The following is a 144,179-nucleotide window of genomic DNA, read 5'->3' on the forward strand; positions in this document are numbered from 1 at the left end:
ATCTGAAATTACATAGATACACCAGATTCACTATCGATCTCCTAGAAGGCAAGAAAAAGTGTGCATTCAAGGATCATTGCAGTAAGGACCACACATCAACAATCAAGGGTAAGTCTCCTACAACAGGGTATGCATGATTAAGTGTTTACATTTAAATTTTGAGTAACATCTCTGAAATATGTTTTTGCAGGGCAACGTAAGTATATACAGGGTCTCTGTTATATCTCTATGTCCCTATATGTCACATTTACTTTGGATACATGTTAATTTATGATATGTTCTATTCTTAGTGCAGTTTACTTCGATTTCTTCTTATTAGCAACTGTTTATAAATCACATAAACATAAAGTAAAATGTTGATATAACATTAATAGATCGACAGAAAACAAGCCAAGGAAAGAGACACAAGATGTGGCGGCTAGCCAGGGACAAACCCCAATGCGGGGAAACCCTTTGATCAATTATTCTTTAATCTTCAATAATTTAGCAGAGAGAAATAGTACAAATTCATAAATCTGTAATTTTATGACAGCAACAGCAAACCCTAAATCAACAAAGTCAAATCTAGTCAAACAACCCTGGATTAACCTCTAGTCAACCTTGAAGAACTCGGTCTTCAACAACAAACTTCGTCAGCCCAAAACAACCCTTGGTCAATGGTCAAAATAATAGTCAAAGATAAGAAGTTTGCGGTCACCCATAACCAGTCAACGCTGGTCAACACTTTGGTGAACGCTAGTCAACACAACACCCAAACAACATGCGTAGGTCAGCCCTTGGTCAATGCTTCATTTAGAAGCCAAACACTATGTCAATGCAGCCCTAGAAAATTCAACGCTGTCCAGAAAGTCAACGTCTCCCTAAAATCAGTCAACGCTACCCTAAACAGAAAATGTGTCCTTCCTCTTGCACGTGTGAGAGACGCTGCTCCTTCACCGGCACAATGAGATGAGGAGAGAGAAGATGAGTGTTTAGATGATGATGAAATTAGGCACAATGTATCCTTGGTTTATATGCAAGGTTGAGGTAAAGTTGGGGGTGTGCCACACACTTTATCTTGTTGATTGACCTTGACAAATTGTCAAGTATATACAAATAAATTCATATCTTCATAAATACATGTCGGAATCGGATGATCGTTAGATCAATCCGACACCTCTCAATGAGAGGAATCAAGGAAAAATATCAGCTGCCATAAATAACATGACCCACATGGAGTTTGGCCCTAGTTTCCAATTTTAAAAATACCACATTTCGGATGTCCTATTCTTGATAGTAGACATTTGATGTTACACCAAGTCTGCTAAATCTATATGATGTTGTATGTTCATGTTACTTGTCTTGTCATAGTTGATAGAATGGTCTCCGTTGTTGTACTTATAACTTGGTTCATTGCAAGTCTAGGGCCTATCATCAGTTTCTATTTTATATATCTTTAGGTCAGTTTTAGATATAATCTTGAATAGAGTCCAGGCCTATATCAAGAGTGGGAGTCTTTGTCTACTGCTGCAACAAGTCAACAACAAAAGTTACAAGAAAATTTTAGGTACGCATTGTAATTTTAATTGGTATTTATTCCTTGTTATTCACTTACATGTGTTTTGCAGGAAGAGGTAAGCTGAAGGGTATTTTGTTTTTCCTTTTGAGATTGGGTTTCGCTAGGAAAATTTGCATGCAAGTAGAAGAAGATTCAAGGACAACATCAAGCGAGCATTCAAGAGCTGAAGTATCAAATCAAAGGAAGCATTGCAGTGGGACTTCCTTTAAAGACATGACACCCATTTGTATATTGTGAAGAAGTATCAAGGCCAAGAGTCATCATTGTAAAGTTGTAAAAGTGTCATTTGTAAAAGTGTCATCATTGGAAGAGTCATTATTGTAAAAGAATGAATCTGCCTAGAGTCGAAAAGGCATTGTTGGGAGGTATATGAGTCTTTGTTGGGATGATGTCATGGTTGGGTTGCAGGTCATAGTGTGATTGGGTGTTTAGTAAAAATCATTTTAAATCATATTTTATCGTGGATCATTGTCCCTGCTACGGGAATCCACACTCTTGTCTCATTTCACTCATTATAGGTTGGCAGGGAGGTGCTAGGCATGTGCATGAAGTCACCTACAGGTTGGAGCTTGTGAACACTTCAGGGTGGTAGGTTGGTCTAGGGTGTTGGGGCATCCATTTAGTTTTTTACTGAAGAAACCAGGGCATTGGGGCGTCCTTACAGTGGGAGCTAGAGAAGAATTCTTTTCTAAAATTTGAATGTTACAAATATAACATTTTTGGACACTTGACCAAAGATTATAGACTTGGAAGTTCTTCAAAGGAATTCTCGCAAAATCAGAATGAACAAGTATGGAAAAGGAAGACTGAAAGGTATGCTCTTGCTCTCAAAGATCAAAGAAACATAAACATTTGCTCCCATTGCCAAAATGGAATCTAGCAGGATGTTTCTCGCTTATGCATGCTCAAGAAAAATCAAGGTCTACCAAATGGATGTTAAGTCAACCTTTCTAAATTGTGAATAGGAAGAAGAAGTTTACATTGAAAAACCCGAAGTTTTTCTGCTTACTGACAAAGAAAACTATGTTTGCAGATTAAAGAAGGCACTATATGGTCTCAAGCCAGCTCCTAGGGCTTGGTATGATCGTCTTAATAGGTATCTACATCAATGAAGATTCAAGAAAAGAAGCGCTAACAACAATCTCTATGTGAAAGTGGATCAAGATAACCTAACGATTATTTAGGTATATGTGGATGATATAATCTTTTGAAGCAGTGATGACAGATTAAGTAAAGACTTTGCCACAAAAATGTAAAGTGAGTTTGAAATGTCTATGCTTGGCGAGCTGAGATACTTTTTGGGGCTTCATATTTCTCAGCATGATAAAGGAATATTAATATATCAAACCAAGTACATCAAGGAAATGCTCAAAAAATTCCAGATGGAAGATTGCAAGCCAGTCCTTACCCCCATGATAACAAGTTGCAAGTTAAGCTAAAGGATGTGGACCAAAAGTTGTATAGATCCATGATTGGTAATCTCCTATATGTGATAGCCTCCCGACCTGATGTGATGTAGGCAGTTGGACAAGTAGCAAGATTCCAAGTAGCACCAAAAGAATGTCATATTATTGTAGTCAAAAGAATTCTTCGATATCTAAAGGGCACATTAGAATATGGTCTATGGTATCCCAAAGGAAATGATCTAGTTATTCAAGCTTATACAGATGTTGATTGGGCAGGAAGTGTTGATGATCATAAGAGTACCAGTGGAGCAACATTCTATCTAGGTGGTTGTCTTGTTTCATGGTTAAGTAAAAATAAGTCTTCAGTCTCGTTATCCACAACAGAAGCAAAATATATCGATGCAGCAACTTGTTGTACACAAGTTCTCTGGATGAAGAAAACTTTGCAAGATCTTCATGTCAAGTTTGGTAAACCTATTCCCATCTTTTGTGATAACACCAACGCCATCAGTATCTCCAAGAATCCTGTGACGCATTCCAAAACAAAGAAAGCTTCAATTAAATATCCTTTCGTTATAGAGTAGGTCACCAAAAGGAATAACAAGCTTGAATATGTTGGCACAAAGGAACAAATTGTTGACATATTTACCAAACCATTACCTCATGAATCATTTGAGTATCTTCGCCAAAAGCTTGGGATTATCCCAAGTTTTCATTAGTCTCTTTCTCTTATCTACTCTAGTAGAAAGGGGGAATGGAGGTGTGTACAAGTTCGGAGGATGACTTTTTGTCAGGGGTAGTTACCCTGTGCCATTGATGACAAAGGGGGAGAGAAGAAAATAGGAAGAGGTTTCATGATCGCAGGGGGAGTACTTGTGTTGCCTTCAATTCCAAAGGGGGAGATTTTTAATTAGTGGTTGTCATTGATGTCAACCCAAGCAGAACCAGGGGCTACCCCAATATTGCAAGGGCATTTTGACTTGACAAATCTTATTATTTTGTCTCAAATATATTCTCGATGGATTCTACTTTTGGAGATGTTTCCATTGATATATGGTATGCCTCCCAGTTCTTCACGGTTTGAGAGTTATTTGTGTTTGAAGTTAGTAACCCCAGTTAGTGGGCTAAAACCCTATGGGGTTGTGGCGTGGAACTCAAAATTGGGTGTGGTAATTTAATAATCAATAATTAATAATATTTTTTTGCTCCTAAAATCCCTCCAACGTTCACTTTTTGAGGACCCTCTCAACTCAAGACATTCATATAAATAATTACCCTCATATCCTCCTCTTGTAGGGATTTTGTGGCTTCAAACAGGCCATCATGGAATTTTCGCTATAAAGTTTTTTCTGTGAAGCTTTAGAATATGAAATTAAAACCCATTTGAGCATAAATCGTGATGAAAGTTGTGACCCAATTTTAGATCTTGTTTCACTTTATTTTCTGAGATATGATCTGAGGAAGTTAGGGTTCTTGCAAGGATTTCGAATTCCATGTCAAACAGGTGATGTTGGGAAAATATTCATAACTTTCTCTCTGAGCATTGGATTCAAATTTTGAAAATAGTGACAAAAATAATACGAACTGTAGTTTTCTTAGTAGAATTGTTAAGGATGAAGGTTGCAACAGTGACACGTGGCACTTTGTACAAGTTCGCTCTACTGAACCAGGCTATAATTAGGTCATCGTGGGAGATTGGGCATAATTCTTTCCAGAAGAATCCAATCTTGATTAGACCTATGGGGTTGCCAAGAGAACTTAGAGGGCTACCACAAGACGAAATTTCAGACCCCGGAGATCCGAAATTACATAGATACAACAGATTCAATATCAAGCTCCTAAAAGGCAAGAAAAAACATGCATTCAAGGATCACTGCAGTAAGGACCACACATCAACAGTCAAGGGTAAGTATCCTACAACAAGGTATGTATGATTAAGTGTTTACATTTGTATTTTTAGTATCATCTCTGACATATGTTTTTGCAGGGCAATGTAAGTATATACAAGGTCTCGATTATATCTCTATGTCTCTATATGTCACAGTTAGTTTTGATACCACATTTCGGATGTCCTATTCTTGATACTACACATTTTATGCTACACCAAGTATGCTAAATCTATATGATGTTGTAAGTTCATGTTACTTGTCTTGTCATAGTTGATAGAATGGTCTTTGTTGTTGTACATAGAACTTGGTTCATCACAAGTCTAGGGTATGTCATCAGTTTTTTTTGTATATATCTTTAGGTCAGTTTTTGGTATAGTCTTTCATAGAGTCCAGGCCTATATCAAGAGTGGGAGTCTTTGTCTACTGCTGCAACAAGTCAATAAAAAAAGTTACAAGAACATTTCATCTACGCATGTAATTTTAATTCGTATTTATTCATTATTATGCACTTAAATGTGTTTTGTAGGAAGAGGTAAGTTGAAGGGTATTTTGTTTTTCTTTTTGAGATTGGCTTTCGCTGGGAAAATTTGCATTCAGGTAGAAGAAGATTCAAGGACAGCATCAAGTGAGCATTCAAGAGCCGAAGTATCAAATCAAAGGAAGAATTGCACGGGGACATCCTTCAAAGTCATGACAACCATCCGTATATTGTGAAGAAGTGTCAAGGCCAAGATTCATCATTGTAAAGTTGTAAAATAGTCATTTGTAAAAGTGTCATCATTGGAAGAGTCATTATTGTAAAGGAATCAATCTGCCTAGATTTAAAAAAAGCATTGTTGGGAGGTATATGAGTCTCTGTTGGGATGATTTCATGGTTGGGTTGTAGGTCATAGTGTGATTGGGTGTTTGGTCAAAATCGTTGTAAATCATATTGTATTGTGGATCATCGTCCCTAGTACAAGAATCCACGTTCTTGTCTCATTTAAGTCATTATAGGGTGGCAGGGAGGTGTTAGGCAGTTGCATGAAGTCACATACAGGATGAAGCCTGTGAACACTTCAGGGTGGTAGGTTGGTCTAGGGTGTTGGGGCATCCATTCAGTTGATTACTGAAGAAACCAGGGTGTTGGGGTGTCCTTCTAGTGGGAGCTGGAGAAGAATGCTTTTCTAGATTCGAATGTTACAAATGTAACAATTTTGGACACTTGACCAAAGATTGTACACTTGGAAGTTCTTCAAAGGAATTATCACAAAACCAGAATGAACAAGTATGGAAAAGGAAGGCTAAAAGGTGTTCTCTTCCTCTTAAGGCTCAAAGCAACATAAACATTTGATCCCATTGCAATAATGGAATTTATCAGGATGTTTCTCGCTTATGCATGCTCAAGAAAAATCAAGGTCTATCAAATGGATGCTAAGCCAACCTTTCTAAATGGTGAATTGGAGGAATAAGTTTACATTGAACAACCCGAAGGTTTTACTGACAAAGAAAACTACATTTGAAGATTAAGTAAGGCAATATATGGTCTCAAGCAAGCTCCTAGGGCTTGGTATGATCGTCTTAATAGGTATCTACATCAACAAAGATTCAAGAAAGGAAGTGCTGACAACAATATCTATGTGAAAGTGGATCAAGATAACCTAACGATTATCGAGGTATATGTGGATGATATAATCTTTGGCTGCAATGATGACAAATTAAGTAAAAACTTTGCCACAAAAATGTAAAGTGAGTTTGAAATGTCTATGCTTGGTGAGCTATCATACTTTTTGGGGCTTCATATTTCTCAGCAGGATAAAGGAATATTCATATATCAAACCATGTACATCAAGGAAATGCTCAAAAAATTCCAGCTGGAAGATTGCAAGCCAGTCCTTACCCCCATGATAATAGGTTGCAAGTTAAGCTAAAGGATTTGGACCAAATTTTGTATAGATACATGATTGGTAGTCTCCTATATGTGACAGCCTCCCGGCCTAATGTTATGTAGGCAGTTGGACAAGTAGAAAGATTCCAAGCAACACCAAAAGAATGTCATATTATTGTCGTCAAAAGAATTCTTTGATATCCTAAGGGCACATCGGAATATGGTCTATGGTATCCCAAAGGAAATGATATGGTTATCCAAGCTTATACAAATGCTAATTGGGCAGGAAGTTTTGATGATCGTAAGAGTACCAGTGGAGGAGAATTCTATTTAGGTGGTTGTCTTGTTTCATGGTTATTTAAAAAGAAGCCTTCAATCTCATTGTCCATAGCAGAAGCAAAATATATTGCGACAACAACTTGTTGTACACAAGTTCTCTGGATGAAGCAAACTTTGCAAGATCTTCAAGTCAAGTTTAGTGATGTCAGGCCAGGCAGTAACTCCAGAAGGAAAAAATGATTTGTGTGTATTATTCCATCAGGTAGGTCTTTGTTATATACAACAGGGAGAGACTGTTCAGTTAATCTCCCAATGACTGCTCACATTTCTAATTTAATTATTTACATAAATTCACCCAATCACAAGAATTAGGTGTCAGCATTCCCCCCCTTAATCTGAAGGGATGTTGGTGAGTCCAAGCATCATTATGAATCGTTCAAGCTTTTCTCTTCCAAGTGCTTTGGTGAATATGTCTGCAATTTGCTCATTTGTGGAACAATGACGGAGATGGATTGTTTTGGCCTCAACCTGATGTCGAATCAGATGATATTTAGTATTGATGTGCTTCGTTCGATCATGGAATTTTGGGTTCTTGGCCAACTTTATTGCAGAGGTATTGTTAATCATGAGTGGAGTTGATTGTACTTGTTTTACCTGCAAATCTTCAAGAATTTTCCTGAGCCACACAATTTCTTTTGTTGCTTCAGCTGCTGCCACGTATTCTGCTTCTGTTGTGGAATCTGCTGGAACTGATTGTTTGCGTGATCTCCAGGAGACAGCTCTTGATGCAAGACTCATAGCATATCCTGAAGTTGATACCCCAGTTTCTTTTTCTCCATCGAAGTCTGAATCAGAGTATCCAATCAAGCTGAAGTCGTCCACCTGTGTATACTTGATTCCAAAGTCTTGAGTTCCCTTCAAGTACCTTAGAACTCTTTTTGCAGCAGACCAATGTCCCTCACAAGGCTTTTGCATAAACCTGGAGAGGATTCCAACAACAAACGAAATGTTTGGTCTGGTAGTAGTTAGGTAGTTGAGACTTCCTACAAGCTGTCTATACTTTGTTGCATCCTCAAATTCTTTTCCTTCAATAGATGTGAGCTTTAAGTTTTGTTCCATTGGAGTAGTAAGAGGATTGCACTCTATCATGCCAAACCTGTTCAATAGATCTCCAATGTATTTCTTTTGAGAAAGAAATATGGACTTTGGATGTTCGGTTACTTCAATGCCAAGATAGTAACGAACATAGCCCAAATCAGTCATTTCAAAACTTTTCCCCAATTCCTTCTTTATGGATGCAATGTAGCTTTCATTGTTCCCTGTCATGAAAAGATCATATACATATACCACAAGATATACAACTGTTTTGCCAACTTTATTGACAAATAAAGTTGCATCATCAAGATCAAAATGTTTGAAATTGAGTTTCAGAAGATGCTCAGTTAGTTTTTCATACCATGCTCGCGGTGCTTGTTTGAGGCCATACAAGGACTTCACAAGTTTGAATACTTTATATTCATGTTCTTTCATAGCAAATCCTTCAGGCTGGGACATAAAAACATTCTCTTTTAGATCTCCATTCAAGAAAGCAGTTTTTACATCCATTTGATGGACTTTCCAACCGTTTGAGCTACTAGTGCAAAGAGTGTCTGGATGGTAGTCCATTTTGCTGTGGGGGCAAAAGTCTCCTCATAATCTACCCCTTCCTTCTATGCAAAACCTTTTGCCACAAGCCTAGCTTTGTGCTTGTCAAGTGAGCCATCAACTTTACACTTGTTCTTGTAGACCCACTTGCAACCAATTGGTTTGGTTCCTAATGGAGGATCAACTAGCTTCCAAGTGCCGTTCTTTATGAGGGCATCATACTCCTTTTGCATCGCTTCTTTCCATTCATCATGAGAAACAAATTCTTTGAAGGAAGTTGGTTCAAAATCTGTAGACAAGTTCAATTCACAATCATAAGAAACATCCATATCAATAGGTGAATTAGAGTCATCTACATCACCTCCATTTTGCCAGTTTGAATTTCTGGTTCCTGTCTTTCCAACTTCATTAGGATGAACACTTTCAAGTGTCTTTGTCACCCACTTTGGGGGACCTTTTTTAGATGGTCTAGGCTGCTCTGTTGATTGAGTTGGGACTGAATCAAGATTGAGTCTCCCAATTCTATCAATTACATCACTTAAAGCATCATACTTTGCTGGAGTTTCATGCGGGGGAGAGTGTTCTTCAGAAGAAGATTCCACATGTTGATCTAGTATAGGAATCCCCCTCCAAGATGTGGAATCTGATTATTAAATTCTTGAAATGATTTTGCTTTTGCGAATCTATCCAAGCGATCAAGTTGCCGCTCAACAACATTGTCAGTTTTGGATGATTCAAGAAAAATTACATCTCTAGATACAACAAAATTCTTATTTACTTCATCATAGAGACGGTATGCTTTGGAGGTGTTTGAATACCCCAGAAAGATACACTTACGACTTCTAGCACCAAGTTTGTTTCTATGTACCTTTGGTATCAAGGAATAACAGGTGGAACCAAAGACCCTGCGATGCTTTACCGAAGGAACATGTCCATACCACATTTCATATGGAGTCTTGTTTCTTATAGCATTAGATGGACATATATTATTTATATATGTAGCACATAGAACAACATCAACCCAAAACATTATCTTTTCATTTTTGAAGAAGAGCATGGATCGTACCATATTTAAAATTGTCCTATTCATTCTTTCAGCGACATCATTTTGTTGGGGATTATAAGGCACAATTGTTTGATGTTTGATCCCATGTTGGCGAAGATAGTTTTCAAATTCATTTGATGTGTATTCTTTTCCATTATCAGTGTGAATAGACCCAATATGAGATTGTGCATCATTTTCAATCCATTTATGAAAATTCTTTGTTGAAATTTGGTACCGGAGGACAGGTGGTTCCCTAAGGCTTTGATCTCTGGCCTAGGGAAAAGTGTCCAAAAGAATTTAATTTTTCTCCTAAAGTGACTTTATAATTTTTATAAAGTCAAATCTAATTTAAAAGTGACTTTAAGTGATAAAGTTACTAAAGTCTAATTTTAAAGTGACTTTAATAAAGTGAATGTAAAATTAGAAGGGAAAAGTGAATTTGGAAATAAATGACTAAGTGGGTCTTTATTAAAGTGGGGTGAATTAAAAAATAGAAAGTGAGATTTAAATGAGCATTTTAATATCAACCCTAGATCTCAATCTATTTCAGCCATTGGATTTAGGGATCACCCAAAAGTCACTTAGGGTTAGATTAAAGGAGGAAAATGAGGAAAAGGTAATTTTTTTCTTTCATGAGCAGATTGGGAGAAGGAGAGCAAGAGAGCAAGGGAGATTTCTGGATAGGGAGGAGAAGGAGGCAGCAGCTTGGCACACATTCCAAGGTAGCATTTCAGCAAGTCCATACAGTTGAGTTAGCATACAATGAAAGGCAGATTTTTGGGCATGATTTTCAAGGAGGCCGTACAGTAGTTTGCACAGAAATCGAGGAGTAGAAATATGAGTTTGCTGGCACGATTTTCAAGGAGGCCGTACAATAGTTTTGGCATAGAAATCGAGGAAATCGTACAACAGAATTTCTGGCAGCTTGCACGATTTTCTAGGTAGGTCGTACAACAGAATTTGAGGCTAAAAATTGGCACAGAAATCGAGGAGGACGTACAACATTTATTGCTGTTCAGATTTTTCTGTTTGCAAGTTTTTTCTAGTTGGTTGTGAGGCACGGAAAACAAGATAAGTTGTAAAAGTTTACTTGCTGAATATTTCTCACTATAAAAAGAATTTTCCAGAAATAAGAAAGAGCTCTTGAACTGGTTTTCCCCAAGAGTTGTAGGGGGTTTTTCCAGGGTCACCTTGATAAAAAATCACTGTGTTTAAATGTGTTGAATGACTGTTTATATGTGTTGATTTTTATATTTCTGCATTTTCCAGCATTCTGTAAAATTTCCAGAATTTGTGTTTTCAGCTAAAATTTATTTCCCAGTGTTGAATGTATGGATATGGGAATGAGCATTTAACTATTTTGGAGAAATAAGGTGAAACTAAAAACCGGGGTGGGAAATGAGAAATTTTACATGGTATCAGAGCGTGAGTGCTGAAGTGCAGTTTGGGACAACAAGGAGGAAAATTACAACCTGCTAATTTTTCACTCAGGAAATTCCAGCAAGCTGATTTTTCACAAAAAACAGTTTTATCTTTACTACAACAGTGCTATTTTTCAGTTTTAGGATAACAGGATGTCATTGGGATTGAGGGTGGAGGATAGGCTGGATGGGCATACAAATTACAGCGTTTGGAAGGAGAGAATGCAGAGTATCTTTGAGGAGGCAGAAGTCTGGGACATCATGGTGCATACCACACAGAACCCTGTTGTTGTGCCTACTGATGCTACTTAGTTGGCTGAGTATAATAAAAAGAACAACAAGGGTAAGAGACTGATTCTAGACGGAGTCAAAGACCATTGCATTCCTCATGTGAGAAGAAAGAGAAATTCCCATGAGATGTGGACAACATTGTCCAATCTCTACCAGAGTAACAATGAGAACCGGAAAATGGTCCGGAAGGAGAAGCTGAAGACCATTAAGATGAGTAATGACAGTGTAGCTGGATATCTCACAAAGATTACTAATGTGAGAGATGAGTTGGCAGCAGTTGGAGAGGACATTCCACCCACTGAGTTGGTGCGGATTGCAGTGAATGGACTACCCCGTTTGTGGATGAACTTTGCTGATGGGGTTTGTGCATGTGAGACCCTTTCCACATGGGAGAGGTTTTGGGATGATTGCATTCAGACAGAGATCAGGAAAGGTCAGCTTGGGGTAGCCAAGCCAGTTGAGCAGGATGAGGATGTAGCACTGTCGGCAAGAGGCAAGAAAGGCAAAGGGAAGAGGCAGGCTTCCACAAGCAATGGTGGGGGCAAAGGTAAAGGTAAAGGGAAACATGGTAACACACAAAAGGACTATTCCAAGGTGAAGTGTTGGAATTGTCAAAAGATGGGACACTATGCAGTTGTGTGTCTGGAGAAGAAGAAGAAGAAGGGGAAGAACCAGAGCGTGGCAACTTCAGCAGAGGTTGAGGACTTTGCAGTTCGTTTTGATCGGGAGTTTGGGTTCACTACGTATGAGTCCTCTAGTGCAGGATCACTTGCCACACAGGTTCAGAGGGAGCATGCTTTTCCCTCGATTAGCGGAGCATCTTCGGGTATCTGGTATGTGGACAGTGGGGCTTCACGTCACATGACAGGAGTCCGTGAGTACTTCTCAGAGCTTTCAGAGAGTGGCACTAATATAGAGGTAGTACTCGGTGATGACAGAGTTGTTAGAGCAGTCGGTGTGGGGACACTGACATTTCAGAGGGAGTCCAAACCTCCCTTGAAGGTGTCATATGTTCTTTATGTGCCAGGGATGAGGAAGAAACTCATATCCATCTCAGCTTTGGAGGACAGAGGATATTAGGTACTGTTCAGGGGAGGACAGGTGTTGATGTATCCCAGAGGCACTCCAGCTGATTCAGCTAGAGTGATAGGTGTACGCCATGCAAAGGTGTACAAGTTTTCATTCTAGTTCCTTTTGGCATTGAGCAGTCGTACCGACAGCAGGGCTAGCAGTTCTGAGCTGTGTGAGATTTGGCACCGCATGACGGGACATATGTATCATGGAGCCTTGAGGACCTTGCGGAAGATCACTATAGGTGTGTCGGATTTCAGTACTGATCACTTTGATACTTGCAGAGGATGTGCGATGGGCAAGTTTGCCAAATCCCCTTTTCCCAGCAGTGACACCAGAGCGACTGGGATACTTGCTTTGATTCATTCCGATGTGAGCGGTCAGATGTCTCATGTTTCCTTGAGTGGATATGAGTACTATGTTTTATTCATTGATGATCATTCCAGCAAGACCTGGATTTATTTCTTGAAGACCAAGAGTGAGGTCTTCAAGCGGTTTCAGGAGTTTAGAGCTCTTGTGGAGACACAGAGAGGTCAGAAGATCAAGTCCCTGAGGTCGGACAATGGGGGAGAGTACACCCTTGGAGAGTTTGTTGACTATTGTGCGGAGGCAGGAATTAGGAGGGAGTTCACTGTTCCTTACAACCCCCAGCAGAACAGGGGTCACGGAGAGGAAGAACAAATCCATCGTAGGGGTTGCCAAATCCATGTTACATGATCAGGGGTTGCCATTGTTCTTGTGGGTAGAGGCCTGCAACACAGTTGTTTATTTGTAGGACAGGAGTTCGCATCGTGCCTTGGGGCACATGACTCTGGAGGAGGCTTTTTCTGGGAAGAAGCCTGATATTGGTCATCTTCATATCTTTGGGTGCATCACATACTCCTACATACCCAAGGAGAAGAGGACCAAACTAGGGCCCACTGTATAGAAGGGTATATTTGTGAGGAAAGTTGTTATCAGGTGGGATGTGAAGTTCGAGGAGGATAGGGCCTTTAGGAGGTCACAGGAGTTAGAGTATCTGGATCAGCCAAACCCTCAGCAGCAGTTGAGTCAGTCGAAGGGATCCAGTGGGTAGGGATCAGGAGGATCCGGAGGTACATCTATGAGGATGTCAGGTCTGTCAGTGAGCAGTGGCTCGCCAAGCCGGAGGGGTGGTGCTCCGAGCAGCATGCAGAGTAGTTCACAGAGCAGTTCACTAGGGAGTCCACTGATGGACAGTCATATGGTACCTCAGCTTCTACAGGTTCAGGCACAGGCAGGAGGACAACAGATAGACAGTCAGGAGTTCATGCTCCTAATGATGATGGGGAGGAGGAGTTTCATTCTCCTATGGGAGAAGTGCACTCAGGCAAGAGGAAGCCCAAGTGGCTTCAGGACACCTTGAGAGATGCCACATCTGTTGCTGAGCCTAAGAGGCCGGTCAGAGAGAGTAGACCACTTGAGAGGTTTTGTAGCTATATGGCAATGGCTACCAACATCTTTGACTCTGAGCCTTCTAGCTATGAGGAGGCAACTAGCCAGCAGGTTTGGAGAGAGGCCATGCAGGAGGAGTATTCTTCTATCATGAAGAATGATGTTTGGGAGGTAGTGCCGAGGCCTGAGGGCAAATCTGTGGTTACTTCCAGATGGCTTTACAAGGTAAATCATGTTGCAGATGGCAGCATTGAGAAATTCAAAGCGAGGTTTGTGGCTAGAGGGTTCTCCCAAGTAGAGGGAGTTGATTATGAGGAGACCTTCACTCCCATGGCTCGATATACTTCGATCCGCTCCATTATATTGATAACAGCAGAGATGGGTTGGAAGATCTACCATATGGATGTGAAGACTGCATTTCTCAATGGATTCGTACAGGAGGAGGTGTACATTGAGTAGCCACAGGGCTTTGAGGTGCATGGGAAGGAGTCCCATGTGTGCAGACTGAAGAAGGCCCTTTATGGCCTGAAGCAAGCTCCCAGAGCTTGGTACTCCAGGATAGATACATACTTGCAGGGGATGGGTTTCATAAAGAGTGAGGCAGATCTGAACCTTTACTTTATTGTGATAGGTGAGGAGCCTCTCATTCTGGTGCTGTATGTGGATGACTTGGTCATTACAGGTGCAGAGAGACTCATAGAGCACTGCAAGAGAGATCTTGCGGCGGAGTTTGAGATGAAGGACATCAGCTTGATGCATTACTTTTTGGGTTTGAAGGTGTGGTAGGAGGAGGGGTATTTCTTCCTGGGGCAAGGGAAGTATATTGTGGACATCCTTGGCAGATTCGACATGGAGGATTGTAAACCCATGTCGACACCGATGATTACCAACTGGAAGAAGCTTCATGCTTCGGATTTCGAGTTGGTGAATCCCACATTGTACAGGCAGCTGATTGGTTCCTTGATGTATTTGGTCAACACTAGACCAGATATTTGTTTTGCAGTCAACACGATGAGTCAATTTATGTGTGAGCCTAGGAAGGTTCACTGGGTGGCTGCAAAACACATTTTGCGGTACTTGCAGGGGATAGTGGATTATGGTCTGGACTACAGGTAGGGGGATGAAGTGAGACTAACAGGTTATACTGATTCTGATTGGGCAGGTTGTGCTTCTAATAGGAAGAGCACTTCAAGGTGCTGCTTTGGGTTGGGTTCGGCAGTAGTGTCATGGTTCAGCCGGAAGCAGCAGTCAGTAGCATTGAGTTCAGCGGAAGCAGAGTATATGGTAGCCAGTCTAGCTAGTTGTGAGTCCATCTGGCTTCACAAGATGTTGTTTGGCTTATTTGGTCAGCCGTAGAGACCTTCAGTGATTTACTGTGATAATCAAAGTTGTATTAAACTCACGGAGAATCCAATATTTCATGACAGGTCAAAGCATATCGGGATCAAATATCATTTCATCAGAGACTGTGTTCAGAAGGGCGTTGTGAAGCTTGAGTATATTCCCACTGATGAGCAGGTTGTGGATATTCTTACCAAAGCCTTACCACGGGGCAAGCATGACTACTTCAGAGACAAGATGGGTGTGGTGAGGAACACCTTCCTCGGTAAGAGGGAGTGTTGAAATTTGGTATCGAAGGACAGGTGGTTCCCTAAGGCTTTGACCTTTGGCCTAGGGAAAAGTGTCCAAAAAATTTAGTTTTTCTCCTAAAGTGACTTTATCATTTTTATAAAGTCAAATCTAATTTTAAAGTGACTTTAAGTGATAAAGTTACTAAAGTCTAATTTTAAAGTGACTTTAATAAAGTCAATGTAAAATTAGAAGGGAAAAGTGACTTTGGAAATAAATGACTAAGTGGGTCTTTATTAAAGCGGGGTGAATTAAAAAATAGAAAGTGAGATTTAAATGAGCATTTAATCTCAGCCCTAGATCTCAATCTATTTCAGCCATTGGATTTAGGGATCACCCAAAAGTCACTTAGGGTTAGATTAAAGGAGGAAAAGGAGGAAAAGGTCATTTTTTCTCTCATGAGCAGATTGGGAGGAGAGCAAGAGAGCAAGGGAGATTTTTGGATAGGGAGGAGAAGCAGGCAGCAGCTTGGTACACATTCCAAGGCAACATTCTAGCAAGTCCATACAGCTGAGTTAGCATATTGTGAAAGGTAGATTTTTGGGCACGATTTTCAAGGATGCCGTACAACAGTCTACATAGAAATCGAGGAGCAGAAATATGAGTTTGCTGGCACAATTTTCAAGGAGGCAGTACAACATTTTTTGGCACAGAAATTGAGGAAATTGTACAGCAGAATTTCTGGCAGCTTGCACGATTTTCTAGGCAAGCCGTACAGCAGAATTTAAGGCTAAAAATTGGCACAAAAATCGAGGAGGACGTACAACATTTATTGCTGTTCAGGTTTTTCTGTTTGCAAGTTTTTTCCAGTTGGCTGTGAGGCACAGAAAATGAGATAAGTTGTAAAAGTTTACTTGCTGATTTTTGCTGAATATTTCTCACTGTAAAAAGCATTTTCCAGAAATAAGAAAGAGCTCTCGAACTGGTTTTACCCAAGAGTTGTAGGGGGTTTTTCCAGGGTCACCTTGACCAAAAATCACTGTGTTTAAATGTGTTGAATGGCTATTTATATGTGCTGATTTTTATATTTCTACAATTTCCAACATTCTGTAAAATTTCCAGAATTTGTGTTTTCAGCTAAAATTTATTTTCCAGTGTTGAATGTATGGATATGGGAATGGGCATTTAACTATTTTGGAGAAATAAGGTGAAACCGAAAACCAGAGTGGGAAATGAAAAATTTTTACATTCTTGAATGTTTGAAAAGCATCAAATTTGTTCTTCAATAAATAAACCCAACACATTCGGTTATAGTCATTAATAAATGTCATGATGTATTTATTTCCATTTGCAGAAGGAACAGGCATTGGACCACATAAATCTGAATGAATGAGTTCAAGTTTTCTACGTGCTCTTGAATGTGAATCATGAAAAGATTGTTTGCTATGCTTTCCTAGAATGCAAGCATCACATTGCTTAAGTTTCCTAGGAATTGTAGGCAAACTAGCAACACCATTTTTCTTCAACAAGCGGAGACTGTCATAGTTGAAATGTCCAAATCTAGCATGCCATAATAAACTTGATGGAAGTGCACCTTCTTCATGATGAGAATTGTATGAAAAATGTTGTGCATGAGCAGAGGTTCCTTGCAGTTTGAGAAGACTTTCTTCTTCTATTCCCCTCATGACAAGTGAGTGGTCAGATGCTTTTCTTACCTCAAGCTTGCCATCAAACATATGAATGGAGTGACCTTACTAGTGAATGTGGACCAAGGACAACAAGGTTCTCTTGAGATGTGGGAGATATAGAACATGATGTAGAAGAAAGTCTGGAAGACCAGGCAGTTTAAGCCTGATTGTGCCAAGCCCTGATGGCTTGATTTTTGATTGGTCTACAAAGTATACTGCTCCATCAACATTGTCAGTGAAATCTTCAAAAAAATCTTTTCTATGAGTCATGTGGCAGGTTGCTCCTGAATCAAGCAACCAATCATTTTTCTAAGAAGCAAGTGAAGCATTAAATAAATATTCATTACTCCAATGTTACATTGTGCCACAACATAGTGAGCAGATTCAGGTGGTTTACCTTTGTCTGTATCATCAGTTTTACCTTTCTGTTGGTTTCTTTGTTGCTCAAATTTGTGCCATGGTAGCCTGCATGTAGAGGCATCATGTGATCCATTTCTTTTGCAGCGTATGCAATGAAAATCTGCCTTTTCTCCTTGAGAATGTCTGCCCCCCCGCCTCTGAAATATCTTCTTCTTCCTCTTCGACCACCTCTTCCTCTTGTAGAAAATTGAGCAGGATGCTTTTATTTATGAGCAAGGCACACAACCTCTTCAGAAGATTCAAGGGTTGTCTTCTTTCCAAAAGCTTTCTCTCTTTTAGCAAACTTTTTCACAAGAGAGTCAAAGGTTATATCTTTGAGATTTCCATTTGCTTGCAATGACTCAAGATAATTGGAGTAAGTAGGATAAAGTGCCTTGAGAAAAGAAATAAGAGGAATATACAATTCAACCTTAGTGGATTTGATATCATGCATTATAGACTTTACTTCAAATGCAAGAGCAAGAGGATCATTATTTTGCAGTTCAAGAGTGAAGAGTTTAATCATGATTTGAACAACTTCAAGTGCAGAATGTGAGTCATAGAGTTCTTTCAGCTTTTGTAAGTCTTCAAAGGCAGTTGAATATGACGAAATATGGCGACTCACCTCTTCATTTACAGATGCTGCGATTAATGCATAAGCTTTGTTGTTCTTGTTTTCCCAAATGACGAGCTCTTTGTCTGAGGTAGGCTGTACTGGTTCATTGTCTCCGTCTCCGACACACACTCCTTTCCATAACTCATTGAAAATGAGGGTGTGTTTTATCATCCGAGACCATTCAGAATAGTTCTCCTTGCCAATGAGAACTATTCCCACCATGGATATGATTGAATGCATTCTGTAAAAAAAATACTTCTGCCAATATACTGCAAAATTGTACTTCTAGTGATATATATATATATATATACACACACACATATATATATATATATATATATATATATACATACATATATATATATATATATATATATATATATATATATATATATATATACATATATATATATATATATATATATATATATATATATATATATATATATATATATATATATATATATATATATATATATATATATATATATATATATACGGAGAAGAAAGGTCAAAATTACTTGGAAAGTTCAAAATTGAAGAAGGATGACATGCATCATGAAACCCTCGCCCAAAATCTAAACCCTTCAATGTTTACAGTAATGTTGTACGCCTCACTAAAATTCTCATGCATGAACACACATTGTCTGAAATAGACAACATGGGTTTCTTTCTAGGAAATCAAAATTACAACTCCCTGCACTCTCTAAGGGTTCCTGCCATCACTGCTAAGCGCTTTTTCTGTCACAGTGTTCACAATAGAAAAAAATGGTGTGGGCTGTATCAATATGCCCACCGGTCTAAGTCTCTTGTCAAAACGGAGATCAAACAAAAGCCAGAAACAAGCTACGACGATGGCAGGGAAATTTGCATGACGAATATAAGAAAAAACTGGAAATTGTTCGAACTGATTGTGGGCAAAGGACCTGAAGTCTTCATTCCATAAACAAACGACCTTGGAGGAAGTAAAATTATTTTCAAGATTTCCAAAAGGAAAGGGATCACCTTGTTTTGCTTACCGCCTTGTACTCAGTTTTCTGAAAGCCACAAAAAGTATTTCCGCACCGAGAAGCAGCACAATATGCAGTGCCTTGACACCAGAGAGCAGCGTAACAACACATTCAATACATGGTCTGTTCAAATGTTGTGCCAGACACTACAGAGGATATTCTTGGGTTGTGGAAAAGGAACGTTTCAGCAGAGAATACGTGGAGCAGTGTTTAGGTGAATGTCAGGTGCAGGCTACCAACGTTTATAAACAGGCAGCATTTTGTATGGACATTTATTTTGAATGGAGAGCAGAGAAGCAGAGGAGCAAAATAGGGAGTTACAAAGGGCATAAAAGCAAAAAAAATGGAGCTGGCTCTGATACCATGTCAGGCCAGGTAGTAACTCCAGAAGGCAAAAATGATTTGTGTGTATTATTCCATCAGGTAGGTCTTTGTTATATACAATAGGGAGAGACTGTTTAGTTCATCTCCCGATGAATGTTCACATTTCTAATTTAATTATTTACATAAATTCACCCAATCACAAGGATTAGGTGTCAACAAGTGAGCCTATTCCCATCTTTTGCGATAACACCAATGCCATATGTTTCTCCAAGAATCCTGTGATGCATTCCAAAATGAAGCACATTCCGATTAAATATCATTTCGTTAGAGAGCAGGTTGCAGAAAGGAATATCAAGCTTGAATATGTTGGCACAAAGGAACAAATTACTGACATCTTTACCAAACCATTACCTCGTGAAAAATTTGAGTATCTTCGCAAAAAGCTTGGGATTCTCGAAAGTTTTCATTAGACTCTTTCTCTTATCTACTCGAGTAGAAAGGGGGAGTGGAGTTGTGTACAGGTCCGCAGGATGGCTGTTTTTCAAGGGGAGTTACCCTTTGCCATTGATGACAAAGGAGGAGAGAAGGCAGTAGGAAGAGGTTTCATGATCGCATGGGGAGTACTTATGTTGCCTTCAATGCCAAAGGGGGATACTGTTGATCAGTGGTTGTCATTGATGTCAACCCAAGCAGCACTAGGGGCTACCCCTATATTAAAATGGCATTTTGACTTGACAACTCATATTATTTTGCATCAAATATCTTCTCCACGATTTCCAATCGTCAAGACGTTTTTGTTGATATATGGTACGCCTCCCAATTCTTGACGATTTGAGAGTTATTTGCGTTTGAAGTTAGTAACCCCAGTTAGTGGGCAAAAACCCTATGGGGTTGTGGCATGTCATAATTGGTTGTGGTAATTGAATAGTCAATAATTAATAATATTTTTTGCTCCTAAAATCCCTCCAATGTTCACTTGTTGAGGACCCTCTCAACTGAAGACATTCATATAAATAATTACCCTCATATCTTCCTCTTGTAGGGATTTTGTCTTCCTCTTGTAGGAATTTTGTGCTAAATTTTTCATTGTGGAATTTTTTATTTTTTTTTATTTTTTATTTTTACTTCTATTTTTATTTTTATTTACTTTTGTTTTATTTTATTATTATTTATTTATTTTTATTTTATTATTATTATTATTATTTTTTGCAAAGCTTTTGAATCTGAAATTAAAACCCATCTAAATTGAAACCTTGATGAACCTCGTGATCCAATTTTAGATCTTGGTTCGCTATACTTTCAGATATATCATTTGAGTAAGTTAGGGTTCTTGCAAGGATCCCGAATTCCATGTCAAACAGGTGACGTTGGGAAAATATTCTTAATTTTATCTCTGAGCATTGGATACAAATTTTGCAAGTAGTCATAGAAATAGGACGGACTATAATTTACTGAGTATAATTTTTAGGGCCGAAGGTCGAAACAGTGACACATGGCACTTTGTATAAGATAGATGCAGGTAGATGAAGATTCAAGGATAGCATCAAGCGAGCATTCAAGGGCTGAAGTATCAAATCAAAGGAAGCATTACAACGGGACATCCTTTAAAGAGACGACAACCATCCATATATTGTGAAGAAGTGTCAAGGCCAAGAGTCATCATTGTAAAGTTGTAAAAGTGTCATCATTGGAAGAGTCATTATTGTAAAAGAATCAATCTCCCTAGAGTCGAAAAGGAATTTTTGGGAGGTATATGAGTCTTTGTTGGGATGATGTCATGGTTGGGTTGCAAGTCATAGTGTGATTTTGTGTTTGGTCAAAATAATTGTAAACCATATTGTATCATGGATCATTGTCCCTGGTACGGGAATCCACACTCTTGTCTCATTTCAGTCATTATAGGGTGGTAGGGAGGTGCTAGGAAGGTGCATGAAGTCACCTACAAGTTGGAGCCTGTGAACACTTCAGGGTGGTAGGTTGATCTAGGGTGTTGGGGCACCCATTCAGTTGATTACTGAAGAAACCAGGGCGTTGGGGAGTCCTTCCAGTGGGAGTTGGAGAAGAATTATTTTCTAGAATTCGAATGTTACATATATAACAATTTTGGACACTTGACCAAAGATTGTACACTTGGAAGTTCTTCAAAGGAATTCTCGCAAAACCAGAATCAACAAGTATGGAAAAGGAAGATTGAAAGGTGTTCTCTTGCTCTCAAGGCTCAAAGAAACATAAAAATTTGATCCCGTTGCTAGAATGGAAGCTATCAGGATGTTTCTCGCTTATGCATGCTAGAGAAAAATCAAGGTCTACCAAATGGATGTTAAGTCAGCGTTTCTAAATGGTGAATTGGAAGAATAAGTCTACATTGAACAACCTGAAGGCACTATATGGTCTCAAGCAAGCTCCTAGGGCTTGGTATGATCGTCTTAATAGGTATCTACATCAACAAAGATTCAAGAAAGGAAGCGCTGATAACAATCTCTATCTGAAATTGGATCAGGATAACCTAACGATTATCGAGGTATATGTGGATGATATAATATTTGGAAGCAATGATGACAGATTAAGTAAAAACTTTGCCACAAAAATGTAAAGTGAGTTTGAAATGTCTATGCTTGGCGAGAAGTCATACTTTTTGGGGCTTCATATTTCTTAGCAGGATAAAGGAATTTTCATATATAAAACCATGTACATCAAGGAAATGCTAAAAAAAATTCCAGATGGAAGATTGCAAGCCAATACTTACCCCCATGACAACAGGTTGCAAGTTAAGCTAAAGGATGTGGACCAAAGGTTGTATAGATCCATGATTGGTAGTCTCCTATATGTGACAACCTCCCGTCCTGATGTGATGTAAGCAATTGGACAAGTAGAAAGATTCCAAGCAACAACAAATGAATGTCATATTATTACTATCAAAAGACTTCTTCGATATCTTAAGGTCACATCAGAATATGGTCTATGGTATCCCAAAGGAAATGATCTGGTTATCCAAGCTTATACAAATGCTGATTGGACAGGAAGTTTTGATGATCATAAGAGTACCAGTGGAGGAGAATTCTATCTAGGTGGTTGTCTTGTTTCATGGTTAAGTAAAAAGAAATCTTCAATCTCGTTGTCCACAACGAAAACAAAATATATCACAGCAGCAGCTTTTTGTACAAAAGTTCTCTGGATGAAGCAAACTTTGAAATATCTTCAAGTCAAGTTTAGTGATCTTATTCCCATCTTTTGCGATCACACCAACACCATATGTATCTCCAAGAATCCTGTGATGCATTCTCAAACGAAGCGCATTCTGATTAAATATTATTTCGTTAGAGAGCAGGTCGTCGAAAGGAATATCAAGCATGAATATGTTGGCACAAAGGAACAAAACACTGACATCTTTACCAAACCATTACCTCATGAAACATTTGAGTATCTTCGCCAAAAGCTTGGGATTCTCCCAAGTTTTCATTAGACTCTTTCTCTTATCTACTCGAGTAGAAAGGGGGAGTGGAGGTGTGTACAGGTCCGCAGGATGGCTATTTTTCAGGGAGAGTTATCATTTTCCATTGATGACAAAGGGGGAGAGAAGGCAGTAGGAAGAGGTTTCATGATCACACGGGGAGTACTCGTGTTGCCTTCAATGCCAAAGGGTGATATTGTTGATCCGTGATTGTCATTGATGTCAACCCAAGCAGCACTAGGGGATACCCCTATCTTGCAAGGGCATTTTGACTTGAAAACTCATATTATTTTGTGTCAAATATCTTCTCGACGGATTCTAATTGTCGAGATGTTTTATTGATATATGGTACACTTCCCAGTTCTTCATGATTAGAGTTATTTGTGTTTGAAGTTAGTAACCCTAGTTAGTGGGCGAAAACCCTATGGGGTTGTGGCATGGCACTCATAATTGGTTGTGGTCATTGAATAGTCAATAATTAATAATATTTTTTTGCTCCTAAAATACCTCCAATGTTCACTTGTTGAGGACTCTCTCAATTGAAGACATTCATATAAATAATTACCCTCACATCTTCCTCTTGTAGGGACTTTGTGGCTTCAAACAGGTCATCGTGGAATTTTTGCTATAACCTTTTTTCTACGAAGCTTTCAAAGCTGAAATTAAAACCCATCTGAGCCAAAATATTGATGAACCTCGTGACCCAATTTTAGATCTTGGTTCGCTATACTTTCGTAGATATCATTTGAGTAAATTAGGGTTCTTGCAAGGATCCCGAATTCCCTGTCAAACAAGTGAATTCGGGAAAATATTCATAACTTTATCTCTGAACATTGGATACAAATTTCAGAAATATTCATAGAAATAGGACAAACTATAATTTACTGAGTATAATTTTTAGGGTCGAAGGTTGAAACAATGACACATGGAACTTTGTACAATTTCTCTCTACTGAACCAGGCTATAATCAGGTCGTCGTGGGAGATTGGGCATAACTCTTTCCTGAAGAATCCAATATTTATCAGACCTATGGGGTTGCAAAGAGGACTCATAGGGATACCACAAGACAAAATTTCAAACCCTAGAGATCCAAAATTAAATAGATACAATAGATTCAATATCGAGCTATTAGAAGGCAAGAAAAAGCATGCATTCAAGGATCACTGCGGTAAGGACCACACATCAACAGTCAAGGGTAAGTCTCCTACATCAAGGTATGTATGATAAAGTATTTACATTTGAATTTTGAGTATCATCTTTGACATATGTTTTTGTAGGACAACGTAAGTATATACATGGTCTCGGTTATATCTCTATGTCTCTATATGTCATAGTTAGTTTTGATACCACATTTTGGATGTCCTATTCTTGATACTACACATTTGATGCTACACCAAGTCTGCTAAATCTATATGATGTTGTAAGTTCATGTTACTTGTCTTGTCATAGTTGATAGAATGGTCTTTGTTGTTGTACTTAGAACTTGGTTCATCACAAGTCTAGGGTTTGTCATCAGCTTCTATTGTATATATAATTAGGTCACTTTTGGATATAGGCTTGCATAGAGTCCAAGCCTATATCAAGAGTGGGAGTCTTTGTCTACTGATGCAACAAGTCAACAACAAAATTTACAAGAACATTTCAGGTACACATTGTAATTTTAATTTGTATTTATTCATTATTATGCACTTACATGTGTTTTGCAGGCAGAGGTAAGTTGAAGGGTATTTTGTTTTTCCTTTTGAGATTGGGTTTCACTGGGAAAACTTGCATGCAGGTAGAAGAAGATTCAAGGATAGCATCAAGCGAGCGTTCAAGAGATGAAGTATCAAATCAAAGGAAGCATTTCAGCGGGACATCCTTTAAAGACATGCCAACCATCTGTATATTGTGAAGAAGTGTCAAGGCCAAGAGTCATCATTGTAAAGTTGTAAAAGAGTCATTTTCAAAAGTGTCATCATTGGAAGAGTCATTACTGTAAAAGAATCAATCTACCTAGGGTCAAAAAGAAATTTTTGGGAGGTATATGAGTCTCTGTTGGGATGACGTCATGGTTGGGTTGCAGGTCATAGTGTGATTGGGTGTTTGGTCAAAATCATTGTAAATCATATTGTATCGTGGATCATTGTCCCTGGTACAAGAATCCACACTCTTGTCTCATTTCAGTCATTATAGGGTGGCAGGGAGGTGCTAGGCAGGTGCATGAAGTCACCTATAGGTTGGAGCCTGTGAACACTTCAGAGTGGTAGGTTGGTCTAGGGTGTTGGGGCATCCATTCAATTGATTACTGAAGAAACCAGGGCATTGGAGTGTCCTTCCAGTGGGAGCTGGAGAAGAATTATTTTCTAGAATTCTAGGAAGTTGTTGCATTCATTTCAGTTGGGGCTGAAGATTAAAGAATTTATTAGAAAAGCGTTCAGTGGTTTTTGACCTTGGGGGGGGGGGTTTCCACCTAATATTTTTGTGCCTCCTGTGTTCTTTTATTTACTGTTATTACTGCATAAACATTAATAATAATTGAAGATTAACTAATGCTTTGAAAAGATTTAAAAGTGCTAATTGTTAAGGAAAATATTCATAACTTTATCTCTGAACATTGGATACAAATTTCGGAAATATTCATAGAAATAGGAGAGACTATAATTTACTGAGTATAATTTTTAGGGTCGAAGGTTGAAACAGTGACACATGGCACTTTGTAAAATTTCTCTCTATTGAACCAGGCTATAATCAGGTCGTCGTGGGATATTGGGCATAACTCTTTCCTGAAGAATCCAATATTTATCAGACCTATGGGGTTGCAAAGAGGACTCATAGGGATACCACAAGACAAAATTTCAAACCCTAGATATCCGAAATTAAATAGATACAACAGATTCAATATCGAGCTGTTAGAAGGCAAGAAAAAGCATGCATTCAAGGATCACTGCAGTAAGGACCACACATCAACAATCAAGGGTAAGTATCCTAAATCAAGGTATATATGATAAAGTATTTACATTTGAATTTTGAGTATCATCTTTGACATATGTTTTTGCAGGGCAACATAAGTATATACATGGTCTCGGTTATATCTCTATGTCTCTATATGTCATAGTTAGTTTTGATACCACATTTCGGATGTCCTATTCTTGATACTACACATTTGATGCTACACCAAGTCTGCTAAATCTATATGATGTTGTAAGTTCATGTTACTTGTCTTGTCATAGTTGATAGAATGGTCTTTGTTGTTGTACTTAGAACTTGGTTCGTCACAAGTCTAGGGTCTGTCATCAACTTCTATTGTATATATAATTAGGTCACTTTTGGATATAGGCTTGCATAGAGTCCAGGCCTATATCAAGAGTGGGAGTCTTTGTCTACTGATGCAACAAGTCAACAACAAAATTTACAAGAACATTTTAGGTACACATTGTAATTTTAATTTGTATTTATTCATTATTATGCACTTACATGTGTTTTGCAGGCAGAGGTAAGTTGAAGGGTATTTTGTTTTTCCTTTTGAGATTGGGTTTCACTGGGAAAACTTGCATGCAGGTAGAAGAAGATTCAAGGATAGCATCAAGCGAGCGTTCAAGAGATGAAGTATCAAATCAAAGGAAGCATTTCAGCGGGACATCCTTTAAAGACATGCCAACCATCTGTATATTGTGAAGAAGTGTCGAGGCCAAGAGTCATCATTGTAAAGTTGTAAAAGAGTCATTTTCAAAAGTGTCATCATTGGAAGAGTCATTACTATAAAAGAATCAATCTACCTAGGGTCAAAAAGAAATTTTTGTGAGGTATATGAGTCTCTGTTGGGATGACGTCATGGTTGGGTTGCAGGTCATAGTGTGATTGGGTGTTTGGTCAAAATCATTGTAAATCATATTGTATCGTGGATCATTGTCCCTGGTACAAGAATCCACACTCTTGTCTCATTTCAGTCATCATAGGGTGGCGGGGAGGTGCTAGGTAGGTGCATGAAGTCACCTATAGGTTGGAGCCTATGAACACTTCAGAGTGGTAGGTTGGTCTAGGGTGTTGGGGCATCCATTCAATTGATTACTGAAGAAACCAGGGCATTGGAGTGTCCTTCCAGTGGGAGCTGGAGAAGAATTATTTTATAGAATTCTAGGAAGTTGTTGCATTCATTTCAGTTGGGGCTGAAGATTAAAGAATTTATTAGAAAAGCGTTCAATGGTTTTTGACCTTGGGGGGGGGGGGGGGGGGTTTCCACCTAATATTTTTGTGCCTCATGTCTTCTTTTATTTACTGTTATTACTGCATAAACATTATAATAATTGAAGATTAGCTAATGCTTTGAAAAGCTTTAAAAGTGCTAATTGTTAAGGAATATTGATTCAACCCCAACCCCCCGTAGTATTTTCCAACATCCTAAACACATTTTTTTAATACTGATGAGGGAGCTTGCATAACATTAACATGTTTTCCCAACATTCAGATCAAGAAGCTCCTGATGATTTGAGGTATTTCTTGGTGAAATGAGCGACCATAGGGTGAGTGGTTCACCTTCCCCTACAATTGATGATATATGCATATGATGAGCGGTTCACCTTCTCCTATGGCATATAAGCAGGATGAGTGGTTCACCTTCTCCTACAGACAACCCAATGAGAGATGCATATAAGCATTTGTTGGTTGTCACATGTGGACATGTCGATGGGATGTGGTTCATCATTTCCCCACATGTAGGATGCTCATTCCCTACGATTGATGGTTGACATGTCGATGGGACATGGTTCATCCTTTCCCCACGAGTAGGATCCTTCTTACGATTGATTGGTTGACATGCATGTAGGACGTGGTTCATCCTTTCCCTACTCTCGGTGGTTTGCATTCATGTAGGATGTGTTTTATCCTTTCCCTATGATGCTTGTGACTATAGGATGCGGTTCATCCTTTCCCTATGTGTGATTGTGAGCAAGATGTGATTTATTCTTTCCCTGTTATTACTTCAGCATCATCCTAACCATATAGTCTGGGATGTGTGGGAAGTACCTCTCATCTAGCCAATGAGTTGGGAAAAATGGATAGGGACCATAGCATTACCGATGGACGCATCGTGTATTGTTGTACTCCCTATGTCTAGGATGAATGATGTTCAACAACTTGATCTAGGATCAAGCCTGATTGAGGTTCTACCTTTGGACTGACTTTTGTTAGTGGAGAGTGGTAAGGTCTTGTGACTCACTCTCGATCAATTATTCTTCATTATTCATGTCAGTGTTCAACAGAGAAGAAATGAGATGAGATACAAAGATGGTAAGTGACGACAAGATAGTTCATGATGATTAGATGGCATGATAGATTGGTAGGTGAAATTCTCCCTAGTTTAGAGGGAGTGTTAAAATTGGCAACTAGGGCCAAATTCCATTATTGGACAACTCATATGTTGGAGATGATTATTTTATTGAATTCATCTTTTCAAGAGGACCAAAATTGACCTAAATATCACCAAACTTGGATGAGAAAAATATTTATTTATTCAAAAGGAATTCTATAAGGCATGACCTTATCAAGGCAGGAAAAATTTAAAATTTGAAATTTGAATTTGCCTCCATGTGTCAAGGTCAACTTCACCTCCATAGGATAAAACATCATGTTTAATTGTATATATATATGGGCATCCTCCAAACTCATGAGACACATCTAATGGGCTATCACATCAAGATATACCCCTTTGAAATATGCGAGGGACTGAGGCAACTAGATGAAGGTAGGACGAAGGGTCTTTTGGCATCTCTTAAGATGGTTTCTGCTGCAGGTTATTCTATTGAGGAGGCTACATATTTCAAAGATAAGTAAGGTTGGTTCTGTGGATATTTAGTAGTGTATTTGTCTTTTGTTCTGGGCTGCAGGGATTCTATGTATTTCAGAAGTGAGTAAGACCTTGTTTGGAGGTACAAGAGGCCTAATGAAGGCCTACTCTCCTAGCCGCAACCACACAGAGATCAATGCAGGTGAATGGAGAGTGATTTCCCTTTGAAAACAGGCTCAAACCTCTTGTTGACGCAGAACTGCGTAGGCTAGTGCAGTAGTTGTGCAGAGCCAGCATGGGGCCAGCCATCCAAAGCATGGATCAGTATCAGATAGCCAGTGATAGTGCGAGATATTTCTTACTAATCTTCTTCCAGTGAGATTCTATGTATTGGATAACCAGTAAGGCATCCAAATTTTTGTTGCTTAATAATACAAACCCTCAGTTGTTGCATCAGTTTTCACGCATTAGGTTTTTTCGGGGACATTTGTCCCAAAATAATCGTGTCATGTGTTGTGTATTTCTTTCTTTCTCAGTTTCTTGTTTCCACATTTAATTTAATTGGTGAACGCCGTAATGTATTAGTTTCGGTATTCTCTATAGGATACAGTAAATAATTTTTTCATTAATTTAACAAATAGAAAATACTTAATGAATTGTTGCAGTAGAATTTTGGGTCTTCCAAATTTTCAGATGGTATTAGAGCGCAGGTGAAGCAAGAGAGAAAATATGGAAGAGATTAGTACTGAAGAGGAGGTAATTCAAAGTGTCACGTAGGAAGCAAATCGAATCCCCAGAGGGATTGTGTAGTACAGGCCAGGAGGGAAAAATTTTCATGGGAAAATCTTTCTCTGAGTGAGTTGACAGAGAAAGATTTCCAGATCGAAGTTTTCTAGTGTCAGAGGGAGAAACGCAGAGCATTTTTATGGTGAGATGTAGTTTTCTACAACAGTTGATGGGACAGAAAAGCGTCAGAAGGAAGAAGGATACATTGTTGACGGAATTTCTTCCTCAAAGAATTCCTAGTTAGGGAATTTGATTCCTCCATTGTTGGGAAAAACTAGATAGGAGTAGATCTACTAACTTCAACAAGGAGTGCGTAGGCTAGACTAGTGTTGCGTAGAGGAGAGAGGAGGCAGTTCGACATTTCGTTAGAAAAGATGGAAGCTAGTGGGTTAAGATATTAGGATCGATTAGAGGGTGCATCCAACTATGTGATCTGGAAGGCAAGGATCTCATGCCTTCTAGATGAGCACGATTTCAAAACCTATGTCGACAATGTGGTATTTTTACCCGCAGATGCAAATCCCCTCAAGAATTACAAGGGTGAGATGGAAAACACCAAGCGATTGATCCTCGACGGAGTGAGAGATCACGTAGTGTGTCACATTTCTGGCAAGGATACTTCCCGACAGATGGGGAAGCATTGGCTATGCTATACGAAGGATCTTCTGAACAATAGAAGATGTACTTGGAGCAGAAGATGAGATCCACGCAGATGTAGAAGGGGTAACACATTGATCCATTCCTAACGAAGTTTTAGGAAATCCGAGACTCGTTGGTAGTTGTGGGGTCAACACCTCAGCCTAACAAGATGGTAGGTTATCCCTAAATTCAGTCTCAGAAGAATAGTAATTGTTTGTCCAAAGTATCCCGGATAGAGAGAGATTACCAAATTGGGAAGGAATGTGGGCCACTCTTCAACTAGAAGAAATGAGGAGAGACTTATTGAAATGCAAACTTGATAGCAGCAACAACAATGGGACAAAGCCCAAGAAGGAGGAAGAAAATGCAGCCCTTGCATACAAGGGGCAGTAGGAGCAGTGGAGGTGGAAGAAGGACATCTCAAAGATCAAGTGCTTCTAATGTCGTGAATTTGGTCACTATGGTACTCAATATCCTCTCAAGAAGAAGAACAAGGAAGAGAATCATTTTCTGAAGGCTGCATCTGCAAAGATCAATGAGGAGGAGTTTTCCATGGTTACCCAGATACCACCAGGGGAGAGGTGGGGTGATCTAGTATTGTAGTTCGAAATAACTGCAGATGGGCAAGATCCTTGAGGAGTACACCTCTCGGATCAACACCTTACCACAGAAGCCTAGATCAGAAGTAGCAAGATGGACCAATGTCAATTGGTGTAGAGGAGTGTCGGATTGACAGTTGCAGTGGCTAGGAGCGCCAGAGACTGAGCATCGTAGAGAAAAATTGGCAACAGTGCAGTTGGCACAATGCAGAGGCTTTAGGGGGTCAGTGCTGATATTAGAAACAGTGAGAACTCCAGCAACAGATGCATCATGTTGAACACCTATTCAGTGATTTTGGATTCTTTTTCGTTGTTGATGCAGTAGCAACAACAATTGGAGAAGGTTCAAGTGTAGATGCAATATTGGTAGTTGCAGTGCTAGAAGCAACACATATGCAAAACTTATGAGGGTTTCAGTACAGATGCAATGTTGGTAGTGGCAGGGTCAACAACAACACATATGGAACATTTGAGCAGTAGTTGGTGGGCAACGATGTCAGACATGAGCAATGCGGAGGGAGATGTTACAGAGAAGGGTGAGGACCTGGATCAATGCCAGATCGCTAGTGATAATGTGAGGTATTTCTCACTAATATTTTGCCAGTCAGATTCTCTGTATTGGATAGCTAGTAAGGCATCCAGAGATTGTACTCTAAAAATTACTGCTTAATAATACAAACCCTCAATTGTTGCACCAATTTTCCTGCATGGGGTTTTTCCGGGGACATTTGTTAAAAAATAACGGGTCAAGTGTCATGTATTTCTTTCTTTCTCAGTTTCTTGTTTCCACATTTAATTTAATTGGTGAAAGTTGCTGTGTATTAGTTTCGGTATTTGTTGTAGGATGCAATACATAATTTGTTCAGTAATTTAACAAATAGAAGATACTTAATCAGTTGATGCAGTAGAAATTTGGGTCTTCCAAAATTTCACACCCAAATTGCTAATAAAGTAAACAATAATATACTAACGATATCAAAAGAATAAGGCTCAAAGGAAAGGCAAATGTTTAGAATTGAAGTTAAGATCTGGAAGCAAGATCTTTCAGATTTGGAACAAGTCTGCACACTTACTCTAATTTGGACAATAGTTGATTTTCATGGATCCAATTCATGACAAAGTGCGTGAGAACTAGATGGTCGCTTGCAAAATGTATGTTATGAATGTTTCAAATACTGAAATTGCTCATTAATATGGAAGAGCGATGTTATTGACAACTCAATAGAAATATATATATATATTTTTTTTTCTAGTTAAGACTAACCTAAGTACCCACGGGGGATTTGAACCGGTGACCTATCGCAAGGAGTGCCTTAACAACACACCCATTCACCGTCAATCCAAAGCCCTGTGGGCGAAACATCATGGATATTAGCATAATGTTCACCTATGTATTTAGGCACCAGAAAAATGAGTACATGATTTGATGCCTTTCTTAATTGCATGTTCAATGCCAGCCAATCCTGTGCTAAATCTGTTAAGTGTGAAAATTTCACTGCCAAGGTTTGATTCACTAATAATGAAAAAGGAAGATACAGTGACCTCTTTCTCAACTCTTTGAAGAACCCTCATTATTAATTTTTCTAATATTTATTGCAATCCATAGCTCCAGATCTAAAAAATTTCAGAGGTTGTTCCAACATTTGAAATTGTCTATGCGAAGCAGTCTTGAACCTTGAATGTGTTTCAATACTTAGTTAAAGTATCGCTGCTAGTTCTAATTGACAAGTTGATTATGGTTGAAATATTTTGAGCATGTGCTAATGCTGTGTAGATGATCAGAAGCATATGCCAGTGCACAATTGATCAAAATTCGTGTTGATATATATTGTTGCAGAGCAAAAGACTTAAGCTTGATTGGTTAATTTTGATCCTATCAATTGATGTAACTTAAGCATAATATAATGAGTGTCTTATTGATGCACTAATGCCATAAGCAGAGCCAAATATTTATCATGCAAGTAGTCATCACAAGGCATACGACATATCTAGCTAGGGTTAGAGTTTTTGACAAGTAACACCACCTTCTGCAGAAGAACAAAGTTATGATAAGGAAATGTGATAACAATGGTCTATCTTATTGAAAATTAACCAACTCCTTCAAAAATTGTTTCAATAGAAACAACATATGACATCATCCCTTGCAATAGGCATCAAACTACTAATATATATTGTTGTCCATAGAACAAGCAGAGCATGTGAGAAAGAAACTGCTAGTTCGTACATTTGGTAATTGGAAATGTCTCACCCTAAAGATTAGGAACATGTTGATGAAGGCTAAAATGACCAATTGAAGCAAGACTTTAGAGGGAGTTATGGATAAAGCATATTGATTGGATGTTAAAGATACAACTATTGATGGTGTCTGATTGATGACTCTCTTGTTTATCAATGTAAGGGGGAAGTTGTTTTTAAAGGTAAAAATGAAAGTCCCATTCTTGATGCACTATTCCCTGCACTTAATAATGGAGAAGTTGCTAATCTGCATATGTACATCTTGTAATAATCTGATGAAGACCCTATCATTCATATACCTTATTATGAAGACTCTGAGTTGATCTATGGATGAGCCTCATATATTGGATAATTGCATGTTGAGATATTTGTGTGAATCTCTTATCTATAATCAGGGATACAATACTAGAATCTAAGACTCCATGTATATTCTGATGTTGGTTCAGTTGGCAGTGTGATGGATGGAAAGAGCACATCTAGTGTTGTATCTCTTGATTCAATTGCTTTGTAAGCACTTTTGACGCTGAATGAATATAGCAGCAAGTATGACTTATTATGAAGGCAGTTGGTGAGTCAGTTATGCTCGTGTTGATAATCACCATTGCATATTGCGATATTCTTGAGTGGGATTCATTTTTCAGCTAATCCATGTTCCACGACAACTCCAAGTATTGGGTACCACTTTATTTTGATATGGTACATTGGAAAGATACCAAGCTTCATCATTGTTGGTTGGATGAACAAATCGTTGTCATAGCCTCTTGGTAAAATCAAGGTTATCTTCAGACAGAGTTTAGGAGTCATGGAAGGACCCTCTCATGAGGATCATGCTTGAGTTGGACATTGAGCTTTGGGAGCTCTTGAGGATTTGAGGTATTTCTTGGAGCAATGAGTGACCATAGGGTGAGTGGTTCACCTTCCCCTACGATTAATGGCACATGTATGTAGGGTGAGTGGTTCACCTTCCCCTACAATTGATGGCATATACATATGATGAGTGGTTCACCTTCTTCTATGGCATATAAGCAGGATGAGTCGTTCACCTTCTCCTGCAGACAACCCAGTGAGAGATGCATATAAGAATTTGTTGGTTGTCACATGTGGACATGTCAGTGGGATGTGGTTCATCATTTCCCCACATGTAGGATGCTCATTCCCTAAGATCGATGGTTGACATGTCGGTGGGACATGGTTCATTCTTTCCCCATGAGTATGATCCTTCCTACGATTGATTGGTTGACATGCATGTAGGACATGGTTCATCCTTTCCCTACTCTCAGTGGCTTGCATGTGTGTAGGATGTGTTTTATCCTTTCCCTATGATGCTTGTGACTGTAGGATGTGGTTCATCCTTTCCTTATGTGTGATTGTGAGCAATATGTGATTTATTCTTTCCCTGCTATTACTTTAGTATCTTCCTACCCATATAATCTAGGACATGTGGGAAGTACCTCTCATCTGGCCAATGAGTTGGGAAAATTGGATAGGGACCATAGCATTAAGGATGGACGCGTCGTGTATTATCGTACTCCCTATGTCTAGGATGAATGATGTTCAACAACTTGATCTGGGATCAAGTCTGATTGAGGTTCTACCTCTGGAGTGACTTTTGTCAGTGGAGAGTGGTAAGGTCTTGTGACTCCAATCTCGATCAATTACTCTTCATTATTCATGTCAGTGTTCAATGGAGTAGAAATGAGATGAGATACAAAGATGTTACGTGACAACATGATAGTTCAAGATGACGAGATGACATGATAGATTGGGAGGTGGAATTCTCCCTAGTTGAGAGGGAGTGTTAAAATTGGCAACTAGGGCCAAATTCCACTATTGGACAACTCATATGTTTGAGATGATTATTGCATTGAATTCCTCTTTTCAAGAGGACCAAAATCGACCTAAATATCACCAAATTTGGATAAGAAAAAATACTTATTTATTCAAAAGGAATTCTATAAGGCATGACCTTATCAAGGCGGGAAAAATTCAAAATTTGAAATTTGAATTTGCCTCCATGTGTTAAGGTCAGCTTCACTTCCATAAGGAAAAAACGTTATGTTTAATTGTATATATATATGGGCATCCTCCAAACACATGAGACACATCCAATGGTTTATCACCTCAAGATATATCCCTCAGAAATATGTGAAGGACTGAGGCAGCTAGATGAAGGCAGGAAGAAGGGTCTTTTGGCATCTCTTATTTAGGGTTGTTGGTGTGCCCTAACGAGAGCTCAAGTTACACAGAAAAACCATTAAAAGCACAACTAGTCTTGAGGGAAAATTATTACTGATTGTCTATATTCATAGTGTGAAAAGACCATGTTTAGTCATTCAAAGCTCTTCCACTATCAATTGCCTAGGGCATTTGGCTAACCAAAAATTGCCTAGGTTATTTGGCAAAACGTTTCCACCTCTTATTCATCGTGCTTCTCAAAGTCTACTTATTTTCAATAGCTTTCAAAGACTACTTATTTTCAATAGCTTTCAATACGAAAATGTTAAGAAACCCCCAACAATTCTGGTAGAGCGTAGGCTTATCTGAATGGAGCTTATCAAAACCTATCAAGGACGAGTTCATTTGGTAAGAAACGAGGAGAGAAGTACATACCAATATGACCAAATAAACTCTTTGCTTTCTCATATATAAATGAATAAACTATTATAAAAAAATATATGAAATTCAGTGAACACACTCATCATAAAGTCTAAAGACTACCCTAATGAAAAACTGATTTAAAAAACATTATGAAAGTATCAACTATACTTTAAAAATTCGACGGTATTGATAAAATTTCAGTTGCTGCTGTAGATCCAGTGCATAGGAGTTTAACTCTGAAAGATGGAGGACCCTCTTAGTACGGGTGGCGCACAGGTACAGGAATTGAACGTTGCGTTTCTTGAAGTCACGGGCGACTTCTTTCAGGAGTTGGGTACCCTTATGATGCTTTAACCTCTCACGCAGGGTGACAACAGTAGACTTCATCGTTGCTGCACTTTCCCTCGCACCCTTTGTTTTCCTCGGAGCTTTCGGTGCCCTCCTTCCCTTCCTCCTCGGTGCCTTCCCACTCTTTGTTTTCCTCGGTGCCGGGCAAAGCGGACAGCTGGGTACCTTTCCTGAACAGGTTTGTATACGGGAAGTGCAATCTTGTTCCACTTTACCTCAGGAAAGTAACGACCCACTTATTAGGAAGTGCAATCTTGTTCCATTTTACCTAAGGAAAGTAACGACCTTCCTTTGAGCCTCGCCACAAGAAAATCTTGCAACACTTCTGAATTCTATTAAGTGAACCTTTTGGGATTTGAGACATGTGATATCACAAACAAAGAATTCATTTTTTCACTCTTGTAATTCTTTACAATTGTGAGATGGTTTTCATATTTTTTCTTTTTCTTGTTATGCTTATGGTTATTAAGCATAATTTATAAAAATTATAATTTATTTATGCATATAAGTAAATATATCCAAAGACTAATAATATCTACCATCGAGGAACTAATATGCGACATGGAGACAAGTGAATAGGGTTTCTTCAATTTGTTTGATCTTGCATGTAGGTGAATTGATCTGAGGGCTTTGGATTTCTTTGAAGGAAGGCTTCATTATTTCAAGGATTTTGTATATCACGAGACTTAGAGAATAGAGGTTGAAGATGCCAAAGATAGGTCGTTCTTAAGGAGGGTTAAAGTTTTTGCAAGTTAAATTAAGCACCAGTGAAGGTGATTTCCTCTCGGACGACTATTTCCTCTCGGACCAAACCCACTTCCTTGACACAAGTTAGGTGTAGCTACTTAGAAGGGATTTGACTTCACATCCTAGAAAGAAGAAAGTTATCAAAGGCATAGGTATTCCAACATCCAAAAAATCTCTCAAAATATTCAAATTCTCTTTTATTTTTTCAATTAGAGTTGGATGTTTCTTGCTAGTTATTACTGTTAGATCATTTCAACGAGCTATTTAGTGGGAAGAAGTGTCAAATTTATAGGATCTAAGCTACTATTTAGATACAAGTTTCATTTCCCAATTTTTTACACTTCTATCTAGTTAATTGGATGTAAATATATAGGTGGAGAGGGTTTTTCCTTGTTGGACTTGCATTATACAACTATGCCAAATAAGTTCTCAAAACCTAGAGTAAAGCATCTTAAGCTATGAATTATTATTTTTCAACTCTATGGTCATTATCTTTGTGAAAGAGTTATATTTCCTTTATTTTCCAGCTCTAAAAATTAACTAATTAAATTCTAGAAAAAAACTAGGGAAATAAATATATTAACCAGAAGTTTGAAAGACATTTGATATAGGGGAGGCTCTAAACACTGTAAAGTACACTCTATCCTTCCCTCAATTATAATTCCCTAGAGGTGTATTGCACACTGTGGATTGGTTGTAATAACAAATCAACTTGCTAATGTAAGTTTCACAATTTAGGAACATATACATATATATATATAATGGAGACGTGTAATTTCTTTCATGTTAAATAAGTCATTCTGTAGCATGCAAATATATATGTGAAATCTTAAACTAAAATAATCAAACTAAAATTATAGATTTTACGGCAAACTTATACTCACATTAAAACAAATATCTAAATAAATAATTTTAAAATATTAATTTCTCGGTTTTCTATTGACTTTCTCTTTTTTTAAGTCTTACGGAACAAATATAACACCATTATCATTGCCATCATCAACATACTTACAGTGATATTTGTAAGCATAAACTATATTTGTAAGCATAAACACACGTAAATTAAAGTATTACCATACTAGATGGAAGTTCAAGAAGATTATTTTTCCTTATTAAAGATAACTTCATTGGATTTCTTTCACACAAGGAAAAAAAAATAGTGGCTAAGGACAGATGAACATTACACAACATGAATTTGAAATAAAATGTGCTACTATTAGTATAAACATGCAATCTCTAAATAATTGTAGTCTTATATAATAAACTCTTTTAGCCTTAGTAATAAACTAATTGAGATATCTATTACCTAGTTGCATGATCTTTAACTAAAAATGGTTAATATTTAATTATGAAATGAAATGAGCTTAGTTTAAGTACTCTGGTGATGGTTTATCTTATTTGTAAATCTCATTGAGCCAAGAGGTTCATTGAGCAGAGAGACTCATTCTACAATTGAGTATGATATAGCATTCAAAAATACAATTTAAACAATGAAGAATTACACGTCATATTTTGCACTCTAAAAGAAGTTTTCACTTGAAGAAATTTGAAAAATTACACGTCATGTTTTGCACTCTAAAAGAAGTTTTCACCTAAAGAAATTTGATCCCTTTCTGCTCATGTTAGAACCGCAATTAGATGGATCTAGGCTAGTTATATATAATAAAAATATATTGTTGTGAGGTAATGAAATTATTGAGCAACTCAAGCCATCATTGGTCATCCAAGACAATAACATCTATATAACTCATCCAAGGCAATTACATCAATATAACTAGTATTCCTTAAGTAGGGAAAGAGCACACTAAATAGAATGTGAAGTGTATATATTGAAAACTCAATTTAATTTAGTTTCATTGTTTATAAAGTATAATGGAATACAACATTATTATTCATCTTATTATGTGACTTTTAAAAGTCCACATAGTTCATAGACATAGTATCCCTTCAATAATTACCTTTCTCATCTCAAGTTTTAAAAAAACAATGATCAAATTATAGTATAGATAGGAAAAAGAGGTGAAAATATTTTTCCCAAAACACAATATTCTTTGACACGGTTTAATGATGAAGCCCTCAAGTCTCTTGTGATTAAAAATCTAAGAAATCCCTACTTCAACATGCCTATATAATGTGAAAAGTGATTGGATCGGGAGGCTCTCTACAACCCAGTACATGAGGGAGATGTTGTCACCTAATGTTATATATATATATATATATGCCTCTGTGTGTGTAAGGTTATTTAAAAAAAAAAATTAATAACGTTACTTTAAAAATTAATGTTGACCATAAATTAAATACTTCATTTTTCACATAATTGAAATTATATATATATATATATATATATATATATATATATATATATATATATATATATATATAGACGTATATATACATTAGTATGAAGGATATATGTAATTTCTTCATTGACTTGAGATCTAATACCTATAGTATACTAAAAATGTGTAATATAACGTAATGTAATGTAAACATTTTAAACTTTGTGAAAATAAAATAAAAATAACTCTATAAAAATTAAATAAAATAAATAGGACCCATGGTTTTAATAATCAATGGTATTGACCCATGGTATTCATGTGGAATATAATCTATTTAAGGGAGGGATTAAAATAACATATATCCATCTTTTTGATGTTATATTTAGATACATAATTTAAAATTAGTTGTAGAAACTAGTGTGGAATTCATGTAGGATGTAAAGGTCAAAAAATCTATGAATATGTTCATGTTGGGCATTTGTGTGGATATGATTCGAAGTGGGGGAAATATTAGGAAAATGTAATTATTACATTTTATCTAATACTTATGTCTACCTTCATCCACTTTTTACTGAGTTATATTGGGTAAAATATAATACTATAATATTACATTTTACCAAATATTTCTCCTCAATAGGTCCACTTCTTATTGTAATTTTTCTTTATATTTGAAGTTTAAAAGTAAACAAACTCAACTATAAAATTAACAAGGGTGAGGGAGAATATTGAGTTAAATGTAATATTTAGGTTGGGGTGTGACAAGAAATATTAGATAAAATGTAATAATATTACATTTTAATTAGTATTTCTCCCCACCCCTAGCCACTTTTTATTGGATGGGGGTGGTAATAAATATTGGGTAACATATAATATTGTAATATTATATTTTATCTAAGATTTCCCCTCACTCGATTCATTTTTTTTTTTTAATATTTAAGGTTCATAAGTAAACTGTTGGAAATACTGAGGGGGGGGGGGGTGAATCAGTATTTCTTTTCCTGACTATTGTTTAACCAGTTAAACAATTTATATTCAGAACACAAGATGAACAACAATAATAAATGCTCTTATTAATATAATATTTGCAGTAAAATAGATACAATATATAAGTGGTTGTAATCAGTGGCCAAGCTCCAACTCGAACTTGGTGAGGTTCCGACCTCCAAAGCACCAACTCTATTTTGACAAGACACCAATCTTGGACTTAGGAGCACCAACTCCCAAGGACTTCAATCCTTCCATTTCCTGAGACACCAGCCCCAAGGACTCCAATCCTTCCTACTTCTAAGGCACCAACCCCAAGGACTCCTATCCTTCCTACTTCTGAGGCATCAACCCCAAGGACTCCAATCCTTCTTACTTCTGAGGCACCAGCCCCAAGGACTCCTATCCTTCTTTCTTTTGAGACACCAGCCCCAAGGACTCCAATCCTACTTACTTCTGAGGCACCAGCCTCAAGGGTTCTAACCCAATCTTGTCAAGGTTCATTTGATAATAATGTTCTGCTCTCAGAACTCTTCTCTACTGAGTTCTGTCTGATTATAGCTTCACTGTAGTCTCCAAGCTACAACATCAATGACAGCCAGTATTCTTATGAAGAAGTCTTTACAACTTTGCACACTGCCCACACATAGTCTCCAATAGTCTTCATCCTCTATGATAATGTCTTCACACAACTTTAGTCAGTCTATTGTTAGCTGCACTAAGCTCTGCATAAAGAATAACTTCCTGTTCAAGCTTATGTTCTCTGCTAGCACCTTCTCCCCTTTGACTGTCTGCTGTCCTGTTGGCCCTTTGGCCCTCTTTCTGTTCTGTTGGATCCTCACGCTGCCTCTGTCTCCTCCAACTTATTTTCCACATCATTTTAACAGCCTTCAACATCATTCACGGCTAACTGTTCTCTGCTTTTATTTCTATTATTCATCCCTCATGCCTCTATCTGTCGGTTTCCTCTCTTCGCTGGCCCTTTAGCTTCCTCAACTCTCGTTGTCATTTCCTCTGTGCTCGCTTGCTTCTTCAGCTTCCCGACTTACGGTTTCCTCTATCTATTTGTGCTCACAGGACATGTTGATTCAATGGTGAGGACCGAATCATGCATAGCGAACACATATTCAAAAACTTGTAACAACGCTCTCCTTTTATAATGATGGCAGGTATACACAGAGTTGGCATAGCTTAACGGACAACCACATCCCAATCGCAATCACTATCGCCATGATTCACCCCATTTAACTGACATTCAGCCTCTTGAACCATTGGAACAGTTATCATAAGCCTTTCGGCCTAAAACACCCTGCGCAAGCCAAATATTTAATTACACAGGGAATATGAGAAAACCACTAAAAAGACAAGGGGCGAACTTCAAGCAATATAAAACCCGCATCTAAACTGTATCGGGTCCACAACTTAAATCGCAATCGGTGATTCGTGACTCCCAGGGGTCCTTTATATATCGCACCCATGACTCTGCCGATGGCCAACGACCGATCCTCCACTTCTCCAATGGACCAAATGCGATATGGTATTAAACCATAGTTAATATGCCCCTCGAGTCCACATCGCAGTCAGCGCTTCCAATGTGGCAAGGCTTTACGGCTTGCGATATGTGATGGATGCGATCATAGATTAACTTATATTGCAATGTTGCGGCGGGTCCGCATATATATGTATCGCTATCGGCGATCACAAAGGGGCCGCTTAACACTGTATGACTTCCGCTCCCGAAGTCCCGATGCGATATTGTATGCCGGACCCGATACGACTCAACACTCCCGTGTATAAGGTTTCAAGTCCGCTTTCTGCCTCCAATAGTGTAAAGGCATATATACGTGAGTTTTGGCCTTCGATAGTGTATTTTCTGGGGATTCATAGTTTTGGCCGCCGATAGTGTTAAGCGTATATATATATATATATATATATGGGTTTTTTTTGGCCTCCGTTAGCTTTAAACGCATATATATAAGGTTTTCTCCTCTGATAATGCATTTTCCTATTTATATATATATTCTCCACTCCTTTAACCCTGCATGTATATATTGCTCCGCTGTTTCCTTTAACCCTGTATATATATATATATATATATATATATTGCTCCTCTAATGGCTCTGTCTACTTCCTCTGATGGCTGTTTGCATCCTCTGTTTGCTCTGATGGCTGTCTACGTTCCTCTGTTTGCTCCGATGGTTTTCTGCGTCCTATGTTTGCTCCTCTTATTTGGCATTTATATGGCATATATATATGCTCTGTTCTGCTCACTTTGTTTGCTTATGTAGCTCTGAGAATGCAGTTTTGGCATATATATATTACATATTTATATATATGGCTCCTCCTATAGCTCCTCTTGCTCCAATGTGGCTCCTCTAGCTTGGCAGTGTCTTTCGAATACCTCCTTGCATATATGAAAACCTCTCTTGCTCTGATGTCCTGTAATATGCTTTGATATGCCTCCTTTCGTAACTCTTCCTACTTATGGCTTGGCTATCCTGATGGCCTTGCTCCTGTCTCTTCATGGATCTGTGTTGCTTCCCCTTGGCTTCATATCATCATCTAGTATCTAGAATATTTCCATATTGACATCAATGACAACGTAGGTCAACATAAACTTAACTTCTATGTAAACATTTGATCCTAGTATGGCAGAGATGTTGTAATTTTTAACATTTTGACTGGATGAAGACATAAAAGTAATAATTATATTTCTATTTGCAATTATAATTAATAATTAAACCAGCCTAGATGTATCTTAAATCTGGATCTACCAAACCCCCAGAGAGATCAAATTTCTTTAGATGCAAAGCTCTTCTAAAGTGAAAAGAGATTTGATCCCTCTCGAGGCTTGGTAAAACCTGAGTTAAGATGAATTTAGGTTGGTAATACAAATTTTTGGCTAATTAAATATTATGTATTGAAAACATTTCAATGATGAATATTGTTACATTAATCTATATGACAAGGTAGCATCAATATGTCAATGACGAAGAATATTACATCCATTTGTGCAACAAGAAAACATAATTAAAGATAACACCCAACCATGAAGTGTAGTTGGTCTTAGTAGTCAATGCATATCTATGAAAGGCAAGTGAAAAACATGGTTTCCAAAAAAATAGAAGAATAACCAAACAAAATAATGAAATGCATAAAAGTTGAGTTTAGCACAAAATCAACTCATTTCATAATGATGTCATGGTTGTCATTATTAAAAAAAGAACTTAATATAACTGAAATTGAATTTCAATTTGAGAACCTAGTAGCATTTATGATTAAAAAATACCTTGAAAAGAAAAAAGAAATACAACTCTTCTTACATAATAACCCACTACCCTCATTGTTAAAATATCTCCTCCAAGGAGATATTGTAGGTGAGAGTTGAGAAATGATATTAAATATCTTAAAGTGGCATCTAAAGATTCAATATATTTATGGCTATAAGAACTATCCTTTTTATGAGAAAATTCTTCGGCGCAAATCATAATGTGATTTGCCCAGAAGAATTTTCTCATAACTTGATATGGATCACAGAAGCCTCAATTCTACAAGAACTATCCTTATTTATGGAATTTTATGCATGAGAGTGTCAATATTTTATATTGTAATTCCCAGTATGGTAGAGACGTTGTAATCTTTAACATTTTGGCCCGATGAAAAACATAAAATTAATAATTATATTTCTATTTGTAATTATAATTAATTATAAATAATAATTAAACCATCCTAGATCCATCTTAACTCTAAATCTTCCAAGCACCGAGAGGGATGGAATTTCTTGAGATGCCAAGATCTTTTAAAGTGAAAAGAGATTTAATCCCTCTCGATGCTTGGTAAACCCAGACTTAAGATGGATCTAGGCTGGTATAGCCAAAATTTTGTTTAAGCAATAAAACTTCTGCCAGTGAAGGACTGAGTGCGTGCATGTGACATATAGAGGATTCATTGAACCAATTGACCGTGATACAGGATTCACAAAAAATCTAGATCTACGGACATCCCCTCTTAATAGCAAAAAGAAAAAGAAGTTTGAGACTCATAAGTTCTACAAAATGATTTGTGCCTCAGCCTAAGCCTATTTTTAAGTGAAAATAATGTTGTTCATATATGTGTAAAATTTCCCCTCCTACGCATCTACCTTCCTGGGAAGATCCATTGAAATAGGTCCATGGGAGGGAATGGTCAATTCTTTCTTTAGATATTTGGTGAGATTTAGATTTTTCAGCATCATTTGGAATGAGAAAATATATATCTAGTAAATGTGCAACAATCTTACCATGTTGGATATATTTGTCCTTAAATATTTTGTATTTTTTGTTGAGCCAGATACCCCAATAGATCATCATAGGGAGGTTCAAAGTTTTGTAGCATTCACTACATGTAGAAATTTTGAATAATATGACACTTATTCACAGAGATTATCCTGATTATACACTATTGTGGAATACATGGACAATACATAACCTCCTCTACGTTGATCATCAATTTAGCAGCATTAAAAACAATGAAACATCAATCGCATGCACAAATTAACACAGTATGTAACCCAAGGAAAGCATATAGCTGAAAACCCCACACTATCTGTATATTATAATGATAGAGAACATGTAACAATACATAGTACAATACTCCTCACAAGTACTCAGTACTGTCTCCACCTGTTACACACAAACTAGCTCAGATCTGATGCCTCAAATCTTCTCCACTGTTTGCCTGCCTCCACTGCGCAATCCTGCAAGAGAATCAATCACTCTGTGAAATCGAATTCCTTTGGTTATACTACGCAAGCCTCATGGGCAATATCCATCCATGCATGTGCAAATCTCATGCACAATTATAGTCACAACTGATAGCAATCTCAACCTCTAACACCTGTCTCCACTGAACTGTACATGCACTGAGTTAACTGATGTATTCTTCAGTTGCTTTATGAGTTAATAATTAGTGAATTAATTGAACAATTTAATTCACATCACTCATCACTAGTCTATTTGCAGTTAGACTAAATACAACTAGTTTAACCAAGTCAAACTGAACACAACTCCATCAACTCCACCGAAACTCAACCACATGAGTTCTAACTGAAGTCCTGCATGCAATAGCTCAACTGACCCACAAGAAAAGAGTATTTCCTTCTGACAGCTGCATCTGCCACATTTGTAGCTCAAACTGAAGTGCTCCAAGAGGATAAGATAATGTTTATAGTCCAAATATTATTATGAGACAATAATATCCGACTGTTCTATTTTTAGCCTGACAGTCTAAAAATAGAAACCGCCCATATGTATAAAAATAGAAAGCGCCCATATGTCTAAAAATAGAAGTCTATCTATTTTTACCAACATGAACAATCATCCACAAATAGCATCCTGCAACTCATAGACCATGATCCATATGTCTAAAAATAGACTTTGCGCCAAAAATAGCCTGCGGGCCCACTTAGTGAAGGCGACTTCTTTCCACTAAGCTCCATCATCTTGTTGCATTCTCAACACTCCCTCTCAACAAGATATGGATTATCAGCAACCCCTATCCTGCCTCGGTGGTATTTGAATTTGCTCCTGGTGAGCGCCTTCGTCAAGATATCAGCATCCTGATCCTCCGTTGGAATGTATGAAAGTAACATGATTCTCCGCTGCACACAATCTCTGATATGATGGTACTTGATGTCAATGTGCTTAGATCTATCATGAAATACATGATTAGCCGAGATTTTAATGCAACTCTGGTTATCACAGTAAATCACAGTAGGATCCAAGTAAGAACCGAATAACCCGACCAGGACCATATACTCAGCCTCTGCTGAATTGAGTGCCACAGATCTCTGCTTCCTGCTGTACCAAGAAACTTCTGTCGACCCGATACTGAAGACCCCTCCAGATGTGCTCTTTCTGTCTGTTGGGCTCCCTGCCCAATCTGCATCCGTGAAGCGACATAGCTTCACCTCATCCTCCTGTCTGTACCACAATCCATATCCCGATGTGCCTCTAAGATAAAGCAATACATGCTTGCCTGCCTTCCAAAAGAGCTTGGTTGGCTTAACCATTGCTTGTGAAAGCTGGTTAACAGCATAGCATATATCAGGTCGTGTATTGACCAGATACATAAGCGACCCCACCAACTGTCGATAAACCGTGGCATCCACCACTTTCGCCGAAGTAGCATCCTCCTTCCTCCAACCTCCAGGAAGAGGAGTATCAACAGGCTTGCAGCTATGCATGTTGAACTTCTCCAGTATCTCCCGAGCGTACTTACCCTGAGAAACAAATAGTCCATCACTGCGCTGCCAAATTTCCAATCCTAGGAAATAATGAAGGAGGCCCAAGTCCTTCATCTCAAACTCCTTAGCAAGATCATCCTTGCATGAAAGTATCAACAGCTCATCACCTGTTAGAATCAAATCATCTACATAAAGTACAATGATAAGCAACTTACACTCCACCACAATCTGGTATAGGTTAGGATCCGCCTCACTCTTGGAGAATCCAAGTCCGGTGAAATAATTGTCTATACATGTGTACCAAGCACGTGGTGCTTATTTCAACCCATACAACTATTGGAAATATTGAGAGGGGGGTGAATCAATATTTCTTTTTCTCACTATTGTTTTACTAGTTAAAACATATATGTTCAGAACACAAAATGAACAACAGGAATAAATGCTTTTATTAATATAACTGTGTAGTAAAATAAATACAATAAATAGATTGTCACAATTGGTTGCCAAGCTCCAACTTGGACTTTGGTGAGGCTCCAACCTCTTGAGCACCAACTCTATTTTGCCAAGACACCAATCTTGGACTTAGGAGCACCAACTCCCAAGGACTTCAATCCTGTTCAATTTTGAGGCTCCAACCTCTTTGGTATACACTGGTGTGCTGCTGCGCTCTTTTCAGCTTCCACTGCTTCTGCTGCCCCCTTTTCTTCTGCTGCTTTCACTATCTCATGCTCAGGTTATACCGTTCACAAACAACCACTAAAGTTCTCTGTTTTTGCTGCTTTTATATGCTCCATGCCCCTGTCCATTCGTTTCCTCTTACATGCTGGCTCTTTGGCTTCCTCCTCACTTGATCGCTTGACACTTCGGCTTCCATTCCTTTGCTTCTTCTGTCTATACAAGTGTTCCAAAATCTGAGTAGAAAAACCCAAACTCCCCTTTCTTAAATAAAACTCGGCCCTTGACCTGTGGTTAATACCTTACAGGCTTTATCGGAGGCGTTTAATCACCCATCGGAAGCCACCACCCGAGCGTTTTAATCAACCATCGAAAGCCACCACTCGAGCGTTTTAATCACCCATCGGAAGCCACCACCTGAGCGTTTTATCAACCATCGGAAGCCACCAACCGAGCGCTTTAATCAACCATCACCGAGCGCTTTAATCGACCATCGGAAGCCACCTTTTATGCGGCGCTTTCTATCAATAATCAACCATCGGAAGCCACCACCCGAGCCATTAATCAACCATCACACAGGCTTTATCAACCATCGCACAGGTTTTAATATATACCTTAACCCCGCGGCCATGTATCATATAATACACGGAAAACATTATAAACCCCCTCTCTAATTCAAATGCCGGACTTCAATTATTATGCACCCACCTTTACAATTATCGGCGGGTCCGGATTTCAACGGTCGCAATAACTCTTAAGCCCAGACCTCCGACGAGGTGCGGACCCGATATGGCTTTAGACTCCCTTTAATATTGTTTCGGGTCCGATGAACATCGGCGTTCGCTGTAAACAATAGACCCATTCCTCCGATGTAACGCGGACCCGATGCCTCCTTACATTTCTTCCTAAACTGAATTCGGATCCGTCATATCGGCGGATTCCTTATCGGCGAGTCTTGATGGGTTGCGGACCCGATCTCCTTTAGGCTACTCCAAATATAATTTCAGCTCCAGATGATTTCGGCGATCGCTACCTCCGCTGCTCCGATGCGATACAAAAGTTCTGCGGACCCGATATGATTTTACACTTCACTTGATAATAGTTTCGGCTCTGGATTTCACTGATGCGATAAGGATTCTCTGCTCCGCGGACCCGATATGCTTTCTATTTTGCTTGATAAGAGTTTCAGCTCCGTATTTCGGAGCTTGCACCTTGAACAGTTTCGACATTCTGGATGCGATATATTATAGACTGTTTTTAATAAGTCCATCGGGTCCATGCCTCTATCGCAATCGGTAGATTATAGCGCCATCCCTTATGACTTGCGATCACTACGGATGCGATATGATATTAAGCCACAGTCTATATTCCCGTCGGGTCCACAACCGTATATCGCAATCGGGGGTTTCGGGAGTGACAACCCTTTGAGACCAGCAACATAGCGGATGCGATATTACATTTAGCCAGTTTATAATGGAGCCGCGGGTCCGTGTTATTATATCGCCTCTCTCTCTCTCTCTCTCTCTCTCTCTCTCTCTCTCTCTCTATATATATATATATATATATATATATATATATACTCCTCAGTACTCCCGATAGTTCTTCCTTTGGCATTGTTATTTGTAATATGTGCCCGCCGATAGTGTTAAGGCATATATGTATGGGTTTTCTCCTCTGATGGCCCTATTTGCTTGTAATATATATATATGGCTCCTCTTGCTCCTCTCGGTCCATTTTCTCCATTTGCTCCATATATATTGCTCCTCTTGGCTCCTCTTGCTCCATCTGCTCCTCTTGGTCCACTTTCTCCATTTGCTCCTGTAGCTCCTCCGATGGCTCCTCTTGCTTTGACACTCCTTCGATATGGCTCCTCTTGCTCTGGCACTCCTCCGATATATGTGGCTCCTCTGGCTTGGTCCGCTCCTCTTGGCTCCTTTTGCTCCTCTTAGCTCCGATATGCTCTGTCTCCTCCTCTTGAATATTGCCATATTGACATCAATGACAATCTGTGTCCAACAATCTCCCCCTTTGTTATTGATGGAAATATTCTTCTGCTTTCTCCCCCTTTGACATCAATGGCAAAGGAATGCATACGAACTCCCCCTGTCGAACTGCTCCCCCTGTCCTGCTGCATCTTTATGAATGAACTTGAGTGATGATAAAGAAATAACCCCCATCTTTTGTCGCAGATGTTCGAATGCTTCCCAAGGAAGAGGTTTTGTGAAAATATCAACTATCTGCTCCTTAGTACTGATATATTCCAGAGCGATGTTTTGTTCAGCTACTTGCTCATGGAGGAAATGATACTTGATTGGTATGTGTTTGGTTCTTGAGTGCATCACTGGATTTTTGTTGAGATTGATAGCACTAGTGTTGTCACAATAGACGATAATCGGTTGATTTGTACATATGTCGAGATCTTTTAGCGCTTCCTTCATCCAAAGTATCTGAGAGCAACAGTCTGCTGCAGCCATATACTCGGCTTCGGTTGTGGATAATGATATGGATGACTGTTTTTTGCTGAGCCAGGATACCAAACAGTCTCCTAGGAAGAATGCATTCCCACTAGTACTTTTCCGATCATCTATGTTTCCAACCCAATCAGCATCGGTGTATGCAGTTATAGTCAATGTTGAACTCTTTGGGTACCAGAGACCAAAATCAGAAGTTCCCTTCAAATATCTGAGAATTCTTTTTACAGCTAATAAATGAGATTGTTTGGGAGCCGATTGAAATCTTCCCACCATTCCTACTGCTTGCATTATGTCTGGTCGTGTGGCTGTTAAGTATAGAAGGGCTCCAATCATTGACCTGTAATGAGTTGCATCTACTAGAGGGGAGTCATCATCTTTGCTCAGTTTGCAGTTTGTGGTCATGGGAGTGCTCATGGGTGCACAGTCCTCCATTCCATATTTTTTGAGCATGTCTTTTAGATATTTGGCTTGAGATATACACAATCCTGCTCTAGTTTGAGATACTTGAAGTCCAAGGAAGTGGGACAGTTCACCTATCATTGACATCTCAAATTCTTTTGCCATGCTTTGAGAAAATTCATGGCTCATTTCATCATTATTACTAGCAAAAATCAGATCATCGACATAAACAAGAGCAACTAGTAACTTACCTTGATCTATCTTTATGTATAGATTGCTTCCAGCCACTCCCTTTTTGAAGCCTTTTTGTTGGAGATAGTTATCCAGTCTTGCATACCAAGCTCTAGGAGCTTGTTTCAACCCATACAAAGCCTTTTTCAACTTACAGACTAGGTCCTTTCCTGTTGTCAGATTAAAACCTTCTGGATGCTCCATGTAGACTTCCTCCTTGAGTTCCCCATTTAGAAATGCTGATTTCACGTCCATTTGATAGATTTTGAATCCTTTCGAGCAAGAAAATGCTAAAAACATCCTGATAGCTTCCATACGGGCCACTGGTGCAAACGTCTCTTCAAAGTCAACTCCTTCAATTTGCGAATAGCCTTTGCAAACAAGTCTTGCCTTGTTTCTGATAACCTTTCCTTCCTCATTCATTTTATTTTTGAACACCCATTTGGTTCCTATTATGTTTTTGTCCTTTGGACGAGGTACCAGCTCCCATGTCTTGTTCTTCTCAATTTGGGACATTTCTTCTTCCATTGCTTTTACCCAATGAGGATCCTTACTTGCTTCTGTGAATGTTTATGGTTCTATCATAGATATGAGGGCAATGGATTTTCTCTTGGGTGAGGTGGTTATCCTTCTTCTGGTCTGCACACCTTCATCTTTATCGCCAATGATTTGTTCTTCTGGATGGTATCTTTCTACATACTTCATCTTTGATGGGGTATGGGATGGTTCTCTTTCCTCTTCTTCTTCTTCATCATCTATCTCTTCTTCTTTAGATTCTTCTTCTTCAATGAGGAAGTCATCTTCTTGTTCTTCAGTTTCCTTTTCTGGAAGATCTTCATCAACCTTTACATCGATGCTTTCCACTATTTTCTTCAGTCGATAATTGTAGCACTTGTAAGCTTTGCTCCGTGGAGAGTATCCAAGAAATATCCCCTCATCAACCCGAGAATCAAATTTTCCAGGTGAGCCATCATTTATTTTTATGAAGCACTTGCTTCCAAATATCCTGAAGTACTTCACCGAAGCAGGTCTTCCTTTCCATAGCTCATAAGGAGTTTTGTCACAATTTGGTCTTAATTGAGTCCGATTCAATGTATAGACAGCTGTCCCTACTGCTTCCCTCCAGAATTTAGGTTGTAGGTCAGCTGCTAACAGCATGGTTCTTGCCATTTCTTGGAAAGTTCGGTTTTGTCTTTCAACTACCCCATTTTGCTGAGGTTTTCTGGCAGCCGAGAATTCCCTTTTAATTCCATGAATATTGCAGAACTCACTGAACTTGTTTGATGTGAATTCTCCTCCTCTGTCTGTTCTGAGACACTTAATTTTTGAATCTTTTTCGTTTTCTATAAGGGCTTTTAAATTCTTAAAACACTCAAAGGTTTCAGATTTATACTTTATGAAATATATCCACATCATTCTAGTATAATCATCAACAAATAACACAAAGTACCTTTCTCCTTGGAGTGCTTGATTTCTAGTTGGCCCACACACATCAGCATGGATGATCTCCAAGGGCTTTGATGTACAGTGTTCCTTTGTCTTGTGGCTGGTTTTGGTCTGTTTTCCATGTTGACATGGACCACACACTGCTTGCTTTGGTTTGGATAACCTTGGGATGTCTTGTACAGCTTTGATCTTGCTGATATTGACCAGATTTTCGAAGTTGGTATGTCCAATTCTCTTGTGCCACAACCAACTCTCATCTGCCTGACTCAAGTAGCATTTGTTTTCCTGAATTTTGTTCAGAACGTAAATATTGTCTGGTGTTCTCACTCCTTTTGCCACAAGTTTCCCTGAGGCAGACTTCCTTATTTCACAGTCTTTGGTGCTGAAAAAAACCGTATGTCCTTGATCACAAATTTGGTTGACACTCAAAAGGTTGTGTTTGAGTCCTTCAACCAGCAGAGCATCTTGAGCTTTTCCTTTTCCATTGATCAGAGTAATTGTTCCTCTTCCTGCAATTTTGCCAGTTCGACTTCCAAAGGACACATTCCCTTCCTTTTTACTCAGTGAGATAAATTTCCTTCTGTCTCCTGTCATGTGTCTGGAGCACCCACTATTCACAAACCACTGGTTTCCATTATTTTGCACAAATAGAGTCAGGCCGCATTTGTCCATTGTAGAGATCTTGCTGCTCATCTTTCTTCCTTTGAGTGGGCAGTTTTGTTCATAGTGTCCATTATTGTAGCAAAAAGAGCAAGTCAGATCAAATTTAGTCAAGGGATCGAATGAATTGAAGGTTTTGATTTGTCCCTGTCTTTTGGGAGCATATGAGTTGATTACTTGGTCCTTTTGCGTTGTCTTCCCACTTCTGCGAGCCATACAGTGTCTAGCTTGGTGACTGAAGTTTTTACAGTGAAAACAGTGTCCAAGAAATATGGTTTTGAAGTAACCACGGTTTAATTCACTTTCCTTTCTGAGAATTACTCCTCCCTCGTCCTTTGGATTTTTGATGGGCCCTTGGTGGGGTACAGATTTGTATTTGCTGTAGTGTCCATGATTCGACTCCACATTCTTCTTTGGAGTAACTCTTTCTTTATTCTTGGAATCTGGGATGCACTTTTGATAAGATACTTTTTCATCTTTTGGGTTGCAGGAAAGTGCATCGGCATAGCTTTTCGCACTATTCTTAGTGCTTGAGGATTCTCCCTTGAAACCTATTCCAGACTTATCATGTTGAGGTTTTTGATTTTTCAGAATAGTATCAAGTATTTGAGAGCTTTTACAACCCTTTTTAATTTGCTCCAACTCCTTTCTCAGAGATACTACTTCGGCCTTATGTTCTTCACAAGTCTCTTCTTTTTCCTTAAGCTTTGTTTCCAAGAGATCTTCTCTCCTTCTTATTTCCTCGTTTTCCACTTTGAGAGAGATAATTTTGTTCCGTAGTTTTTCGTTCTCTTCAATGGCACTTATTAACAGTTCATCCACATTTCCTTCTGGCCTCGAGTCATCATCATCTGTGAGTGCCATGAATAATGCTTCTTGGCTTTCATCATGATCGCTTTCCTCATCTGATTTCTTTTTGATGACCATAAACTCATCCTCATCAGACTCACCTTGCTTAGAGAGAAGGTTTTTCTTATTGAACCCTTTCTTTTTGTATGTCATTCTTTTAGAATTCTTTCATCATCACTGTCTTGTTTATGAGGACATTTTGTTGCATAATGACCTATTTTACCACATTTAAAACAGATAAGAGGATACTTGCCTTTAAGCATAGATCCTCTCTTCAGCTTTCGTACATATTGAGCCAATTCGAATTCCACATCTGACTCATCACTACAGTCATTCCTTTCTTTCCCTTTCTTTGACTTTGAGGCCTTGAATGCTGCATCTTTGGAGCTAGGTCCACCTTTCCTCATTTCATAGGCAGTGAGAATTCCATGGAGTTCATCCATTTTGAGGGTGTCAAGATCCTTTGATTCTTCTATAGCACTTATTTTGGAGTCAAATCTGTCTGGAAGGGACCTTAATACCTTTGTACAATAGTACTTTCTTCAACCTTTTCGTCCAATCCTTTCAGGGAATTTACCACTTCAGCTACTCGGAGCAGGTATGCTGCAATATCTTCTTCCTCTCCCATCTTCAAACTTTCAAATTGTCTTCTGTGAGTTTGAAGCTTTGCCTTTTTGACTTTTGAGTCTCCATCGTACAAGCTAACTAGCTTCTCCCACATTTCTCTGGCAGAGTTACAGTGCATGATTTTTGTAAACTCGGAATCAGTGATTCCACTGGTGATAGAGTTCATGGCTTTTGCATTTGTAATGTAGGCTTTCCTCTCGTCTTGGTCTGTTGGAAGAGTGGAAGTCGCTCGGTATTCAGTTTGACAAAAATGCTAGACTTCAGGTCCAAGGGACATTAAATAGTAAGTCATTCTTTTCTTCCAAAACCCAAAGTTGGTGCCATCAAACAGAGGAGGTTTTCCTGATGCTTCATGATTTCTCATCATGGTTGCTGATCCTTCTTCAAGCTGTTAGGCTAGAATGAAGTAGCCTGCTCTGATACCAATTGTTGGAAATACTAAGAGGGGGGTGAATCAGTATTTCTTTTTCTCGCTATTGTTTTACTAGTTAAAACATATATGTTCAGAACACAAAATGAACAGTAGGAATAAATGCTTTTATTAATATAACTGTGCAGTAAAATAAATACAATAAATAGATTGTCACAATTGGTTGCCAAGCTCCAACTTGGACTTTGGTGAGGCTCCAACCTCCTGAGCACCAACTCTATTTTGCCAAGACACCAATCTTGGACTTAGGAGCACCAACTCCCAAGGACTTCAATCCTGTTCAATTCTGAGGCTCCAACCTCTTTGGTATACACTGGTGTGCTGCTGCGCTCTTTTCAGCTTCCACTGCTTCTGCTGCCCCCTTTTCTTCTGTTGCTTTCACTATCTCATGCTCAGGTTATACCGTTCACAAACAACCACTACAGTTCTCTGTTTTTGCTGCTTTTATATGCTCCATGCCCCTGTCCATTCGTTTCCTCTTACATGCTGGCTCTTTGGCTTCCTCCTCACTTAATCGTTTGACACTTCGGCTTCCATTCCTTTGCTTCTTCTGTCTATACAAGTGTTCCAAAATCTGAGTAGAAAAACCCAAACTCCCCTTTCTTAAATAAAACTCGACCCTTAACCTGTGGTTAATACCTTACAGGCTTTATCGGAAGCGTTTAATCACCCATCGGAAGCCACCACCCGAGCGTTTTAATCAACCATCGGAAGCCACCACCCAAGCGTTTTAATCACCCATCGGAAGCCACCACCTGAGCGTTTTATCAACCATCGGAAGCCACCAACCGAGCCTTTAATCAACCATCACCGAGCGCTTTAATCAACCATCACCGAGCACTTTAATCGACCATCGGAAGCCACCTTTTATTCGGTGCTTTCTATCAATAATCAACCATCGGAAGCCACCACCCGAGCCATTAATCAACCATCACACAGGCTTTATCAACCATCGCACAGGTTTTAATATATACCTTAACGCCACGGCCATGTATCATATAATACACGGAAAACATTATAAACCCCCGCTCTAATTCAAATGCCGGACTTCAATTATTATGCACCCGCCTTTACAATTATCGGCGGGTCCGGATTTCGACGGTCGCAATAACTCTTAAGCCCAGACCTCCGACGAGGTGCGGACCCGATATGGCTTTAGACTCCATTTAATATTGTTTCGGGTCCGATGAACATTGGCGTTCGTTGTAAACAATAGACCCATTCCTCCGATGTAACGCGGACCCGATGCCTCCTTACATTTCTTCCTAAACTAAATTCGGATCCATCATATCGGCAGATTCCTTATCGGCGAGTCTTGATGGGTTGCGGACCCGATCTCCTTTAGGCTGCTCCAAATATAATTTCGGCTCCGGATGATTTCGGCCATCGCTACCTTCGCTGCTCCGATGCGATACAAGAGTTCTGCGGACTCGATATGATTTTACACTTCACTTGATAATAGTTTCGGCTCCGGATTTCGCTGATGCGATAAGGATTCTCTGCTCCGCGGACCCGATATGCTTTCTATTTTGCTTGATAAGAGTTTCGGCTCTGGATTTCGGAGCTTGCACCTTGAACAGTTCCGACATTCTAGATGCGATATATTATAGACTGTTTTTAATAAGTCCATCGGGTCCATGCCTCTATTGCAATCGGTAGATTATAGCGCCATCCCTTATGACTTGCGATCACTGCGGATGCGATATGATATTAAGCCACAGTCTATATTCCCGTCGGGTCCACAACCGTATATCGCAATCGGGGGTTTCGGGAGTGACAACCCCTTGAGACCAGCGACATAGCGGATGCGATATTACATTTAGCCAGTTTATAATGGAGCCATGGGTCCGTGTTATTATATTGCCTCTCTCTCTCTCTCTATATATATATATATACTCCTCAGTACTCCTGATAGTTCTTCCTTTGGCATTGTTGTTTGTAATATGTGCCCGCCGATAATGTTAAGGCATATATGTATGGGTTTTCTCCTTCGATGGCCCTATTTTCTTGTAATATATATATGGCTCCTCTTGGCTCCTCTTGCTCCATCTGCTCCTCTCGGTCCATTTTCTCCATTTGCTCCATATATATTGCTCCTCTTGGCTCCTCTTTCTCCATCTGCTCCTCTTGGTCCACTTTCTCCATTTGCTCCTGTAGCTCCTCCGATGGCTCCTCTTGCTCTGACACTCCTTCGATATGGCTCCTCTTGCTCTGGCACTCCTCCAATATATGTGGCTCCTCTGGCTTGGTCCACTCCTCTTGGCTCATTTTGCTCCTCTTGGCTCCGATATGCTTTGTCTCCTCCTCTTGAATATTTCCATATTGACATCAATGACAATCTGTGTCCAACAACAACGCTCTCTTGAGCCTGCACACATGCGACTCGCTGCTGAAGATCTTGAAACCTTTGGGCTGTTCTATGTACACCTCCTCCTCAATGACTTCGTTTAGGAATGCAGTCTTCACATCCATTTGATGAATGTGCCACCCCATCTGCGCTGAGAGAGCAAGAATCGTCCGTATGGAAGAATACCTTGCGACAGGTGCAAAGGTATCCTCATAATCGATCCCCTCTATCTGTGAAAAGCCTCGGGCAACAAATCTTGCCTTGTACTTCTCCGCACTCCCATCAGCTGCCTGCTTAACTTTGTAGACCCATCTCGAACCCACCACTGATTTCCCTTCCGGTCTTGGGACAGTCTCCCATGCATTGTTTCTGACAATCGAATCATACTCTTCCACCATGGCAACTACCCATGCGGGATCCTCCACAGCTTCCTTGAAAGAGGATGGCTCAGTCACAACACATTTGCTCACAAGAGCCATGTATCCAGTGTACCGATCAGGTGACTGTCTCTGCCTGCGTTGGGTTGTAGGTGGTCCTACAACTTTCTCTGCATCTTGAGCCAATCGCTCAACTTTTGTCAAGTGCTTTCGCCCTCTGATGGTTGGCGTTGCATGAGTGGTCTCTTCCACTCCATGAACTTCGTCCTGTGGCTGATCCACGTCCTGAAGCTCATCCTTAGGAACTAATAGCTCCTCATCTACATGCAAGTGTGGCTCCCTCTCAAGCGAACACTTCATGGCTTTCTCCTCCTGAAATTTTATATCCCGTCACACAATAGTCTTGCCACTATCTGGCAAATACACACGATAGTTGTGGGGCGTATCAATGTACCCCACAAATATCCAAACCTCTGCAATCAGCTCTAGCTTCTTCCTGGCATCCTTCGTCACATGCATGTAAACGTTAGCACCAAAAATCCTCAAATGAGAAAGATCAGGCTTCTTACCAGAATAAGCCTCCTCGGGTGTACTCATGCCAAGTATCCTGTGAGGACAACGGTTCTGCACATATACTGCAGTATTGCATGCTTCTACCCACAAGTGAAGGGGTAGGCTCTGATCATGCAACATCACCTGTGCAGCACCCATGATCATTCTGTTCTTCCGCTCAGCAACCCCATTCTGCTGTGGGTTATGGGAAGCTATGAGCTCTCTTCGAATCCCTTCTACACTGCAGAAATCCTTGAACTCGCCAGAGATGTATTCACCACCATTTTCGCTCCTAAGAGCCTTCACCTTCTTCCCCGAATCCTTCTCAACCAGTGCTTTGAACTCACAGAACTTTGAGTATGTCTCGCTCTTCTTCTGCATGAAGAAGATCCAGCACTTTCGAGAGAAATCATCAACAAAGATCACATAATACCTGTGCTTTGCTGTCAAAGCTACTGAGAAAGGTCCACACACGTCTATTTGAATCCTCTCAAGGATCGTCATGGCGTGACTATCCTTCTCGTGAAAGGTGGCTTTCACAAACTTTCCCAAAGTACACCCCTTGCACTGATTTGACTGTGCAAGAGTGCCTTTAGGAAGCCGAGTAGTGATCTGCTGCAATATCTTCAAGGCTCCATGGTGAAGGTGACCCAATCTCCTGTGCCACAGCTTGCCATCATCCCGGCTCACCAATCCTTCTGCCTTGCATGCCATTGCTGCACAACCATATACATGCAACTGATAAAGGTTCCTCACTCGAACCCCTATCTTCTGGGTTTCTCAAGTTTTCTTACTGCGCAGGAAAGCCTTTCCCTCGTTGAAAACAACATCATATCCCTTGTCTTATAACATCGCCACAGAGATAAGATTCTTCTTAAATCCTGGAACATGCATGACTTCCTTCAATACAAAGGGTTTACCAGACTCCCTCTCAAAGGAAATGGTACCGATACCGGTCGCACTGTATCTACCATCATCGCCCATCTCGATGTGCACTCCAAGATCTTTCTCCTCTAGATCAGAAAACAAATCTCCATCTCCTGTCATGTGAAAAGATGCATCACTGTCCAAGAACCACACTGATCCCATCACACTTGATACCAAGCATGCGATCAATAAAAAATCAAGCTCAAACTGCGAGGCTAGAGCCTCTCCTGCTGCAGATCCAGCAGCTTGCTTGTTCTTCTTCTTCTGCAGACAATTTGTGGCATAGTGTCCGTGTTGGTGACAGTGAAAGCACTTCACCTTGGACATGTCCTGCTTCTTGCCTTTCGCACCAGACTGAGAAGCTTTCTTGTTCTTCCCCTTCTTTTCTTTGGCAGCCAAAGCGCAATTTTCTTCATCAGTTGCCTTTGATGAAGATCCGTCCATAGTATTCCGCCTGATCTCCTCCTGCACAAGATCTGACCAAAGTCTCTCCCATCCTGGCAATTTCTCCCGACCATTGACAGAGTCCTAATAGGAATGCCAACTCTTCAGAAGACCAAGGAGAGCCAAGCTCACCAAGTCCTCATCATTGACAATCACCCCCACACTTCCCAGTTCATCCCTGCACTGAGTGAACTTCGTGAGATACTTGGGCATACTGTCTCCCTTATCGCATTTAATGTTTCTGAGTTTATCCTTGAGCGCCAGCTTCCTCTGATCACTCTTGCTTTGGAATAGATCTGTCAATGCTTTCCACATCAAGTATGGTGCTTTCCACATCAAGTATGGAGAAGCCTTTCCATGCAGGCTGGACACAATGTGATCCTTCATGCCCTCCAACAGAATCCTTCGACACTTTGCTGTCTTCTTTTGCCAAGCATCAACTTGCGCAGTATCAGTAGGCTTTTGGACCTCAGCCTCTATGAACTCCTTCAGCCCATTATCATCTAACAATGCCTCCATCCTATCCTTCCATGCAATATAATTCGAGCTGCACTCAAGAGCATACTCCAATCGCAATCCGTTGAAAGACATTGCAACGTTGACACCAAGAAAACACTGCTGCAAATTCGAATTCCACCAGCTCAAAACTCAACTGCCTCTGATCTAGAATTCGTGAGAACAAAGTATTTCTCATATAGATATTGACTGTATGGGCTTTTATCGAATATCTCACCTTCCAAAGGAAGGATGAATCCAGAGGCTACCTGGCCCGATTACAGACTCTGCCTGAAGAAATAAAATGTAAACACTTTCCGAATAATAGATCTGATGATCAACTGCTCTGATACCATGTAGAAATTTTGAATAATATGACACTTATTCACAAAGATTATCCCAATTATACACTATTGTGGAATACATGCACAATACATAACCTCCTCTACGTTGATCATCAATTTAGCAGCATTAAAAACAATGAAACATCAATCGCATGCACACATTAACACAGTATATAACCCAGGGAAACCATACAGCTGAAAACCCCACACTATCTGTATTTATAATGATAGAGAACATGTAACAATACATAGTACAATACTCCTCACAAGTACTTAGTACTATCTCCACCTGTTACACACAAACTAGCTCAGATCTGATGCCTCAAATCTTCTCCACCGTTTGCCTGCCTCCACTGCGCAATCCTACAAGAGAATCAATCACTCTGTGAAATCGAATTCCTTTGGTTATACTACTGAAGCCTCATGGGAAATCTCCATCCATGCATGTGCAAATCTCATGCACAACTATAGTCACAACTGATAGCAATCTCAACCTCTAACACCTGTCTCCACTGAACTGTACATGCACTGAGTTAACTGATGTATTCTTCAGTTGCTTTATGAGTTAATAATTAGTGAATTAATTTAATTTAATTCACATCACTCATCACTAGTCTATTTGCAGTTAGACTAAATACAACTAGTTTAACCAAGTCAAACTGAACACAACTCCATCAACTCCACAATCAACTCCACCGAAACTCAACCACATGAGTTCTAACTGAAGTCCTGCATGCAATAGCTCAATTGACCCACAAGAAAAGCGTATTTCCTTCTGACAGTTGCATGTGCCACATCTGTAGCTCAAACTGAAGTGCTCCAAGAGGATAAGATAATGTTTATAGTCCAAATATTATTATGAGACAATAATATTCGACTGTTCTATTTTTAGCATGGCAGTCTAAAAATAGAAACCGCCCATATGTCTAAAAATAGTAGTCCATCTATTTTTACCAACATGACCAATCATCCAAAAATAGCATCCTGCAACTCATAGACCATGATCCATATGTCTAAAAATAGACTTTGCGCCAAAAATAGCCTGCAGACCCACTTAGTGAATGTAGGAATTTACAAGGTAAGTTCCTCAGAAAGAATACCAAAAGGACACCGCTCACAACCAGATCACAGATCAATACACCAGTATTTTTGACGTGGTTAAAACCCTCAAAGAGGGAAACAGTCCACTGCCTGTCCCAACGTGGGTACTACAGGCAATTTATTAATCAAAGAATGAAAATTTACATAAGCTTCTCTCATGCACGGATTACCCGAACAATGAACCTCCATGCGCTTTAAATAGAACTCATGGACCAATCGGGTGTCAAGCCACGGATCAAGTGTCGGTAATACCGAGGTGAGAGTGAACCGTCGGATCACTACATATCGTGACCGTCGGATTGTAAGTTACAAAATGTACAACGGTAAAGAAAGACACTTTACCTAACTCTATACCTAACTCTATACTAGACCAAGTTGAACTTAACTATATCCTATGTGTCGGAATATCCTAACATCCCCCCTTAAGAACAACTTGGGATAGGATTGAAGGATTTACAAATATGACACAATAGGAGAAGGAAGGAGGCACTAGAGCCTATCCCCCCTTAGTGACAACTTCCTGAACTCCAAGCATATATCGAAGTTTAGTGAACTTCGCCTCTGTGAGAGCCTTTGTGAAGATGTCTGCAACCTGATCATCTGTTGAACAATATTGCACTTCAAGAACATGGTCATGAATGAGCTTTCTGATGAAGTGCATGTGTAGTTCAATGTGTTTACTGCGCTGATGCTGGACTGGATCTTTGCATAGCTGAATGGCACTTTGATTATCACACCAAAGTGTGGTTGGATGCTGCTGCTCAAAGCCAAACTCTGATAGGATCTGACGAAGCCACAAGGCTTCCTTACTAGCTTCCACGGCACCACGATACTCTGCTTTTGCTGACGAAAGAGAAATGGCAGCCTGTTTCTTACAAGCCCATGTAGTAGGTCCTGAACCAAAAGTGAAGACATAACCGGCAGTAGACTTCCGATCATCAGGGTCACCAGCCCAATCAGAATCAGTGAAACCAACTAATAGAGGAGCTGCTTTGGCACTGTAATGAATGCCAAACTGTACTGTACCTCGAACATAACGAAGTATTCTTTTGGCTGCTTTCCAATGACTTTCACGGGGGTTTTGCATAAAACGAGCAACAAGGCCAACAACAAAGGAAATATCAGGACGAGTATGGGTTAAATACAAGAGTTTTCCTACAAGTTGACGGTATAAGGTAGCATCAACTTCAGGAGAAGTACAAGAGACTGAAAGTTTGACTCCAGACTGAAAGGGAGAAGGGGCTGGCTTACAGTCTTCCATGTGAAAATGACGAAGAATATCACAAGCATACTTGGACTGGGAAAGGGAAATACCCTCCTTGGATTGCAAGACTTGAAGACCGAGAAAATAGTGTAAGTGTCCTAAGTCTGTCATTTCAAATTTCTTTTTAAGGCTGGACTTCACATGGTTGATAAGGTTGGGATCACTACCAGTAAGAATAAGATCATCAACATAAAGAACAAGGATGATAAGAGAGTTTCCCACTTTCTTGGTGTAGACAGTATTGTCAGAATGACACCGAGAAAAGCCAGATTCTAAAAGAAAGCTATCCATTTTGGCATACCAAGCCCGAGGAGCTTGCTTGAGACCATAAAGGGATTTATTAAGTCGACAAACAAGGCTGGAGTCTGTTTGGATGGAGCCAATGGGTTGTTCCATATAGATTTCCTCCTGCAAGTCCCCATGCAAGAAGGCAGATTTAACATCCATCTGATGGACTTCCCATTTTAAAGAGGCAGCAAGGGAAAGAACAAGGCGGATAGAGTTCATTTTGGCAACAGGGGAGAAGGTTTCAGTGTAGTCAATGCCTTCAACCTGTGAAAAGCCCTTAGCAACAAGACGAGCTTTATGTTTATCAACTTTCCCATCTGGTCCATACTTGGTTCTATAAACCCATTTACATCTAACAAGTTTGCATCCCTTTGGTAGAGGAACAAGATCCCATGTATCATTTGTCATCAATGAATGATATTCTTCATTCATAGCTGCTTCCCAGTGTGGATGGCCTGAAGCTTCTGCAAAAGTGTCAGGATCATGATTTACTGGAGCTTGAGCCAGTAAAGAAGAGGCTCTTTCAAACTGAGAACGTGTACGTCGCTGATCTGTAGGATCACCGGCAAGATCACCTGCTGCATCCCGAGTAGCACGGACCCATCTTGGAAGTTGAGGATCCTGAGAAGGTGGGGGAGGATTATCATCCTCACTTTCATCATCTGAAGAAGAAATGTTTTCAAAAGTAGAAGAGATAGGAAGAGGTGGCACATCCGCCGGACTAGGCTCGCAGGCCGATTTATTTTCATCAAATTTTACATCTCTTCTAATGATAAAATTTTTGGACTTAAATGGAATAAGTCTATAACCTTTTACATCTTCAGAATATCCAAAAAAAGTACATTTCTCACTCTTAGGTTCTAAAGCTTTATGCTTTTCATCTGGAATATGGGCCCATGCTTCACTTCCAAAAACACGAAAGTGACTTACATCTGGTTTAATGGAACTCCAAGCCTCTTCTGGAGTGATATTCTGTAGAACCTTAGTAGGAGTGCGATTGATTATATAATTTGCACAATTAATTGCTTCGGCCCAAAAACTAAGACTGAGTCCTTTAGATTGCAGCATACAATTAGCCATTTCCTTTAAGGTGCGATTTTTCGTTTCAGCTACACCATTTTGTTGTGGAGTGTATGGAACAGTATGTTGCATTTGAATTCCATTTTCGGTGCAAAAGTTGATGAATGTGTTTTTAACATATTCTCCACCATTATCAGTTCTTAGCTTAAGAATTTGATGTCCAGATTGTTTTTCAACAAAGGCTTTGAAGGCCAAAAATGTGTTAAATACTTCGCTCTTGAGTTTTAAGAAGTATACCCAAGTGCGTCTGGAGAAATCATCAATGAAAGTTAAGAAATACTTGCAGCCAGAGAATGAAGCAACATGAAGTGGACCACATAAATCACTGTGCACAAGCTGTAAAGGAGCTGAGGCGTGCCAAGAGGCACGTTTGTCAAAACTGTCCCGATGATGTTTTCCGAGTACACATCCGGAACAAACACCATCTCTGCAAGATACCATAGGAAGACCTGTCACCATATTTTCTTTACATAGATGCTGAAGGGAGCGATAGTTTAAGTGACCAAATCGCTCATGCCAAAGTTTGCTCACTTCATCATTATGAGCAACAAATACTGAGGGAAGATTTGATGACCCAAAGTTGTGAAACTTATACAACCTTGTGGAATCATCAGCAATACCAGTATCTAGAATCTGTTTAGGATCTCTTAGATCCTTGATTACAACATCATGAGGTGAAAATTCAACAATTTTACCTTCACCTGAATGAGTTATCTGATATACAGATAGAAGGTTGCAGGATAAGGTTGGAACACATAATACATCATTAAACTGACCATTGTCTAGATGAACAGTTCCAGTCCCTACAACATTAAGAGATCTATCATCACCAACATATATATTTTTGGTGTTACAATCATTTAAAGAAGAAAACATGGCTTGGTTTTTGGCCATGTGATAAGAGGCTCCAGAATCAATGAGCCACTCATGAGAAGGAGAAGAAGAAGATACATTTAATGCATAACCAGACTGAGATGATTGACAACGACATGCAGAAAGTGCCATTCCGGAAGTTGAAGTTGAAGTATGCTCCACATGGATGTTATGTTTCTTCATTTCGGCTTCCAAGGCTTCCATCTTCTTAAAGCATTTAGATTCTAAGTGGCCATATCGATTACAAAAGTTACAATGTCTATCAGTCTTCTTCCATTTGTTTTTATTAGTCTTATCATTTTGCTGAAATGATCTTTCATTTTGAGGCTGAGGACCATTCTTTTTAGGATATGACTTCTTAGGATTCTTTGAATTTGGTTGCTGCTGGGCGGCTAACGCTTTCGTGGAAGAGTTTCCAAGATTAAGAAGACCAAGGTGTAAGAGTTTTTCTTGTTCTCTTATTAAGGAATCACAAAAGGAGTCAAAGGAAGGGGCCTTGTAGTCTTTTCCTTGACAAATGAAAGCTTCCCTTGTAGAATGGAAAGTGGAAACAAATACAGAGTAGGCTGGTCCCAACTTAGTAAGAATGGAATAAATAAGGTTACCATCTTCTTTCTTAACTTTAACACCTTCCAAGAGATATCTAAGGGTCTTGAATTTGGACAAGAAATCTTCAATGCAAGAAAAATTATTAGGATCCAAAGTAAGCAACTCATTTTCAAGTTGATGGGCTCTAATTTCATTTTTAATCCCAAAAACTTTAGCGAGTTTTTCCAATGCTTCATGAGGAGTCTCAAGTTCTGCAATATGGAATCTAAGATCAGGAGAAATAGACATCCCTATCAAACCACGTGCTTGATCTTGTCTATTTTCCCATTTTGCAGCCTTGTCTTCATCTTTTGGTTTCTTCTCTTGGTCTGTGGCTATTCTGAAGAGACCTTTACTTCTAAGTAAATCTTCCATGTAGGCTACCCATTGGAAGTAGTTAGTGCTGTCAAGAATGACTTGGCATGGACTTTCCATTTTTTTAAAAAAAAACTAAAGCTGAAGATGCTGAAAATAAGTGTTCCAATGGATAGATCTCGAAAAATTAGGCTGTTTAAAAAAAAACGGCTCTGAAAAAGGCTTCCGGATGAAGAAGTTATGGCTTTTTGAAAAAAAATTGTTGAAGTTGCCGGCAAAGTGCGCGAATGAAAAAAAATCCGCCCCCACAAAATGGAGACTTGAACCCAAGACCTCTACTCTCTTAAAATAGCTTTGAACCAATTGATCTATACAAAAAATTTGAGAGAGAGAGAGAGAGGGGGGGGGGGGGGGGGGCTTGGTTTGCGTGCTTGCCTTGAGAAAGCTCTTTTTCCCTACAAAACACAAAACACAAAACCCAACACGAATATGCAAAGAAAAAACAAACCTTGTGGCTCGAAGTTAGCTTTAGCCAAAAAACTAAATATTTTTCTCAATGTTTCTGATTTTCCGAGATCACACTAAGGTGCAGGGAAAAGAGTATACGCATGAGAAAAATCCTTCCTTTCTGTTTCTGATTTGCCCAGATCGCACAGAGTCGCAGGGCAAAGAGCATACGCAGAAATGAAAGGTATAGATCCAGTTAAAAAAAATGGCTAAATAAACCGAAACCGAAATAAGCAGAGAGGAAAAATAACAGTAAACTGCAAAAACACTGTATACCTCCCGATCTGAAAAATGACGCAGCTAGGGCTACCGGAAACCTTTTCGCATGAAACGAAAGGGGTTCCTCACTGGAACAAATGCTCCAAACGCAACAGAGCAGTCCTCTCAGCCCGAAAGCAGTCAGAAACAGCAGATCTAGGAAACGACAGCCGCATGCAGTTCTACCGGCTTCAGATTTGGATCATCAACGGACGCGGCCCTCAAATAGCTCTGATACCATATAGGAATTTACAGGGTAAGTTCCTCAGAAAGAATACCAAAAGGACACCGCTCACAACCAGATCACAAATCAATACACCAATATTTTTGACGTGGTTAAAACCCTCAAAGAGGGAAACAGTCCACGACCTGTCCCAACGTGGGTACTACAGGCAATTTATTAATCAAAGAATGAAAATTTACATAAGCTTCTCTCATGCACGGATTACCCGAACAATGACCCTCCATGCGCTTTAAATAGAACTCATGGACCAATCGGGTGTCAAGCCACGGATCAAGTGTCGGTAATACCGAGGTGAGAGTGAACCGTCGGATCACTACATATTGTGACTGTTGGATTGTAAGTTACAAAATGTACAACGGTAAAGAAAGACACTTTACCTAACTCTATACCTAACTCTATACTAGACCAAGTTGAACTTAACTATATCCTATGTGTCGGAATATCCTAACAGTGAAGGCGACTTCTTTACACTAAGCTCCATCATCTTGTTGCATTCTCAACACTACATTCCACCATCTCTGCCAGGCATCCAGAAAAGAGGTCCCTTTCCACTACCAAGATAAAGAAATACAAATGCATACCTCATTTCAAACTTGATTAACATGAGGATGGGATATAAAAACATGTTCTACTGCTTATTCTTGCTCCCTGCACAACAGACACTGGCTAGGACCAAAAAAAATCATTTTCTTTCCATTTTCTCCCGTGAGAATTTTGTTTTCTATCACACTTCAGAGAAATAGTCTATCCTTTACCGGGAATTTTAGTCTCCAGACTAGCGTCCACCACGAGGCCAATACCTCCGGTTCTTTGTTTGCAATGATAAAAAAGTATCCTTCCTTGGGATGATATTTCCCTGAGGTCGAATGAATCCATTTTAGCTCATTTGAAATGTCCAAAAGTCTCACATACAAAGAATTTAATTCTACATTATAGTTAGTCCACCTCAAGTGCCATGCTTCTGGGAGATTTAAATCATGAGGACTCATCTAACCTTGAGCCCATATAGACGTGGAATATGGATCAACAACTTGATTCAGAATGTGTCTACCTTGGGTTCTAAAAAAATAAACTAGCTCGAGAGGCCACTAAAACAAGCCATTGCATCCAATCCATGGGTCTTGTCTAATTCTCTGATAATCCCTAGCGCCCACCTTCCATGCTAAACTTTGAATAATCACTTAAAAAAATTCCAGAACAACCTTCCAAACCATAGAAACTTTGTGCCTAATATGACTTGGATTTCTGATCCAGTCTTCCAATGATCTAGGGAAAACATACTTTTTGTAGACTACCTCGATCCAAAGACTTGTTGTAGAAATAAGTCTCCATCCCACCTTAGCTGCCAATGCTTTTGAGAAACAATGGAGGTTTTTTAAACCCCATCCAACCCACTTCTTGGGAAGTGCAATCTTGTTCCATTTTACCCAAGGAAAGTAATGGCCTTCCTTTGAGCCTCACCACAGGAAAATCTGGCAACACTTCTGAATTATATTAAGTGCACCTTTTTAGATTTGAGACACGTGATATCACAAATAAAGAATTCATTTTTTCACTCTTGTAATTCTTTACAATTTCGGGATGATTTTCATATTTGTTCTTTTTCTTGTTATGTTTATGGTTATTAAGCATAATTTATAAAAATTATAATTTATTTATGCATATAATTAAATCTATCCAAAGACTAATAATATCTACCATCGAGGAGCTAATATGCGACATAGAGACAAGTGACTATGGTTTTTTCTCCTTGTTTGATCTTGCATGCAGGTGAATTGATCTGAGGGTTTTGGTTTGCTTTGAATGAAGGATTCATTATTTCAAGGATTTTGTGTATCATCGAACATAGAGAATAGAGGTTGAAGATGCCAAAGATAGGTCATTCCTAAGGAGGGTCAAATTTTTTGCACGTAAATTAAGCACCAGTGGAGGCGATTTCCTCTGGGACCAAAACCAATTCCTTGACATAAGTTAGGTGTAGCTACTTAGAAGGGATTTGACTTCACATGCTAAAAAGAAGTAAGTTATCAAAGGCATAGTTATTCCAACAACCAAAAAATCTCTCAAAATATTCAAATTCTCTTTTATTTTTTACATTAGAGTTGGATATTTCTTGCTAGTTATTAATGTTAGATCATTTTAAACGAGCTATTTAGTGGAAAGAAGTGCCAAATTTGTAGGATTTAAGCTACCATTTAGATACAAGTTTCATTTCCCATATTCTTACACTTGTATCTAGTTAATTGGATGTAAATATATAGGTGGAGAGGGTTTTTCCTTGTTGGACTTGCATTCTACAACTATCCAAAGTAAGTTCTCAAAGCCTAAAGTTTAAGCATATTAAACTATGGCTTATTATTTTTCAACTCTATGATCTTTTATGGTCATTACCTTTGTGAAAGAGTTGTATTTCCTTTATTTTCTAGCTCTAAAAATTAACTACTTAAATTCTAGAAAAAAAACTAGGGGATTAAATATATTAACGAGAAATTTGAAAGACATTTGATATAGGGGAGGCTCTAAATACTCTAAAGTACACTTTATCCTTCCCTCAGTTAATTATGATTCCCTAGAGGTGTATTGAACACTGTGGGTTGGTTGTAGTAACAAATCAACTTGCTTCCCCTCCATTTTTATGCAAGTTTCACAATTTGTCCCACATAACAACAATGTTTTTTTTTCACTCATGAATCTTACACCATTTATCAAAAAAAAAAAAATCCATAATCGGTTAGGATAAATTCTTTAGACAAATATCCATAGGTTACACTGCATATCTTGAGTTATTTTGAAATTAATATTTTGTTGTTAGATATATGCATTATTTTATCAGCAAGACATCAAGTAAATTGACAACATCTTCACCCCATTGATTCCATATAAGGCATTAATCACTTATAGGAGTGTTGGGAAATATTTAGGGAAGCCTTCCTTGGTTGTTTAGGAGGTTTTGGCACTAAATAGAGGGGGTTTGTACCAAGGTGACAATGGTTCCCTACCATATTTGTGTCAATCTAGTAAGACTACTAAGGCCTTAGAAGCCATGTTAAAATGATCGATAACATTTTTTGGCACCCTTTCATGGGAGAAGGGTTTTCAATCTGATGTTCTAATGACATTTTAAAGACATAATTCAAAGTGTAAATTGTTCGCATCCACGGGAAACATTTTTTGGCACCATTGGCGAGGAGAAGCTATTTCATCTTGGTTTTATATGACATCCATCAACTTGGGTAAGTTTCCATTTATTGATGTGTATTTTGATGAGATTATTTTAAAATAAAAACTTTCAGGTCTCATCCAGCGAATCTAACTGAGGGTGATCTAGCATAACCCATTCACATAGGAAGGTATAATACAAAAAACTCCCACCCAAGGTAAGAATTGAGGTAAATACTAGTGACTCCACATTTATGATTTCTTGATTGGTAAGTATTGATTTTAGTAATATTTTATATTTTAAATATATACATGTTCTTCTTGATCTATCGTATGTTTCAATATATCCACATTCGTTGTCATTTGATGTATTTTCCCACATTCCAAAATTTGATGGGAACCCATCATTATCATATAATTATTTTGAATTTTTTATGAACTATGTAGTAGATACTGACATTTTCTATGAAGATATATTGATGAATCTATTTTCATTCTCAAAAAAAGGAGAATATGCATAAAATTGGTACTTTGGTTTCATGTATAATGAAATTAGATCATTGTTGCAATTAATAAACAAGTTTCAAAGAAGATCAATCCATTCTTACGAAATCTTTTATGGTGTCAACATATATGAATATATACTAATAAAAACAAGGAAAGGCTTGATGACATAAGGAGGGAATATCGTGAACGCCCCATCAATGGTTCTCATGAGGAATTAGGAAAAGTGAAAATGCATCTAATAAAACCTATTGGTATGTTAAAGAGAAATATGGTGAGCCTTTTTGCGTTGAAGACTGAAAAGAAGGATAAGGAAGAGGGTCATCTATCTCGTTCCTCCCATGAGAAATTGTCGATAAACTTTGCAGGAAATGATGAACAAAGGGAGGCCCCTATGAAATATGTCAGAGAAATATATAATGAAAATGAAGGGACTTCTAAGCAACAAGTAAATGGAGAGGATCTTGATGAAAAAATCATTCAATAACCCACCCACCATCCTCCATAAAAAATTACTATTTCAACAAGTTGCACTCCTTTCCAAGCTATTTATCTTTATTACACATCTACTAGTGCCTTTGAAGAGGATGAAGCAATAAACATGCATACTTTTCAGAACATGGTGACGATGAAGAGATGAAATATAGTCATGCATTTCTTAAGGTGGGTCCCCCTCTTGATTTTCAAGGTTGAACATGTATGCTTGTAACTTGAATTGGTTGAATTGTCCAGCCGTTAAAACCCTACGGATGCTTGTTGTATATATCTTTCTTCATTCATTTTGGTTCTTGGAATGCATTAGGGTTTGTGTTGTTATTATTTTAAAGATTCCCTCCTAGAGCTCCACACTCTCTATGTTATGCAAATTGTAAGCATACCCCTCATCTGGCCATACTTCATCTCCTTACTCATTCCTTGACTTGCATTCTTAAGCTTGGATCTTCACATGATTTTATGGCATTTTAAAGGCATAATATTCACATTTTCATGCTAAAGGTTCACATGACATTTTGATCATGATTGTTTATCTTTCAAACTCGAGTCTTTAAAATATATACCTTTATGAAACTCGTTTTCAAATGAAAGAGTCTATCATTTGTAAATTGTTTAAAAACATTTTTCGAGTATTGTAATGTTCATTTTACCGAAATAGCCTTACTCATCTCTTCATGTTTGCAATGGTGCATTTTGAGTCTTAATATGAAAGTTATGAAAGTGAAAGAGGAGACTTTCAAATATGATAGGTCCTTCAATGCACCATATGGTGAAAGGGACTTATAAGAATTAATATCTAATTTTTGCAAGTTAACAGACCATTGATACAAATAACCATGATGTATGCATCCTTTATTAATGGACTCTAGTGGAGTCCAATTAAATTTTCCAAAAGGGACTGTTGCACAAAACATTGTCACCATGACATTCTGCAGTCAGTGTCATGATGTCCTCCTTTTCAAGTCTTAAACCTCAGCTCTTCATGTCAAGCCTTAAAAATGAGAGAAAGTCCTTGAAAATCTCTAAAAATCTGGTTCCGCACTTTCTCTTAGCATTACCTACAGTCCCGCACCCCTTGGTCATGTCCCTGCAGACCTGCCCACTCTATCTCTAAAGGAAAGGGTGCGGACCCCTGTAAAAGTAAAAAAGGCACAAGTTTATTATTAAAAACTCACTTTGAGTTAATTATGGACACTTCTAGAAGGAATCTTGAGGTGGCAAGTTCGCTCCTAGGTGGTTCATGCATCCCATAACTAAAGGAGCTAACCCCTTGATGTGAGGAGCTTATCCCTTTGAAGGAGGACTCTATCCCTTTGAAGGTGGACCTGGTAACTTCCTTCCTCTGCACTATAAAATGAGGCATTGGGCTAGTTGCTAGGGAGGTTGAAAGCTGAATATTTTTTAGGGTAAATGTTGTTGGAATTTAGACTTCCTAATTGAGCTTGAGAGGAGAGATTACATACCTTTTGATCTCTTTGGGAAGAGTGTGAAGCTTGTCAAATTAGAGGAGATTCTTGCTGGACCCTGGGAGGAGCTTGTACAACATCAAGGCACCAAGGTTGTAAAGTTCTTCTTCGTTTAAAGTTAATACAATCAAGTTCATTTTTCTCAATAAGCTGTCTTCTATGGTTTATTTCATGAATTCCTTGATCATCATAATAAATATGGTTTATTATATTGGCTATGCAGGTGTTATTTGATGTGTTCTTGTTTGTGTTTGCAGGTTCTTTAAAAGGAAGCTCATTTGGACGGTCGAAGCGTGGCTGCCACAAACTAGCGTTGGACTTGAGGTAGGGTCTAAAACACCTCTTGGCTTTTATTTATAAATCGCAATATTTAGAGAAAGATAGAATTTTCTTGTCTTGCTTATCGCTAGATATCATTAGATACTAGGGAGATTGGTCTTGTCCGCAAGAACGATTTATCCGCCCGACAAAATGGCGACTCCGCTGGGGACTTGAATTTTGGTTTTTTGCCTTTACTTTTACTTTGACTTGAGAAACTTTTTCTCAGTTTCTGGTTTTTTGCTTGATGTGTGTGGGATTGGGTAGTTTCTTTAGATTTTGAATTGTTTTTTTGTTTTTCACACTTTTGAAAGAGGACCGCACGTTCTAGTTGTAACACAGTGCATACATGCCCGCACTGTTGCTTTACTACACAGAGCGGTACCGCACCTGGTTATATTGGGAGCCTGTGGACCCTGTCAAAATTTTGAAAAAACCTAAAATCTTTTCTTTCAGTTAAGCTTAGGATCCGTTTATGTGTTTTAGCCTCTGCCCAGATCTGCATGTGTCTTGTCAAAAAAATTTCGTAGGTGAATTCCATTGGCATTTTGGTTTTAGGTGAATTTCTAGAAGTTTTGTGTGCCTGGCTTGATTTTCGTTTGGTCTTTGTAGTAACTCAGAGTTTAGAAGCCTAAGAAACCTCAGATTACCCTGGTTTTTGCTGGTCTTCTTTGTGAGTCTGACCGATTTGTAAAATCTGCCTTTGGTGAGGAATACATCTCATTTTTCTCTTCGCAAAGCTTCGAAAGAACTTGTTTTGAAAGTTTTGGATTTAATTTTTAAAAAGAAAACATAAGCTGGTAGTTTTTTGATTAATTTGTTATTCTGAACGAATTAGTCCTTAGTTTGCTAATAACTAAGTAAAACATCCTCGAAAAGAAATTTTGTAAGCTTTTACTTCAATTATATTTTTAGAAGTTATAGATCTCAAGATTAGATTTTTAATAGTTTTGAGTGTTTTCTAGGAATTTTAAAATCTCTTTTGAAAAGAACTTGTTTTTGTAGTGTTTGAGTGTTGAAAAGAAAGGGATATTTTTTCGTGAGCATAATTAGTAGTCTCGTTTTTGAGTTTATTGAAAAAGACAAAAAAGTTTTTCTTTTCATTTGTTTGTTAAAGAAAGATTTGTTTTTCAAGCAATTGCATTCTCAACTCTTTCTTTAGCTAGAAATTCAATGAAGAAAAAGGATTGTTTATCATCTTAGGTGCATTTTTAGTGTTTTGGAGTCAAGTATTCACACCATAAAGTTTCATCTCCACGCCTTTTGACTTAAGAAACAACCATAAAAATAACACTTAAAGTAAAATTTATCTAGCAATCTTTTATTTCTAGGGCTCTTTATCACTAACATAGCTTAGGCTAGTATCTTGGAGTAGGGAGTAATTAACTCTCCAAGATAGTAAAAACAAACAAGTAGATGTATCTTGCGGCAGGAGATAAATTCCAATTGTTACATCTATGCTCTGGGAAGCTCCTCTTATAGGAGTCAAGCACGAGATCATATCCGAACCAGTGGGGTAATCAATCCTTCCTCATTGGGAACGATAGAAGATATACACGTATTAAAAACGGTAAACCTCTCATTAACCATTGTCGAGGAGCTTGGGGTCACTTGTTGGTAAACCTTGGATTATGTAAAGGAGCCTTCAAGTGGATTGAGCTTTTCTACTCTGCCCTTGCGTGTGTATCGGATCACAGACTACTCCCCCAGGTATATTTGTTTCTGTTGGTAACCATAGTGACCATAATCTATAGGATTCTTTCCTAAGGTGACAGTAGAGGGAAGATCCCACTGTACCTGGAGCAAACGTCGACTAGACTCACTTAGACTCTCTGGGGGGTTCTCTTCACTCGAGACGGTTTAGTGGAGAAACTTGTGCCAGTCTGTTTCATTAAGCAGGTTGTCGGGGTAACTGTTCCAACCGCCATTTCTGTATTGAATTCTATGACGTTGGATTGCATCACCAACTAGTGTTTTCGGTATGGAAAGTTACTGTTTGTGTGTGGTTTGAACTCCTAGATTCTTTAGGCGTGTGATTCAAATTGTTTGTTTCTTTAGAGACTTTAGGTGGTTTTCATTCAGATTTTTCTTTGTTTGCGTGTGAAGTAATTAAAATATTTAATCGTGGCTGAATTACCGAGACAGTCCCATAGACTTCGGGGCCAACCTCCTGAGTTTTCACCAAGCCAGCTTGAAGGGCTACGAGCTCTTGTAACTCCTAGTGACAATAGAGTTGGGTCACTGGAAGAAGGAGAATCTTCCTTAGTTGTGCATCCCGATTATCAAGTTCAAGCACCAGAGTATATTATTGAACCAATTTCATTTTCCGAAGTTACTGGTAGTGTCTCTTTTACTAGTGAATTAGCCGAGGAACTTGAAATTTCTGAACCTGAAACTGAACCTGCTGCTACTCCATCGTCAGGATTTGCCTCTCCAACTTCCAGTGGTCCTGGTTCACCCAGGGTAGGAAGAATCATTACCCAAAATCTTCCTTCTGGACTTATTGCTATTGAAGAACTTGTTACTCCGGAAGAAGGTATATCTATCCCTGAAAATCAACCAACTATAGAACTTAGGGAGCGTGAATCGATCTTTTACAGTCCACCTAGGAGGGACGCTTGGTATCTTTCATTGACCAATTTTCTAGAAAACCCGGGACTAAGTTTTTCACCACCTCGCATTCCTTTTCATCCAACACCTAGAGGTTATTATCCTCCTTTGAATATGTCGAGATAGTCATCCATGTTTTCTCAATCTCCAGAAACATTTTTATATGGCGGTCCTTCTGTTCCTTCTGGGTATCAGTCACTTACTGGTACTTTTTCAGGAGCATCTCCTCAACCTGTTGAACATGGATTATTAACTGGTAATAATGGAACTAAACCGTTGAGTGTAGAAGATATTCTTATGATGTCAGGTACCATTCCAAATCCGCAGCCTCAAGGTAGTCAGTTACCGTGTGGGGGGCAACCTCAAGGTCCTCAATTATTTCCTGGGGGGCAACCTCAAGGTACTCAATTATCGCCTGGGGGGCAACCTTCGGGATAGTACATTCCTCAAGGTCAACCCCAGACTCAGTCTGTACCTCAAGGTTAACCCCAGTTTCAGTACGTGCCTCAAGGTTATCAACCTCAAGGTCAGTACCCAAACCAAGGTTTCCAACCACCTTCAGGTCAATCATTTGTCCAAGGAGCTGGAAATGTACCCTTGAATTATCAACCCTACCCTCAACCCAGTTATGGTCCTCAATATGCTCAACCTTCTATGGGTGCATACCCTGGAACGAATGCAGTGTGGGATCCATCTCAATCTCAATAGATCCTGCAACTGAATGTGCAGTTGTCATCTCAATCTGGACAACCCTTTGTTTTTGGTTCAACCCAGCAACTTGTCCAGCCTACTATTCAAACTTCTGCACCTAGTGCAGTTTCTCAACCTGGGCCTAGTTCGCCTCGAACTCCACCTCAAACGACTGCTGCAACATCTGTTCAATCTACCCCACCTACTTCTGGAGTATCGACAGCTCCAGTTTCTACTGTTCCTGCATCAACTCCTCAAGTATCTTTACCTCAGTCTGGACCCACAATTCAGACTACAGTTCAGATGCTTGTAGGACAACCTGGTCCAAGTATGGTTGTCATAAGTCAACCTCAATTTACTTATCAACTGTACCAGGGATAGTACCAATTCGGTCCTTCTGTGCAGAACCCAGTCTATCAGTATCAACTGTATCCTAGATATACTTATCAGCAACCTCAACAACCCCAGTACGGTGCGGTTAATCCTGGTTTTCTGGGAGGATATAATATCCCAAATGCAATTCCAATTCCAAGTTATCCTGGATATCCTCCTCCTGGGGATGGTCTCATGACCCAGGGTTTTGGAGACCCTAATCGTCAGTTACCGTTCATTGCAACTTTGACTTGCCTGATTTGTTGCGCCTTACGAACGATCCGATTAATTATCTTCCGTTTTGGCCGCCAATGCTGAATAATTTGCCCAGTGATATCCCAAAGTTTGAAGGTAAATCAAGAGAGGGTCCGACCATGTGATGACTTATCACCTCTGGTGTGCATCTAACTACATTTCAGATGATTCAATTCGTTTACGTCTTTTTCAACGCACTCTAATTGGTCTTGCAACCAAGTGGTACATTGAGTTACCAAGAGCCACTTTTTATAATTTTAGTCAGCTAGCTACTTCATTCTTAACTCATTTTCAGTTGCCTGTCAGATATGACAATGGCACATAATTATTAACTTCATTAAAACAGTCAATGTCCACTTATATTTCAGATCACATTCATGAATGGAGACGTCGACGACGTTTAGTGAAAGTTTTTATTCCGGATCAAATCTTAACATAATGGTTTGTTAAATCATTATGAGGATGTAGCTAAGGCAGGAGTTGTTACTGAAGAGCAAGTAATTGCTCAAGCTCAGTACCTTGACCTCGTTTATACACAGTCAGGTACTTTACACGACAAAATCCCCGACCTTCCTAAACAAAATCAAATAATTGCAGCTCCTTCAAGGTCTCATGCCACTGACAGTATGATTGGTTTAGTTAACACCAAAAGTAAGAAGAAATCTTCAAAGAATTCTTCTCCTATCATAACTTTATGTTGATGCCCCGAAAATCGTTGCAACAACATTGGGGAAACCACCCGGTCCGGACCTTAGTGCAGCTCCTTTTCCGTTTGGAATAGTGGCTCCGACTGGGGATAATGGGACCAGTTTCCCAAGAATTATAAGTAAACGGGATGGATGAGTGACTTATGACACAAGATGGTAATAAGCGAACAGCTAAACTATAAGTGAAAATGTAATAACTATAATTGGATCCCGGGACTTATCATTTGGCAAAGCATAGCGTTAGATAATCTGTGCTTTAAGGCAGGCATATAGATGACTCTAACACTTTAAGCATAGATGTTTAAACCATTAAACATTGCTCTGCATAATTAGTTATGCAGAGCGATTATAGCGAATTGCTACACTTAACCGTTTATATCATTGATACATGCATGGGTGAAAGAAATTACAAATCGCTAAAACATTCAATAGTGAAACGAAATGAAGATTTGCTGTTATATCGCATACATGCATTCAACAATAGCAAAGATAATAACACAGTAATTCATATAATAAGAAAGAACACAGATACAGATAATAGTACCATGTAAGCTGCCCGATCAATCCAATATACTAATCACTATGTCGCAGTCCTTCCTTCAAATCAGAAAGCATTCCAAACAACAGACAGTCGTGCGCAATTGTGTAAAACAGCCTTCTAATCAAAATTAAGAACCGTTGGTCAAGTTTCACAATAGAATATAGACTGAAGCACAATAGTGCAAACTTCAGCCTTTAAGTCTATTACAAAATTTTACGACCCTTTCCAAAACAATGAAAGGGTCTATAAATACTATACTAATCTAAATATCTAAACAACTGAAAAGCTATTAAATTGGCATCAATAAATGTTTTTTTCCATCTTTCTTGGCGATCTGGCAGTCGGCGGCAATGCTTCACTCGGTGGGTTCTTTGCCTTTATTCCTTAGCTGACATATCGCCAACATTGGCTCTGCTTCTGGTGGAGTGTTGAGGCGCGAAGTTAGCTGGGCATCATATGTAGCATCTTGAATGTCGGGGATCAGGCATTTGAGGGCATCTGTTAAACACTTAAGAGCCGCCCTTTGAGTGTGTGGTTTGATTAGGAAGAGCCAGTATGCCTCGGAGGTTAAAGTGTTTACTCCAACGATTAAATTTCTTCTTTCCTCCAGTTCATGGTAATTTGTTTTCTCAATCATGTTTGCCGTGGTTATGCTCCCGGGTGTGCATTGAGAGATCATGTTGGCCAAATAGAGTGTATTGTTGACTAAATCAACAATATTGCCAGCAATTAGTTTACACCTTGAAGTTGCCCTTTCTGCTTTCATTATCTGAGTGTTCCATTCCACGAAGAGGATGTCTTTATATGTTTCATAGATTTTAGGCAGGTTCGCTGCTTTCCCTACATCAGTATCCTGCCATTCAAGATACTCGGCTACACTTTCCTCGGCTTGATCCAGCTCGTTTCTGGCCTTTTCTATCTGTTTACACACCGTCGTTGATGTTTCGCACAATGGCTCAACTTCGGCAAGTTGTCTGCATAGGACTCTAACCAGAGATATTAATGCGCCATTTATTTCAGTTGCTTCTGCTCTGAAAGCTTCCACTTTCTTGTCGCCTTTGATATCCTCGAGTTGTGCCATCAGTTGAGCAATTTGCTCATCTTTTGATTTTTCCATAAGCTCATTTGATTGTTTTAATTTTGCCAATGCCTCCGATAGCTCTTTTTGCTTTTGGATTGCACTCTGGTCAATCCTTTGTTTTTCAGTTTGTAGTTGCTGGGTTAACAGATTATTTTCCTGCTGTCGAGCCTGCAACTGCTCTTCCACCTGTGCTGTTTTGTTTTTCTCTTCAATCAACTCTGCCTGTAATGCATATATTTCATGGTCCTTAGTCTTCAATAGAAGACTTACCTCTGATGCTTTGTCGATAGTTGCCGCGGAATAAGCTCCCACGAATTGAGACAGTTTTGTTAGATCATCGGAGGGATCCAAATCCTCCTTCCAGACCATATTGCCCGTAACTATTTGCTCAGGCAAGATAGAAGGTTGATCAAGCCTTCGTCTTTTCTTAGAGCGTTTAATAACGGCTCTATGCTTTGGGCTATAGAAAATATCCAGGGGAGGAATTTCTTCCACCTGGAGAACAATCTGATCGGAAGGGTCCTTATTGATTACTTCGACATCCTGTGAACTGGGTGGGCCGCTGGTTCCTCCTAGAACCTGAGAAGAAGTGGTATTGGGCGCATTGCTTGTTTTAGAGGAGCCTGAGTCTTTAGAGCCTTCTTTGCCACTGATAATGGAATCGAATTGGTTCCATTGTTTAATCAATTCGGGATCGGTGGAGGTTTGTTTGTGCTGCTCTGTATGGGTTTTACTCCGTTCCTTTTCTTGTTCTAACTTCTGCTGTTCTTCAAGTGCTTTTCGCTGCTGCTCCTCCAATTCCTTTTTCTGCTTATCTGCTAGCTCTTTCTTTAATTTCTCTTCTTCCTTCTTTTTCCTCTGCTCTTCTTCCTTCTTTTTTCTATTCTCTTCTTCCTTCTGCGCCTTTTGCTGCCTTTCTATCTGCTCCTTTTTCTGCCTCTCTGCTTGCTCTTTTCTTTGCTTGTCAGCCTGCAGTTTCTTCTGTTTTTCCTCCGCTGCTTGTTTGCCCTGTTCTTTTGTTGTAACAGGAGGTGTTTGTATCTGTTGCCGACCAGGCTCGCTTGAGGAAGACGCTGGGGATGTGGATAATAAATCTAGAGGCAGAGTTTGCAACTTCTGCTCCCTAAGTTTATTAAACTCAGTCAACGCCTCATCATTGTATTTCATTCTGGCAAGCTGTTTAGTTTGGCTTATTGTCTCGGCACCTACGAACAAGTCATCAAACATATCCTTTTGATGCTCAATTTTTGTTAATTTCGCTTGTTCTAGGGCAGTGTAGGCAGTTTGCTTTGGATCATAGAGCCTGTTTGGGATAGTGGCCAGGGACAAAACTTGGAGTTTTGCTGCTTCTTTTTCTGCATGCTTGTAATTAAGCAGAGTAAAAACTCCAATTCTTAAAGGAAAAGAGGGCCAACCTTTCTTCTTCTCCTCTTTGAGAGCTTGTGTGACACCCTCAGCCATAATCTGGTAACAGATTTCCCGGGCTAACAGCTTGTCTGGGATATATAAAGGGAGGACATGTGGCCTAGCCTTACTCCCAAAGACTCTGATATAAGTAAAATATTCTTCCCCGAACCAACTTGCTATGGCTGGGAGGTCAAAAGAGGCTTCATAGGAAATTTTGGGAATGGGTTTATCATAGATAGAATAGTAAATGGGCACCATAAAGCCATTACAAATTTGGTACAAATGGTCCTTGTAAGAGGACTTCCACAATTTCTGATGGCATATATGAATGGGTGTTGGATCTTGGGTGGTCCATCTCCAACCGAGGACAGGAAACTCAGAATTAAAGCATAGGGTATCCATAATGTACGCAGTATAATAAAAAGGTGGGATTTTTCTTTCGGTGACTCTAGTCTTGTTTCTAAAGTCACGGACAGCTACGACCAATTTATCAGAAAGAATAGTGGCCCAATCCATAATTATACTATTGATAGCTGCTTCCATTAGGGGAACCATGTCAATATTGATATGAACGGAGTCTTGCAATCCCCACAATCTACACATCATAATCCCCGCATAGCAATAGGGAGATGACAAAGAAATGTTGGAGTACTTACCCGAACTTTCATGCTTGTGTTTGGCTGGGTTCTGCCTCCAATCTCGGAGGGGTTCGGATGGTGATTCATTTTCTGCTGCGTATTTCTCCACGAAGGCTCTGTTATAGACTAGCTCCGGTTCAGGCAGATGATACATTTGCCTCAGGTCATCAGGCTTAAACGACCCAAAAATCCTTCCATCCCTTGTATGAAAAGTTCTATCAGTGATGGGAATTTCTTCAATTGCCCAACGCACCACATCTGTGTAAGGGAGAACCTGCTCTCTGGCCGCTATTCTGTGTAAAAAGGAGTCGGCCAAGTCTTTGAGCGTTGCATCAGACTTCCTTAGTACATCTACACTGGCCGTTCTCACCGTTACTTTTGGTTGCTCGGCCTCCAACAGATTATATGTGCCCTGCCATGTGGCCCTAGGAAGACCAGCGCACGTAGTGTCCGAGATTAGGCCTTTCTTCGAAATTGAAGCAGCTTGACCTGCAACAGGTGTTGTAGCGGAACCAAAACTCCTCTTATGTTTCTTCCCCATCATGTTCAGGCTTTTCTCAACAAACGAACTCTACACAAATGCAAGAGAAATCGTAACACGAGAAATAATGAAAATACAGCATAATGGGAAAGATATATAACACTTGAAGCATGGCGCTATTAATTCTCGTAAAGTGGCTGCGGATCCAATCTCTGGTAAGAGATCGCATATGCATTAATGGTGTTTTTAAGGCCTGCTTCCCATTAAATAACCTTTACACTGTTATTCAGTTGAATGACCTCCTAACGCGTGCAACAGATATGATAATGCCTTAGACGCAAGTATCGTTAATCGAAGGGGCAAAGTTATTAAATACGCATGTATTATCTTATCCCTGCATTTAACGGCATTTTTGAAAACTGCGCTTTATCAACCGTATTCAAATATAACTTTAAAGCTTAAAGAAATCACTTTTTGAAAATGCCGATTACCGATGAACAATGTCGCATCGCATGGGGGAAAGAGTTACACTATCGTTTGACATTAGCCCTAGCGAACGCCGATCGCGATATCGCATCGGGGGGGTAGACGTGAACGCCTTATGAGAGTGTATAGGATACTGCCGATGGCCGATAGCGATATCGCATCGGGTCGGGGGTTTACAACTTAAAGCGTTTTCCCATAAGAGAGAGTGCCGATAGCCGATCGCCGATAGCGATATCGCGTCGGGGAAAGATATGTGCTCTTTTTGGTGTATGCATTGAATATCGCCGAACGCCGATAGCGATATCGCATCGGCAAGGACCAAAGTGCTGTTTCAATGAGTCTCTCTTATTTTTGCGATATGCGATCTTGCGATCGCTTTATCGCAATCAAAAAAGATTGTTTTATTTTGGGAACTTTATTATTCGAAAAAGGCTTCAATTCATAAACACTTTTGATTATTATTGCTTTTTCGAATATATTGATTAATACCAATTAATTTATTAAAAGGGACCCATCTCATATGTTGATTATTATGAAGTACAAATGATATGAAATGGGGGGTTGTTGTAGGGCACAACAATTGGCGATTCGTTGGTAGAACCAGTTATCTCTGAAATTAATATAAACGTTCAAGTACTTGAAAAATAGAAGCTCAATCAGAAGGAGAAATTTCTAATATAACTAGATATTCATGTGTCCTGAGTAAAGTGAATTCGATTTTGTTAACTTCATCCCATTTAGTTTCAAGAAACTGAATACATAATAAGTTTCTAAAATAAGTCTTTATTGGTTAATAGTGATAAAATAGAAAACTTTCCCAAATCAGCTTTTATAATTAACTCCTTTGTCATAGGTAGAGCCTCTGTTGCCAGCAAACATTTATAGTCTCGACAGGGATACCTTTTAACCATAGTATTGTCCACTTTTCCATTCACATAAGAGCGTGATTAACAGAATGAATCCATAAAATGTTTTCATATTTTATTTTTCATCTTTTTTCTTTGTAATTAATAAGATAAAAAGCCATTGTCCTGGTTTGGTAGCCAACTTATGACAATGCCACTCACTGGTAATAATTCAACTGATCAAGCTGGCTCGTGATGAGACCCCTTGTCTTGAAATTTCAAGCCATTACCCTGTTTTAGTGGGCAGTATTGGTAATGTCAGTTAACCTATTTTCCTATGAACATGGTAAGCAGGCTTATGATAAGACCTCTTATCTTTAATCTTTTATATTTTAGAATTACACTCTGAGTAATCATAACTTTTAGTGAATGGGGTGAACAATTTTCTCCTTAAGAGCAAATGGATGACAAGTGAAGAGTTGAAGATGCTAAAAATGGGTTAGCTTTATCTTTTAACAGATAACCTTTGGAGACTAGTTTAGAAAACAGAAAATGATTCAGAACTTTTACCTCTTGAGAGGAGTCTTCACAGTTTAGATTATAGCTCCAGAACACAAGGATATCTAGTTTCCTAGAAACTATTTCTTTTGATTGAGTTCCATTATCTAAAAACAAATATTTATATTATTTTGTGAGACAGCTTCCTCAAACACAACCAAAAGGTCAATGGAGATACTCTACATTTTATTTCCTACCAATCCTACAAACTACACAAATCTACAAAAGAAGAAGGGGTTACCTTCTTAATTAAAGAATTTCTTTAGGATCAGGCCATTGACGGGGAGAGAATCTCTCAACCCTGACAAGTTTTGCAATATAAAAGTTGAATGGCCTATCTTTTCACAAATCTGGAATGGTCCAAGCCACATTTTCTGAAATTTGGTATGTTTACCTTTATCTTCATGAGCCTTGTCCCATTTGAGAACTAAGTCACCAACTTGAAGTTGTTTGGAATTGGATGATGCCGAGTCAAAAGATGCTTTGATGATTTGTTGATGTTTGGCATGAGTGATTCTGGCCTTTTCCCTTTCTTCTTCTAATTTAAGAATTTGGTCATGTCTCAATTGGATAGAAGAAGACGAAGTCTCTTCAATGTATTGCACTAGGGCTAAGGACGGAAGAACTAGATTTGTAGGCAACATAGCTTCTTTTCCATATACCAGATTAAAAGGTGAGGTTCCTATAGAAGCCTTTTGTGTTATTCTATCAGCCCATAATGCAAAGACCAAAGATTTATGCCAGTTTCTATGATTCTGTTCAATGGTTCGCTTAATGATTTTGATTAGATTCTTATTAGTAGATTCGGCTAAACCGTTTCCCTGGGGATAATAATTGGAAGAATATTTCAGTTTAAACCCCATTTTAATAGCAAAATCATATATAGCGTTTCCTGAAAAATAGGAAGCATTATAAAAAACAAGAGCGTTTGGAACACCAAACCTGGTAATGATGAATTGGTCAATGAACTCGATGATTGCCTCTGCATTCGCTGTCTTCAAAGGAATAGCTTCTACCCATTTAGTAAAATAATCAGTAGCAGTAAGAATATACCTATGTTGTTTGGAAGATGGTGGAGTAATTTCCCCGATGATATCTAATCCCCATTGTTCGAATGGCTGTTCAATGTTGACAGGTTGCAGAGGGAAAGCTGATTTTCGTTGTCTTCCACCAGATGTTTGGCAATTAAGGAATTTTCTTACATACTCATAGCAATCTCTAAATAGGGTAGGCCAATAATATCCAGCATGAATAATCTTATGAGCTGTTGTGTCAGCTCCAAAGTGTCCCCCAGCTGGTCCATCATGCAGCTCATGCAAAACCTTTTGAGCTTCAGGTTTCTCAAGACATCTTAACAGGATAGAATCATAATTTTTTTTAAACAACACATCATCAATGAGAGTGAAATTTTTAGCTTTTAACCTAATGGCCCTTTTATTTTTGTAAGATAAATTTAGAGGAGCATAACCGTTCTTCAAATAAAATATCAAATCAGCATATTGAGATTCAGAATCAGTGACACTTATCTGACTGATGGATTCACTCTGATCCTCATTGACTGATTCGTGAATGTTTGACGCTCCTGCCAATATCCTGCAAAAACCTTAACCCCTAACAATCTTTGCTGGCTTTATTTCTAAGTCATACTCCTGAAGAGCTGTAACCCAATTGGCTCTTTTTTCACCCAATTCTTTCTGAATTAATAGTTGTCTCACTGCTGGGAAAGGAACTATAACTTTCGTGTGGGTTTTTAAAAGAAAGGGTCTATAGTGTTTGACTGCTTTGAACACAGCAAAGGCTTGTTTCTCCACATCGGAATAATTCAATTCAGCACCTTGAAGATTCGAACTAAAAAATGATATGGGTGCTTCTAAGTTGTTGTCATTCAGTTGTGTGAGTACCGCGGCATATGAAGTGTTGGATGCAATAGTATATAGTGTAAAATGATTAGAAAAATTTGGAGTATTCAAGGCTGGGGCATTGATTATTGACTGTTTGATAACGTCAAAAGCTTGCTTTTCTTCTGATCCCCATTTGAAGACTGAATTCTTCTTGATCATTGTCTGAAGTGGTAATACAATCTGTGAAAAATCTGGAACAAATCGTTTGACAAAATTAATCTGACCCAAAAATGACTGCATTGATTTTTTATTATGTGGGAAAGGGATTTCAGAAATTTCATTAACTCGATCAGGATCAATGTAAATACCATATTTGGATACTATAAAGCCTAAGAGTTTTCCTTGGTCTAGAGCAAAGAAGGACTTTTTTGGGTTTAGAGAAATACCAAATCTTTTGCATCGCTGAAAGATCTGATTTAAGTCGTGCAAATGATTATCCCTTTTTTTAGAATACACAGTAATATCGTCTAGATAGACGACTACTGATCGATTAATTAACCCTCTGAAGGCCATGTCCATAGCTCTCTGAAATGTCGCTCCGGCATTTATAAGGCCAAAAGGCATTTTCTGATATGCGTAGGTTCCCCATTTCGTTCTGAATGTAGTTTTGAGTTGGTCTTCAGGATGTACCAGGACCTGATTATATCCTGAAAATCCGTCTAGAAAAGACATCAATTCAGAACCTGCCACCGATTGGAGAATTTGCTCCATAGTAGGAAATGGGAAGTTGTCTTTTAAGCTCGCTTTGTTCAAATTCCTGAAATCGATACAAATTCGAATGTCGCCATTTTTCTTTCTGACTGGCACCATATTAGAGACCCAGTTTGAATGTCGGACTGGAAAAATAATTTTTGCTTTCAAAAGCTTATTAAGCTCCGACTTAATCTGGCTCTCCAAATTTGGGTGTATTTTCCTTAATTTTTGCTGAATTGGTTTTTTATCAGGAAGCATAGGAATGGTATGCTCGATAATGGATGTATTATACGTCTTTAAGTCATCATATTTCCAAGCAAAAACCTGTTTGTTTTTCCTCAACAGTTTGATAAATGCTTCCTTTTCACTCTGAGATAGTCCTGTTCCTAAATTGATGCTTTGAGGAGACTCATTGGTTCCTAGATTTATCAATTCAAACCTAAGGGTAGAACTCTGAAGCTTTGTATTAATTACAGGTTTAAACCTGTCTTTGATATCATAATCTTCTAATTTTACCACTGGTTTAGGGATTGAATTTTCTTTGGGCATTTCTTTTATTTGGGAGTCGTGATCATCTTCCTCAATAATTTGCTTATCATAAGAATTCTCAGAAGTTAAAAATTGCAAAATATCATCATCATGATTAAATACTCTCCAACTAGTGACATTGTCAGGAATGGAAGGTCTAAAAAGTAATTCTACAGAAAACCTATCTAGGCTGTAGTCCTCGGAAGGCAAAAGCTTTGAAGCTACATTGGCTAGTAAATCTGCGGCTGAATTTTGAGATCGAGGTATGGAAGAAATATTGAATGCCAGGAAGTGTGAAGTAAGCTCTTGAACGAGCGATTGGTAATGTTTAAGGTGAGTCGAAAGGCAATGAATTGCATTTCTGACTTGTTTGACAATGATTTCTGAATCGCCGAATACCTTTAGATATCGCACCTCTAAGCCGATTGCTTTGTATAATCCCTGGATTAAAGCCTCATATTCGGCTGTATTATTAGTGCACTCAAACTCTAATCTACAAGACAACATTGTCTTTTCTCTTTGCGGACTAACTAATATACATCCAGCTCCTGAACCTTCAGAGGACTTAGAGCCATCGAAATACAGAGACCAAAATAATGGAATATTAACAAAAATATCTACATCTTTCTCAGGATCATTAAAACATCTGGACCTATCAGTTTGTGAAAAATTTTCTATTTGAGATGTAAAATGATTGACTGAAAAAGGAGATGGTTGGGCAACAAAGTTGCCAAAGAATGGTTCTGCCGAATAGTTCCCCAAAATGTTGTTGTTGAATGCCACAGGTTGGTTTTCTTGCTTGAATTCAGTGACTGTGTGGGTCATATGCTTCTCACGATCGATCTTTATTTGATTTGGCTTTCCCTTGTAGGGAAGCCACATATGTGACCAATCTGTAGAAATATACCCGTGGAGTTTTTCAAACCAATCTCTGCTCAATATCAAACCATAAAATTCAGGTATGTCAGCAATTAAGATGTCAATTCTTTGAACAATTCTGGGGTCGGCTGACAACCTGATGGTTACAGAATTAATTTCTCCCATAACCTGCACTTTGGTTCTATCCAGTTGTACAATATGAATGGCGGACTTCTGGGGTTCAATGTTTAGCTTAGAGCAAACTGAAGCTGGCATTATATTAGATGATGCCCCTGAATCTATTAGACAGTTGTGTAGGTTTCTATTATAGATCTCATAAGTGAGCAGGAAGGGTGGAGTGTGAGAATTTGATTTATCTCCAATTAAGACCGAATCGGTAATTTCAACCATGCCTGCAGGAGGCTGGCCTGAATCATTGGCAGCTCTTGAACTGGGAAGGGGAATAGAGGGAACAACATTTAATTCTTTGAGAAGTAGCTTTTGCTGATGTTTCAATTTGCTAAGTTCAAACATGGTTATATTTGCCTTAGTTTTCTTCATATCATCAACAATGTTATATTCCATCGAATCGGATACCACCAGAGTCTTGGATGTTGAAGGAGAACTAGAAGTTGAAGGCTGGTTTTGCGGAACTACCACAGGCGACTTCTTTGGGGGAACTCTTTCCTTTGCTGTAGTAGCGCCTGCACTCCTCTTCTTTGAAGTTGCCTGGGTAGGTTCAGGAGTGCTTTTACTTCTTGTAGTAACCGGAAAGGCTTCTTCTTCATTCTCCATTTCAGCGTTTGGGAGTATAAAATCCCACATTCCATGACATTCAACTACTTCTTCTTCATCATCAGTTTGTGAAGGTGTTTCCTCTTCCTCATCTTCTTGGTCTGAATCGGCAGTAGATATGACATTAGGTGGCTTTGATTCCGTTTTCTTGAAAGTCCTAAATGGTCTTTTGCTTGAAGTTTCGGCCACCTGTTTTTTAATCTCAACCATTTCATTGGATAAAGTTTTGAGGACCTTTTGTAAACCTTCCATGTCGTATGGGTCCTTTGGGGTTTTCTTCTTGGAATCTTCTTTAAACGAGACTTTTTTAGCTTTTCTATCTTCTAGAGCAGCTTTCTTTTCAAGAGCGTTGATGCGCTTTTCAACGGCAAGTGCTTCTCTCATATTTTCAGCTAAGGTAGGTTTGCCAGCCCTGTCTACAAAGATGGCTATGTTGGTAGGTAGGGCAGTGATGTACCATTCGCTTCGGATTTGTTCACTTGGTTTAGAAGCGGTAGGGATTTTATTCAGTAATTTATTAAATCTGGCATTAAACTCCTTTATTGGTTCCCTGTGCTCTATTCTCAAATTGGAGAGGTCATTTATTAAAGTAGCTAGGGACCTATCATCTCCATATTTGGTAAGAAACTGCTCTTGGCATGTATTCCAACTGGTAATCGAACCAGAAGGTAAGGAAAAATACCAGGATCCTGCCGATCCTTGTAAAGTGTAGGGAAAAAGTCTTACAACAACATCTTGCTCTGTCACTCCTTTTAAATTAACTGCTAACATGAAGTTGTTGATGTGTTCTTCAGCCTGGATCCCATTATCTGGATTAAATTTAGGCAGCCATTTTTCGGGAGCATCTGGTAGATCGTGCAATGGGCCAGGCATGTTGACTGCACCCGGCCTAGTCCATGGATCTGCCATTATGCTAGCGACAGTGGTTCTCACTACTGTCGGGGTTCCAGATGTCTGGTGAGGTATTAAAGATAAAGAGTGAAGAGGTTGGGATATTGAGGTTTCTGTTCCCTGATGAACAACAATTTGTAATGGAGGAGTGGGTGGTTGACTTTGCAGATGAGGAGATGAAATGGAGGATGTGGAAGAAAAATCCCCACTATCAGATCCTTCAGTATTTTTCTTAGGCTTTTTCCTTTTGGGTAAAGGAAACTCAGTGGGTTGAATACCAAGTTTTTCGCTCTGAAGTCTGGTAAGAGGATGAGTGAGGTTGAACTGCGAAGTCGCACTGCTTTCTGATATCTCAGATTTCTGTGGTGAGATCGAGAAGCTCTGAAGTTTTTGGATTAGAGACTGAACCTCAGGAGATTCAAGACTTAGCTGTTCTGGGATATGATGGGATTGAGCAGTGGTGGTGGATTCCTCTTCTTCTTGATCATGGGCTGGCGAACCAGTATGTATTTGAGAAGAATGAGGAGATTTGGAGGGAGAATAACTCTTAGAATGACTTGCCGATTTGGGTCGGCTTGCCATTCACAGTCAAGGCCCTCCTTCTAGTGCCAAAAATGTTGATGCCCCGAAAATCGTTGCAACAACATTGGGGAAACCACCCGGTCCAGACCTTAGTGCAGCTCCTTTTCCGTTTGGAATAGTGGCTCCGACTGGGGATAATGGGACCAGTTTCCCAAGAATTATAAGTAAACGGGATGGATGAGTGACTTATGACACAAGATGGTAATAAGCGAACAGCTAAACTATAAGTGAAAATGTAATAACTATAATTGGATCCCGGGACTTATCATTTGGCAAAGCATAGCGTTAGATAATATGTGCTTTAAGGCAGGCATATAGATGACTCTAACACTTTAAGCATAGATGTTTAAACCATTAAACATTGCTCTGCATAATTAGTTATGCAGAGCGATTATAGCGAATTGCTACACTTAACCGTTTATATCATTGATACATGCATGGGTGAAAGAAATAACAAATCGCTAAAACATTCAATAGTGAAACGAAATGAAGATTTGTTGTTATATCGCATACATGCATTCAACAATAGCAAAGATAATAACACAGTAATTCATATAATAAGAAAGAACACAGATACAGATAATAGTACCATGTAAGCTGCCCGATCAATCCAATAGACTAATCACTATGTCGCAGTCCTTCCTTCAAATCAGAAAGCATTCCAAACAACAGACAGTCGTGCGCAATTGTGTAAAACAGCCTTCTAATCAAAATTAAGAACCGTTGGTCAAGTTTCACAACAGAATATAGACTGAAGCACAATAGTGCAAACTTCAGCCTTTAAGTCTATTACAAAATTTTACGACCCTTTCCAAAACAATGAAAGGGTCTATAAATACTATACTAATCTAAATATCTAAAAAACTAAAAAGCTATTAAATTGGCATCAATAAATGTTTTTTTCCATCTTTCTTGGCGATCTGGCAGTCGGCGGCAATGCTTCACTCGGTGGGTTCTTTGCCTTTATTCCTTAGCTGACATATCGCCAACATTGGCTCTGCTTCTGGTGGAGTGTTGAGGCGCGAAGTTAGCTGGGCATCATATGTAGCATCTTGAATGTCGGGGATCAGGCATTTGAGGGCATCTGTTAAACACTTAAGAGCCGACCTTTGAGTGTGTGGTTTGATTAGGAAGAGCCAGTATGCATCGGAGGTTAAAGTATTTACTCCAGCGATTAACTTTCTTCTTTCCTCCAGTTCATGGTAATTTGTTTTCTCAATCATGTTTGCCGTGGTTATGCTCCCGGGTGTGCATTGAGAGATCATGTTGGCCAAATAGAGTGTATTGTTGACTAAATCAACAATATTGCCAGCAATTAGTTTACACCTTGAAGCTGCCCTTTCTGCTTTCATTATCTGAGTGTTCCATTCCACGAAGAGGATGTCTTTATATGTTTCATAGATTCTAGGCAAGTTCGCTGCTTTCCCCACATCACTATCTTGCCATTCAAGATACTCGGCTACACTTTCCTCGGCTTGATCCAGCTCGTTTCTGGCATTTTCTATCTGTTTACACACTGTCGTTGATGTTTCGCACAATGGCTCAACTTCGGCAAGTTGTCGGCATAGGAGTCTAACCAGAGATATTAATGCGCCATTTATTTCAGTTGCTTCAGCTCTGAAAGCCTCCACTTTCTTGGTGCCTTTGATATCCTCGAGCTGTGCCATCAGTTGAGCAATTTGCTCATCTTTTGATTTTTCCATAAGCTCATTTGCTTCTTTCAATTGTGCCAATGCCTCCGATAGCTCTTTTTGCTTTTGGATTGCACTCTGGTCAATCCTTTGTTTTTCAGTTTGCAGTTGCTGGGTTAACAGATTATTTTCCTGCTGTCGAGCCCGCAACTGCTCTTCCACCTGTGCTGTTTTGTTTTTCGCTTCAATCAACTCTGCCTGTAATGCATATATTTCATGGTCCTTAGTCTTCAATAGAAGACTTACCTCTGATGCTTTGTCGATAGTTGCCGCGGAATAAGCTCCCGCGAATTGAGACAGTTTTGTTAGATCATCGGAGGGATCCAAATCCTCCTTCCAGACCATATTTCCCGTGACTGTTTGCTCAGGCAAGATAGAAGGTTGATCAAGCCTTCATCTTTTCTTAGAGCGTTTAATAACGGCTCTATGCTTTGGGCTATAGAAAATATCCAGGGGAGGAATTTCTTCCACCTGGAGAACAATCTGATCGGAAGGGTCCTTATTGATTACTTCGACATCCTGTGAACTGGGTGGGCCGCTAGTTCCTCCTAGAACCTGAGAAGAAGTGGTATTGGGCGCATTGCTTGTTTTAGAGGAGCCTGAGTCTTTAGAGCCTTCTTTGCCACTGATGATGGAATCGAATTGGTTCCATTGTTTAATCAATTCGGGATCGGTGGAGGTTTGTTTGTGCTACTCTGTATGGGTTTTACTCCGTTCCTTTTCTTGTTCTAACTTCTGCTGTTCTTCAAGTGCTTTTCGCTGCTGCTCCTCCAATTCCTTTTTCTGCTTATCTGCTAGCTCTTTCTTTAATTTCTCTTCTTCCTTATTTTTCCTCTGCTCTTCTTCCTTCTTTTTTCTATTCTCTTCTTCCTTTTGCGCCTTTTGCTGCCTTTCTATCTGCTCCTTTTTCTGCCTCTCTGCTTGCTCTTTTCTTTGCTTGTCAGCCTGCAGTTTCTTCTGTTTTTCCTCCGCTGCTTGTTTGCCCTGTTCTTTTGTTGTAACAGGAGGTGTTTGTATCTGTTGCCGACCAGGCTCGCTTGAGGAAGACGCTGGGGATGTGGATAATAAATCTAGAGGCAGAGTTTGCAACCTCTGCTCCCTAAGTTTATTAAACTCAGTCAACACCTCATCATTGTATTTCATTCTGGCAAGCTGTTTAGTTTGGCTTATTGTCTCGGCACCTACGAACAAGTCATCAAACATATCCTTTTGATGCTCAATTTTTGTTAATTTCGCTTGTTCTAGGGCAGTGTAGGCAGTTTGCTTTGGATCATAGAGCCTGTTTGGGATAGTGGCCAGGGACAAAACTTGGAGTTTTGCTGCTTCTTTTTCTGCATGCTTGTAATTAAGCAGAGTAAAAACTCCAATTCTTAAAGGAAAAGAGGGCCAACCTTTCTTCTTCTCCTCTTTGAGAGTTTGTGTGACACCCTCAGCCATAATCTGGTAACAGATTTTCTGGGCTAACAGCTTGTCTGGGATATATAAAGGGAGGACATGTGGCCTAGCCTTACTCCCAAAGACTCTGATATAAGTAAAATATTCTTCCCCGAACCAACTTGCTATGGCTGGGAGGTCAAAAGAGGCTTCATAGGAAATTTTGGGAATGGGTTTATCATAGATAGAATAGTAAATGGGCACCATAAAGCCATTACAAATTTGGTACAAATGGTCCTTGTAAGAGGACTTCCATAATTTCTGATGGTATATATGAATGGGTGTTGGATCTTGGGTGGTCCATCTCCAACCGAGGACAGGAAACTCAGAATTAAAGCATAGGGTATCCATAATGTACGCAGTATAATAAAAAGGTGGGATTTTTCTTTCGGTGACTCTAGTCTTGTTTCTAAAGTCACGGACAGCTACGACCAATTTATCAGAAAGAATAGTGGCCCAATCCATAATTATACTATTGATAGCTGCTTCCATTAGGGGAACCATGTCAATATTGATATGAACGGAGTCTTGCAATCCCCACAATCTACACATCATAATCCCCGCATAGCAATAGGGAGATGACAAAGAAATGTTGGAGTACTTACCCGAACTTTCATGCTTGTGTTTGGCTGGGTTCTGCCTCCAATCTCGGAGGGGTTCGGATGGTGATTCATTTTCTGCTGCGTATTTCTCCACGAAGGCTCTGTTATAGACTAGCTCCGGTTCAGGCAGATGATACATTTGCCTCAGGTCATCAGGCTTAAACGACCCAAAAATCCTTCCATCCCTTGTATGAAAAGTTCTATCAGTGATGGGAATTTCTTCAATTGCCCAACGCACCACATCTGTGTAAGGGAGAACCTGCTCTCTGGCCGCTATTCTGTGTAAAAAGGAGTCGGCCAAGTCTTTGAGCGTTGCATCAGACTTCCTTAGTACATCTACACTGGCCGTTCTCACCGTTACTTTTGGTTGCTCGACCTCCAACAGATTATATGTGCCCTGCCATGTGGCCCTAGGAAGACCAGCGCACGTAGTGTTCGAGATTAGGCCTTTCTTCGAAATTGAAGCAGCTTGACCTGCAACAGGTGTTGTAGCGGAACCAAAACTCCTCTTATGTTTCTTCCCCATCATGTTCAGGCTTTTCTCAACAAACGAACTCTACACAAATGCAAGAGAAATCGTAACACGAGAAATAATGAAAATACAGCATAATGGGAAAGATATATAACACTTGAAGCATGGCGCTATTAATTCTCGTAAAGTGGCTGCGGATCCAATCTCTGGTAAGAGATCGCATATGCATTAATGGTGTTTTTAAGGCCTGCTTCCCATTAAATAACCTTTACAATGTTATTCAGTTGAATGACCTCCTAACGCGTGCAACAGATATGATAATGCCTTAGACGCAAGTATCGTTAATCGAAGGGGCAAAGTTATTAAATACGCATGTATTATCTTATCCCTGCATTTAACGGCATTTTTGAAAACTGCGCTTTATCAACCGTATTCAAATATAACTTTAAAGCTTAAAGAAATCACTTTTTGAAAATGCCGATTACCGATGAACAATGTCGCATCGCATGGGGGAAAGAGTTACACTATCGTTTGACATTAGCCCTAGCGAACGCCGATCGCGATATCGCATCGGGGGGGTAGACGTGAACGCCTTATGAGAGTGTATAGGATACCGCCGATGGCCGATAGCGATATCGCATCGGGTCGGGGGTTTACAACTTAAAGCGTTTTCCCATAAGAGAGAGTGCCGATAGCCGATCGCCGATAGCGATATCGCGTCGGGGAAAGATATGTGCTCTTTTTGGTGTATGCATTGAATATCGCCGAACGCCGATAGCGATATTGCATCGGCAAGGACCAAAGTGCTGTTTCAATGAGTCTCTCTTATTTTTGCGATATGCGATCTTGCGATCGCTTTATCACAATCACAAAAGATTGTTTTATTTTGGGAACTTTATTATTCGAAAAAGGCTTCAATTCATAAACACTTTTGATTATTATTGCTTTTTCGAATATATTGATTAATACCAATTAATTTATTAAAAGGGACCCATCTCATATGTTGATTATTATGAAGTACAAATGATATGAAATGGGGGGTAATTGTTGTGCCCTACAACACTTTACCAGATTCCCCGACAAGAGACTCTTCCGCGGAAATTCTTGCCGATATTCATGTCGTAGAATCATCTACGGCCAAATCAAAAACTAGCGGTAAAAAGAAGGGGAAGAAGAAAAATAAGCAAAATTTGAAAGAGAAATCAGATAAAATGGAATCTACTAATGAGAAACGTAAACTTTGTTATCCTTGTCTCTTTTGTGACGAAGAACATTTTACAAGAGACTGCCTTCATCGCGCTGAGGTTGCGAAAATTGTCAAAGGTTCTCAAACGCCTGCTGTCTTGAAGGATCCTTTTCCTAGTCAAGACAGTAAGATTATAGGTTCTTCCTCAAATGCCTCAGAAGAACCCATAATGATGATGTCCCGTGTTAGGATTGCGACAAGATCGCAAGATTATGGAAGTAAAAGTCTTTTTGGTGGTAAGGAAGCAGAATATTCTAATTCGAACCCATCAACTTCAACTCCTAGTTCTGATTCGCTACAGATCGAGAAACCTAACCCAGACCTAGTAATAAAACCGAGTGCTAAAGGTATACTTCGAAAGACAGCTTTCAATCCGCATGCAAGAGCTGCTTAGAACTATAACATTGTTGAAGATTTAGCTATTTCACCTTCAGCAATGTTGACTTTGGAGGTGCTGCAATCATGTCCAACACGGCGTAAATTGCTCTTGTCGGCTATAGGAGCTGTTGATATTCAGGACTCGAACCTTATAATCTTCGATTTAGAAAATAGTACACCTCGCTTACCTCATCAAATGGCTTTCCATATTCCAATGTTAGTCAAAAACAAACCTTGCTTTAGGACTGTGATTGATGAGGGAGCTTTAACATGTATTATGTCAGTCTAGTGTTGGAGATCACTTGGTTCTCCTACACTTAATCAATCCCCGATGATTCTAAAGGCTTTTGATGGCCGTGGGTTCCATCCTTTTGGCATTCTACAGTATTTACCTATAGGGGTTGAAGGCAAAACTATTAATCTAGATGTGAAAGTGGTTGATGCCCCTCTAGATTACAACCTTCTCTTAGGTCGTAGTTGGTCTTACACTATGACTGTTGTTGTTTCATCAGTCTTTCGGCTTATAAAGTTTCTTCATAATGGAAAGATTGTAACTATATACTAGCTAACTTACTATTCATCCGACCCAGCCTCTTCTGAAAGTATCCAGCATTTCGACAAAACAACTATCCCCTATAAGGATGTTGGGGAAGGATTAGTTAAATATTTTGGTTTACTAGGAACTTTTTCCTTTCCTCCTCCTAACGTATCGCCTTCTACTGCAACCATTCATATGATTTCATCAGACACTATTGTTTATGATGATCCTTGGATCATACCTTCTGAATCTGAGATGGATTCATTTGGTGATGTTATGCCTTTGAGTCCCTATGAAATTACGTAACCGACTGTACAGTCGTTTTCCGACCCTTCTTCAACCGAAATTGACTTAATGAATGTGGTCCATGGAGAATCACTTTCAACATCAAACTCAAATTCAACAACTTTTTCCGAACTGGTTCACACTGACGAGCAGATTCGTGAAATTTTGTCTGTTGATGACTTACCATGGGAAGATATTCATCATAGATCTTCGTTCTTACCTGAGATTGATCATTTTGAAAATGATTTTTCATCTATTTTTACTACTGATTATGTCAAAGAACCACAGAATCCATTGCAAAATCCTGATTCTGAGTTAAATTTGGGAAATATTTCTCGAACAGTTCCTATTGAAATTTCAGTTAAACCTGGAATTGTTGAAAACATTCATATAGGTGCCTCCTGTACGGAAGATGAATTCAAACATATAAGGCCCTATTTCAAGAATTTCACAACGTGTTTGCCTGGTCATATGAAGAAATTCCAGGAATTGATCCAACAATTGTTGTTCATGAAATCAAAACTTACCCGGATGCTAAACCCGTCCGGCAACGTTTGTGTCAGATTCACCCACGAAAATCTGCTGCTATTAAAGCAGAAGTTGAAAAATTACTTAAAGCAGGTTTCATTTATCCAATTCCCTTAACGGATTGGGTATTGAATATTGTTCCTGTTAATAAAAAGCAAGGGACGATAAGAATATGTATTGATTATAGGGATATTAATCGAGCCTGTCCCAAAGACAATTATCTGACTCCCTATATCGATCAAATCATTGATGATTGTGCCGGAAGTGAAATATTCTCCTTTATGGATGGTTCTTTCGGTTACAATCAAATCAACATTCTACCTGCTGATCAACCAAAAACAGCTTTCATTTGTCCATGGGGGACGTTTGCTTATTGCAAATTACCTTTTGGGCTAAAGAAATCCGGAGCAACTTTTCAAAGAGCTATTTCTTACGCGTTTCATGACATCAAGCACATTGTGCAACCCTATCTCGATGATTTACCTGCTCATTACGTAGATCCGATCATCTCATTCATTTACGAGCAATCTTCATGAGATGTAGGCATTATCGAATTAGGTTGAATCCACACAAATGTGTTTTCTGTATAGAAACGGGTCGTTTACTGGGATTTGTTGTTTCGAAAGCCGACATTCGTGTCGATCCCTCGAAGGTTGAAGCTATTGTCAAATTGCCTCCTCCTTCGACTCTTCGCCTTCTCCAAAGTTTGCATGGGAAAGCAAACTTTTTACGTCGATTCATTCCTAACTACGCCGAGATAACAAAGGGTTTTACCAGGTTGTTGAAACAGAATACTCCATTCTTTTGGGATGAGATAGCTGACAAATCTTTTGATGCACTTAAACACGTGTTGACCCATGCACCGTTATTGCATCCTCCCAACCACAAGCAAGAGTACTTCTTATATCTCGCTACCTCTCATTCTACCATCGGAATGGTGTTAGTTCAGGAAGATGAATTCGGTAGTGAACATGTGATTTATTACCTTAGTCGTACTTTGAATCCGACTGAGTTAAAATATTCACATGTGGAGAAATTGGCCTTGGCAGTTGTTCAAGCTGTCCAACGATTTCGTCATTACATCTTACTACGCAAAACTACTGTAATTTCCAAATGCAACCCTATGATCTATATTTTGACCAAACAATTGCTAGGGGGCAAGTATTCCAAATGGATTGTTATCCTGCAGGAATTTGACTTGAAGTTTGAAAAATCTAAGTCAAAGAAATCTTTAGTTTTTGCGGAGTTGATGTGTGACTTCCCGTGTGCTGATACTGAAACTGTGGCGGAAGAGCCCATTGCGGACGAATCCTTGTTTCTTAACAGCACTCTTGATCCATGGTATGGAAATATCATAGTTTATCTCCAAACCCAATCCTTTCGGCCTGAAATTTCAAGATCTCAGCATCGAAAAATACGATTCCAATCCCAACAATACAAAATTATTGGAGATACACTTTATCGTCGTGGGGCAGACTCTGTTTTTCGACGTTATTTAACTCATGAGGAAGCTGAAAGGGTTCTAAATGACTGTCACTCTGGAGCGTGTGGCGGTCATATGTCTGGGTTTGCCGCAACCCAGAAGATATTGCGCGTTGGCTATTTCTGGCCGTCTTTGTTTAAAGATTGTATTAACACGGTCTAAAATGCCACAATCGTCAAATTTTTGATTGAAAGATGCGTGCCCCACCTGCTCCTCTCCACCCTATAATTGCCGTCGGTCCTTTTGCAAAGTGGGGTATCTAGTTTATTACATGTAACCCTCACTCGGCCGGGGGGCATGCGTATATCATCCTTGCGGTAGATTATTTTACCAAGTGGGTTGAGGCGATGCCTACATTTTTGGCAGACGGCAAAACTGTTGCGATTTTCGTTTTCAATCATATAATTGCTAGGTTCGGTGTTCCACAAGCGACTATCAGTGATCATGGGCGTCATTTTTGAAACATCATGATGACTGAACTAACAGATCAGCTTGGCCTGCATCACGATAGTTCTACTCCATATTACCCACAAGTGAATGGTCTGGTTGAAGCCATCAACAAAGTTCTAGTCATTATGATCCAAAAAATCACTGGGATTCATTGGTCGAATTGGAATAACATGTTATTTTCAGCGCTTTGGGCGTATCAAACCTCAGTAAAAACATTAACTGGTTTCACTCCTTTCCAACTAGTTTACGGTTTGGAAGCTGTGTTACCCATTGAATGCGAAATCCCGTCATTGCAAATAGCCATAGAATTACTTCCAGCCACTTCCAAAGAGGAGAAACGTTTGTTGTACTTGGCTCAGCTAGATGAGAATCGATCTGATGCTCCACTAGCAATCGAAACTCATGCCAAACGTATTAAAACTCAGTACGATCGAAATGTTACACCTCGTAATTTTTCGGAAGGAGACCTAGTCTTACTATACGATCAAACAAATGATAAGTTAGGCGCTGGAAAATTCGTACCCATGTTGCGTGGTCCTTATGTTGTTAAGAGAAAGCTGGCAAAATGGGCCTATGAATTGGTAGATTTTGACTGTCTCTTTAGGTAAGCCCAGAAATGGTCTTTACCTGAAGAGATATTATGCTTAAATCTAGGTGTGGAGATTTTAGTTAGGTTAGTTTTCTTTCTAGCTGGTGTGTTTTAGATTAGAAAAGTGTGCTTAGTTTAGAGAGTGTTTTCGTCATTATTCCTGCTTATCTTGATTTTACTCTTGATATTGCAGATGTCGACGTCTCTTCAAAAATACATTGGAATTGCTGATGGTGCTTGTCGTAATACACGGAACATTTCTTCCGCAGCTTGGGTTATCTATTCACCCTCTGATGAGTTGGTATCTATGCATGGGGTAAGCCTCGGTCAAACAACGAACAACATATCAGAGTATAGTGCAGTGATTGAGTTATTATCTGAATCCATCTCATTTGGGATTCGGAGTTTGATTGTGAGGTTAGATTCTGAACTCGTTGTATTGCAACTTAATAGAGTTTATGCCAATAGAAATCCAGTGTTATTAAGATTATTTTTGAGAGTTCATCTCTTGGAACGTGAATTTGACTATATTGAATATCAACATATTCCAAGATATTTAAATACATTAGCAGATGCAATCGCTTCTCGAATGTTAAGTAGACATTTGCAATAATCAAACAGTAAATTTAAAAACATTTCATAACATGTTTTATAAGATAGCCAGTAATAGTGATATAACATAGCATAGAAGTGTGTCAAATATACATCGTCTTCGATCATAGGTTGAAAAACACCTTATGATCGGCAAAAATGATAGTACAAAAAGCAAAAATGTCATATGAGCCTACAACAGGTGATCATCCTATCACTGGTGATGATCACGATAAGAAACCACTGTTCGGGGCACCCTACAAAGGAACCTCCTGAAAGGTCCTGGGACCCCAATCACATAGCGTTGTAACCTAAGAGGAATGTCATCTATGCTAGTCTCTGGAAAATCTGCTGTCAAGCGCTCTAGATGGTTTTCCAATTTGGCCAGGGTCTCTGTAGATTCATCCCGTGGGGCTGGTACTGCTGCAGTTGGATGTTTCCTCTCATAAGGCCGGAGAGTGTCTGGTCGTCGTGGACCTACATCTACATTTGAAACCTTTTACTATCAGTTTTGTGACGACTTAAAAAAAAAATTTAATTAAAAAAAAAAAAATTAATTAATTAAGAAATGTTGAAAATGATTTTACCTGAGTCATCCCATTGCTCTCCTGGTGGAAGAGCCATGTCTGGGTCTCCACGATAATCCATCCCAGCATAAGGAAAATCCTGAATCATAAAAACTTCGTTCTCCAACCAACGAAAATACTCAGGAGGAAATCGAACAACCTCTGAACCCTCCTCAGGGTGACGGGCCATAACTGCAACCCAACGCATCAATTTGGGCTCAAGGGGAAGTCCAGCTTCAACGGAAAGATGTTGTGGAACGATTTATCCGGCTGACAAAATGGCGGCTCCGCTGGGGACTTGAATTTTGGTTTTTTGCCTTTACTTTTACTTTGACTTGAGAAACTTTTTCTTAGTTTCTGGTTTTCTGCTTGATGTGTGTGGGATTGGGTAGTTTCTTTAGATTTTGAATTGTTTTTTGTTTTTCACGCTTTTGAAAGAGGACCACACGTTCTAGTTGTAACACAGTGCAGACATCCCCACACTGTTGCTTTACTACACAGAGCGGTACTGCACCTGGTTATACTGGGAGCTTGTGGACCCTGTCAAAATTTTGAAAAAACCTAAAATCTTTTCATTTAGTTAAGCTTAGGATCCGTTTATGTGTTTTAGCCTCTGCCCAGATCTGCATGTGTCTTGTCAAAAACTTTTCGTAGGTGAATTCCATTGGCATTTTGGTTTTAGGTGAATTTCTAGAAGTTTTGTGTGCCCGGCTTGATTTTCGTTTGGTCTAAGTAGTAACTCAGAGTTCAGAAGCCTAAGAAACCTCAGATTACCCTGGTTTTTGCTGGTCTTCTTTGTGAGTCTGACCAATTTGTAAAATCTGCCTTTGGTGAGGAATACATCTCATTTTTCTCTTCGCAAAGCTTCGAAAGAACTTGTTTTGAAAGTTTTGGATTTCATTTTTAAAAAGAAAACATAAGCTGGTTGTTTTTTGATTAATTTGTTATTCTGAACGAATTAGTCCTTAGTTTGCTGATAACTAAGTAAAACTTCCTCGAAAAGAAATTTTGTAAGCTTTTACTTCAATTAGATTTTTAGAAGTTATAGATCTCAAGATTATATTTGTAATAGTTTTGAGTGCTTTCTAGGAATTTTAAAATCTCTTTTGAAAAGAACTTGTTTTGTAGTGTTTGAGTGTTGAAAAGAAGGGATATTTTTTCGTGAGCATAATTAGTAGTCTCGTTTTTGAGTTTATTGAAAAAGACAAAAAAGTTTTTCTTTTCATTTGGATGTTAAAGAAAGATTTGTTTTTCAAGCAATTGCATTCTCGACTCTTTCTTTAGCTAGAAATTCGTTGAAGAAAAAGGATTGTTTATCATCTTAGGTGCATTTTTAGTGTTTTGGAGTCGAGTCTTCACACCATAAAGTTTCATCTCCACACCTTTTGACTTAAGAAACAACCATAAAAATAACACTTAAAGTAAAATTTATCTAGCAATCTTTTATTTCTAGGGCTCTTTATCACCAACATAGCTTAGGCTAGTATCTTGGAGTAGGGAGTAATTAACTCTCCAAGATAGTAAAAAAAAACAAGTAGATGTATCTTGCGGCAGGAGATAAATTTCAATTGTTACATCTATGCTCTAGGAAGCTCCTCTTATAGGAGTCAAGCACGAGATCATATCCGAACCAGTGGGGTAATCAATCCTTCCTCATTGGGAACGATAGAAGATATACACGTATTAAAAATGGTAAACCTCGGATTAACCATTGTCGAGGAGCCTGGGGTCACTTGTTGGTAAACCTTGGATTACGTAAAGGAGCCTTCAAGGGGATTGAGCTTTGCTACTCTTCCCTTGCGTGTGTATCGGATCACAGACTACTCCCCTAGGTATGTTTGTTTCTGTTGGTAACCATAGTGACCATAATCTATAGGATTCTTTCCTAAGGTGACGGTGGAGGGAAGATCCCACTGTACCTGGAGCAGACGTCGACTAGACTCACTTAGACTCTCTGGGGGGTTCTCTTCACTCGAGATGGTTTAGTGGAGAAACTTGTGCCAGTCTGTTTCATTAAGCAGGTTGTCGGGGTAACTGTTCCAGCCGCCATTTCTGTATTGAATTCTGCGATGTTGGATTACATCACCAACTAGTGTTTTCGGTACAGAAAGTTACTGTTTGTGTGTGGTTTGAACTCCTAGATTCTTTAGGCGTGTGATTCAAATTGTTTGTTTCTTTAGAGACTTTAGGTGGTTTTCATTCAGATTTTTCTTTGTTTGCGTGTGAAATAATTAAAATATTTAATCGTGGCTAAATTACCGAGACAGTCCCATAGACTTCGGGGCCAACCTCTTGAGTTTTCACCAAGCCAGCTTGAAGGGATATGAGCTCTTGTAACTCCTATTGACATTAGAGTTGGGTCACCGGAAGAAGGAGAATCTTCTTTAGTTGTGCATCCTGATTATCAAGTTCAAGCACCAGAGTATATTATTGAACCAATTTCATTTTCCGAAGTTACTGGTAGTGTTTCTTTTACTAGTGAATTAGCCGAGGAACCTGAAATTTCTGAACCTGAAACTGAACCTGCTGCTACTCCATCGTCAGGATTTGCCTCTGCAACTTCCAGTGGTCCTGGTTCACCCAGGGTAGGAAGAATCATTACCCAAAATCTTCCTTCAGGACTTATTTCTATTGAAGAACTTGTTACTCCGGAAGAAGGTATATGTATCCCTGAAAATCAACCAACTATAGAACTTAGGGAGCGTGAATCGATCTTTTACAGTCCACCTAGGAGGGACACTTGGTATCTTTCATTGACCAATTTTCTAGAAAACCCAGGACTAAGTTTTTCACCACCTCTCATTCCTTTTCATCCAACACCTAGAGGTTATTATCCTCCTTTGAATATGTCGAGACAGTCATCCATGTTTTCTCAATCTCTAGAAACATTTTTATATGGCAGTCCTTCTGTTCCTTCTGGGTATCAGTCATTTACTGGTACTTTTTCAGGAGCATCTCCTCAACCTGTTGAACATGGAGTATTAACTGGTAATAATGGAACTAAACTGTTGGGTGTAGAAGATATTCTTATGATGTCAGGTACCATTCCAAATCCGCACCCTCAAGGTAGTCAGTTACCGCGTGGGGGGCAACCTCAAGGTCCTCAATTATCACCTGGGGGGCAACCTCAAGGTACTCAATTACCGCCTGGGGGGCAACCTCAAGGACAGTACATACCTTCGGGACAATACATTCCTCAAGGTCAACCCCAGACTCAGTCCGTACCTCAAGGTCAACCACAGTTTCAGTACGTGCCTCAAGGTTATCAACCTCAAGGTCAGTACCCAACCCAAGGTTTCCAACCACCTTCAGGTCAATCATTTGTCCAAGGAGATGGAAATGTACCTTTGAATTATCAACCCTACCCTCAACCCAGTTATGGTCCTCAATATGCTCAACCTTCTATGGGTCCATACCCAGGAATGAACGCAGTGTGGGATCCATCTCAATCTCAACAGATCCTGCAACCGAATGTGCAGTTGTCATCTCAATCTGGACAACCCTTGGTTTCTGGTTCAACCCAGCAACTTGTCCAGCCTACTATTCAAACTTCTGCACCTAGTGTAGTTTCTCAACCTGGGCCTAGTTCGCCTCGAACTCCGCCTCAAACGACTGCTGCAACATCTGTTCAATCTACCCCACCTACTTCTGGAGTATCGGCAGCTCCAGTTTCTACTGTTCCTGCATCAACTCCTCAAGCATCTTTACCTCAGTCTGGACCCACAATTCAGACTTCAGTTCAGATGCCTGTAGGACAACCTGGTCCAAGTATGGTTGTCACAAGTCAACCTCAATTTACTTATCAACCGTACCAGGGATAGTACCAATTTGGTCCTGTTGTGCAGAACCCAGTCTATCAGTATCAACTGTACCCTGGATATACTTATCAGCAACCTCAACAACCCCAGTACGGTCCGGTTAATCCTGGTTTTCCGGGAGGATATAATATCCCAAATGCAATTCCAATTCCAAGTTATCCTGGATATCCTCCTCCTGGGGCTGGTCTCATGACCCAGGGTTTTCGAGACCCTAATCGTCAGTTACCATTCATTGCAACTTTGGACTTGCCTGATTTGTCGCGCCTTACGAACAATCCGATTAATTATCTTCCGTTTTGGCCGCCAATGCTGAATAAGTTGCCCAGTGATATCCCAAAGTTTGAAGGTAAATCAGGAGAGGATCCGTCAAACCATGTGATGACTTATCACCTCTGGTGTGCATCTAACTCCATTTCAGATGATTCAATTCGTTTACATCTTTTTCAACGCACTCTAATTGGTCTTGCGACCAAGTGGTACATTGAGTTACCAAGAGCCACTTTTTATAATTTTAGTCAACTAGCTACTTCATTCTTAACTCATTTTCAGTTGCCTGTCAGACATGACAATGGCACAGAATTATTAACTTCATTAAAACAGTCAATGTCCACTTATATTTCAGATCACATTCATGAATGGAGACGTCGACGACGTTTAGTGAAAGTTTTTATTCCAGATCAAATCTTAGCAGAATGGTTTGTTAAATCATTATGAGGATGTAGCTAAGGCAGGAGTTGTTACTGAAGAGCAAGTAATTGCTCAAGCTCAGTACCTTGACCTCGTTTATACGCAGTCGGGTACTTTACACGAGAAAATCCCCGACCTTCCTAAACAAAATCAAATAACTGCAGCTCCTTCAGGGTCTCATGCCGCTGACAGTATGATTGGTTCAGTTAACACCAAAAGTAAGAAGAAATTTTCAAAGAATTCTTCTCCTATCATAACTTTACCAGATTCCCCGACAAGAGACTCTTCCGCGGAAATTCTTGCCGATATTCATGTCGTAGAATCATCTACGGCCAAATCAAAATCCGGCGATAAAAAGAAGGGGAAGAAGAAAAATAAGAAAAATTCGAAAGAGAAATCAGATAAAACGGAATCTACTAATGAGAAACGTAAACCTCGTTATCCTTGTCTCATTTGTGATGAAGAACATTTTACAAGAGACTGCCCTCATCGCGCTGAGGTTGCGAAAATTGTCAAAGGTTCTCAAACGCCTGCTGTCTTGAAGGATCCTTTTCCTAGTCAACACAGTAAGATGATAGGTTCTTCCTCAAATGCCTCAGAAGAACCCATAATGATGATGTCCCATGTTAGGATTGCGACAAGATCACAAGATTATGGAAGTAAAATTCTTTTTGGTGGTAAGGAAGCAGAATCTTCTAATTTGAACCCATCAACTTCAACTCCTGGTTTTGATCCGCTAGAGATCGAGAAACCTAACCCAAACTTAGTAATCAAACCGCCTGCTAAAGGTATACTTCCAAAGACAGCTTTTAATCCGCATGCAAGAGCTGCTTAGAACTATAACATTGTTGAAGATTTAGCTATTTCACCTTCAGCAATGTCGACTTTGGAGGTGCTGCAATCATGTTCAGCACAGTGTAAATTGCTCTTGTCAGCTATAGGAGCTGTTGATATTCAGGACTCGAACCTTATAATCTTCGATTTAGAAAATAGTACACCTCGCTTACCTCATCAAATGGCTTTCCAGATTCCAGTGTTAGTCAAAAATAGACCTTTCTTTAGGATTGTGATTGATGAGGGAGCTTTAGCATGTATTATGTCAGTCCAGTGTTGGAGATCACTTGGTTCTCCTACAATTGATCAATCCTCGATGATTCTAAAGGCTTTTGATGGCCGTGGGTTCCATCCTTTTGGCATTCTACAGGATTTACCTATAGGGGTTGAAGGAAAAACTATTAATCTAGATGTGGAAGTGGTTGATGCCCCTCTAGATTACAACCTTCTCTTGGGTCGTAGTTGGTCTTACGCTATGACTGTTGTTGTTTCATCGGTCTTTCGGCTTATAAAGTTTCTTCATAATGGAAAGATCATAACTATATACTAGCTAACTTACTATTCATCTGACCCAGCCTCTTCTGAAAGTATCCAGCATTTCGACAAAACAACTATCTCTTATAAGGATGTTTGGGAAGGATTAGTTAAAGATTTTAGTTTACTAGGAACTTTCTCCTTTCCTCCTCCTAATGTATCGCCTTCTACTGCAACCATTCATATGATTTCATCAGACACTATTGTTTATGATGATCCTTGGATCGTACCTTCCGAATCTGAGATGGATTCATTTGGTGATGCTATGCCTTTGAGTCCCTATGAAATTGCGTATCAGGCTGTACAGTCGTTTTCCGACCCTTCTTCAACCGAAATTGACTTAATGAATGTGGTCCATGGAGAATCACTTTCAACATCAAACTCAAATTCAACAAATTTTTCCGAACTGGTTCACACTGACGAGCAGATTCGTGAAATTTTGTCTGTTGATGACTTACCATGGGAAGATATTCATCATAGATCTTCGTTCTTACCTGAGATTGATCATTTTGAAAATTATTTTTCATCTATTTTTACTACTGATTATGTCAAAGAACCACAGAATCCATTGCAAAATCCTGATTCTGAGTTAAATTTGGGAAATATTTCTCGAACAGTTCCTATTGACATTTCAGTTAAACCTGGAATTGTTGAAAACATTCATATAGGTGCCTCCTGTACGGAAGATGAATTTCAAACATATAAGGCCCTATTTCAAGAATTCTGCAACGTGTTTGCCTGGTCATATGAAGAAATGCCAGGAATTGATCCAACAATTGTTGTTCATGAAATCAAAACTTACCCGGATGCTAAACCCGTCCGGCAACGTTTGCGTCAGATTCACCCACGAAAATCTGCTGCTATTAAAGTAGAAGTTGAAAAATTACTTAAAGCAGGTTTCATTTATCCAATTCCCTTAACGGATTGGGTATCAAATATTGTTCATGTTAATAAAAAGCAAGGGATGATAAGAATATGTATTGATTATAGGGATATTAATCGAGCTTGTCCCAAAGACAATTATCCGACTCCCTATATCGATCAAATCATTGATGATTGTGCCGGAAGTGAAATATTCTCCTTTATGGATGGTTCTTCCGGTTACAATCAAATCAACATTCTACCTGCTGATCAACCAAAAACAACTTTCATTTGTCCATGGGGGACGTTTGCTTATTGCAAATTACCTTTTGGGCTAAAGAAAACCGGAGCAACTTTTCAAAGAGCTATGTCTTATGCGTTTCATGACATCAAGCACATTGTGCAACCCTATCTCGATGATTTACCTACTCATTACGTAGATCCGATCATCTCATTCATTTACGAGCAATCTTCATGAGATGTAGGCATTATCGAATTAGGTTGAATCCACACAAATGTGTTTTCTGTATAGAAACAGATCATTTACTGGGATTTGTTGTTTCGAAAGCCGGCATTCGTGTCGATCCCTCAAAGGTTGAAGCTATTGTCAAATTGCCTCCTCCTTCAACTCTTCGCCAACTCCAAAGTTTGCAAGGGAAAGCAAACTTTTTATGTCGATTCATTCCTAACTACACCGAGATAACAAAGGGTTTTACCAGGTTGTTGAAACAGAATACTCTATTCTTTTGGGGTGAGATAGCTGACAAATATTTTGATGCACTCAAACACGTGTTGACCCATGCACCGTTATTGCATCCTCCCAACTACAACCAAGACTACTTCTTATATCTCACTACCTCTCATTCTACCATCGGAATGGTGTTAGTTCAGGAAGATGAATTTGGTAGTGAACATGTGATTTATTACCTTAGTCATACTTTGAATCCGACTGAGTTAAAATATTCACACGTGGAGAAATTGGCCTTGGCAGTTGTTCAAGCTGTCCAAAGATTTCGTCATTACATCTTACTACGCAAAACTACTGTAATTTCCGAATGCAACCCTATGATCTATATTTTGACCAAACAATTGCTAGGGGACAAGTATTCCAAATGGATTGTTATCCTGCAGGAATTTGACTTGAAGTTTGAAAAATCTAAGTCAAAGAAATCTTTAGTTTTTGCGGAGTTGATGTGTGACTTCCCGTGTGCTGATACTGAAACTGTGGTGGAAGAGCCCATTCCGGACGAATCCTTGTTTCTTATCAGCACTCTTGATCCATGGTATGGAGATATCATAGTTTATCTCCAAACCCAATCCTTTCGGCCTGAAATTTCAAGATCTCAGCGTCGAAAAATACAATTCCAATCCCAACAATACAAAATTATTGGAGATACACTTTATCATCGTGGGGCGGACTCTATTTTCCGACGTTATTTAACTCATGAGGAAGCTGAAAGGGTTCTAAATGACTGTCACTCTGGAGCGTGTGGCGGTCATATGTATGGGTTTGCCACAACCTAGAAGATATTGCGCGCTGGCTATTTCTGGCCGTCTTTGTTTAAAGATTGTATTAACGCGGTCTGAAAATGCCACAATTGCCAAATTTTTGATTGAAAGATGTGTGCCCCACCTGCTCCTATCCACCCTATAATTGCCGTCGGTCCTTTTGCAAAGTGGGGTATATACTTTATTACATGTAACCCTCACTCGGCCAGGGGGCATGCGTATATCATCCTTGCGGTAGATTATTTTACCAAGTGGGCCGAGGCGATGCCTACATTTTGGCAGACGGAAAAACTGTTGCGATTTTCGTTTTCAATCATATAATTGCTAGGTTCGGTGTTCCACAAGCAATTATCACTGATCATGGGCATCATTTTTGAAACATCATGATGACTGAACTAACAAATCAGCTTGGCCTGCATCACGATAGTTCTACTCCATATTACCCACAGGTGAATGGTCTGGTTGAAGCCATCAACAAAGTTCTAGTCATTATGATCCAACAAATCATTGGGATTCATAGGTCGAATTGGCATAACATGTTATTTTCAGCGCTTTGGGCGTATCGAACCTCAGTAAAAACATCAACTCGTTTCACTCCTTTCCAACTAGTTTACGGTTTGGAAGCTGTGTTACCCATTGAATGTGAAATCCCGTCATTGCAAATAGCCATAGAATTACTTCCAGCCACTTCCAAAGAGGAGAAACATGTGTTGTACTTGGCTCAGCTAGATGAGAATCGACGTGATGCTGCACTAGCAATCGAAACTCATGCCAAACGTATTAAAACTCAGTACGATCGAAATGTTACACCTCGTAATTTTTCGGAAGGAGACCTAGTCTTACTATACGATCAAGCAAATGATAGGTTAGGCGTTGGAAAATTCGTACCCATGTTGCGTGGTCCTTATGTTGTTAAGCGAAAGCTAGCAAAAGGGGCCTATGAATTGGTAGATTTTGACTGTGTCTCTTTAGGTAAGCCCAAAAATGGTCTTTCCCTGAAGAGATATTATGCTTAAATTAAGGTGTGGAGATTTTAGTTAGGTTAGTTTTCTTTCTAGCTGGTGTGTTTTAGATTAGAAAAGTGTGCTTAGTTTAGAGAGTGTTTTCGTCATTATTCCTACTTATCTTGATTTTACTCTTGATATTGCAGATGTCGACGTCTCTTCAAAAATACATTGGTTTTGCTGATGGTGCTTGTTGCAATACACGGAACATTTCTTCCGTAGCTTGGGTTATCTATTCACCCTCTGATGAGTTGGTATCTATGCATGGGGTAAGCCTTAGTCAAACAACGAACAACATATCAAAGTATCGTGCAGTGATTGAGTTATTATCTGAATCCATCTCATTTGGGATTCGGAGTTTGATTGTGAGGTTAGATTCTGAACTCGTTGTATTGCAACTTAATAGAGTTTATGCCAATAGAAATCCAGTGTTATTAAGATTATTTTTGAGAGTTCGTCTCTTGGAACGTGAATTTGACTATATTGAATATCAGCATATTCTAAGATATTTAAATGCATTAGCAGATGCAATAGCTTCTCGAATGTTAAGTAGACATTTGCAATAATCAAACAGTAAATTTAAAAACATTTCATAACATGTTTTATAAGATAGCGAGTAATATTGATATAGCATAGCATAGAAGTGTGTCAAATATACATCGTCTTCGATCATAGGTTGAAAAACACCTTAAGATCGGCAAAAATGATAGTACAAAAAGAAAAAATGTCATATGAGCCTACAACAGGCGATTATCCTATCACTGGTGATGATCACGATAAGAAACCACTGTTTGGGGCACCCTACAAAGGAACCTCCTGAAAGGTCCTGGGACCCCAATCACATAGCGCTGTAACCTAAGAGGAATGTCATCTATGCTAGTCTTTGGAATATCTGCTGTCAAGCGCTCTAGATGGTTTTCCAATTCGGCCAGGGTCTCTGTAGATTCATCCCGTGGGGCTGGTACTGTTGCAGTTGGATGTTTCCTCTCATAAGGCCGGAGAGTGGCTAGTCGCCGTGGACCTACATCTGCATTTGAAACCTTTTACTATCAGTTTTGTGACGATTTAAAAAAAAAAATTAATTAATTAATTAATTAAAAAAAAAATTAATTAGAAAATGTTGAAAATGATTTTACCTGAGTCATCCCATTGCTCTCCTGGTGGAAGAGCCATGTCTGGGTCTCCACGATAATCCATCCCAGCATAAGGAAAATCCTGAATCGTAAAAGCTTGGTTCTCCAACCAACGAAAATACTCAGGAGGAAATCGAACAACCTCTGAACCCTCCTCAGGGTGACGGGCCATAACTGCAACCCAACGCATCAGCTTGGGCTCTCGGGGAATTCCAGCTTCAACGGAAAGATATTGTGGGACCAACATTGGGACCCTCTCTAGACCAAAGCTCACAACTAAGAAACCATATCCAAATTTTTTCAGTTGTCCATTCTTTGCTCTAGTCAGTTGGCCTTTTACATTAGCCAACACAGCTTCACACCAGTTGAAGATGGTGCCTCGATAACATTCTACTGCCATTCGCATTTGGGATCCGGTGGCCATATGCAGTGTTGTGATTCCACAGAGTCTGGTGACAATAAATGCAATCACTTTGAGTTCAGGACGGGAGATGGTTTTGATATCAATCCCCTTGTCTTTGGTTTGGTCGTTACAAAACTCTAGCCGGAGACTATCGACAGACTGGCCACCTGGCCTAGTCCCGAATAGAGTCAATTGTTCACCTCTCTTGGGAAAACCAGTCAAAAAGTAAATGTCCTCTGGCTCCATTTTGAGCTGGTGTCCACCAATAATGAAACATTGGTCCTATATATTCCATCTGCCCACCAGCCACTGCAGAAAGTCTACTTGGGCCCTCATGCCAGGTATGGCCCAGAATTTAAATAACCTGCATGCCTTCAATGCATCTATCGAAGGTTGATGATTAATTGCGGCGAGGTCCACATCTTCGTGCTCCCATTCCCACCAACTAAGCATGGTATATATCCTACATTGAAAGAAAAGGCGGATTAGAACATTTTAAATCAAAGTTTTTGGGCGGAAATTGAAGAATTTGAAATTGTAAAACCTATGCCGCGGGGACCGCACTCTCCAGTTAGAGACAGTGCGTAGGTCCGCACTCTGCCCGAATAGCAGGTGCGGGCCCCTGGCTCTTTCCTGTGTAGGAAAAAGTCAGGGTCCGCAGGTTTCGCATGTTGCGCCTGCGGACCCCCGCGAGCAGACTTTTAAAAAAAATTCTTCCTAAAAATAAAAATAAAAACCTAAAAACAAAATTCAAATGATTGAAATACAAGATTAAGTGATGTGGATTACCTAGAGGTGACGGTTTTCGATTCCAACGGACGGATTTTCCGCAATCTTCACGGGAAGTTTCTTACCCAAAAGCTCTCTTTTCTCACTCTGAAGTCAAACGGTAAAAATGAATTTACAAAAGCCCTTTTTATAAGATTTTTTGAATAAATGAATTTTTAATTTGTTTATTTTTCACTTTAAAGAGGTAACTTTTGAAGCATTTTTATTTATTTTAAACAGGTATGAGTAATGTTTGAGTTTTTGTGCAGGATATCGGATTTTTCAAGCAAAATTGATCATTTTCAACAAAAACATTAGAGTAATATTTAAGCTCTTTTCTGACTCCTAAAATATGAAAAGATTGCCGAGTTTTTATTTTTAAGCTCGTTAAAATGGAATTAAAAGGACGGTCCACTTATAGCTCTTTTCTGACCGTATAAACATGAAAAGATTGTCGGATTTTTGTTGTTTCAAATTCGATATTGGTTATAAAACGACGTGTTGTTGATCGCTTTTTTACTTTTTCAGATCAGAGACACTAATGATGAAAAGTACTCCTTGATCGTAAAGGTCAAGCGGTTCTCTCAAGTATTATTTTATACTTTTTCGGGCTTGGGGCCCACAAATTTACGAAAAAGGACAACCATGGAGTTTTCTTAAGTTTTTCTTCTGACTCCCTAAAATTAAAAAACACCTAGTTTCTCCTATACTGGACTCGTTAAAATTTAAGAGTAAAGGACCTGTTCAATTACAAACAAGAACGGACCACTCCTTCTTGGGGTTCGAATTTAAACTAAGTTGGACTCATCCGAAGGATGAGCTTATAATCAAGCAAATGTTGTCCTCCTCAAGCTTGTCAAAAATAAAGAGGTACTTGCCAGAAATGGTGGGGGAAAAGAGAGAAAAATGAACCTGTTTTTCATACTTTGTGTCTCAGAAAAACATTTGACCACTCTTGAACATGTAACTTTTTGTTAACCTAGGTTGGGAAATCCTTTACCTGACAGTTAATCAAACCATATTGAAAGTCTTCAGCCGGTTTCTGGGTATTAGCTTTGGGTCAATTGTCACCAAACCATCTGCAGTGTCGTTATGTGTTCAAGAGGTCAGTGCAAATAAACCATTCATCTGCAAAATATTTGTCATCCATTTTGACCATCCCTAAGTCAGTCCTTGCAACTATAGTTCTTCAAACTTGATCTATGATTTCATGTTGTGGGCTTGCCTATCACACGGAATCAGTCAATGGTGCGGACACAACCGACCTTCCTAGAAGTCTAAGACATTCTAATGACAAACAAAACAAACTAGAACTATCCTTCACTAAACATGCATTATAATATGAGCAATCAAGTGTTTCGTTCTTACCTTTATCCAAACGCTGTTGTAGAAGTCCAAGCTTTGTTGATCTGGATGAGCTCCTCCTTTTCTCCAAAACCTGCAATCACCAACAGTCAAACCATTTAATAGCACCTGATTATAACATAAAAAAAAGCATATTCAACATGTAGACCAAGGAGTACATGAAATAACTCATAAACAACAAGCCATTGAGAAGAATGAACTAATTTGCATTAAAGGTAATCAAAAGGAACTGTTACAACCTGAGCCTTGGTGTTGTGCAAGCTCCTTCCAGGGTCCACAAGAGTCTTCCTCTACTTTGACAAAGCTCACCCACTCCCAATAGAACAAGCAAAGATGACAATCTCTCCTCACAAGCTTCTAGATGGGAGACCTAATTCCTGCAGCATTTACCCTTAGAAATGTATAGCTTTCAACCTCCCCTCCTTTTGGCTCAATGCCTTTATTTATAGTGCTGTAAAGGAGGTTATTCAGGTCCACCATCAATGGGATAACCCCCTCTTTGGATGGGATAGCTCCCTTATTGATGGGATAAGTTCCTCTTTGCTAGGGGTGCATGAACCAACTGGAGGCGCATCCATTTCATCAAACCGACCTCTAGAATGTTCTAGAAGTAACCACAAGTAACTTTTTAAAGATGAAAACTTGTGCATTTTGCCTTTTACAGAGGGACGCACCTGTCCCTTTACATACAGAGCATCCAAGGACGCAGCTTTTGTGAACATTGGGTGCGTCCCCGCAGGCAAGGTTGAGAGAACCTGCGTCCCAGAGATAAACACATTTTTAAAGGCTTTCTCTCTTTCTTGGAGTTTGACATGGATAGCAGAGGCATAAGACTTGCTTAAGAGGGTAGTATGACTGTTGATAGAGCCATACCAACTGTAAATAGCCATGGTGACATTTTTTAGTGTAACAGATTGCCCCCTAAAGTGCGAAGCCTGTAGTAGATTAGGGTTTTGTAAATCTAGGAAGGGTGAAGCGCTTTATCATTTCAAGGATTATCTCGTGGAGAGCCTGGTTGGAACCTGCAATTTTCAACACAAAATACATGTATAAGATTATATCATCACTGAGGTAGGCATTCCCATACTCAGATCAAAACTTTAACTAACAGACTAACTACTCTGATACAGGAATGATCTTGCAGTACATCATAATCATAGACTTTTGTAGACACAGTATGGGCGCAGCCATCTGTTTATGATTAGTCTACTTAGATAATGAATACAAAACTCCTCGCAGCCTGGATGGTGGAAACTAGATCCAGGGTCTTCATTTCTACTTCTCGAATTGGTACGATCCTATCCATGCGAATAAATGAGTCGATGTCGAACATGGTAGAAACCACTTGATTACCGGTCGATGATGTAAACCGTTAACAAGTGTGAGAGAGACCACCAGTAATGTCAATGGTTCTCAAATCACCCAGTACAATCCATGAGATGTGAATGAATGAGTTGATGTCGAACATTTCACGGAATCCTTCGATCGAAAGTCAATGATGTAAACTGACGTCAAAGGCGAGAAACCTGCCATTGATGCATGCAGACTTCAAGGTACTGACGATTTCTAAGTCATCTCTCTAGATAATGTGTTGATGTCGATAGAAAGCGACTCGTTGCAGGCAAGCCCACAACACGAAATCATTATTCAAGTTGAAGAAATGTTGCTGTAAGGACTGACTCAGGGATGGTCAAACGGATGACAAGTATTTTGCAGATGAAAGTTTTGTTTGCAGACCTCTTGAACATATAACGACACGACAGATGACTTAGTGATAAATAACTCAAAGTTAATCCCCGGAACCCAGTTTGAAGACTTTCAAAGCGGTTTGGTCAACTGTGAGGTAAAAGATTTCCCAACCCAGGTGAATCAAAAGTGTCGTGTCCAAGAGCGGTGATAAGGTTTTTCTGTAGTAAAAGATAACAAATAGGTTCATTCTTCTCTCTTTTCCCCCACCATTTCTGGCAAGTACCTCTTTATTTTTAACAAGCTTGAGGAGGATAACATATGCTTGATTATAAGCTCATCCTTCGGATGAGTCCAACCTAGTTATGATTCGAACCCTAGGAAGGAGTGGTTCGTTCCTGTTTGTAATTGAACAGGTCCTTTACTGTGAAATGTTTAACGAGCCCAGTATAGGAGAAACTCGGCATTTTTCAATTTTAGAGAGTCTGAAAAAACTAAAGGAGACTCCAAGTTGAACTTTTTCGTAGATTTGTGTCCCTCAAGCCCGAAAAAGTATAAAATAATACCTGGGGGAACCGCTTGATCTTGCGACCAAGGAGTACTTTCATAATTAGTGTCACTGACCTGAAAAGTAAAAAGCGATCAAAGACACGTCGTTTTATTTCCGTATCGAGTTTGAAACGACAAAAACCCGGCAATCTTTTCCTGATTTTACGGTCAGAAAAGAGCTATAAGGGGACCGTCTTTTAATTCCGTTTTAACGAGTGTAAAAGAAACGCTCGGCAATATTTTCATGTTTCGAGAGTCTGAAAAGGGCTTAAAAGAGAACTCCGAGGTTTCACTTTTTCGTAAGTTTTAACGAGTTCGAAAAAGGGATAAAAATGTACTCATGGTTTTCACTTTTTCGTAAATTTTAATGAGTTCGAAAAAAAATGATAAAAATGTACTCCTATGGCCGACTTTCAATTTAATTTACGAGCAGGAAAAGACGGGAAGGACTTGGCATTTTCATTTGTTTTACGAGAATGAAAGATAGCAAAATAATCTCGGTATTTTCATGAGTTTAACGAGTCTTGAAAATAACTAAAATTGACTCGAAATAGGTTTCATTTTTACAAAAGCTTGAAACAGATAAAAACTATGCTTCAAAGTAGTTTCATTTTTACACAAGCTTGAAACAGGGAGAAAACTGTGCTTGATGCCCCCTAAGCATAACTGCTAGAGCGCATGCCCCCCCAGCTTCATTTCATTCAACTACGGTGGATGAAATGAAGGTTCGAGTACGAGATCATTTGAAAGACTCGACCTAAAACTGTAAGAAAATTATGCAAAAAACTGAAATACCTAACCTAAATATACCACTTAACATTTACGAGATCTAGTCAATCTCTCGACTCAAGTAGAGGAGGATTTGTTTCATTTTTTAACGAGCTTGACACAGGAAAAGAACTATGCTCGGATTCGGTTTCATGTTTACGCAAGCTTGAAACGAAAAACTATGCTTGTTATAAGTTCACATGCCCCCAGCATAATGACGCAAATCAAGGTACATGCCCCCCAAGCTTCATTGCATTCAATGAGGTGGATGGAATGAAGCTTTACTTTCAAGATTTTGGAAAGTCTTGACTTGAAAAGGGAGTTGTTTCATTTTTTAACGAGCTTGACACAAGACAAGGAACTATGCTCATAACTACTCTCTACAATCTACCTAACAAAAAACTCTACTTTAAAAACCTTGATTCATTTTTTAACGAGCTTGACACAAGATAAGGAACTATGCTCTAAAATCCTTGTTTCATTTTTTAATGAGCTTGACACAAGACAAGGAACTATGCTCATGACTAATCTCTATAATCTACCTACTTAACCTACCCTTGTTTCATTTTTTAACGAGCTTGACACAAGACAAGGAACTATGCTCAAAAAGTTCGCATGCCCCCAGTATAATGATGCAAAACGAGGTACATGCCCCCCAGGCTTCATTGCATTCAACCAGATGGATGGAATGAAGGTTTACTTTCAATATTTAACTTGAAAAGGGAGTTGTTTCATTTTTTAACGAGGTTGACACAAGAAAAGATCTGTCCTCATACTCACTGATTCATTTTTAACGAGGTTGACTCAGTAACAGGAACTATCCTCAAAATCCTACTTTCTACAATCTATATAACCTAAAAACTACCTACCTGATTCATTTTTTAATGAGGTTGACTCAGTAAAAGAACTATCCTCATGCTAGCCTGTTTCATTTTTTAACGAGGTTGATACAGGAAAAAACTATCCTCGCTACATCCAATTTCATTTTTTAATGAGGTTGAGATGGGAACAAACTATCCTCACACACACTGATTCATTTTTTAACGAGGTTGACACAGTAAAAGGAACTTTCCTCACACTAACTGATTCATTTTTTAACGAGGTTGACACAGGAAAAGAACTGTCCTCATACTAACCTGTTTCATTTTTTAACGAGGTTGGGACAGGAAAAAACTATCCTCGCCCACTGATCATGGCTTCCAACTAGAAGAAAGACATGTCAACGGACACACCTTGATCATGGCTTCCAAGAGGTCTTCGTCAGAAGGAAGAATAGTTCTTTGGAAGGAACACATGTCAAGGGACTCAAAAGGGATAAGAACATCGTGTTCAAGTAACCCCATAAAGTTTTCCATGTCAATTACCGGATCTAAATCAAAGGAAGATGAGCAAACAGTGAGAGGCTCACTTACATCGGTAACTGAAAACATGGGACCAGTTGCCACATAATTAACCCGTGGCAGGGTAGATACCACTTTAGAATCAGGAACATTTAGGGGTGTCATATTATTGGTAGCTGAGATAAGACTAGGGAACGAAAGCTGGTCTACAGTCACAATACTGCCATTGTGAGGGAAAGACATCACGCGAAAAAGTGTCGATACGACAGCTTTCATTGCATAAACATAGTCTCGCCCAAGGAGTAAATTGAAATCCAAGGGACCTCGAACTACCATAAGATCAATACAAACACTTTTACCTTCCAAGGTAATAGAAAACTTAGGAAGGATCCCTAAAGGTTCACTAATGGTTCTGTTAAAAGCTTTCAGATTCTGCGTAATAGGCGCAAGCTGAGGGGAACCCAAAGCTTTCCAAACAGTTGAGGATAAAATACTAACAGAAGCACCTTCATCTACCTGAGTATGATGTATGTCCCTACCACCAGCCTTGACAATGATTTGGAAAGGGATGGAGGAAGGAAGACGAGGTTCTGTCAGTCTATTCCAATCAAAGGAAAAGACCTCAGCGCTTGGAGGGGGTTCTGTAGAAACAGGTGAAATGCCCCCCGGCATAGAAGAATCTGATGTAACAAGAAGAACCTGAGCAGTATGAAGTTCACTCTCTAAAGGGAAAGTGGGATCGATCGAATGTGAAATTGAATCGACCACTTGATCAACTAATGGATCATCAACCTGAGTGACATGAGTTTCACTCTCCAATGGGAGAGTGTGATTGACCGTACTTGAAATTTGATCAATCACTCCGTCAGTTGATGGTAGGTTGGGAGAAAGTTTACGGTAACCAGTTGGAAATTCTTGCTGTGGAACAGTAAGGTTTTCCAACAACTTTGAGGCTTCATCCATGTGAGGGCAAATGTGAGTTTGATGACTCCCTTTGCATAACTTACAAGGAAACCTAACTTTACCCTTTTTCCCAAGAACCTGACTATCACTGGTTGATGGATCAGTAGAAAGTTGATGAGATTTTGCTGACCATACTTCCAAGACCTTTGGAATACCGGGACAATTGACAAGGAAGTGGTCACCCTTACAAAGCCTGCAAGGGTATTTGGGTTTACGATGCATGTCGGAGTTTTCCTCAACACAACTAACACTTAGAGTCGTGGTTGGTTGGTTGACTTCTTTCTTATCTTTCTTCTTCTTCTTCTTCTTCTTCTTCCCTTTCTTCTTCTTCTTAGCCTCCTGGTTACTAGCATCAAGGCTTTTACCAGGCGAAGAGGAAGAAATGGAGGAAGAAAAATTAGGCGAAGAAGGTAAAGGGTCAACAAAAGGTTGGTGATGTTGAGATGCTGAACTCTGTTGAGGTGAAGCATCTGGTTGAGATGGAACAATTGGAGTACTTTGGGCCAACGAAGTTGAAAATAACCATATCGGTAAACCTATTGTAAATCCAGGTAATGACAAAGTAGCCATATAAGGAGGACCAACATTTCCAAAGTAAGGAAAAGTACTAGGATTCTCATTAGGAGGGGTTCCTAGGTTGATAAATTCCGGAATATTTGCCATTATATTCAACTTCAGTGAATTTTATTAACAATTTAAAACTAAAAATTAACAATTCACAATTCACACCTAACAATTAAAATTCACAACTCACACCTATGGTCTCTAAAAGTAAAAACAAACAAATTAACACGCGCTATCAAATCTAGGAGTCAAACCACACACAAACAGTAGCCTTCTGGACCGAAAACACTAGTTGGTGATGAAGCCCAACATCGTCGAATTCAGTACAGAAGTGGAGGGTGGAACAGTTACCCCGGCAACCTGCTTAATGAATAGACTGGACCAAGTTCCTCCACTTTAACCGTCTCGAGTGAAGTGAACCCCCCAGAAAATCCAAGTGAGTCTAGCCGACGTCTGCTCCAGGTACAGTGGGATCTTCCCTCCACCGTCACCTTGGGTAGAACCCTAAAGATAATGGTCACTAAGGCCACCAACAGCAACAAATACACCTGGGGGAACAGTCTACGACCCGATAGCACGCAAGGGTAGAGTAACAAGCTCAATCCCCTTGCCGGCTCCTTGACAATAATCCAAGGTTTACCGACAAGTGACCCCAGGCTCCTCGACAATAATCCGAGGTTTACCGTTTGTAGTACGTGTGTATCTGGCGTCTTTCCCAATGAAGGAGGATTGATCCCCTCACTGGTTCGGACACGGTCTCGTGCTTCTCCTTTAAGAGGAGCTTTCCCAGAGCATAAATGTAACAATTGGATTTATCCTGCCACAAGATGAGCTACTTGTTTGGTTTTGCTGTCTTGGAGAGTTAATTACTCTCCTACTCCAAGACACTAGCCTAAGCTATGTTGGTGTTTCAGAGCCCTAGAAATGTAAAAATCACTAGATGAATTTTAATTAAGCGCTGTGTTATTAAGGCTGTTATTACTCAAACGGGTAAATGGATACGAAACCAATGGTGTTATGACCCGACTCAACTGAATGCAATCGAATATGATAATGTAATCTTTTCAATTCGATGAATCCTAACTAAAGTAAGGAGAGAGTTTCCATTCACTTCCAACAATGCAAAAATTGATCACTAAGAGAAAATATAACAAATTCTCTAATGCACTAATTTTATCAAGAAAAACTAATGCAAATCAATTCCAAACCATTTTTTTATTTTTATTTTTGTGTAAATTCAAATCAAAGAAAGCTGATCTAAATCTACGATTGATTTTTCAGAATGTAAACTATGCAATTGTAATCTATGCACAATTCACTAGAAAAGTATGCGAATGTAATCTATGCACATTTTTCATTCATATTCCGAAAAGGAGAATTCTAATTATGCAAATGTGATCTATGCAAGAGAATTCTCAAACACAAGATGATTCTAATGTAATCTAAGAACCAATCAAGTGCAAATCGAGAAAATTGGGTGAGAGTTCCAAAGATCATAAAATAAAAACACTCAAAGGCGATTAACACTCATACGCAATTTTTTTGCAACAACACAAGCAAAAAGATGCAAAATTGTGAAAGGACTGAGAGAAACCTCCAAGTAATGACCAAAGGAAATCAAATTAAGAATTTCTCAAAAAAGAGACTCAAAACACCCAATTGATGAAAGCTTAGAGTAGGAATGCTAATGAAACAAGTTCAGGTGAAAATCTTTGACAAGAGAGCTATGGATCTGGGCAGAAAAAACTAAGAAAAATCAAAATCTAAGAGGAAGAAAGCAAAAAATGGAATTTTCTCAAATTTTAGCAGGGGACGCAGGCAGCCTGTTAAGACAGGTGCGGGCCCGCTCTGTGCACACAGCGACAGTGCGTCCAGGGACGCACTGTGCAATACTCAGAGGGTGCGTCCTTCGGAAAAACTCAAGAAAAACTAAAACAAAACTAATGTAGAAATTTTGAATAATATGACACATATTCAACAGAGATTATCCTGATCATACAATTTAAGCGGAACATGTATAATACATAATCTCCTCTACGTTGATCATCAAATTACAGAAGCAGAAACATCCACAGGCACACATAGAAGCATCAATCAAACTCATAAACACAGTATGTATCCCGGGGAAAGCATCTCGCTAAAAACCCCACACTATCTGTATATTATATTGATTGAATCATGTAACAATACAAAGCATAATACTTCTCACAAGTATCTCCACCTGTTACACACAATACAGCTCAGATTTGATCTCCAAATCTCTCCCGCTGCTTGCCTGCCTCCACTGCTCAAACCTGCTCGAGAACTGATGAGAATTGCTTCCCAAACTCGATTTTACACTGCAAAATAGTCACCCACACTATGTTGGACGTGAGCAACAGCTATAATATCATGAAGATACGTGAGCAAACTCATTGGCATACTCAATCCTTTGATTGTGCAAATCATCATGCACAGCTATAGTCACAACTGATAGCAATCTGATCCTCTAACACCTGTCCCTGCTGAACTGAACATGCACTGACATGCAACTGAGTTAACTGATGTATTCTATAGTTGCATTATGAGTTAATAACTTGTGAATTAATTAATAACTAATTCACCCAACTCATCTTTAGTCTATTGATCAGTTAGACTAAATACAACCAGTTTAACAAAGCTAAACTGAACACAACTCCATCAACTGTACCTCCAGTCCACTAAACTCAACTCACTTGAGTTCTAACTGAAGTCATGCATGCAACAACTCAACTGACTCATAAGAAAAACGAATTTCCTTCTGACAGCTGCATGTGCCACTTCCGTAGCTCAAACTGAAGTGCTCCAAGAGAATAAGATTAAGTTTATAGTCCAAATATTATTGTGAGATAATAATATTTGACTTTTCTATTTTTGACTTTGATCACTCACACTGTGATCACTCACACTGTAATCACTCACACTGTGATCACTCACACTTTCATCAAAAATAGAAGTCCATCTATTTTTCCCAACTTGATCAATCATCCATAGACATGATCCATATGTCTAAAAATAGACATAGTCTAAAAATAGACTTGCGCCAAAAATAGCCTGCGGGCCCACTTAGTGAAGGCGACTCTTTTCACTAAGCTCCATCATCTTGTTGCACTCTCAACAAGCATTTCTTGTTGCACACTTTTCAACACTCCCTCTCAACAAGAAAGGCTTCCTCTCAAACCCGATCCTGTAACTCTGGAATGTTCTCCATGCAACACATTTGGCCGGTCCACTTGCTCTGTCATCAAAGTCTCTGACTGCTATTGCCTCTGTCAACTGAAACTCTGCATCTCTGTGCTCTTCAGTATCTGACTGCTCTAGCCTCTGTCACTTTGATCTCTGACTGCATCCGTGCTGCTGCTGGTTCTATCTCCCAGCATTGCATCCGCACTGCACCTCCCAACTGACCTCCCTGTTGGGATAGAAACATCCTCTGATGCTGAAGCTCTACCTGCTGCTGACAAGTGCTCCCTCTCTGACATCTGCGCTACTGCAACATCTCCATGCATCTCGCACCATTGCACACCTCTCTGTGCCACCTAGCACTATGCAAAACACTTGTGCCTCTCGCATTGCTGCAGCCTGCTAGCTATGCGCTGTCCTGGGATTCCCTGCACTGTCGCTCTCTCTGCCGCTCCATCCGCATCTGTCTCTACCCAATCAGTCAGTTCCTGCTACTACACATCTGGGGCTCCTGTAGCAAGGTCTCATCCAAGAGGTTGGGTACCTCAAGGATCCTGCCCCTCCTCCTTGGGACAATCAATCCACATCACCCCACCTCCTACCTGGAGGTATGGCTGCATGCGATCCCTCAGCCCACCTGGCTCGAAGTTTCCCCCTACTGGAGGTCTCTGGATGAGTAGATGTCTCTACTCGATCTCCTCTCAGCTTCCCTTGTTGTGGTTGCTCCACAACCTCCTGAAGCTGCTGCACCAATCGTGGCTCCTCCACAATCGTCTGAGACTTCTTCTGGCTCTGCATGTTGAGAGGTAATATACGCTCCCTCTCAACCACCAAGTCTCCATCAGTTTCCTTGCTGCTCAAGGCTTTGCATGCATCTTGATCCTCAAGAGCATACAGGTTCCTGACCCATGAACCAATCTCATGACAACGAAAGCATCTCACCTTCGACTTGTCAACTTTCTTCCCATCACTGGAAGAACAAGATTCGAAAAGAGAAACCTTCTCCTTCCCCTTCTTCGCCCTACTCGCTAAGGCACAGTTCTCCTCATCATGCATAAATGAAGAACTGTTTCTGGTGCGCTGTCTAATCTCCTCCTGCATCAAATCCGACCATAGTCGTTCCCAATTTGGCAGTTTCTCCCTTCCATTCACCGAGTCCTGGTAGCTATGCCAACTCTTAGGAAGGTCAAGGAGTGCTAGACTCACCATCCTCATCCGATAGTCACCCCCACACTTCCCAGCTCATCCCGGCATTGGGTGAACTTCGTGAGATACTGGGGCATACTATCTCCATTCTCACACTGAATGTTTCTGAGTTTTATCTCTTGCTTTGGAATTAAATTCGAATTCCACCAGCACAAAACTCAACTGCTTCCGATCTAGAATTCGTGAGAACAAATTATTTCTTGTACAGAGATCGACTATATGGGCATTCACCAGATATCTCACCTTCCAAAAGAAGGATGAATCCAGAGGCTACCTGGCCCGATTACAGACTCTGCCTGAAGAAATAAAATGTAAACACTTCCTGAATAATAGACCCGATGATCAATCCTCGCTTGATGTCCTGTAAAAATCTCTTCTACAAATCAAGCAGCTCTGATACCATGTAGAAATTTTGAATAATATGACACATATTCAACAGAGATTATCCTGATCATACAATTTAAGCGGAACATGTATAATACATAATCTCCTCTACGTTGATCATCAAATTACAGAAGCAGAAACATCCACAGGCACACATAGAAGCATCAATCAAACTCATAAACACAGTATGTATCCCGGGGAAAGCATCTCGCTAAAAACCCCACACTATCTGTATATTATATTGATTGAATCATGTAACAATACAAAGCATAATACTTCTCACAAGTATCTCCACCTGTTACACACAATACAGCTCAGATTTGATCTCCAAATCTCTCCCGCTGCTTGCCTGCCTCCACTGCTCAAACCTGCTCGAGAACTGATGAGAATTGCTTCCCAAACTCGATTTTACACTGCAAAATAGTCACCCACACTATGTTGGACGTGAGAAACAGCTATAATATCATGAAGATACGTGAGCAAACTCATTGGCATACTCAATCCTTTGATTGTGCAAATCATCATGCACAGCTATAGTCACAACTGATAGCAATCTGATCCTCTAACACCTGTCCCTGCTGAACTGAACATGCACTGACATGCAACTGAGTTAACTGATGTATTCTATAGTTGCATTATGAGTTAATAACTTGTGAATTAATTAATAACTAATTCACCCAACTCATCTTTAGTCTATTGATCAGTTAGACTAAATACAACCAGTTTAACAAAGCTAAACTGAACACAACTCCATCAACTGTACCTCCAGTCCACTAAACTCAACTCACTTGAGTTCTAACTGAAGTCATGCATGCAACAACTCAACTGACTCATAAGAAAAACGAATTTCCTTCTGACAGCTGCATGTGCCACTTCCGTAGCTCAAACTGAAGTGCTCCAAGAGAATAAGATTAAGTTTATAGTCCAAATATTATTGTGAGATAATAATATTTGACTTTTCTATTTTTGACTTTGATCACTCACACTGTGATCACTCACACTGTAATCACTCACACTGTGATCACTCACACTTTCATCAAAAATAGAAGTCCATCTATTTTTCCCAACTTGATCAATCATCCATAGACATGATCCATATGTCTAAAAATAGACATAGTCTAAAAATAGACTTGCGCCAAAAATAGCCTGCAGGCCCACTTAGTGAAGGCGACTCTTTTCACTAAGCTCCATCATCTTGTTGCACTCTCAACAAGCATTTCTTGTTGCACACTTTTCAACAACTAATCCTAAGCTAATCCACCCAAATACAAGTTCACACAGTCAAAAACCAGAAAAATAAACCAATTTTCTCAGAGCAAAGTTCATTCAAAGGAAAAGACCTTTACAACAATGGATCCCCAGCGGAGTCGCCAATTTGTCACACGGAATCAGTCAATGGTGCGGACACAACCGACCTTCCTAGAAGTCTAAGACATTCTAATGACAAACAAAACAAACTAGAACTATCCTTCACTAAACATGCATTATAATATGAGCAATCAAGTGTTTCGTTCTTACCTTTATCCAAACGCTGTTGTAGAAGTCCAATCTTTGTTGATCTGGATGAGCTCCTCCTTTTCTCCAAAACCTGCAATCACCAACAGTCAAACCATTTAATAGCACCTGATTATAACATAAAACAAAGCATATTCAACATGTAGACCAAGGAGTACATGAAATAACTCATAAACAACAAGCCATTGAGAAGAATGAACTAATTTGCATTAAAGGTAATCAAAAGGAACTGTTACAACCCGAGCCTTGGTGTTGTGCAAGCTCCTTCCAGGGTCCACAAGAGTCTTCCTCTACTTTGACAAAGCTCACCCACTCCCAATAGAACAAGCAAAGATGACAATCTCTCCTCACAAGCTTCTAGATGGGAGACCTAATTCCTGCAGCATTTACCCTTAGAAATGTATAGATTTCAACCTCCCCTCCTTCTGGCTCAATGCCTTTATTTATAGTGCTGTAAAGGAGGTTATTCAGGTCCACCATCAATGGGATAACCCCCTCTTTGGATGGGATAGCTCCCTTATTGATGGGATAAGTTCATCTTTGCTAGGGGTGCATGAACCAACTGGAGGCGCATCCATTTCATCAAACCGACCTCTAGAATGTTCTAGAAGTAACCACAAGTAACTTTTTAAAGATGAAAACTTGCGCATTTTGCCTTTTACAGAGGGACGCACCTGTCCCTTTACATACAGAGCGTCCAAGGACGCAGCTTTTGTGAACATTGGGTGCGTCCCCGCAGGCAAGGTTGAGAGAACCTGCGTCCCAGAGATAAACACATTTTTAAAGGCTTTCTCTCTTTCTTGGAGTTTGACATGGATAGCAGAGGCATAAGACTTGCTTAAGAGGGTAGTATGACTGTTGATAGAGCCATACCAACTGTAAATAGCCATGGTGACATTTTTTAGTGTAACAGTACGACGGATCGCTTTCTATCGACTCCAGCTCATTATCTAGAAATATGATCTGAAATCGTCAATACCTTGGAATCTGCATGCCTCAATAGCAGGTTTCTCGCCTTTGATGACAGGTTGCATCATTGACCTTCGATCAAAGGATTTCTTGACATGTTTGACATCAACACATCTATTCACATTTCATGGATTTTACTGGGTACTTTGAGAGCCATTAACATTACTGGTGGTTTCTCTCACACTTGTTAACAGTTTACATCATTGACTGGTAATCAAGTGGTTTCTACCATGTTCGACTTCGACACATTCATTCACATGGATAGAATCATACTATTTCGGGAAGTAGAAATCAAGACCCTGGATCTAGTTTCCACCATCCAAGTTGTGAGGAATTTTGTTATTCATTATACAATAGACTATTCATATGGTTGCGCCCATACTGTGTCTACATATGTCTATACTTGTGATGTATTACAAGATCATTCCTATATCAGAGCAGTTTAGTTAGTTTTCTAGTTAGTTTTGATCTGAGTATGGGAATGCCTACCTTAGCGATGATATGATCTCATATATATATATATATATATATATATATATATATTGTATTGAATGTTTTTACAGGTTCCAACCAAGCTCTCCACAGGATGATCCTCGAAATGATAAAATACTTCACTCTTCTTAGATGACAAATAATATCTATTACAGACTTCGCACTTTAGGGGGCAATCTGTTGCACAAAATATTGTCACCATGAAATTCTGTAGTCAGTGTGAGTCTATCACCACTCATACTCTCCTCCTTTGCAAGTCTTAAACCTCAGCTCTTCATGTCAAGCCTTAAAAATGAGAGAAAGTCCTTGAAAAGCTCTAAAACTCTGGTTCTGCACTTTCTCTTAGCATTACCTACGGTCCCACACCCCTTGGTCATGTCCCCTGCGGACCTGCCCGCTCTGTCTCTGAAGGAAAGGGTGCGGACCCCTGTAAAAGTCAAAAAGTCGCAAGTTTATTATTAAAAACTCACTTTGGGTTAATTCTGGACGCTTCTAGAAGGAATCTTGAGGTGGCAAGTTCGCTCCTAGGTGGTTCATGCATCCCATAACTAAAGGAGCTAACCCCTTGATGTGAGGAGCTTATCCCTTTGAAGGAGGACTCTATCCCTTTGAAGGTGGACCTGGTAACTTCCTTCCTCTGCACTATAAAATGAGGCATTGGGTTGGTTGCTAGGGAGGTTGAAAGCTGAATATTTTTTAGGGTAAATGTTGTTGGAATTTAGACTTCCTAATTGAGCTTGAGAGGAGAGATTACATACCTTTTGATCTCTTTGGGAAGAGTGTGAAGCTTGTCAAAGTAGAGGAGATTCTTGTTGGACCCTAGGAGGAGCTTGTACAACATCAAGGCACCAAGGTTGTAAAGTTCTTCTTTGTTTAAAGTTAATACAATCAAGTTCATTTTTCTCAATAAGTTGTCTTCTATGGTTTATTTCATGAATTCCTTGATCATCATGATAAATATGGTTTATTATATTGGCTATGCAGGTGTTATTTGATGTGTGCTTGTTTGTGTTTGCAGGTTCTTTAAAAGGAAGCTCATTTGGATGGTCGAAGCGTGGCTGCCACAAACTAGCGTTGGACTTGAGGTAGGGTCTAAAACACCTCTTGGCTTTTATTTATAAATCGCAATATTTAGAGAAAGATAGAATTTGCTTGTCTTGCTTGTCACTAGATATCAGTAGATACTAGGGAGATCGGTCTTGTCCGCAAGAACGATTTATCCGGCTGACAGGGACATCACTTACATCTCGAAAATAAGGAAGCTTAGTCCTTCCATATGAACTTTGATCCTAAGTATAAGCTAAACTTCCAAGGATACAATGACTAATGCATTGTTATGATGAAGTTCTTTTGAAATGGTAAATGCACGCATGCAGACCACGACATCGAGTGCAGGGTATCCAATAATGTGATAAAGTTTGTGTTCCTAGAAAACCAATGATTGCATCATCACCAACATAAACATAAGAAATATATATTAAACATGAAACTACTGAATATTACAATGCAACACTAGCTATATGAGACCTTAACTTGCATCGGGAACATGTATAGGGAGGATTATAAAAGGATCATATGTCATTGCAACTTTAGGACAACCCAAAGGCTGCAATGAGAATGAACACATATTTGAGTGCAATGGGAATTGGTGAAAGTATTGATGCATGTGTAGAGCACTGGTGAAAGGGGTAACCTTGGTTGGAGGACATTGCCCAATGTGTGATCAAGGACCAATAACACCATATAAGTAATGGAGACGCGAGTTTTTAGGAAGCACTCAATGTAAAACTCTATTTTTTTTAGTGATATCGCATCCCATAGGGCTAGCCTAGAGTCACTAGATATAACAAACCTGATTTCACCATTCATATAACGCACTGGGAATTCTTAGATTCCATATTGGAAACCCTTGATGTTGGCCTTGCACTAAGCGCTAACACACCATGAGGAACTTTGTTGATCGCAAATGCAGAATCATGGAATATTGATAATAACTCGTGTCAATATGTAGTAATAATATGAGATTGCATTGAGGAAATTATGTTAGCATAAGGGTTGTAATAGTACCATTGCACAAAAAATATAACAATGCATTGGATGGGCCATCATATTAACAATGAGAAAGGATCACCACACTGTAAAGCTAATGGGTGCGGCCATCATATACATGGCTTGAAGGATTAATGGCTAAAACATATGATGAGAGGTGTAAGCCACATGGGTCTTAGGAAGAGGTATAGTGCAACCCATGTCGGAAGTGATATGAATTGATAGCGTTTAGACCAGATAATAAAGCCTTGATGGACTATGTCACCAAGGAATAAACACTTACACACTGCATGGATAGTTCTCCTACAATCGCTGCATTAGAAGTAATATGATAAAGTCTGATATATGGAAACAACTACAGCATTCAGACATGAATATGTGCGAGAGAAGTGATAAAAGGATTTGTCAAAACTTTTTGGGAGAATAATGCAAAGAAAATTATATGCAGTATTGGAATCATATGTGCATGGTAAAGGGAAACAATTCAAATGACTTGTGAAAAATGAACTAGTAAATGTACATTGGTTTGAATACAAGGAACAATGATATACTATATGTGTTTTGAATGACCTTATGAATGTGATGCCATGAGCAGTGATTCGAAGCGGAATAATGCAAAAAGAGAAGCCATTTTAGAATAGAGCACACGCTACAAGCCATGATGTATATATATATGTTTCATGAAAGTAAATACCTAGTGCCATGGAAGTACTAGAAAAGGTAGTTTGTACAAACATTATAGTGGATAGAATAAGTTTCCATGTTGCAATGACATATTGAAAAATGCTATCAAAAGTGTGACTAGCCAACCAAACTCACTATTGAAGGCTCGCACGAAGGCTATGCACTAACAATGAACTGCCAAACTGTGTCTACTAGATGATGCATCCAGCAGTACAATTGCAGGGTTGATACATGTCCGATACAGTGGAAATAGATGCTATGTGTTTCCAACGACAATGAAATGATCAACCAGGTATGGAACAATATTTCAAACATAGCTTTGAATGAAAATCCAAAGTGTGATAGTCGAGAAAAAGGTATATAAGAAAACAATTGCATTGGAGGAGTATATGTCAGATCCATGATTATATAGAGAACATGCGTTGATCAAACAAAATGATTTAATGAGGAACAAGGAGTGATATTATAATCACACCAACGCACTATAAAAAGGTAGATGGTCTACCTCTATCTAACAAAGTGATTTAATGAGGAATAAGAAGTGATATTATATAGAAAGGTAGATGGTCTACCTCTATCTAAATGGAAAATACAATAAACACATGGCATTGGAAAGATGAAATTCGTGCTACTTGAAGGGGCTTTTATTAAAAAAAAATTAATGTTGTGTTGGAGAATTAGCAAAGTAGCCTTTGGTGCATAATGAATTCTAAATACCTAATTCAATGGAGCCACGTGCTTATTATAAAGCTTTGAATTCCTCAAGAGTGCACAACACACTCCAAGAGCATAGTTTGACCCTGATTTCTGCCAAATGTGATGCATAAGTTCTCTCACACATTATAGTTCTGATAACCAGGGTATCATTTTGTCTTCCATGAAAACGAAAAGGGTAATATGATATTGTGGTATCGTTTTTTCTTCCTAAAGCCTAAACAATATATGCAAAACCCTGCTAAACCAGGGTATCATTTTGTCTTCCTAAACCCTAAACAATATATGCAAAACCCTGCTAAAGTCACGAATAAGTGCATGGCTAGGTGGTATGCCATGGTAGCCATATACCAATCATATGAACCATACCAAAGGGTGCATTGATTTGAAATAAAATTACAAAACATATATCAATCGCATAAAGGGATCAGATACAACAACGTGACAAAGATTAAGCTGGCAATGAAGTAGTAAAAGAATATATAAAGTACACAAAGGCATGGCATTTGGTGTAATATATTCAAGTTTCTTGCAACACCATGATACGACACTTTTATTCTTAAAAGTGAAATAAACCAAAACATGTGTTAAGGGAAGAAATGACAAATAAAAGCGATAATAATAATTTCCAAGAACATTGGAACTAATTTTCAAATCTTGGCATATGCAAAGGTCCAAATGATTATCAAAGCAATGCGCGAGAAATATTATATTATATGAGAAAATATTATGTGAGATAAAGGGAACATTAAATGTTGTAAGAGGAAATTGTGATAACGTGGTGCTATTACGTTTGTAGTAACGAGACCAAGGAAGAATGAGCCTAGAAATTTCAATATCAACACCCTAGGGCTACGAACTCTTACTCTTCTAACATTTATTTGTGATAATTATTTTATATTTTATTAAGGTGTATTCATCTTGATTTCTAACTAATTGTTGTGTGTCTTTGCAAGATCAAAATTGCGGGAACGATTGGTGATCATTTATGTCAAGTGATTTGTAGATGATTGAACCAAATAGGTGGTGATCATGGAATATTCAACTTAGTAGCAATGTGATCCAAAAACATAATGAATACCTCATCAAATTCCAACACCTTCCCACAAGAGGAAAAGTCAAAGCTCATTGAATCTTTAATTATCATTTTGTAAAATATTATTTTGTCATTAATGACAAATTATTAAGCCATGGGAAAGGACAAAAGAAGAATGTCAAAAATTATCAAGAAGTCCAAGAGTCGCTTGGAAGCTGAAGAGTCATGAGGGAGTTAAAGAGTCACATAGAAGGTGAAGGGTCAAATTATTTGTTATAAATGTACCCTCATAGCTCAAGCAAAGGGACTTTCAACACCTGAGCTAGGCTAGTATAGGTTTGCTACTTTGTGCTTGAGGAGCTAAAGGCCTTCTCTCTTGGTAACCTATAGGTGGAGGGATTGTGAGGCTAGTTTACGTCATGAAGATGTTATGAAATGCCCTCATCCCACTATTCGGTTTTGATGAGATTGTGTACATGCACTTGATGGGTGACAGTATCAACGAGAAGCTTTAATTCATGCATTGATTCCCATTGGAGGTGGAAATGAAATAGACTTTCATACTAACTGATGAGCCTCATCATTGGGTAATTATATGGGCCTTAATTCACCTCCTAGCTTATTCTAACCAGCTTTTCTCACAATTTATTACATGTTTTTTATTATATTTTGTTTATGAGATGAGTTAGAGTTGAATATGATACCTAGTGGACTAATATGCATTGAATTTAGGATTGAAGGAGAAAATCAAGGAATTTTGGCAAATACTAAGGTTAAAACTCGAATGGGACAAGGGAGAGGGATTGTAAGAGGTAAATCCTTCTCATTTACCTCTCCCTCATTGGAATATTCCTCCATCCATCACACCAGCTTGAAGTGCAAGCAGCCAAGCCATGAGGATTAGAAGGCAGCTGAGTAAGTGAGAGAGAAAGAGCTAGTTTATCTCGAGTTTGGGAGCCGAGCCTCCCTAATTTTAAGGAAGTCATTGGGGACTTCAGTTGTATAAGTAGATAGGCCTAGAGCCTCATTAGGATTCGAATTTTTGTTGTAAAACTCTAAGCTATTTTCAAGCTCCAGACTTGTGAAAGTTTTATTGATGTAATTTTTTGTTTTGGTAATAAGAATGAGTTTTGTTTTGAGCCAGCACTGAGTTAACTCAAAGGGATGAAGATCTTGGGTTAGGGCCCAACCCTAGCAGCTAAGGCTCCTCTTTGTTGTATCTATATGTTTAGATTAGTCTCATAGCTTCATTGTTAATTTGCTTTTAGATGTGTTTTCATTGCAAGTAGTGTAGATTGGATTGGTTGTTTATTAGTTTGCTTCCATTTATGCCTTACTTCAGTAGCATGTTAGCAGGGATAAAAGGAGTACCACAAGGTTGTCAGTGGGTGTCTTGACCTCATTTCCTCCCTTTGGGATCATGATTTGAGGAAGGGACCCTTGTGCAGCCCCAAAAACACAGATTTCTATTTCTTGCATAAGATTTAGAGTTTATTGTATTTAGGTTAGCATTTGATCAGTTTTGCAAAGTAGAATTTCATTTCCATCTCTTCTATCTTCACTCTTGCAGTAGATCTCACCCATGCTTTCATTCCCTTCAGAAACTTTCCTCATGCGTTATGTAGGCAATTAGTTCATTAATTATGCTTTTTTAGCTTATGAGAATGCTTCTTGTTTACATAGATTTTTTGGAATTATACATGTTTTATGTAGAGCAGGTACTTCAGGAGGAGACAAAGACTTCATAGCCAATAACCACTTTCCACTCCATCTACCATATTCATTCCTTGTTTTCACCATTGCCTTCACTAGTTTTCATCATTTTTCATAGAAATTCTTCCAAGAACATTGAGTGAATCCAACCATCCTCTATCTTTGTTGTTGACTTATGAGTGATCCTAGACCTTTCCTCACTTCATTCCACCCATCTGCCACCTTCCCTAAGCCTTCCAACACCTCCAACACCTTCCATTTTTCTCTCGGTTGTGTCCTGTAGGTTTATAGGGAATCCTGTATGTTTCTAGTACATCCTATAGGTTTTTTTGAAATGGCCTGTTTTGAGGCCGAATTGAGGAAAAACCTCTAGGAAGTCATCAAAAGCCTCCCAAGGGTCTCCCACACCATCCAACCATCTCTTAACCCTTCCAGCCATCCTCCAACATCCTTAATTTACCTGCCACATCACCAAAAGAAATTAGTTTGCATACTTTATTTTGCATGAAAAGACAAAAAGACAAAAATAGATTTATTTCATTCCCTTTACTTGCACATTAGTGATGTCTAATGCTTCTTAATTCCATGCTTAGATAGTATCATTTGGTTCATGTTAATTTAGAATTATTGCAAAGCAAAGTTTCTTGGCAGTTAATTAGGAAATGGTGTGATTTAGCATTGAATTTCAGTCTTTTCCATTATTGCAGTAGAGTAGCTCTCCCTTAGAGCAGATTTCCCTTTCTTCCATAAAGAAACCAAGCTTCTTCTAAATCCATAGAAGTCTAGCTTGAAAACCACAATGGTCTCTCGCCAGTTGAATCGTGACTAAAGGCAGAACCATCACTTTTACTTGTGTATACAACACTATCACCTCCAAGTTTGTATGAACCCCGGGTTGACAAAGTAAAGCTAGTAGCCCAAGAGTTGCAGCATTCTTGCTGTAATACTGGTGCTCATCACTTTTTGGCACTGTTTCCGAGGAGGTGTCTAAGTAATATGTGAATACTACTTCTTTCTTCTATTTCTTGTCTCTAATATTCTGCCATTAGTTTATTTCTGCAAAAGTAATTTAGTTGCTTCCTTTTTCATTCTACATTTTCTGCTTTCCTTTCCATTTTGCAAGCAAGATTTCAATTTAGCAAGTAGTTTTTCATTCAGTTAGTAGTTTTCATTTAATTATCAATTTCAATTCTGCAAAGTGCTTTCCAAGTTAAAAAAAAAAACACACACACACACAAAAAAAAACACAAAACCAACCCAAAAAAAAATCCTTTCATGCCTTGTAGGAATAGGGATAACTTAGGGAAAGTTTTGCCAAATACCCCCACTACATCAAACAACCAACCTTCCCTCTTCTTCGGTGGTTGTGAACTAGAGGAACCCTTAGGTGAGCAACCTGACATATTTGAAGAACCTACAGGGGAAGAAGAAGAAGAAGAACCCATTCCTACTAAACCAATGGCTGAAAATAGAAATGACAGAGGGAATAGAGAGAGTTGAGGGTGCCTTCTCCATCAGGGAAACCAATGGGGACACTAAGATGAAAAATATAAGCCCCTTTGCCTTACCTCATTTCCATGGCTTAACCACAGAAGACCCCGACACTTTCCTATTTGATTTTGTTGTTATATGCTGAACCTATGACTATACCTAAGTTGTATGAAATGCTGGCAGGGGAGGAGTTTCTGTACAGAAATGGAAACGAAACACGGAAACACCTACGGTACAGCCCAGAAATGCATTCCTATCCATACTGGCACGTTTCTCGAGGTGGAAACGTGGCTAGTATGACCAGAAACGCGTTTCTGGGCCGTACGATGTTGTTTCCAAATGCAACTTGACTTTTTTTTATTTTTTATTTTATTAATTTATCTTCTAATTTTTAATTAGGTTTTTCTAATGCCTTCTGGTTGCTTCTAGATGCCTGTCTAAAGTTATAAAAGTGAAATTTTTCCCTCATTGGATTTCATATGGAGAATGTAGAATTTTAGATCTCACTCAAAATCCAGCAGACTTATCTATTTTTCAGGATTTCAAGATTGGGGGGATTGCAATGTTTCCATTGGATTTTATCATGTACTAGGGTATGGAACTTGTATTTAATCAAGAGAACCAAGCCCTCTATGCAGGGGAGACTCCCAATAATCAAGAGCATGTAGGGTACTAGGGTGAAACTTGTATTTAATCAAGAGCACTAAGGTTGTTCGACTATGTAGGAGAAGACTCCCAATCAAGCACGAGACAAGAAATTAGAAATTTCTTGTGGCTGATTTTGGATATTTGTATTTTCATTATGTGATCATTCATGAGTAAATGTGATGTAAATTTAGAGACTTATAGTTTATGCATTGACAATTGACAATTTTATCATAATGTAATAAATTAGAATGTATCATATATGCTTTATGATTGCACATATTTGTTAAATGTCCTAATATATATATATATATATATATATATATATATATATATATATATATATATATATATTTGTGTTTCCCCATTTCCAAAATTTGGGGGGTCACATTTCGTACCCATGCCCATTTCGGAAACTCGTACCCGTTTCCCCGTTTCGTGCAACCTTGGACTATACAGATGATGAGCATAAGTTAAAACTATTTCCATCTACCCTCAAGGATGTAGCGTTGTGCAGGTTCATGGGTTTACCTGGGGATAGAATCACAACTTGGGCTCAGATGCAACAAGCCTTTAACAACAAGTATCGAAACTACTATCAGTCAAAGGATACTAAAGAGGAAATTTTTAGGATGACCATAGGCAATGATGAATCCCTAGAGGATTACGAAGAAAGATTCAAACTTAGTTACAAAAGGCCAAGTGCACACTTGACCCTGAATCACTAAAGTTGATCCTGCTTAGGAGAGTAAGGGAAGATCTTCTGGATATCCTACACTTGTTAGTAGGAGGAGATATCTACCAATTACCTTATGAGGATATTAAGGCTGTCTTTAGAAACCACTCTAGGGTAGCTAGGAAAAAGGGTAGGGGTAGTCAACCTATGGTCAGTACATCCTCTTCCAACTCATCCATCAAGGGTGAAATTGGAAACATGCTGGAAGATTTCAAAAGTGAGATGCTGCAAACCCTTGCCTTGCAAATGGACACTATGCACATTAAGAGAAAGTAGGAGGAAGTAGAGAGAGCCTTGGCCAATTTTTGTCCTAGATGCACCAGGAGGCACCCTAGGAATGAATGCCCATTGAATTCTATTGAAATTTTATCAGTCTATGAAGAAAACCACTCCACAGACAAGTGACCTTCTTTGTCTAGACTCAAAGTTGTATATCAAGGAGCTGAAGGGGTCCCTGAGCATCTCTGCTACATAAACCAAAGGAGAACTCATGGGCCTAGATGATACTAGCAGGGCATGCAAGGGTCATCCCATGCATATTGCAACCCCAAACAAACCACATCATACCTTCTTGGTGACCCCCTACTCATCCTTCCTGGTCTGCACCCCCTCCTTGGTCCTTTGCATCTTAGTATCACTCCCATCCAGCCAGCCAATCATTTTAATTATATGCTTTTCCACAACCTCAGTGGAATGCACCACCCCGGGGGTGGAGGCCCCAATAAAAAAATGCTCCAGATTTATTGCCTCCACCACCTGCCCAACCACAGATGTTACACTCTCCTCCACCCAAGCAACCCCATATGCCTGCCCAGCCAAATCTGAACCCAAACAACAGACAGGGTCAGCAAGTATATTGTGGAGAGACATCATATCCAGTTTATGTTGTGGAAATCCAGGAGATTAACCTGAGATCTGGGAAAGTTCTCCCAGATAACCAACCTCCACCTCCACCTAGGGAGGTTGAGAAAGAAATAGAGGAAATCATTCTTAAAGTGAATCCACCCTTTCCTGAGAGATTAACCCAACCACTCTAGCCTACCCAAGAAGAGACTAAACTTCTAGGAGAATTGAAAAATCTGTGTAAATATTCCACTTCTTCGAGCAATAAAATATGTTCCTATTTACAATAAGTTGATTAAGGAGAAGTTCTTCAAGCATCAAGGGAGGCAAAGAAGAGATGCCCCTACCATTAATGTCATTGGACAATTTTCCGACTTAATGTTGGGGTAGGTAATCTATCCAAAGTATTTGGACCCTGGAAGCCCTATAGTAGATGTGCACATCAATGGCACCATTGTCCCACACACTTTGATCAATCTTGGGGCTGCCATTAATGTTATGACCAAGGACACCATGCTCAAGCTCAATCTCCAAGATTCATTGAGGAAGACCAAAATAGTTTTTCAACTTGCAGACCATTCCACAATGACCCCTGAGGGGATTGTGGAGGATGTGATGGTCTCCATTGACTCTTGGGAGTATCCTACAGATTTCCTAGTTCTCCAACCTAAGGCTAAGCTTTCTGGTTACCCTCTCATCCTTAGGAGACCCTAATTGGCCACTGTCGATGCTTACATTAGTTGTAGAGCTAGGAATATGACCATCAAGAATGGGCATATGTCTAATCAGTTAGTCTTATACCCTCCCTCTCAGCTATTTCTAGAGCATGATTTACCTTTATGTTTGGAGGAGGAGGAAGAAAATGAATTTTATTGCACCCAACTTTATACTTTAGAAACAACCATGGGAGGAGGACAACATGATGAAGATGATTTGATTGAACACATACTCCAAAGTCCAACTCCTAGTACATTTCCCTTAGAAGATGTAGTAAAGGAAACCCAAAAAAATCATCTAATTGACCTATGATTGGCTGATTCCAACCCCCTCCATGTCAAAACCATAGAATTTGTCCTTGAAAGAACCTTTAAAATCAATCCATCTCTTTCTGCTCTCCAAGAAGAGAAGTTATCCAACATGCTAAAGGAACACTTAGATGCCTTCGCTTGGAGTTACAAAGAAATGAAGGGAGTACACCCCTCAGTGTGTACTCACCACATATACATCAAAGAAGATTGCAAGCCAGTCTGATAGCCCCAAAGGAGGATGAATCCAACTCTTAAAGATATACTCAAAGAAGAACTGCAAAAACTGCTAGATGTAGGATTCATTTACCTTATCTCCGACAGTGAGTGGGTCTCTCCTTTGGTGTTAGTTCCAAATAAAAATGGTAAGTGGAGTATTTGTTTCAACTCTGCCAACTGTAGAGGGTCAATAGGTACTGCTACTAGGTTTTGTGTGGTATTTACCATAATTCCCTAGACTTCTACTTCCTCAAATATGCTTTGGATTCTCTCCTTCCATGCAATGTAGTTGTTCTACCCATTCAACCTGTCTTCAACTTTCAAACCCAAAGACATGTTTCACTATCCTACCAAACTGAAATTTTCAAATCTGTGGTAAAGGTTTTTGTTTTCTTTGTAAAAATCAGCTTGCTATAATTTTCACTTTGTTGTTCAAACTGCACTTTTCAGCCAACCGAGCTATGATACCATGAAGAATTTAAACCCCCACTCCGAATATCAGTTTTCCTTATCATTCCATGCATTTAGTTTTTTATCCAAGCATGATAAAAAAAATTAAAATATGGAAATGACAATATTTTCTGAAAACACAAATTTAGAGATTTCACAACTGCTGAAATTGCAGAAATAAAACATAGCAAAATTATGATAGCCACAGAAAATAACACAGTGATTTTTGGTCAATGTGACCCTGGAAAAACCCCCTACAACTCTCGGGGAAAACCAGTTTGAGAGATCTTGTTTATATCTGAAAATGCTTTTACAGCGAAACTGAAATACACAATAAAAATTCCAGCAACCACAAATTGCAATTTATCTTGATTTCCGTGCTTGAACTCCACCTTGAAAATGGTGCCAATAAGCAAACAGCCAAAACAAAATTTTTTACAGCAATAAAACCGCATTAAATGTTGTACGAATTGCCTCGAAAAATGTGCTTAGAACTTGTTGTACGGACTGTACGGATTTCTGTAGTACAGTTGCCTCGAAATTCATGCCCAAATCTGCCTCGAAATTTGTGCCCTTGTTGTTGTCCCTCTTCCTCGATTTTTATGTTGTCCCTCTTCCTCAATATATGTTGCCCAGAATTGGTAAAATGTCTTCTTGCTTCTCTACTTCACTTCCTTACTACTCATAAAATTTCTCCTTGCTCTCTCTTCTCTTTCTCTCAAATGCTCATGAAAGAATGAATTGATCTTTTTCTCTTCTCTTCTCCTTTTACTCTCTAAATGACCTTTTGGGTTACCCTAAGATCTAATGGTTGAGATGCATTTAGATCTAGGGATGAGAATAAATGTGCATTTAATTCTCACTTTCTATTTTTTAACTCACCCACTTAAATAAAGACCCACTTAGCCTTTTATTTCCATAGTCACTTTTTCACTTTCTAATTCTTCATTGACTTTAATAATGTCACCTTTAAATTAGAATTTAATTTTACCACTTATAAAGTCACTTTTAAATTAAATTGACTTTACCACTTATAAAGTCACTTTAGGAGAAAAGTACAAATAAATTTGGACACTTTTCCCTAGGCCCAAGATCAAAGCCTTAGGGAACCACTCGTCCTCTGGTACTCAAATTTTAACACAGATCTAGGTCCCCTTTGCCCGAATCCCATTTTTCATTGTGAAATATGGAGACTCAAGCCTTTGGCTTGGATTCTAGAATTGCATAGAGCATAGCCTGTGCTAGCTTCAACTGCGCACTACACAGTTCCAAGAGCCAGCCTCCTAGCTTGGCCACTGAGACTACGCAATGTGCAGTATGTCCCAGGCCTTGGCCCAAGCTGAACTATGTTTTGTGCAGTTCCAGTCATCAAGATCCCACACTGACTGATGGGATTGTGCAATGTGCAGTTCCCACAGTCAGTTAATCACCCCTGTCAAGAAAAATTATGCAATCCTTCCCATCAAGGCCCCGCTTTCTTCTTAAACTTTCCTTGAAGTTGCTTTGGCGTTTAGCTGACATTTTCTTGCCATGAATGTCCTCTTTATCCCACAAGTAAAACAGTTGTTGAGCATCTCTCCAGCAGTCACAATTAATATGGACTCGAAGAGAGCTGCATCAAAGGAATTTTTCGAGAGCAGTATTGGGGAAACAATTGAGCAGATATCAGTTGATTTACCAATGTATATAGATACTCAGTTGTTTATTGAGAAGTGAACAACATTGATATGGTAGAAGATCAAAGACATTTTTGCAAGGGACTTTGAGGAAGACTTAGGAGACCGATAGGTTTATATTGCAATCCACTGGTTAGGGTTATACAAGGTTACATGAAGGTATCCTAGCTTCCCATATGTGGACATCATCAGTTGGATTGTCTCACATACGGATGAACAGACTATGACTTTGAGCAGTTCCAGCGAGATAGAGATTGTCACCTTCATGGTAGAAGACCTTTAATAGATGTATCACTTGCTCGATTCGGTGAAGCAAATGGACTCACTCTTCTATGCCACCCATAGCTATGTGAACACAAGAGGCATTGTCAAGCATTGGGTGAAAGAGTCGTTGAAATTTAGATAGACACCCACCCATGTCTATAAGACAAAGTACCAAAGGAATTCTTACCAGTTCTTGATCATATTCCCTTGCAGAATATATGTTTAAGAGAGCGCAGAGACCTTCCCTAAGGGATGGTAAGTCTTACTAGTGTTGGCATTATAATTCAGGTTTGGCGCTATGGCACAAGTGTTGTACTTGATGGCAACTCACTCAAGTGGAAAAACCCTGTTCTGGCTTTCAAAATGATGGAAAATAAGGGGTTCGCAGGTACACCATTCAAAAAGTGCGGACCCGCAGGCACGCCGTTCACCAAGTGCGGTCATGTCCGCAGGTTATCCGAACAGAAGGTGCGGACCCCGGTCCACTCACTCCAATGCAGAGAAAGCGCGCACACGTGGGAATTCTTATGTCTAGCCCATGGTATTTAGCCCGATGTTCATGATCCTATGGTTTTGGCCCGTGGTATAGGATCTAAATTATTGAACCCCGGTTTGGATCCCTTGTATTGGTTTTCGATGGTTTCGTCCCATGGTGTGAATAAGGGCTTGCCTATAAAAAGGAAAGGAGATCACTTGGCTAGTCACATGTGAAATTTGAATATCTTAAGATTGGAAATTTTGGGTAATCAGTTTTAAAAGCTAGATCTAAATCAAGGTGAAATTTAAGGCGAATCTATTGATAGGTCGTGATCTCTCGGGCGCATGATTAGATTTGTGGATCTGACTGTCTGTGGCACATTGGAGGACTGTTAATTTGGCTCTATTCAGAGGTCCGCAGGCGATCCACAGCGCAGGTGCGGGGGTCCGCAGCGCAGCAGAAGGCGCAGGTGCGGGGGTCCGCAGTGAAGCAGAAGGCGCTAGTGCGAGGTACGCAGCGCAGCAGAAGGCACAGTGCGGAGGTATGCAGAGGAACAGAAGGACCAGGTGCGGAGGTACGCTGCCAGGCAGACAGTGCAGGTGCGGATCTGAGCAGAGGTACGCAGTGCAGCAGAAGGAGTAGGTGCGGAGGTACGCAGAGCAGAAGAAGGACCGGGTGCGGATCTACACAGTTTAGACACAGAAGAGCTGCGGATATTCGCAGGTTTCTATTGGTGAAGTTGCAGACTTTTCTTGAAATATTTGTTGGCTGTCTTTTATCTATTGTTGAAGAGTTCTGGGTTTAGATTACTGGTATTACTGATCTGGTTACTGCATTCTGAGAAGTTATTGGTTGATTAAAAAATGAGATTGGTTGATTCACATGTACTTGATGATTATTTGATGTTCATGGATCTAGTTTGAAAAATTATGAAAAGTGGTCCTTGGAAGAAAAGAAGTAGGTCAGCACCTACGTACTAGTAGATCAGCTAGTACAAGAGCTAAGGGGGTTGTAGCTCCCTTCAAGGAGAGACTGGAAAACGAGAGAGGGTTGTAGCTCTCAGCAGGTTGCAGCCTGTGTACTGGTAAAGGACTGCACCAGTACAAAATCATTGTAAAATAAGTTTCTAATTGAAAGAAGATAGAGATATATTGCAGCAGGTGGTTTTCACCCACATTGGGTTTCCACCTTATATCTGGTGTTCTTTGGTGTGATTCTCTATTTTTCTTGTTCTTTCTCAATATTATATGGTACTGACATACAATCTAATGATCAATATCTGAAGAATAAATCAAAGTATAAATCTGGAAGATATATTGAAAAGAATTTGATAATACTGATTCACCCCCCATCTCAGTATTATTTCCAACAACTAGACCATTTGGTGAATGACGGGAGGCCATTCAACTGGTCGGATCTGTTGGCTTGACATTTGAAGTCCTGTGTAGCTAAGGCTCAAAATACACCCAAGAATGAGCAAGCAAGGTTTTACATGTCTGCATACTTATTGGATGTTATCTGTCCCTAGCAGCAGTTCCTTTGCATGAGCTAGACTGGATCATCATCAAGGATTGTATAGGTGCAGAGGAAGCATTTTCCAGATGATCACGCATCACATGCATTCATCAATGAAAGGGTGATAGTGTCAGACACCTGGAGGCATCCAATTGTCATTGCGTAAGACAGCTTGGCCTATGTAGGAGAAACAAGCTCAAATGTTCAGTACCTTATGGTAGAGAATAAGTAACTGGAAAAGAACTTGCAGGCTTCCAGGAAAGAGGCAGAACAGCTTTGAGCATCAGCGCAAAACGTAATTTCTACATTGGGGGAGACGATGACAACGATACTTGCTGAAGTATCAACACTCGATGATACCATGCAGAATATCTATGACATATTTGTCACTGTGCATAAAGCAGTTATCTATTTGCATGGCCTACAACAATGGAGCAAAGAGTTTGTTAAAACTATCAAGAACATACATGTTTCCATCGCATGTGTACAACAGTGGACAATGTGGTACAAAGGGGCCTTGCTCGACTTAGCAAAGAAGATGAATCCATAGGAAGAGTTGGAGAAAGCAAAGGTCTGAATGTTGATTCAGAACAACAAGCAACTCGCCTCATTCATCAGCAGCACATAGGCCTCATATGCATAGTTGTACAATAGCTTTGATGTCTTGGCGAGAAAATACCAGATCCCATCAATCGGTTCCCTCATCAATGTTAAGCCCAAGAACCAAGTCTGGCTGGAGATCGATAAGCACTTAGAGCAGCTAAGACAAGAAGCCACTGGGAAAGACTTGGAGTTGAATGCACACAACATGCAAAAGTACATCGGTGATCCTATCAAGGTCAAGACAATGTTTCTCATGCTTTAGAACAATTTAGACACATTTTCCAAGACAATATACCTGGATGCCATGGAAGCTAAATTCCGCTTCCAGAAAGACATTGTTAAGCAGTTTGCAGACACAATCACACAATACCAAGCTTGTCACCCATATGTGACCGAGAAGAAGCAAGTGGAGGTTGTTGAGTTGGACTTTCCCCAAACTCCAAAAACATAGCATTATGTCTTATTAGGTTGTCTCGGCCCTATTTTGTCTTATATGGGTACATGTGGAAAATGTAATATTATTTGTAATTAAGTTGTAAGTGAAATTCCAAGTGTCAATATTAGAATATGAAAATTCATCATGTAATGTAATGTGGCATTTAGTGAAGAAGTTGAAGAATCGTGAGGGAAGTAAAAGAGTCACAAAGGGGAATTTCGAGGGTCACCTCACCCTTTGTTATAAATAGAACCTCATAAATCATAGAACATGCTTTTGGGAGCCAATCTTTTGGCTAGGCTTAGGCTTAGAGAAGGCTTGGGAGTATTTTGAAGAGCCTTGGCTTCTCCATACTGTAGAGCAAGTATACTTCTTTGGAGTAGCAACTGTTCTTGATTGTGATGTTCCACTATTGGGGCTAGTGGTCGTCAATGGTGTATGTATGCATGGAAATTTCACTTATAATAATAAAATCAGAGCCAACACACATTCATGCATATGTTGTTAATATAGGAGGACTATTCTTGTTGTATTGGCAATGTATGTTATTTAACTTACGCATATGCTATGAACTACTTTTTATGCATTTGTACAAGTCCTGTTGAATGTTTATTTTTGGATTAACTCATCACTTTAACTTGTGGACTATTGTGCATTTTAGCTTGTGATGTCATTTCACTCGTTTTTTCCTTTCAAGTTGCGTACTATTACAAGCTTCCAAAAGGTGCACTTATTTTTCCCCTCCTTGTTTTAGAAACTCCATGCATCACACTTGACTCTCTGCAGGGTCACACACTTGCTCTCACCCAAAGTTATCATACTTTCCTTTGTGCGCTACTATGGTCAAGGCATTACATTACCACCCGTTGCTAGGACTCCTACTCCAAATGGTGTGAGGTATAGTTGGGATTTCATATCTTGGAGACCCCCTTAATGTTGGCAGGGCTAGCATCGTCAACAAGGACATATACAAGAGGACATATATGAGTTTGTTGTGGTTCCTTTTGGTATAACTAATACTCCAGCTACTTTCATGTGTTTAATGAATATTCATTAATGACATATTAATATATTCTAAGAATGAGGAAGAGCATGTCAAGAACTTAGCAGCAGTGCTTAGATTGCTAAGAGAGCATCATTTGTATGCAAATATTAGTAAATGTAATTTCTTTCAGATAGAGGTAAATTACTTAGGGCAATTGGTTTCCAAGGAAGACATAGCAATGAATCCGGAAAAGATAAGAGATATCATGGAATTGGTAGCTCCTAGGAATGTGGATGAGGTTAAATCATTAATGGGGCTAACAGGTTACTACAGGAGGTTCATCAGGAACTTCTCATGGATTTCCTTTCCTATTAAATCATTACAGAGGAAGGGAAATAAAATTGAATCATAG

Source organism: Pinus tabuliformis, chromosome 7 (assembly GCF_031772625.1).
Source record: "Pinus tabuliformis cultivar Carrire ecotype Pingquan chromosome 7, CPIR1, whole genome shotgun sequence".
Taxonomy (NCBI): Eukaryota; Viridiplantae; Streptophyta; class Pinopsida; order Pinales; family Pinaceae; genus Pinus; species Pinus tabuliformis.